Raw genomic sequence first — 144,179 nt, 5'->3', positions numbered from 1 at the left:
AGGCATAATACATTCTTCTAAGGTCATTTGTTTGACCCCAGACCAGCAACACAATGGCTGTATTTTTATGGAAATGACTCCAGCTGATATTAAAAACCAGAGTGACCTTATCTCCAAAGAGCCCATGGGATTCACAAACACAACCTTTGAGCCAGACTTTCAGACACATGCATGATACTGGAACTCTGGACAGATTATAGCAGTTGGCAAACGCTGACGGTGGACAAATAAACAGTGGAGACAAACAGACAATGACATCATGACCATCTCAAAAATCATCTCATCAAGAAATATCCAGATTCTCTCCTTTTACACACCAAATACAATTCTGAAGTTCGGGGGCATGTTCACATGCGGGGATTTCTTTCCATTTACGGCAGCTAAATGCTTCTTCTTAAATCTTACAAGCCATTTGAGATAAAAATAACAGACAAAAATCAATCCTACATCCAATTTTGTATCTGATTGTTCTTCAACGGTCTTCATTATTCTAAAATAACACCTTTTGAATGGAAACCGAAGGAATCATTAACCTAAATAAGCTAAGCTGGAAATAGAAACATGCTTCTTCAAGAAATTGTTGCTAAAATTAGCAGCAGCTTGGCTTGCAGCCCATATTGACATTTTCTATCTGTTGAAGAGCGTCTGAGAGACGCTGTTTTTTAAAGGGAATATGCTTCATTTAGTGTTTTCATTATCTGATCATTACGTTTTCAGAGGCAACAACCTAACCTCAATTAATCAATATAGAGTAATGATCTTGAAAAATACACAATTGTAAGAAAATAAAAATGACAATACAAGCTGCGCTGTCTCCCAGATATAAGAGATGAAACTCCTCTTACTGATTTCAAATAACAGATCCTGGAGCTGCTTCTTCACCAATAAATATGAAACTATTTAGCTCACTATGACAGCACTGAAGTGATCTAACAAATATATGGTTTGCATGGCCTTATCTCTTAGTCATACAATCCAACACCCAGGATTGAGATCACAAGAAATCTGATGAGCAATGACCCCCCTCCTAATGAGGTTTAAAAAGACTCTTTAATAAGGGGCAATTACTTGACCACAGGCAATCAAATGCACTTAGCACGTACATCTTAGCAACTGAGCAGAAACACACCAGAGAGCACACTGTGTTACATCCACAATGTACAACAGAAAAAATGCAAGCGCTAACAGAAGTAAAGCACGACTTACCATTAAAATAAGAGTGTCTGTTAAACCATGCCAGGAATATATCCTTTTTCTTCATTGCAGGTATTGAGGTTAGGCCACCATCAGTCTCTTAATGATGTGGACAGTCTCTCATTGGTGTGTGGACAAAATATTCCTAAGGTGTAGAATAAAATGTTGTTAGAGGCGTGAAAGAAAGGGCATGTTTGGATACAGATAGTTTCCCTGTAGCCCCAATATCCCCCCCAGATGTAATGATAGGCGCTTACAATGGGTTGTTTCAACTGTCATGGCATTACTATAGTGTCAACAGGACATCAAGCAACCAGTCAGTGTTCATATTCCATACACTCATAAATTAGTGCCTTTACCTTTATAGACTGGCTACAGAAAGACGTGGTTTCTCATTCATGAAAGCAGGCGGTCACAGGAGAGCAGCTGAAGCAGTTTGTGGTAGAAAACAACATTAGCAACTGAGGAGTTAGCTTAAATTCAAAGGCACTAGTTTAACAGGTCCAAACGGTTTACGCAGGTGTAGCAGCTTCTTTCCTTCATACGTCCAGTTTAAAGTTTGAGTAACAATAAAACCCCTAAATGCGACACGTTTTATGTCAGCTAGCAATTTAGCAGTAACTTTACGATAGAAACAGATGTAGTGTTTGTTGTTTTCAGCGTGTTTGCTGATTTCCTTTGTAGAACCTCGGCTAACCTTAATCAAGGGCTAATTGCTTCAGGTGCGCCTGGGAGCTCCCATTTCTCAAGTTGGGATTACGTTATGGTGTGTTCAAGGACTTAATGTAATTATGGGGGAAAATCAAGGATGCTAAAAAGAAGGTGTGTTGTATTTTATTGCTCACACTTAACCTAGGTCACTCTAGAGGGACGGCACCAAAGTTTACATCCTAATTGTTACAGCCCACGTCATTTCTAATTTGAAAAGAGTTGTTCAGACAGAAGGGGGCGCCCATGTAATGTCCCAATCGGAACTGATTTTTCCGGTTTTTACAGTGTTGTTAAGTTATCTAAAAGTCTATATTTTGTTTAAAATTGGAGTATGTGGGCAACCTTTCAAATAGTATCTGATAATATATAAAGGCTTGCTTTATGTTGTATGTAACGTGCACTCTTAGAGCAATTTAGGCTGCTCCACTTATACAGGACCATCAAAAAATCCCGAACGAAGATCTAAACTGAAAAGCTGAAGGGGACAGAGGCTGATTGCTGGCATTTTAATAATCTGAAAAGAAAATGATCTATGTTTCTCTAAAGTATGATAATATTATCCAATCCGTAGACGAGCTGTGGGCCTTCTTTTAACAGCAACAGACCAGTGGCAGCCTAACTCATCAATTAATTTCATTTCATCTGTTATCTCTGTTCAGTATAAGATTTAAATTGCCTCTGCTATTCCTTGTTACTTATCACAGTCAGGTACGGCCATTAGTTCATTCCTTTGAAAAATCAGTTGAGGTGGCACGGGGCTGGGGATGAATAGGCAGTGACTCAACGGGATGCGTTAATCTTATATTTATAATTGATTTGCGGTTGCATTGAGGTAACAGCCAATCTTAGGGGTTTCAAATATCTTTATCTGTAAAGAGAATTTGTAAATGTTGCGAATGTGTAAATGTTGTTTTGTGATAAAAGCAAAAGCAACACAATCAATAGTTCAATCAAAAGCCACGTTGCCCCCTGCCGTTCGAACGTGTAGCGACACATATTTTCCTTTTTTTTTTTTTAAATACATGTAAGAATTCATAAAAGTAATTATTCTCCTTGCAACCTAGGACTCTCTAGGAAATGATTCCAGTTATACATACATTACATACATTTGTGAGGACCTACTGCGTCTGCGAAAACAGTTTACAGTGTTACAGTTTTTTTCACATAATGTGCATTGTTTTGCTCATTCTATCTTTAATTTTCATATGATCTTATTAAAGGGGTATATTAAACTTTTTGTTTTCTTTAGTCAACTTTATCTGCACGCGTTAAGGCGTACAGTTTCCACTGTGACAAATAATAACGCGCTGGTCCGTCATTAAAACCCTTTCGGGTTTTGGTCCGTTTGAAAAGCTGTCCGGAGGGAAACACGTACCGTATGCTCTGCTGCCATGCAAGAATTACAGACTAGAAAATTAGCTTCCAGTGAGCGCGAGCAAGTTTTAATCTGATTATCGGCTCGATTTAAATTGACAACTCAAGACGAGCCACCTTTTCTGACGACGAAGACAAGAAACTGAAATTTTAAAAACGGCAGCGAGCATTTTTACGTAAACGTATCTACGGGTCGGGTGATCTCTGCTTTAGCCAACTAGAACAACCTGTTCTTGTTGGATTTAACCATGGACGCGTTTGTAAAATTTACAAACCAAAGTCAAGGAAGGGACCGTATATTCAGGTGAGTTGTCGAAAGTATTTGTGGCCTGGTTTTAAACATCTGACGCTGTATTTAAAGTTACTAAATAAGCGTTGAGCTAAGGCAGCGCGTGCTGAGAGGAGTCTGGAGCATTAACTTTCTCCGTTCATCCGCTCTCATTTTTCTTTCCTCATTTCAGGGCAACCCAATATGCATGTGCACTGTCGATATATCTTCTTCGAAACAACTGCGAAAAAAAGGACCTTGTGGCAAAACTGAAAAGTCTGGAAACTACCATGAGCGCTGGACGAAAATGTGAGTATAACATCTTACTTAATATTAAGGGCGGGGCCACCTTGTAGTTACAGCTGGTAAACGTACCAAACAAATTCCATACTAGTGACATGTATTGTGAAATGTAAATGTCAAAATTAAGATTTTTCTTATCAGAGAAGGTACTATTAAGGTTTTGTGTCTCAACTTGTCTTTATGTACAGTGTGTTCTGTTCTAAAATTAAGACTAGAAACTTACACTGTCCCTTACATATAAGTGCCAAGTGCAAGATAGTGTTACACCATGTCTTACCCCTTTGCCCTTTGCCCCTGACAGTGACATTGCAGCACCGCATTGTTCGTAAAACATAAGCCTGCCTTCTCCCTCTTTAAATCCAACTTTACTCTTTTAGTGCCCTGATACATACTTGAATTAATCACAATTAAAAAAGGAAGTTCCTCAAATAAGAAATTCCCCAAGAAATTCCAAAACGTAAGGGTGACATTTTGAAATCGCTTGTTTAGTTCAATGAACACACCATAAAGAACTATAAACATTATATTCAACTGAGTAAAGCTTGGCTAACATTACACTGCTACCTCTCTTTCTTACAGCCTCAGATTATACCTTGTTCTGATAATTTCCCTAGTTTTCTCGTTGTTTCCTTGCTTTTATAACTATTGTTCTAAACCACAAAACTGCATCTAAGTGAAGTCAATTAATGTATCCTCCTACATATTCACCATTAGTTTTATAGACTTCTATGCACTAATGGAGAGGAATAAAACCTTCCTCCCTCTTCATTATTCCATTCCTCCCTCTCTGAATATGTAAAAGCATTCTGCTCTGCTGCATAATAATCCAAAATCAACTGAGGTGAATAGGAAGATTCATCCACATTTTCTTTGGCCTCAAAAAACCCAGTCTCGCTGGTCATTTTCTCTATAAAGGCAATGATGTCTCATCAACAAGGTCAGTGTGGACTCTTGACTGCCCGCTCTGTCAGGCCAACAAGACGGGACCTGAGTCACCGGAAATAACAGCTTTCGTTGTTTGACTTTCTCCACCTTCCAGCAAAACCCAGTCTTTTACCAATAATACTCTCCTTTGTTCTATGGAAACTTTTGGCAAAGCTCACCTTTGTCCCATAAAATACATTTCATTTAATAGAACAGAGAGAATTAGATTAAAAAGAGCTTGTTCCAGGTAATTGCTGCCAAGTGTCATCGATTATTTCAGGGCACAATGCTTAAACCTTTACCTGGTATTTGTTAAAATGTATAACGTATACATAATACTTAAATCTGTGTTTCCATGATAATCAAAATCAAGAAAAGGTTCCAATGACTATTACTGCCATAACAGAGTTTTCCTCAGAAATGTTTTTATCAATTGGCTAGTATAATATATATTGGTATAATAATTAATTTAAATACCAATGTAATTTGTAGATGTTGGCCTAAACAGTAGCCACACTTATTAAATAACTGGCATTTTTTCACAGTGGTATTAGCACACGCCCTTTTCCCTGAAGGTTAACATGTTTCTTAAAGGAGCAGTTCGCCCCTGTAAAAAGCCACTGTCAGTCAAAGCTGGTGTTCTCTGTAATCGATAGAAGCAATAATATTTGAAATTGGCGCCATAGCTGTGGAGAAAGTTGTACAAACAGCTCGTGCTTTCTCCCATTCTACATTCCTACAACACCCAGCGTGCATTGCGCCCCTCCCTCTGAAAGGAAAGGCCCAGCGAGAGAAGCTGGAGTGAAATACTACTGTTTTTGCTGCAGGCGATGGCTCAGAGCGGTACAGAATCATCCGAAAAATGAGAATATACCGGTGGATCTACATTTCAAACCTGACAACTTTTAACGAGACATGACAACGGAGGCGGGCGTCCTAGATTGAGAAAGTGTAGCGAGCTCCCTGGCCTCCACCAGATGACTAGTTTTACGTAGTCTGACGGAGGTTTTCCAGGGCCCATTGGAGAAGCGGATAGCGTCCTCAAAAGGCACAGAGCCAAACTGCATTTTTTTGTACCATAATGGCATTAGCTCCCCATAATAGCATGATAGAACTGAGGTTGAAAATATGCGAACTGGTCCTTTAAATGTTTATAGTTTAAATGAAGGTGGTCTGTATTTCAGGACAGGTAGTCCACCTCTACTTCAGGAAATTTGCAAACATTGTGCCAACATCAATTCTGTGTCAACAGCAATTGCAGCATTGCTGACACAATCTTCACTGCGATGTTTTAAGCAGCAACCGCCTACTCACAGTCTCAGAAAACACAACACTTAACACTTACTGTATATATACAACCATTTTGACACTTTGTGAAGCTGAGTGTTCAATCTGAGCAGTAATGAAATGCCTGTTACTACACATTTCATTTATTATTTGCAGCTACATGCTCTGTCCTATATTTTCTACCTCCAGCACATCCAACAAACGCATATCTCAGGATTTTCCAATAAGTAGGTCACATTTATTGTAAAAGTGCGTTCCTAACATTGCACTGAACTGCTTAGAAATTAAGTACAATTTAGCAGTCTTGTACTCTCCTTGCCATCCATCTACAGTCAGCCTTTGAGCTTAGACCAGGCTGGTGGCTAAGTTGAAGTCTGTTTCTTTTCCCCTCACTGTGAGCTGAGATGGACGTTGTGATAGTGACTGCACTTTGTGCTGACAAATTGCCATGCTCTAACTGGGGCTGATGACCCTAACGCTGGCCTTGACGGGTCATAGATAGGTAAAGTTTACAGCCGTGGGTAGCATTTAGAAGCTTTTGAGCACTTGGGATGGGACTTAGTTCACATGATGTCCACATGGAAATTATGTATAAGGTGCTGCTTTAGAGCAGGTCATGAATGCCATGTCCCTGCTGATGCTGTCGCAGTAGAGCTGTATCAGGGCCAAGGCTGGGCTCTGCTGGTGCACCACTTAATTATCTTGTCTCTGCTTCAGAGAGGCATCGACAGTGCTGTCCTCTGCGTTTGCCTGGCCCACTTTCCTTCCCTAATTGTGGCTGAAGGAGAAGTGCATGTCTTGAAAGCAGTTAAAATGGCTTGTAAGAGGTGATTTACCTGTGATGGCAGCTTGTGAATGATGAAAATAACAATCTGTCTGAAGGGTTCACAAAGCAAAGAATGCAAGAAAGAGCCTCACCCTGAGAAGGTGCTATCACAGGATGAAAACGTGGGGACGACAAGAAGAATATGACAACTTTCTGGAGATGGAAAACTTTAGTAACACATGAGATTCTGCAGTTTGATAACTGCTACTCTGAAATGTTGACCTGACATTTCAAATTAGATTGATTTACTGCTCTAACCCCCTTTTTTTTTCTTCCTCCTTTGTCAGTGTTCAGGCTGGGAAACACAATAAATTCCATTGAGGCTGCTAAGCGAACCATGCAACTCTCTGACTGGGTGCTGCGCCTGTGCCTTACTGCGGCCAACATCAACCGCGCCCTCTACTTTATCTGTGACAATGCTCTTTGGGCCAGAAGTGTCGGCCTTATCCGCGATATCGACAAGGAACGCTGGAGCCTAAACGCCTCTCGCTGCTACTTCTTCTCGCTCATTATGAATCTGACCAGAGATGTTTACGTAATCCTCCAGCTAATGTCGCAAAAAGTGAGAGATAAACACTTCAGACAGAAAATGGACGCGCATCTCAATGAGAGTCCTGAAGTAGCCGACGTGGTCGTCCCTCAGCTGGATGCTTTTCTCTTCCTGCTGCTGGAGAGCCTAAAATCACAACCGGCTGTGGCTTGGGACACACTGAAAAACATATGTGATCTCTTCATTCCTTTAGACAGGCTGGGGATATACCAATCAAACGCAGGAGTGGTGGGATTCTGTGGACTGGTCTCCTCAGTGATTGGCATCATAACCCTCGTTCAGCCCACGTTTAAAATCAAACCATGATAAGGAGCGTGAAGATAAACCTCTCTGACCAACAGCTGATAAAGAGGTTTATAATTACAGGTCTTCCAAAGGATTTAGGAGGATTTATCTGGCTGGAGCTGGACCAAGGTCAGCCTGGTGGAGAAATGAGATTAGGCAACACATCAGACATCTGTGTTGGAAGAGCAGAATGGTTTTCACCAAATTCAAGCCAGAAAAATCTGAAGTGCTCTCAAGTTTCTTGAATTGATTTTGATGTTTTGGAACAGATTTTTCAAATGCTGATTGAATCTATTCTTGAAATGAACACAGAAAAAATTGACGTTGAACGGAGACCAGTTTGAAGAGAGCAGTCAAGCTTATAAAGTAGCCTTTTATATCCTTTTTTATTAAGCCTACACCTGTGTGCATTCCTCTCTTCTCCAACCACATACAACACCAGCAGTTTTATAACTACTGTACTTAAAAAACAAAAAAGGGCTTTTATACATATCTCTCCAAAAAGATCCTCAGTGTGAGTTTACTTTCCTTCTCTTCTCCTTATTTGAGAAACAATGCTGCTATAACTTTACCTCTATAATTCAAGTGACTAACAAGCTGCAGGGACGTATTATCTCACCTGTTTTATTCTGCCTTTTATAGCATGACCTGAACTTGAACTGTCAGCAGATTTGACTTTATGCAAACTTTAAGAATATTGGGCACATGAAACGAATCGGGTGAATCATATAACTACTGTGATGAGCAAAGACTCCCTACATAATGTATTTAATTCTTAATATATTGTTTGGAAATGGTATACTTTTGGTGTGTGAATGTTTATTTTTTTCTATATGTGACATAAAACAAAAAACATGCGACACAAAACAAGTGTATGAGGACTAACTAGAAACCTCCCCTAGACCAGTTAGTCTAGTCTTCAGGTAACTTCAGTAAAAAGATAATCTCGAAGACTTCAGTTTCATTCTCTTTGGCGGCATCTTATGGCAATAAACTGCAATTGCAGCTGTACACTTCCCAATTTAACCAGATGTGTACGGTCGACTCCCTTTGTCACGGTTGTAACTTGGCAGGCGCTTTCCTTTTCAGACTGTTTGCCTTCATCTGAGCGTCGAATTTGTTTCTTGTTCTTTGGATTTTCACTTATTTTTGAAGTTGTATCTGTAGTCATCGATCTTTTCTTTGTTTGTTCAGCCATAGTAGATTACTGTTTACTTGCTACACTTGCTCTGCCTACCCTCTCTGGCAGACTAACCACTGCCGGGTGATGGAAAACGCGTCACTAACTGGGCGCCGCTTGTGATTTTTTCCGCAAAAGTTGCCACAGACATCCAGTCCATAATAATACTATATACTGCAAATGCGAAGGCTTTCATCAGTGGGCCATAGGCTCAGTCACCATTGTTACCTCATTCAGCGATAGATAGAGACTTAACAGACATTTATTTACATGAAATATTGAAGATTATCACTTTAAATCTGCAGGTGCACATGTCATTTATAATCACATGTAGCTATAGAAGTGTCATTTGACTAAATGTTTTCACTGTCAGGGTTAACTGTATATTAACATAAAGAAAGTAAACTAAAAGTGTGTACTTGAAAATCCTTAATAACCTTAAACTGTGAGTGAGGATCAATGGAAACAGAGTAACTGGGGAAACACGAAACCTCGTTGAATTGAAAAGAGCTTTATTTTTTCAATTATACTGAGAACAACAATACACTTTTATTCTGAAAGCTTTTCTCGAGAGGATGACATCGTGATAAAGCATCCACCATTAGAAATTGCAAAAATATATTCCATTTCCCTTTCACCGAACGTTTGAGTTTTGCTGTGAAACAATGAACTAACTATGCAAAGATGAAGTCAAAGAAAGGACAAAGACATACGAAGTAATAAATAAAAAAGAAATCTGTTGTCCTTAATGGATCAATCGCAGTGATTTATAAAGGGTAAAAGGTTCGATTTCACATTTCCATTTAGGCTTTGTTTTCCCAGTAACAACAGACCAATTAAACCTTTGTGTTTACAGTTTGCAAGGCTGGAAATCTAAACAACTTGAATGAGAACAGCTAACAACAGATGCAGTTCAAACGGTGTCCCGAAAACATGTTTAAAATGTCAAATATTTCTGTTTTAATATCACGTCAGTGCCACTTAATCCATCCTACATGGCATCTGATATCAACCCAGTCTAAAAACATACTCACAAAGCACTTTGAAAAGTGGCAACAGTGTGAAACTACAGATGTGTAAATACTGTTGGCCCATGTTGTTTCATAAAAATGACGACACGCAGAGTCTCTGCTGTTTGAATGAAAAGGCACCTTCAGTAGTTCGCTCCTGCACACGTAAAAAACATCACAGTTAGCACTTGGGAACCCCGTTAGGGTCTGATTCACATGTTAACATGAATGGTACCACTCTCCTCATTAATACCTTTTTGATTACACTGATATTTCCCATGATGCAATTTGTATGGTTAAATACTTTTAACCATACAATGCTGTAGATTGTTAAAACAGTTAAGGGTTAATGGTCTAATAGATGTTATGTAGACTTTTTCATCCCACAACTATTATTACAAATGTTTCAGTACCTCTGTTTTTTTCTGTAAACACAAATAAATTATTTTGTATGTGTGAACAGGCCGTGTGCTCTTCTCTTTCTAGATCTAGTACCAGAACAAAACACGCTTGTTTTCTGTGATTCTGACTGATAGACATCAAGTTAGGTGGAGCTGTGAAGCACTTTGACTAAGCTCACCAAAAGGCATGTTGACAATATAATCTTAAAAAGTGTGAGTTCTGTTCCTTTAAGAAAAGGTCCAAACAGGCAGAGTAATAATAAAATAATCTATGCAGGTGTACCAGAGCTTTAAGAATCCAGGATGTTTTAGCTTTGATATTTAAAGCTCAGAATAAATGAACCGGGCTTTAAATTCAAATGATCAAATCGTCAGTGCTAATAAATATTCCTTTCTTGGAAATGTTAATATGTGCCGAAACAGAGCAACTATTCTTCAAAATACCAACTGTGTAAAATGTAAATTCAATAGCTGCAGATGAGCAGCTAATGTTTGTGACAGTACAGCCGCTGAGTGTTGGATTCCTGCAGCGATTCTTTCTTTTGATTGCGGTGCTCGATAGGATTGGACCGTGAACGAAGTTCATGTGAATCTTTCAAAACAAGAGACCAGAAATGAAGCTACAACAGAAAATAATTAAGACGTTCATGAAGGATTAAAAAAATAACAAGACAACACAGATAAGACTTTTGCACAACAACTATCCAGTAACTAAACTGTCCTTCAAACTAAAAGACTTTCACAGAAAACGTTTGCTTTAAACCGTGCACGTTGAACCAAGAACTTTCAGAATCATCTTGGAAATGTCTGACATGTATGTTAAGGCAAATGTTAAATTCATTCTCCCACGTAACAGTTGTGAGTACAGCTACATTGATGCAAACGTCCAGAGAACACTGAAATCCGATCGCTAACTGCTACTGTAGGCCACAGCTAATGAAGCTAAAATAAAACTACAGCTTGTGATTATTCAGATGCACCTGCCTGTTTAAGATGAGTGTAAAAGTCCTGCTAGCAGCCTCCAGAGGTCCGCTTGCGCCTTACACACATGAGAGTGTTATGAAGTGAGTGGCCGACCCACACTGCCATCCTCCCTATGATTTACACATGTGGCTAAAGAGTCCAACTCGTTAAAGGCATCTTTATCCTGTCCACTTAATCCCACATTATCAATACTTGGAGCAGAACTACGGTTAAGCAAACTGTGTGGACAAGCTGTAAGATAAATACCCTGTAAGCATGTATAATGAAAAGCTATATTTGGTCATTCATCTTAAGCGTATGTATGTGTGTGTCGACAAACAAACCTGTAACCACAAGACTTGAGCAAGGTGTTCGTTTATAATGAAAAGGCAGTTCATGGCAGGCTACTTGTGGGTGAGATTGACACTAAATGTGCAAAAGCACAGACTTGAAAACAGCATTTTGGTCCTGGGAGGAGTGGTTATGTGGCATTCAGACGTTTCCTAGAATTGACACAGGACGTTGGCAGAAAGCTACGTAATCAAAGCCCAAAGAAACCGATCCAAACCACAGATTCTGGGTGGAGACACAAAGTCGCACATTGTGAAAGCACTCTGCATATTGAGCTTGTGTTGGATTTAGTGACACTTTAAGGTAAACCTTTGAAGGGCCTTAGTCTTGCAAAGTTGTCGGTTTGTCGTGGTGATACATTTTGATTGCCTGTGGTTTGAAGAGAGTTCATGGCACATCCATATCATTGTCATGATGATCTTATTACTGTAACAAATGAACACTTGCTGACTCGGCAAACAGCAATTAAACATATTCCTCTGCATGTTAAATATAAAGACTTTAGTAGCATTTGTTTCTCCTACCTTTGATTGTACCATCAGTTTAATACTTTTAAAAATCAATGCTTTTCAGCTCTGAGAAGATGAAGGTAGAATATAAATGCAATTAAGCAGGAAGGATCACATCTTTGCATTTCAGAAGAAATGATTTGGCTTTCACTGTGACCGTTTTACAGCAGAACAAACTCCAGCCTTTTAAGCGAGAATCATGGTCAAAAACCAAACATGTTAAAGGGCAACATTTGCTCACAGGTCGGTGGTCTCAGCCCAAACCTCGCTCCTCCGTTCCACAAGCACTCGGAGGAGTAAAGTGAAAAGTGTCTCAGCGACCCCAGGACCCCGCTAGGCAGTCTTTGGGTCCATTAGGAGTCTTTTGGTCCAGTCGTGTCACACCCTGCTGAGGGTGGAGGCCAGGTACTAGGAGAGCTCCTGTGCTCGGTCGTAGTCTGTGATCAGGCCTTTGATATGTGACAGTTTCTGATGAAGGTACTCGCATCGCTTCTTCTCTTCCCGATACCCTGGAAACTTCTGAAAAGAAAAGACAACACCAGAGAGCTTTCATTAATACACTTTGTACAACAGTTAGTTCTGACCAAGTAATCTGATTGGACAAGAGGCATTCCACGAGTGCTGATATAGAACACAACATCACCGGGACTTTTTACTCTGTGTATCACTCCACCTCAGTCAGGTGTTCTGAATAATTAACGTTACAGCAGACCGTGTGTGTCTACATTGATCAAGCTGGTACCTCTGAATCACACAGCAGACTCTTATTTCACTGGTTGATAATTTAAAACGTGATAATATTTATAAATATAAATACATATGTAAATGTGATTAAAAAACAGCTGATCTGTGGTGACATGTAGGCACAGAGTGCAGGGGAATACTTGGGTTGCTTGGCAACAAAAGTCCAGTGTCAGTTAAGCTGTGGGACTAGTTAAGTGAGGGAAGCAAAAAATAATCTGTTGTTGATTAATACTTTTTACTAATATTTGCCACTTGTGTAACTGTTGTATAAAAGCAATATCACACTCAAGGTCGTGATGTTATACTGAATATCAGCACGGCTGCGATTTATCTGTGACCAATCACAGCTGTGATGATATTCAGTACATCACACCCTCTCGTGTGATATTGCTTAATTAACTTTTAACAAAATTGGCCTCATGCAAGAACATTTGTGTATTTTTATAATAAATATCTTTTTGTGTTTTCTGGAAGGTTTGCTTAAACCAACCTTTTAACATCACAAACCTAATGGATGCTGCCTGATAGCATAAGAAAAGCCCGAACTTGCTTTCACATAATCTTAATGGACGCATCAAAGCATTGGAAAACATCCCTCTGCACTGTGTTGCATAATGTTTCAGATCTATTTATGTGCACATTCACTCAGAAAAACATAAATTAAGTTGCATCAGGCGGCTAGTAATATTAGAAGAATGGATGGAAATGAAGTGAGATACTAGATGGCTTTCTAAAGCAATACAGTTCATGACGGCACATAAGATTAAACACGGGTAATGTTAAGCCATCAGCTGATTTAACAGGATCTTCCCCTGGACAGTAACCTGAATACAAACTTTGACTGAGAAGGAATTTTCCGACCATCTACCGCCAGAAAATCTATGCCAGAAAAAGTCTCAAACTAAAAGTGGTCTGAGCAAGATCACTCAAGAAAACATTTATAAAACAGGACATCCTATAAACTCTTTTAGAATAAAAGTGCTTCTTGCAAAAGGCCCAGTGTATGTTTCTACAAGTGTAACATTCAGTAAGAAAAAAGACAATTCTTACTTTCTTATACTTTCGGTATTTTTGCAGAATTTGGTCCTCCATGAGCTGAAAAAATCACAACAGAAGAAGTGTTAGGGTGGCGTGAATGCGATCCGTTCGCTGTTTAGTCTTTTATTAGAAATAGGGCTGTTAAAGAGCTCCTCGTCCTCACAGTACCTTGTACTCTTGTGTTCCCGGGGAGAGAGTGTTGATCTTTGAGCCCAACTGAACAAACATCTCTGTGATAGCCCCAATCCGGTCATGAAGAGCTCTGTATTCATCGTACTCGGCACAGAAGTCGTCCTTATACTGCTGGCGCTGCTCTAATGTTGTTATGCTGCTGTATTTTCTGAATGAAAGGAAGAAAAATACGCTCATTAAAAGCTGTTATTCAAAAGCAGGAGTGATCTCTGTGAGCCGAGTTGTTCCCTGATACGTCCAGTAGATGGCACTGCAGAGCGGTGCAGTGAGAGGTCTGACACGTCACTGACTTCACAGCGTGATGTGTTGACCAGATGTATAAAAGTGAGCCGTAAGATCATTTGTTTGCAAAGTAATTGTCAGTGAAAGCTTTGTGACAGCTCATTTAGACATGTGTTTCTCTTCCCTCTATTTATGTGAATGTTAGCAAGCTGAACATAACCGTTTCAGTGGGTCAAACTCTAAAACCTTAACTCCTCAGTGACAGATGATTAACCCCCACATGTGTTGCATGTAATTCCTGCACAGTAGTGTTATAAAGACATGTATTTTCTCTTACATTAGATAATCAGGAAGCTCCTCTGCTGAGGTTCGATTGATGCTTGTTTTCTCTCCCTCGTGCTCTGTAGAAAGGGAAAACACACGCACACACATCGTTAAAAGAAATGGTTAAAGCAATCTGCCAATGCAAATGTGATTATGTGCCCATCATATCAAGGCTGATGGAATCGTTTATCGCTGCCTCCGATAAGAGATCTGATCCAAGGCAAGCGGTGACGTCAGCGGCGCAGAGCAGGAGGCAATGCTGCCTGCTGACTCGCTCGACCGTAGGTCACACAGCTGTTTCTCAGTCAATCATCAACAGACTGGAGCGAGCGGCGAGTACGGGAGGGAGGAGGAAGTGTTACAGGCCTCACAACACTCACTAATCTTAAATAGATTGTATGGATTGCTTTTTGTGGACTTCTGGCAGCATCTCAAACATTAAGTTTTCCCCCTTTTTGGCTGAATGAAAGCTGATTAAGTCACAGTCAGAAGGACTTCTATACAACAGTTTCATGATGGTGCAACAGGCTCTTAAAGGGAGACAAAACATTTAAGTAAAGACCGTTTTTAGTTTATTTACCTTTGAAATTTTCTTGGTTCTGCTTGAGGTCCGGACTGGTCTCAATCCAGTTTGGTTTTAAGCGCTCCCGTTCCTTGTCTTTGTGCTTTTTGGACCTCTTCTTTTTATGCTGCCCATTGTTGAGCTGCTGGTCAGTGCAAATGGAGATGTTTGTGTGTGGCCGCTTGGGGCTGGGTGCAGCAGGAGCTGGCTCTGACCTCTCCACTTTGGGAAAAGTAGAAGTTGTGCTCAGTTTGTGCGGCGAGTACAGTCGATTTGGACTCCCCTGGAGATGATTGTTGGTTTTGTCAAAATCCAGTTTGATGTGTGCACTAGAGTTTCCATGACCGGAGGAGCTACGAACCCCGTTGGTGCCGTAGTCTCCGTAAGAGGGCGACTGCAGAGGCAGACTCTGGTCTAATAGTCTTTGTTTTTTGGGGGTCTGATAGTTGGATGGGTCTGAGGGCAATGGGCGTTTCTAGTGGGAGAGAAGGAGAATCCAGTGATTTATTTGTTTTAACTTTTGCATAATATATTACAAGTTACAAAACTGTCTTTAAAATGTGCATGATTGAAGGTGGACCTCCCTCGAACAAACATCCAAACAGCGTCCTCACTTACAATTCTGACCTTTTGTCTCCACATCATAACGTTAAATTTGTCTCTAATTTCTTTGGATTTTCCCTCGGTTCTCTTAGTTTGCTGAGCCTGTTGACATGCAACTCAGCAAAGCTTGACGATGGTAAACCACTCACCGCCCACTCTCTCTGGTGGACCAGCCACTCACTAGTTCAGGGAGGCTGGTTGGGATTTTCCCAGGAATTAAAACTTTTAACTAAGTTCATAATACCACGGTAGATAAAATGCTTTTTATCGGTGGGCTAAACAAAGACTCAATCACCATCACCAAATTTAACAGGTCAATCTTTTGGGAAATGTGTCTATTCACTTTTTTTGCTGCTAGTTAGATAAGAATATTGACACCACTGTCATATCTGCACTATAAATATGAAGCTACCGTCGCTAGCCAGTGAGCTTAGCTTGGCATGACTGGAAACAAGAAAAAACAACTAGCTTAGCTTGTCCAAAGGAAACAACAGAAGACATTAACAGTGCTAATGAATTGTCTTAAAGATATAATCTTGAAGATCTCAGTTTCGTTCTCTTTGATGGCACCTTATGGTGATAAACGGTAATTGCAGGAGCAAACGTCCCAGATATCCAGACGTCTACAGTTGGCTCCCTTTGTTGTGTTTATAACTCTTGATTTTCATCGCTGACGGTCGCTTTCCTTCTTAGACTGTTTGCCTTCATCTGAGCGTCGAGTTTGTTTCTTTTTCTTTGGATTTTCACTTATTTTTGAAGTTGTATCTGTAGTCATCCATCTTTTCTTTGTTTGTTCAGCCATAGTAGATTACTGTTTACTCGCTACACTTGCAGAGACCGGAAAAGCAGCCGCTTAGCTCCGCCTACCCTCTCTGGCAGACCAACCACTGCTGGCTGATGGAAAACGTGTCACTAACTGGGCGCCACTTGTGATTGTTTGGACACCAAGTCCATTATAATACTATATACTGCAAATGCAAAGGTATAGATAGATAGTGATTTAACATTTATTTAAATGAAAATCTTTGAGATGATTACTTTAAATAAGAAGGTAAATAAGCACATTTCCCAAATTGTGTAACTATTCCTTTAAATCCAGTCTGGGCTATATTTAGTCTAAAGCTACATTTTATCACACAAAGACAAAGCAGACACATAATTCCAGTGCTGTGAAAAGACGGCACTCCAAATCTATTATTAGTATAAAACTAAAGAAGAAGAAAGGATTAACACAATTCACTGAAGGAGAATAATTACCACAGAGAGAGTCTTGGCAGGGCTGAGTTGTGACGGAGAGTCCCCGGGAGCTTTGTGGAATGACTGGTTGGACTGGGGACTCTTCAACTGGCTACTGTGGAGCGGCTGAAGTTTCCTGCGGAAGAAAAAAAAACCCACACGGCACCTTCAGTTGGACAGTGACTGCTTGGTAAATGGCCTGTAAAGCTAAACAGGAAGAGGCAGTATGTAGGTCATAAAGCTTGCTTTGGCAGATCTGTGAGCAATTATCATTTATTATGACACACAGAGACAAGACAGCAGAGGCAGCTTTCCCGCTGGAGGAGTAATCATCGACATTTCAAAACTGTCAATCTTTTTTAATTCTATCAAAGCTTTTTTGGGGAAAATGTATGTTTGGTTTTGTGTCTCTGGTGATAGTATCAGCAGGAGGCGACCACAAAGACTAAACACAGGCCAGTGAGCAGAACAATAGCAGCAGATTTAACCTCTGTAGGACCAAACCCTCTTCTCCGGTAATCTGCTTCCTACAGCTCCTTCCTCAAACAGACGTTACGACGAGGCACACCCCCGAGTAGGTTCATGCAACCCTTTAATAATATGGTGCGAGAGGAGCTCATAACCAGTAAAACATAACTTCAATGACATTGCAGAAGTAAGAACTCTTATCCAACAAATGAAGAAGAAGGAAATCTAGGTTCAGTATTTACAGGCTATCACAGTTTGATCACATTTGGCAAACCGTTTGATAACTACAATTATAAGCTTCTTACACTTAGCGGGGGTGGTGAACAGAGGGGGCTGCGCAATCAGCCAACAGGACTTGCACTTTTTCCAAAACTCTCACAAAGCACATGGCCTGCATGTTTACTGGCAGGCAGAGGACACGTATGAGGGGAGGAAACTCACCCTGAAAAGCTCAGCCGTGCTCCTCTGAGCCTTCAATGCTAATGCCATTTGGCATCGCAGTGCAGAGGAATATTTTCCAATGCTTTGATGTGTCCATTAAGAGATTCATCAGAGCAGAGAAGTAGTCATTTAGAAGCTCCCCTTTTCAACATGATCACAGCAGACTTCTACAATAACTCAGTGGCCCTTCTGTGCGAACGCCAGCGCTGTCAAAATGCATCCATCCCCGAGCCGTTTCTCTGTTTTCAGCCCAAACTGGTCACTGAGGTCTGAAAGAACTTACACTTGTTAGCTGTGTTGCTGACAGTTAGCTGGAAAGATGAACACAGTTCACACTCACTTGTGTACAATAATTTTCTTTCTCAATAGAGTTACTACTACTACAGCTACTACTACTAGTACTACACATTAGTAGGCTACTGTGCTGTGATTGGCTAGAAAGCCCGAAGGTCAAACACAGGGCTTTCAACCATGAAACCGCTGTTTGTGTTTGTGTCCTGTTTAAAACAAACTGTCAACCTTGACTAAATATTTTAACTCAAACTATGATCTTTTCCTGAACCCAAGCAAATAGTTTTAGTTATATTTACCATTGCAGGTTAGGTTTCAGCACCAAAGCTCCTTGGTTAGGTTCATCGTGGCTTGTGCTTTAACATTAAAGAGCAGCTCCAGTCATGTTTAAAGACATCAAATGCTCTGCTTGAAATAATAAATTGTGTCCGATGTGTTTTTTCTGCAAAATACGTTTAATTACCTTGTAAAAATCTTCCCAAGGCATCTCCTTCCCCCTCATTAAAAATTCCCCAATCTGCATAGGCCCCGCCCACTCTGCAAATATACCGCAAAAAAAAGTCTCTGCCATCGTTTAGTGACAACTTGTTGAAACTTGGCTAGCTTGAAATGTTATAATTAGTAGTAGTAACGTTAACGTTAGTTGTCAGTAGTGAGTTTGCGAAACTTTAGATGAAGGTTACAGCTGGTTTGCGCATCACCGAAGTGGTTGCACATAATGATATGCATAGCGTCACCCCGTCCATTAACCGGATTGGCTCCTTAGGTTTGTGACGTCTCAAACCTGCCAATCTGAAAACGTGTTGTTCAGCCTGTCCTTGGTACACTGCAGTTTAAAGGCAGACAGGCCCAGCCATGGAGATGACTGCTTATGTTGTCCCTGATATGTCTTGTAGCACATGAGAAACTCCACATGGAGATGTTTACAAGGTTAAACACTGGATTTTTACTGGAGGGGCTCTTTAAGTAAAAGAACTCTCAACAGCATTATCCTGCACTCCTGAAAGAAAGAGCTTCTTGGAAGAAAGCCCTCACGTAAAATGTTGAGGCAACAAGTAATAGCCAGTCACAGCACAGTATAAGGTGTACACTCAAAAATGGGCTATAGCCATTGAGTGATTAGCTTAGCTTAGCACAAAGATTGGAAACAGAGGAAAGTTTACTTACCCCTAACCGAAAAGCAAACTTATTACCATGTAACGTCTTGTTTGTTGAAACCATTCAACAACTAAGCATTAGGTTTCCCCTCCTGTTTCCTGTCTTTATGCTAAGCTAACTAGCTTTTGACGTTAGCTTTATAGTTTAGATAAGAGAGTATCAGTCTTCTCATCCGACTTGTTTTACATTTCTAAACCTCTCAATAAAAAAAATTATATTAGTATATTAAGACTAACTTAATATTAAGGCTACAATCAACAATTATTTTTATCATTGATTGATCTGAGCATTTGTATCGTCTATAAATCAACTGAACACTGTGAAAAAGTAACATAATTTCTCAAAGCCAAAGAAGAAGCTGGAACCGTCAAGTGTTTTCTTTTAAAAGTTCATAGGGGTAAATATTTAATCTATTTTCAAAATAGTTGTGGATCATGTTTTTATCCACCCACTGATTGATTCATCCGCTATCTGTTTCCGCTTTGTCCAATACCCACCTGATCAGGAGCCTGTGGATGAGTTGCTTCTCCTCCTCCAGGTATCCCGGCCAGTCTCTCTGGACGTGTCTGTAGTGCTCGTCCTTCAGAGAGAAGCTGTGGTCTTTTGGGTTCAGTTTAGCAACCTAAAAAAAACAGCATATCCCAGTGAGAACAAAACAGGAAAAAGAGGGCAGCTGAGGTCCTAAAGGCAAGCTGAGTTAACCTGCCATCTCGTAATTCCACCTTATATTTAAATAAAACAAGACCTTTCTGCTGTGCGCCTGAATTGTTTCTGCGGTAAACAGTCTAACCATGCCCTTTCACAGCTTAATCCGGCTGAGACAAATCGAGCCAAACCGACTACTTTCAGTTCTGAAAGTAGTCGGATCCCAGGCGGAGAAGCCCCACCCCTCTCCTGTCAAAACACAATCTTCTCCTCCAAAGATAATTAAAGCACAGCTCTAATTACAGCTACCAGCGGCGGCACAGTCACCGCTTGATGACTGCAGCGGGACTCAAAAACATTGTGAACGCCTGAAATAAACCTACTGACATCACGTTTTATATTTATACAGTAGCCGTCAGTTCATTAGTAACATAAAAGCATGTTTTTGTTGTTTCAATCCTGGGATGCTTCTTGTTTTTTATCAGACTTTTTGTTGTTGTTGCTGCATCCGAGTGTATTTAATCATTAGCGTCAGTGTTTACCCAGCAATGTGCCAGATGTCTCACCTCATCCAGCACTGGGGTCAGGTCAGCCTTGTCCTTCTGACTGGCCCGCTCCCTCTCCAACCACAGTAGCAGCTCCGGTTTCTTATAGGGCTTTAAGGCCAGCAGATGAATGACGCGATCCCTCAGGGGCCGGTGTGCCACCGGGCTGGGAACCAGGCTCCTCTTGTTGCTGGGGGAGTGCTTGTTGCTGCTATCTGAGCCTGATACCAGACCCTGCTTCCTCTGGACCTTCACGCACTTACCTAAGATCAAAACAAAGGGACGCACAGCAGAGTTTCATGTAACAGTATTAGATAAGGGCAAGTGTCTTAGGCCTGTGATAGTGAATCAAAAAGCTGTATTTGAATGGCCGTTCGGTCGCTGTCCTACGCAAAACTAGACAAGAGCTGGGAGATTATAACCGATCTGATAACAGGATTCACATACGTTGAGAGTATGCCGTAAAAGCACAGCTAACATATCATTGCTAATCCAGTCCTCAGGCCAGTTATACAAATCACACCCTTCTGTTGAAAGAGAGACACATTTTATCTTCATTACATCTCTCTTCTGTCATGCAATGTTTTTGATGCACGCACAACAGATACAGCTCGTGTGCAGCACTTTGGCCCCAGTTTAAAAAAAATGCATACATAAATACTCATGCACATTTCTGTGTGCGTGTGCAGAGGCAGCGTGGCGGCGAGTGGGAAACAGTAAAAGGGTTTGACAGTAGGGTTTCGCCTACTGCTGAGTAAACAGAGGAGCATGGAAACTGAAGCAACTAACACAGAGAGGCCCTTTCTTCCTGTTGCACTTCTAATTCTGTTGGACCCGGCAGGCAGGCCGTGCTTATAGATATCTACCGTAATCTCATTACAACTTTAAGCCATACTTTGGAGGTTTCTATAGGGCGAGGACTAATAGCGCTTTCACACGGACTAGTATCATATGTTTACAGGGCGTTTAACTACACGGTTCACTGTTAAAACTGCAGATATTTACACTCTCAGAGTTCTAGTAATATACAGTTTTCCCTGTCTGTGCAAACGTCTTGCAGCAGCTTGTCTTCACATCATGATTTTTTTAGGCAAATATCCTCCTGACACTGAAACAACCTGTACAGCCACATTTCAAACAAGCAGCAACTAGAACCATTGTTTGACGGTATAATAAATTAGAGCAGCTCGAGGGAAGTTTAAAGACTCTCAAAGCAGCTTTTGTTGAGTGATACTTCCATCAGTGACAGTGATGTCTCACTTAAGATAGCTTACATGCTGCACACTTAAAAATGAGCAAAGAAAAGGGCTAAAAAAACTTTATACGTGCAAATTAATAAATACATGACTTCAAAAACGAGGTGTGCACACATTTCACTTGCCTATCCGTCAGTGCCTCCTTTCCCCTGAATACAACTGAACCTTAAATCACACATTATTATCTCAATTGTGAACATTTTTCTACTCTGCAACCTGTAATTGTAACTCGGCCTATGGACATTTTTTTCTGACGAGTATAGCATTACTGTACCATAAAAAGACCGTCACCACAAAACAACTGCGTGCACCGCTGCGTATGGCGCATCCTGGCGATCCATAGCTTATTTATTTCTCTTTCTGGCGTCCTCAAACAGGGAAGGACAGTGATTTGCTTGAGAAGAGGAGTTCAAATATAACAGTTTGGCTCTAATAACATGTTTTTTGACGCACAGCATGTGCCAGATATGTCAAATTTATTTTGAAAAAGCCTGTGAGAGACTATTTCTGCTGCACAGCGTGGCATGTAATGTGCAGGAACCAGATCCAACTGCTCGCCTACACAGCAATTAAACTTTATATCATGTTTCCATTCATAAAATATAATGTACACAAGCATTTAAAGTCACACGGGATCCCTAAATATCATGAAGCCTCATTGCCAGATTGCATGTTAGGTTCAGATCTCCACATGTTAACCTGGTCTCCTCTTAAGGTAACACATCTAATCTAATGAAAGTGATTTGAATTCCCGACAGTGTAATTACATTTGAGGCAAAACTTCCTCTGCATGAGACTTGTTAGCACGTACTTCAGCTAAACTCAATCATATTAATGCTGCCGGCAGTCAGGCTGGCACCGTGCCTGAGCAGTCTGGTCAAAATGAAAGAGAAATTACAAGAAAGAGCGGCATCCCTTTTGCACGAATAATTGCAACGCAGCTCTTTGATCAATTATGTGATAACTTCCACACCACATGGCAATTACCGGCACGTTGAAATGGTGAGAAGCAATGGTTCAGAAGCTCTGTGGGAGCGTGAAAACGCTGGTTATCGGCCCTTGATCCCTGCACGCTTACAGGCTGGAAGCTACAGCTATGAGGGCGAATGCTTACTCGGCCCCGGTTTGATCTCGATCGCTGAGCGGCTCCAGATGTCCTTCTCCACCTGAGACATGCGCTCCCGTGTCGTCTGGTAGGAGTCGTCCGTGGCGCACACTGTGATCTTGTCCTGGATGCTGCCCTGGCCCTCCAGGTGGTCCCTGCCCTCCCTGTGTGGATGAGACACCAGGAGAGACAGAGCGTCAGAGTTCAGGCGCACACTTTGCTGAGTTAACAAGCATTACAAATTCTAGCTGTCACACAATCATACGTGGGGTTTTCAGACACGTAACTGGTTCTGTGACTTGTGTCTGCATGCAAATTCTCGCACAGGCATGCGTGAGCGTCTATAGTGCAAATAAAGCAGCTCCAATTTGACCATTTAACCAACCCTTAAAGCCTGCAGAGCCACAAACACTACCTCTCTGTTCTCAATTACCTCTGGTCACACCTTTGAGGTCAGCTGTGGCATGACAGCGTGTGGGTGTGTTATTGTAGTCGTGTTTGAATACAGCCCAGACAGCAGCACTGTCTGTTGTTGTAGTATTGAAGAGAGAGGCCACTGTTCAGCAAGGCCCCGCGGTCTCAGTCTGACACTAAATTTACGACAAATTCCATTTGTGGTCGACTGTGGAAAGAGTTATGTGCGCTGCTTACCCGGAGACATACTGATGAATGCAGTCGAAGCTGGACTGAGGCTTGTCTTTGCTGTCGCTGGACAGGTAGAAGGAGAAGACTCTGAAGCCATCGGGGGACTCGGGGGTCGGCGCTGGGATCTTTACGTACTATAAAGAGAAATAAAAAGTATAAAATTAGTAGGAGCAATGTTTAGAAGAGAAAATACATTTTACAAGTCCAAATAAAGCCCAAGTTAGTCCTTCGTTTGTTTACAAAAGTTGTGGTGTTGTAATGTCTAACCTCTGACAGTTTTACAGTGTTCTGTAGCATTGCTAATTTGACTAAAGTGTTATGTAATAAGCCTGTTTTTTTATCTCTCCAAGACCTGATTCAGAATAATCACAAGTCCAGTAAAACAAGTCATCCTCTTTTTAAAAACACTAAATGTGACCTAAATAATCGCCGACTTGAGCCAATCACACAGTCTACACGGGACCTCCCAGGTCAGTGAGGATGACCTGTAGCCCGTTGTGGGCGGAGCCTGTCTGAAAGGCAAGACACTACAATACTATAGCCGAGCGGATAACCTCCTCTGTCGCAGGCTGTCCGCAGATCCCTGGCAACAAACAGCAGGGTGAAGTCTATCTTAGTCAGGAACCTGTTACATAAGATGACCCAAAAACCTACTTTCACTAAAAGGCCAGTTCAACATAGAAAGTCATTAACCAACAGGTAATATGTCCCTTTAAACGCGCCTCTCTTCTGCACAGGCTGCAGCTGTTTTTAGGCCAGAAAATGGACATCATGCTCTTGTTGATAGTTCGTCCTAGATTCAGCAGACGCCAGTGATTATCACCCATCCTTTACCCACAATATGTTCTTACTGATGAGCAGCAGCTCATATTCTTCCTCTCTTTCTTATTCTCAGAGCTCGTGGTACCACCGCAGGCCAAAGCACACAGACGCCTTTTAACTGCAGGTCTGAAGAAAAACAAATGCCAGTGAGACGGACCTGAAGCTGCCTCTTTGGTCATCAGTCGTAAGTGATTGATTATAAGCTGACTGTCTGAGAGCACAGAGTCCCTGGCAGATGTGGCAGCCAGGACTATAGCTGTCACAAATGCCCAGTCATGCAGCAAAGCCATAAGCAGAGCCAATGAGCAGCTCCTCTCCTCCTCTCCGCACCCCTCCTCCTCCTCCTCTCTAAAAACCCAACGCATGCCATTCACCCTGCCCCCATCAGCCTCCAGCTTTCCTTCGTGTGCACAAGCCCACCCATGTCAACACAAAAAAAAAAGCATAGCAGCCTACAAGGCCACGGACACTTGAGACACACAGCTGACCATTAATTCTGACCTATTTATGTCTGAGCGTTCACATGACGTGCGAACGCAGAGTCCTGCATATGCCTGCTCTGGGTTTTCTACGCTAATTAAGGACCATCAACCAAAAAAGCATCAAAGTGAGCGGGGACAAGAGGCGAGCCGTGTCCTCAGGAGCTATTACTTTAAGAGAGGAAAGAAGAGGCCGCCTTGACCAAAATTAGAAGCAACAAGTTACTAAAACGGGGTTACAGACGTAGAAAAAGGCATGCTACGTTTTAAAATACGAGCGCTGCCAAACAAAAGCTTCAGCATGTCATGAGATGAGAGTGCACATTTTCACATTTAGCATCGCAATACTGCCACTAGTCCCCTCTTTCAGTCGCTGGCAGCCCTGCGAGCCCCCTCCAGCCATGCATTAGATTTGCCTGTCAGCCTCGTCCATGCCACCGTGCACACTTCACATTCTAATTCTAATCAATGTCACTCAGGTCAGACTGTTCAGAGGTCGCCCCCGTTTTATTCACAGCTTCCTTCTCAAGCGCCATAACCATATGTCATTTAACCCATTAGTCCCCAGTTCCTGACTCCTGCAGGAGAGCCTGTCTGACTAACGTTAGGATAATGAACCTGGGAGCAAACAAGCACATAAAAACATCAGACGCCAAAGTTAAAGCTCTTGGGAACAGTTTGACATATTAGTTAATACTCTTATTTACTTTCTTGTTCGAGTTATTTGAGAGGTTGAAACCATTGTCATGTCGGTGAGGTAAATATGAAGCTGCAGGCAGCAGCCAATTAGCTTAGCGGAGCAAAAAGACTGGAACAGAAAAACAGCCAGCCTGGCACTGTGGAAAAGTAACAAAATCTGCCAACCAGGTCAGCTAAACGTGCCAATTACTATGTTTTATCTTGTTTTTCATTCCATAAGTTAACAGAGGTGTCTGTCTTTTAGGAGAAGACGTATTTTTTACATCAATATCTGATTTGCAGTTGATGGAATGAATTTTTGATGCTCATCAGCCACTAAAACAAAAGCCCCTTTTACACTGCCAGTTCAAGGCAGGATAATGACACCTCGGGTAAGCCTTATCCTCTATGTAAAACGCACGGAGGCGCAATGGTGGGGTGAAGTTGTCCCTCCTCTGGGCGGGCATCAGAGGTAGTAACAGAGGAGAAACGGCGTCAGTGTAAAAGGTAAGGCTGGCAGAGAGGAACAGTGTGTGTGTATGTGAAGCTTGCGTTTTTTGTTTACATGGCACACACCTTTTGCTTCTGCAACGCCTGAACGCTGTGTAAAAACCACACAATAAGGGCGGCTTTACGCCGGCATTGCTTGGTTCAATGGCAAAGATGGCGTAACGGCAGAGCTTCGTTATGGCACTGGGGTGGACCCACAATGTAAAAAGGGCTAGAGTGTAACAAGCAGCAAGAAGACAACAGAAATCCAGTACACAAACTGAGTCACTAGTGTCTAGAGTTTGCTAGCATTAGCTAGCAGCAGCCACAAGAGCTAGACCGATTTATATCAGCCAGGCCGATAGAATAGCTGATATTTTGGTAACGCTGATTGATAAAAAAACAAGACTTCTCAGTACAGACATAGTTGGTCCATAAAAGAATAAACCTGTCAGATTCATTTTTATACTGTATAAGTCCCAATCTATTAATAGTGTGTTCATAATTCTTCAGACAGTAAAAGATAATAGAGGTTCTTACCAAAAAATCTTCAGTTTTGAACCAAGTATTATTGGCCGTGATCAGAATTTCCAACTGACATCAGCATAAAAAACTCCAGCTTGAGTCAGGCTGTAGTAGCCTCCTTCTGTCTGCTGGTCACACCAGAACAAGAGAGGCTATTGCCCACATCATCATCATTATATTGAGAAAATACACATTTTATTTTATTCATGTTTATTCAACTTAATTTGTGTTTAAGTAAGGGATAATGTATAGTGAGCAGGTTGTTAGCCCGACAGGGTGAGCAGGACCCTGATACAAAGCGTCCCCTACATTATCCCGCTACACGGCTTTTTATTACAAAATTATTTGACACAAATTATTGATTTGGAAATGATTTATTAATCAAAAAATTATTATCTTTCCGTTACCCGTTTAAAAAGTCTGTTACACTCACAGTTGGGGCTGTTTCCATAGCAACGGTTAACTAACATTAAAATGGGCTAACCTAGCTGTGTGTGATTAGAGCCGTATCCCTAGCAACGGTCTGTTCTTCATAACAACGGTCTGTTATTTCTTGATAACAGACCGTTGTTGTGAAGACCTCACACCAAGTATTTAACACAGCCGTGTAATAACGTTATAACAAGTTGTATAGTTTTGCTTTTATGGTTAAAGCAGTCACATCCACAATTATCCATTAATCATCATACTGTCTCCATCTGTATGGTGGTGATAAAACACTGAATCATGTAAGAAATGCTCTAATTACTCTGCTATTGAGTTGATAATGCCCATGTGTTCTATATTTAACACTTCAGGAAACAACTTCTTCATAACCATGTTATCCGGTCAATCAACCGAGTCATCTTGGCTGCATATAAACAACAACAGGAACCAGCTGAACCACTCTGCTGTAGTCTGAACAACCAAAGGTTTACAGCTTCAAACAGTGACTAAAATACACCAATCAAAGCAGCCAATTTATGCTAAGTGGCTTATTTCATCATCATCCCACCCAGTCTGATGAAATTAACTCTTCTGATGTGATAAGTCGGTGACACCTCTTGTGCCGACAGCTCTGTGATCCCGAAGCTGCTGTCAGTCAGGTAGTAGGTGTAGATTTACATAGACACGCTGAGTCATAGACATTTCCATCGGGAGGTTTGGTCTGATCCTGAGGCTGTGTGTGTATTTGTGTGTGTGTGTGTTCTTTTTTTAGGCAGAGGAAGCCCCACAGTCCCACAGGGCACATGCAGAGGAGAGAGGTCAGATATCTAGCTGACGGTTTAGGCCCAGTGTCAACAGAGGGAGACTATTATCAGTCAAATTTTGTGGAGTCACCATCAGCGAACAAACAAAAACACAAACAGGCTGGACACTGATCTTTCAGTCCTCAATTTTGAGCGAAATGGTTAATGAGTGACATAAAGCACACACAGGACTGGAGGGTTTATAAAAGTGTTCAAATAGGCTAACACAGACAGACACAGATTATGACTGGTCATAGAAAAATATTGCAACAGTGCTGCCTGGTCAAGGACGGGTTAGTCAGCTATTCACGTTCATATAACGGACAGAAGCTTGAGTTACATAACTGCACCAAACCCCATGCAATTATTTATGAATTCTCGCAGCACATTTGTTTTTAATGCATTTTTTAAAGCTTTAGATTTAGTAGTTTGATTGTATGCCACACGTGTAGATGTTGATAATGTTCCTGGAATTAGGGAAAAAAATTAGACTTATCTCGTGACAAATAAGCTGAATGCTGCGAATCACTCTTCACTTAGTCACAGAGTCACATCTAAAAAAACATAGAGTATATATCCCAAAAGTGTCAAATTAATCCAATTTTTTTTAAAGGAGCAATTCTCCCCTGTAAAAAGCCACTGTCAGTCAAAGCTGGTGTTCTCTGTAATCAATAGAAGCAATAATATTTGAAATTGGCGGCATAGCTGTGGAGAAAGTTGTACAAACAGCTCGTGGTTTCGCCCATTCTACATTCCTACAACACCCAGCGTGCATTGCGCCCCTCCCTGGGTCAGAGCGGTACACAATCTGAAATACAACATGAATATATCGGTGGATTGTCTTAAAAATCTTCAGGTCTGCAGTCTGCATTTCAAACGATTTTGAACGACACATGACATCGGAGGCGGGCGTCCTAGATTGAGGAAGTGTAGTTCAGCAAGCTCCCTAGCCTCCGCCAGATGACGCAGTTTACGTAGTCTGACGGAGGTTTTCCAGGGCCCATTGGAGAAGCGGACAGCGTCCTCCAAAGGCACAGAGCCAAATTGTATTTTTTTCCACGATAAAGTCATTAGCTCCCTATAATAGCATGATAGGACTGAGGTTGAAAATCAGCGAACTAGCCCTTTAATGTAGAAATATATGTCAATGTAAGTTAAACGTAAAAACCACACTTTACTTATTACTGCAATTGCAATTTTAGCACTTAAATATTAAATCATTATTTGTCTGATCACAATGAGGGAAGGCATTCATTAAATAGCTTATGCTCAATAGTGCTCACATTATGATCATGTGGATCCTTTAATCTGATGATGAATTAATCAGAGAAAAGCCTAATGGGGTATTATCATCATCAGACTGTAGTATTAACATTTTAATAACAGAAACACACAGCAGTGAGAGCATTGTGCAGTAATGCCGCCCATTGTCAGGCTTCAAGTGAAGTTTAGCCGTTGGACAGTTACGGTCCGAGCGACCACATGGCATGAGCAGGGCGATCCTTAGCACCTTGTCAGCACAGCCCCCTGTGGAGCGCGGGGCTGCTACAATAACTGCCTCTGTGGCCTCGGCCCCGGCCACATCTGCTACTCCAGGGTCCTGTGTGTTTGGAGATGTCAAATACTTTCAAGCTGTTGTAAGGTGTGAACTGGACTGGAACAGAAAATCTTGGCAGGGGGCTCAGCAGTTGAACAAGGACAAAGGACACGGAGGGTGATGTCCTTGTAAAAACGTCATCTTTAACTCCCCGAGCATGTTTAAACTGCTCATCGTTTGATGGGGTTAAACTGAGTTCTTAACCCTGCTCTTTGGTGAAGGAAGAGAAAAAATAGCTTCACTAGAGAGATGTACTTTCATCCTCAGTCCTGTGCCTTCGCAGGCCAAACATCTGCAGGCAGAGATGAGAGGATAGTTTCTCTTCTTTGCTTTCCAGACGAAATCGAGAAGGCAAGGTTCCCAGCTCTGGTATTTGGCGTGGCAACACTGAGACGGGAGCAGGGAGCATGGATATGTGATTTACTCTGAAGTCTGTGCCTCCTGCCCCTGTCTGTACTGACACTAGTTACCATTGTCTTCTCATCTGAGCCTACTCAGCCATAGCTGCTCTGTGAGCTGCCCGTCTTTTGTTCTAGCGTCTTCCCCCCACAAAGCGGAGTGCAATGGGCTGTCGGCCCGCCTGGATTATTCATGAACAGCGGGGACGTGTGGCTGTGTGTTGTCGGAGGGTAAAGGGAGGGATTGGGGGGTTTGGGTGTGTGTGTGTGTGTGTGGAGGAGAGGGGGTGGCGGTGGCTCCCAGTAGAGCCAGTGCATGAGGGCTGGCCCTAAATAGTCCTTCTTTAGGAATGTGTTGAGTAACTAAGCACAGAAGAGGGGGATGGATCCTGGATGGAGCAAGTGTATTTGTTTCCAATTCCTTTTTTATTAAGATAAAGAAAGTTTTAATCTACAAGTTGACAGCAGAAAGCATTCAATTGTACGCCACACGCAATCAAGCAAGTGCAGCGACGCTGACACCAACACAGGGGTCGTATTAATTATTCTTCTTCACTGTCCCAAAGCTTTGTGATCTACAATTCCACCGTGACTCATTTGTACCAAGCTAAAAGCGTGACATCCCCTCGTACGGTCTAAATCGTGCTTTCCGTTAGCTGATGTGGATGCGGCGGTTCCTGTGCTTGAGGATCTATTCATTGAGGGGGGTTGGTAGAGACAGGAAAGCAAAAGAAGGGGGTTGGTGGGGGGTGGGGACTGACGGGAGTTTGTGTGGGGACATGGGGATGGGCAACTGTCGAGCATCCCCCAAGGTACTGCCTGTTATGCCAAGCAGAATCAGTCTTTTTCCAAGAGGCTGGGGCTAATCTGTCAACCTCAACAAACACTCTCCGTCTCCCCACCCCCGACACCCCCACCCCCTCCTCACTGTAGGTGCCCTCCTCTTCATACACAGAGGGATGGAGGTTTTTAAAAAGCCTGTGTTGAATGATAGCACGCTGTTTCTTCGGTTGTAAGAGAGAGATGTTTTTACTTCCTGATACCAGTTCCAATACCAAGACTTGTATTTGCTGATAAAGAGTACCCCTTCAATACCAGTGTGATTATAAATATATGTATCATTATTTAACAGCTGTAGGCCATATTTACAGACCTAGAAACACACTGAGCTAACGATAGCGGCTAGGATCAAGGCCTCTACCATAATCCTTTGTCTGGGAAAAAGAGAGAAACCCAGAAAAATACAGCCTTAATATGTGCGTTTGGAAAACACTGATAACTGCGATATGCTAGCTCTGACTAACGTAACATGCTAGCAGCACACTGTACGTTTACCACTCTAAGGGTGCATTCAGATCTGACGGCTTTGGTCCGGAGTTTCGGAGTTTGGACAGGTGAGAACACACAACTCTGGTGCGGCCCAAACTACCGGACCATGGTCTGCCAGAAAAGACGGGACTCGGTCCGCTTGAAAATGAACCACGGTCCGGTTTTGATTCAGCTGAGAATGTACACTGACTTAAAGTAGGACCTACTATAGGAAGCAAAGCAAAAAACTGCATTGTGGGTTGTTAATGGATGTTAACACTGGCAGAGACAGACATGCAGCCAGGCAGCAAGATGAGGCGAGGACAGACGCGGGGAAGCGACGGGGAAATAGAAATATGGGCTGATCAAACAATTTCACAAATGCTTGTTGAAACGTGCTAGAATACGGAGGTATTCAAACTGTATAGTAGAATAAAACTGATCGCACTGTGGATTAATGTTTGTTAAAAGAAAACAAACTCTGTCAACAAAACATTAAAGTCTGCGATCGTGCTGAGTGTGATTGAGGAGTGTGCTTTCTCTCTTTGTTTACTTCAGGGAGTTTTCCAACTTGGAAATTCTGACCAATGCCGTGTGAACACAAACCTAACTCGAGGTAAAAACGCAACATTGTAACAGTTTGGCCTTTGATTCAGATCAAACAAACAGGTGTGAAAGTGTCCAACAGTTGTTGAGCATCCATAATATACATTATTGCGATTTGTGGGGGGCTAATAATTGATGGTATCGGATCAGTGTGTTACCTGTCGTACTTGCCAAACCCAAACCCACATTTCAGGCTCCTCCACATTTAAATACACGCTGACTGTGTTTCACTGCAAATAGATTCCCTTTTTAAACCCTTGCCTCATTTTTCAATTGATGATAATAGTTTGGAAATTCCATTTACAGGCTTGTTATCAGACGTCAGATGCTTCCCTTGTTTCCCTTGTTGATCTCACACTGTTTCACTGTAGCGATCCCACAAACCGCCTGGAGCGTTGTTGCACTAAACTCCCATTACGGGACTTTTCTCTCCACGCAAGCAGGCCGTCTGTAATCTTTTAACAATTCACAGATTGTGCATCGGAAAGTTCGTCCCAACATGATTAATTTGCTGGGAAACTTGGAGAGAGAGGAGAAAATCCAAAACATGCACGAGGATGTGTAAAATCGGAATGGATCAAGGAAGTGCGCCGAATGACATTTAAAGTGCGTGAGCTGACAAAAATGAAGTGTAGGAAAGGAGAGGCGTTGTTCACTTGACTGCAGGTGATTATGAGTTTGGTTGATATGACACGAAATACACTTGAAAACTTTATGCTGTGTGTATCTTCCCAAAACAAACCTCATGCAGATTACATAAGCCTGTTAAAGCTCTGTCTTAAGATAAACAATAACACTTTGATGTTCGCTCTCAGGCCTCAGGGTTGAGCCACAGCTTGTACAGTGACTCCTCACTGTACACAATAACACTGATGCTCGGTTGCTGTGTTAGTGTTAGCGCTGCTCATATCCTGTTGTGCTGCATTTTTAAATCATGTATGATAAGGTTCAAAGGCTCGGTCGGCGCCGCATGAATGTTTCCTCAACTTTGCTCGATCTTTACAACAACGTATCACTGAATTAATGATTGATAATGAACAGCTCTGCGCAGTCAGATGGTTGCATTTATTATTATTTTTAATGGTCACGTCCCTTTAATCTGCCATATTTATGATTCCTTATTTGAACATGTATAGATGGCTTACTTCTTTTTAAAGATGTACAAGATTTCTCTAAAACTAAGTTGCTTAAAAGACAAACTGTGCGCTTTTGCACGTGACTGAAAATGTGCGAACACACTTCCTCATTGGACACAAACTGCCAAAGACGTTCTGATCATTCAGATCCTGTATAAATACCCAAATAGCCTCGGAGCTAAACGAGCCCGCAGATGCTTCCACTGCCCAAACATTTCCAGTCAAACATAATCTGTTGGATTTTCCTCTTTGCCTCTCGCTCTGTCTCCATGCTAATATCTTGTGGTTGTTTAACTTGATCATTCAAAGCTCTGTGTAATGAGATAAAGGATATCTCATCTGTCACTTAATAACCAGTCAAACCATATTTAAATCAGCATATATTCCCTCAGTCACGTATTCAAAGCAGTCTTAGTTGTTACGGGGTGTTTTCCTCACTGTTATTTCCTGTTACCCAGGGCGACCATAACATCTTATGAGTGTTTCTGGATTAGCTCGGTATGTAAATAAACAAAACAAAAGCCACAACACGAACACTCATCTCTCTGTGCCTTTCAAGTTTCCTTTGCCCTTCAGTGCGGCCACCTCTGGTCGCACCGCCTGCCCAGTTTGTGCCGCTGATTTCTGATCTTTTACAGCTTCTCTTCTAACCATGCTCTTAAAACACAGCATTTGAAATCAGTTGTTTGAAGCTGGAGAACACAATAATGACAGAGAAGCGAACGAAAAGAACGAATCTCACGAGGCTCGTTCCTAAAATATACTGTGTGATCCACAGATCCCGAGGCTAGCTGGCTCTGCGTAAACATCGTGGGCCTGGGACGAGCAGAGAACACAGAAGACTTTTGCCTCGCTTAACACATCTGGATGAATAGAGCGGCGTGTGCCCTTTCAGAAACACGTGGGACAACTCTCCCTCTCACTGCTATGCCACTGGGAGAGGACGGCTCTCAGACCACATTCCTGTTATTGTTATTCTAATTAGCTTCCAGAAAGAAGAAAAAAAAAAGGGGGAGAAAAAAAATGATGTGTGCATGCTCGCATACACACTCGCACGCTGCAAAAAGCTTATTTGCGGTGCCGGCGGGAGGCAAAGCGAAGCGGCGTGGTGGCGGGGGGTCGAGTCAGAGCAGCCGTGTGTGAGATAGAGGCCCTGATGTCTCCCAAGGATTCAGCCGAGGCACGGGGTGAAATGGCAAAATAATCAAGAGGGCAGGCGGGAGGGAGTCAGCCTTAGCCTTCACACACAGTCGACACGAGAATATCTTTAAGAGCGCCTCTGCATTCCCCTCATCCCAACGCCGGGACCTTTATGTGACAGCTGTGCACATAAATACAGACAGGGCCATAAACAAAAACAATTACTCCCTCCACACATAACATTTATGAACTAGGGAGGAAATTAAAGTGATGTCACACCTGACGCTGCATAACATACTGTATTTAAATATTTACTGTGACAATATCACACTCATAAACCTTTAATCCCGCGGTACAAAATCACACTCGCACTAAAGGCAATACTGTGCAGGGTAATAGGTGACATACAGTGCTCTCTTATTCATACAGGAGGAAACATCCAGAAAAACAGCATGTGCTTTTAAAAAACAAGCACTAATTCCCAATCAACATGCACCCTGCAGCACGGATCGCAGAAATAAGAGCAAACACAAGCTTCATTTCTCACTAAGTGGATATGGATCATGCAAACACGAAGGCGCCGTCGTCAGGCCTAAAGGAAAATGAGCACTAGGATGTGAAATTCCAGACCATGGGAACCCAGACGGAGCTCTGAATATATTCTTCAATCCCTGGTGATTGTTTGAAAGTTATCCCGAATCTAATTTCTTTTTAACTTCCAGCTTCAACGAAATGTGGAAAAAAAAATAACCCTTTACTTCTCTTATTTCTTTATAGTTGCATCACAGACTCCATGTTTCTCTTATTCTCTTTCACTGCTCCAGACGCCGAGTATTGATCGAACCCATTCAGTTCACTTCCCTCCAATATCAGCCACTTTAAGTCAGTTTATTCCCTTTTTTTAAGAGAGGTTAGAGAGATTTCTTCTGGATTTCTAAGTTTCACATTTGCGCTGAGCACCAGTTTTGAGAGGCAAATAAGAGCTTGTGTCTTTCCACGCATGAGCACAAAGCTTGGCAGATAGTTCACAATAGTAGGGCTAAATGCCGCAGGGTGAGAGAGAGAAAGCCAGCCGAAAAACCTCAGCGTGCTATTTCTCGATAGGAGCCTTGGCCCCTGATACCGCTGAGCCCTGGATCGACGCCAGGACAGTGATTTGAAGAATTCCTCTGGTTTTGTGGCCCTGGAAGTGCCCTTTACAGGAAATGTGACATGAGCCAACGTGGGCAGAGATCAGAAAGAAGCGGCCGTGGCTCCTGCGACCGAGGCTCTACAGCTGGCAACTGTCAGCGGACACAGACCTCCTCGCTCGCTACGCACGACCTCTTGACCCCAGTGCTGCTTTTGGAGAGCGATGAGCTCCAGTAAACACTTCTCCAGCACATAAAAAGGAGGAGAGGACCTACATCCGTGTTGCTGTAAACCTCCAACCTGGAGACACAGATACTGGTTATCCTCTCTGTGTGCCAGACTGCCATGCTCACCAACATCCTCCCCCCTCTAACGGCTTAATCTGGCCTCCCCCCACCACCGCCGATGTTTGCAGCTACCTCATTAATGCCCAATCGTCCAGCTCGGGGACTATTGTGGGAGGGGGAGGGAGCCCGTGCTCGAATTCCGCAAAGCAATTTGAATATGTAATGTGCCAACCGTGATATAATCAGCAAATCCCATTCAGTGATTAAAGAACACTTAAATTGCTCTCACTTAACATTTCTTCACAGACGGACTCTTATGGGCTCGTTAATCTGCTGCTCGTCGTACAGATGTTTCCTCACATGTTTACACTGATTATTCGGACATATTAAGCGTCCTGCCTTGGTGAAATTCCTGCATTCGTGTATCATTCCTGTATTTCACATCTCTCATGTCTGCACGGAGACAACAGGCACGGAGACGTGGGGGCTCCCTGGGGTTCGCCAGCTCCCGTACCTCCTCCCCCTCCCTGAACAAAGCCTCCCCAGTTGCGAGCCTGACCCAGTAACCTGGCTAGCAGCCTGGGGGTATATGGCACCCTGTCTTAGGGCTTCCAGGGCCCGTGTGAGCACACAGGGCCGGCATTTGTGTACAGAGCAAAGTCACTTTCGTCAGTGCAATCGGCTCTTGCAGGGATTAGAACAGCTCCTTTTAGACAGGGCTGATTGTGTGGTGGACGTGTAGTAGCCTAGCAGGCAGAGGCAGGGAGGCCGCTAATCTGGCCGGACACAGGCATCTTTCTTCACGGGAATGTTCGGAAGTGAAACTCAACCGTATGAGAAATACGTCTGCCCAGTTTTTCTGAATAAACAAGATGATTATCTCACAATTCTGGGAACAAATTCGACTGTTTTTAAGAATTTTTAATTCTGAGTAAGTTTCCCCTGGGAATAAAAATCTGCTCTTGTTTTTCTGAATCAATTCGAAACCCTGCCAGAGGCTCTCACCTGCATGGAGTGCAGTTGTGCTCTAACAAAGAGTTGGCTGACGTAATTTGGCACATAACATGTAACTCATACTTATTACTCATATCTTGTCGGCATTGACCCCATATATAAAGGTTGTATTTTGCCTTTAATGCACAAAGATTGACAGGAAATGAGAGAGCGGAGATGACACGTAGCAAAGGACCTTGGTTCAAATCAAATCCAAACATATTTTTATCAACTGAATAAATTACACTTCATCTAAAAGCCAGAGTTTTTTTTTACATTATGTAGCTTTTCTTCTCTGCACACATGCAGTCCAGGATATTTGACAAAACACAGCTCAGCTGAGCAAATTAATGACACCTTTCCCTCAGGCTCTGCTGCATTCAAAGCCGCCGGATCTTTCAGTTTCCGTGTATTTAAGAAATATAAAAAAAAGTCCCAACAACGCAACAAAATCCACAGATTGACACGAAACCAAAAAGTCACAAGGCCGACCTCTTTGTACACGCATCCATGTGCTAATTGAATGCTTAAGAAGCAAATAAGACATGCAGAGGAACTGTCACAAGTGCGCTCCACTGCAAATCAGAACTAATTAGAGCATTCAGTTTCTGAGGCATTAGGGAGAGTATGCAAAACGTCTTACCCCCTGGCTCCCCTTGAAGCAAATGGCTGGCTGATTCGATAGTGATGCCTGAGGAGAGAGAGAGAGAAGAAGATGAAACTGGTCACTTATTAAGGAATCGTGCAGATTAATCTAACGGACAGCTCAGACGTTATGCTGCCATTGTTTCAGCTCTGCTCAGTGGATCTCTCTACGTAACAGCAGCCTGGTGATGACACAAAGCCTGGTTCCTTTTTTAAGTTGCCATATTTGCTATGTTCAGTCTGTCATATTTCTATATCATAAGGCCCACAGTTCAGGGTGTTTTGGCCATAATCTTACGAGGAATGTGTGTGATTAATCGATCTAAGCCTACAGAATACTTCGCTCATGTCACGCAGCATGTTTGTGTGTGTGTGTGTGTTTCAGCTGATTCCCCCTCTAAATGATTAAATGATTAAAGGAAACAACAGACCTCGGAGGAGAGACACAGCTCCTTCTGAAACCAATTAAATCTCTTTAAAAAGTGTTTTTATGAGCCCTCCGTGCTGCGGTTTGTGACTCCGCTGCTCTCCAAGACCACAGTGTACCTGGCTTCAGCTCCCGAACATCTTATTATTCCTTTCCCCCCTTCTGATGAAGAAATATTAAAACCATAAAAAATGTCTGCCTCTGAGGCGACATGATACATGGTTAATAGATGGAGACTATTATCTGTGAGGTACAGCTGTGCGTGTGATTGACAGCTCTCTTAATTTATTATTAATGGTTTGGGGGAATGTCTTCCCTATCAAGGAGTATTGTTGTGATATTCTTCATCATCCACAGCCTTTTAATATTGAATGGACTAATAAATATTAAAGCACATAATGTTTGTTACATATTACAAACAGCCGTGGGGCTTAATCAGATTTACTCACTTATGGGGCTGAATTTGTTGTTGTTTACGAGGGTTTATCATAAGTGTAAAACAAAGCAGCTTATTTTTATAACAGGATGATTTAAGAGAGGAGAATTATCACCAGCTGAAACAATTAGGTTAATTAATCAGACCACTTCCTTGTAAGTCACATTTTTATGAATGCTGTAATAGTGTTATTAAATCATTTACTAAAACTTCATGGACTTTGGGGTTGCCAAGTTGTGAAAAATCCCTTTTCCTACTAGTGTTTATCCTCCTCCAGCTGGAGCATTTTGGACAACAATCCACGTATTAGCAACTGCAGCTCATTAAAGAGTGTTAATGGATGGATAAATTTACACAATCTGGCAACCCAAAAGTTGTTTTTTGTGCCTTAAAGCTGATCTATATAACAATCATTATTAACCATCAATGAAGCCATTACTTAAGTTAATAAAACACTCATATAGGGGATTCCTTATTAGAAATGTATTCTGATATATTAATAAGTAGATCAATAAAAAAAGTAAGCAACTATTTAGATATTTATTTTTTAAGTCCCACAGTTCTAACTCTCAAAAGGAAATATCTGCTGATTATAGAAGACTAAAATTAATAACTTTGGGTTATTAATACAATAACAAGTAGCAAATAGTAGGCTAGCAAAACTGCAATTTTGCCATTTTTCAGTTCTTTCTAGCATTGATTATATCAGCCATAAACTGATTCAAAAGCCCCTCTTGTTTTCTAAATTCATACAAAAAAATCATACATAAATCATAACCAATAACAAAAACTCTCTCAGGTCCTACGGAGAAAATCTTTCATGCCACGGTGGTAGTTCGGCGGTGTAAAAAGTATTTTCTCTGGTCGTCTCTGACTTGTAAAACTTTGGCAGTAACCTCTGCAGCCCGGAGGAAGCTGTCAGGCTGTGAGAGCTCGTGAGTTCACTCTGCTTCACAGACCAATGAGCTCCGGAGCTGGGCGGGCTTCCAGCCGAGTAAAAAGCAAAAAAAAACAATAATACACAAGAGCCCAGCAACAACTTACCGAGCCCAGTGAAGACTACACAGCTGAACCTCCGCTTTAGACATCCAGGGAGAAAAAAAAACTCCTCATACTGAAGTCCTAACTGTGGGACTAAACGTCTTATCAAGCATTGCCCTGGGAAAGACCATTTGGATAGACTAAATTATCTCTGTCTAATCTAATGGTCCATAAAAGCAGTAAAACAGTTTCCCGATTCAGAGGAGTAGAATAATTTGCTTGATAGCTTGTTCATTAATTTATCCCCGAGAGCGAAACGAGCCGAAAAACAGCCTTTAAAAACACATTTAATGACTGACAGTCATCTGTGTTGGCTCATAATCTGAATAATGAATTTGAAATAAGTAATGATAGTATGGGACAGCAGAGAAAGCAGGGTATAATCACTAACCTCTGTCATAGAGGAACTTTAATGCCTTTTGGTTTTTCGGGAGATACGCTTTGGTAAACAAGCACAGCTTAAAGTAGCGCTGGCTTCTCCTTTTTAAACAAATTTTTACTCAGAGTTTGTAAGATAATTTAATATCTGTTCATTAATCAAAGTCTGTTGAAGTGCCTGTTATGGTCCCAATAAATCAAGCTTTCCCAGCCTGCTACTGTATCACAGCCACACAAACCAACATTAATTAGACACCAACGCTTTTGTCGACGAGATTTAAGCTATTCGGCTATTTTAACTTTCCTCTTTTTTCAAACCAGCAAAAGGAAGACAAAAAAAGCTGCCTTTCCAATAAGGATTTTACAGTTCCCGGAGTTGGGAGGCTGTTAAGATAATGAAAATACAGCTGAAAATCACACACAAGCTCGAAAGTTGAAGCGGATATTTTTTCTTACCTTCAGGTTCTGGTAGGCTTCGAGGGTCCGGATGGCAGTGTCAGTCAGTTTGACGTGATACAGAGTTTGATTCGGGGTGTTTTTGTTGATTTTGCCACAGGAGAGCCCATACCGATGCTCCTGTCTCAGCGCTGCCATTTCTACAACTGAAAACCATTGGCGACATTCTGCCTCAAACGTCACGAGCGTGTGGGAGGGGCTAACACACACACATACATGCGCGCGCGCGCACATACACAGGAAGTACGAAAGAAAACTATTTTACTTTCGCTTTTCAGGTCACTATTGTGCGTTGGACGTTTGTGCCCTCGGAGTTTTCAGCCTGTATTTATCTTGTGTTTGATCTATTTCTGCTCTGGGTTAGCTCCAAGCTACAAACAAAAGTCTGTTGTGAAATCTGTGTGGTTTTGCAGCACACGCACTGTCGGGTACAAATATACCTGCAAACAACTGTATGGATTACATTTTGAGGCAGCTTTTTTAGTACGGCAGGGTGAATAAACTCTTATAAATACAGAATTGGAAGAGACATCAATAGAAAAATGTAATGTTTGTGATTTTCATCATTGACTAATGTGTACATTTAATTTCTCAATCAATTATTTGTTTTTGACTTTTAATATGCCCATCAATTTCTGATGCCAAAAGTGACAATTAAATTGTTGTCCGACCAAAATTAAAAAACGCAAAGATATTCAGTTAAAAATAAATCAAGAAAAGTTTATGATATTATCATATATCTATAATTATATATCCTTACATAAATACAGTGAAAGTGTCTAATAATTTACTAAACTACAGTATCTAAGAACAAAGTCCAAACAAAGTCCAAAAAGGATAACATCTTCACTAGCTACATGTCCGTCAGAGAGTGTAAAAATATAGTTGAGGATTAATTTAATCCCTGATGGACAACATGCGTTGGCTGTAGATTAAAGAGCAGCTTTACAGTCAGCAGTGCTTTGTGTGTTAACAATATGTTTTCTGTCATAGGCGCAGCCAACGTGACCTCAACCTTTGATTTGTTGACTTCCTTTTTTTAGCCTTGAGCTTGGCACTTTGGCTGTCACAAAGGGACCATGTTTTGAGCGGAGGGTGGTGCTGATGAGGAGTTGAGTTAACAAAGTCATACAGTCTAAGTCTGTGGCTAATTCAATAACGGGCAAATGGGATCATCATCATGTTTCCCACAGAATGAGATTCAAATTGTTGTGGTAGCTGATAGTAGAAAGTTAGTATGACCACAGAAACTGAGAGAGCTTGTGGAACTTAGCAGACTCGCAGCTTGCTTGTGCAAATCTCCCATGGTAGAGTGAGCGGCGGCTGAACTACACGTAAAGGTAACTTAAATAACTGGTCTCTTCACTGTGGCCCCCGTCTTCTCTACAGGGAAACACTAATGGCGCAAATGGGGATTGACTCACTTTTGGAGCCAGCCTCAAGTGGCCACTCAAAGAACTGCAGTTATCAGCACTTGTACGTTGGCTCCCATTTACCTCCAGAGTTTGTGGCTTGGTCTTACCATGATAAATATTACTTTAGAATCGTTCTGCTTCTGCAGGGCTGATTTTTCCTTATCATCACTAAAGCAGCTTCGAGGAACTTAATTTGATGCCAATTTTGGCGGCACTGGTGGACAAAAGTGGTGATCCTCTCCTGTGAGTGTGTAGTAATCGCCAAACAAAAAATCTCATCCTGTGTCCTTTTAACTGGCTAACATACTACTCACTGTGAAACTTTACAGAGGAAATGTAAACAAAGGCTCTTCAATCTGCATGTTGTAAATTTCCTTATCAGAATCCGACCCTGTAAAAAGCGGAGACAGGCTTTATGATTAATTATACCGACCGAGTCAATCTCCTCTCTGGTCTGGTTTGCTTTTGTAGCTCATAAAGGGGCATCAGTATGAAACTGATACTGTTTCATAACCAGTTTAAAACTCCACATTAGGTTTAAGTAGCCTTTATAACCCTCTGTGATATAACGAGTGGATGTTTTCAGGTTACCTATCTGATTGGTGATTCACTCAACAAAGTCCCAACACACCATAAATATTTTACATCCTTGTCGTTGTCTGCTGAACTTCCTGGATAGACACTTACAGTTCTCCATTTATCAATAATTTAAGGCTCAGAAAAATGGGCAAGTATCATTTATAATTACGCTAATGGGTGCAAAACAGCCTTTCTGTCAACTTTCAAGAAAACTTGGGAATACACTACATTAAATTACACACACATGATGTTAGATGAGTTTCCTCCAGCAGTTTTACACAATAAAAAATGTATTGTTTCTGTGTTCTTGCAGATCTTATTGGTAGATTGCATTCATGGAAACTGCACTATGGGGCACGACGGTGAAGTCATTAAGAAGCTTACAGACGTTCTGGCAGATTAGGTTTTTCTCTTCTAATCCGGCAGATTACCACTGCACAAGCCTGCTGGCTGGGAGTGCTTCGATGCGCTGCACAGTTTCTTTACATTGATCATTTTTTGTCGCTGCCGCATCATCGGACTGCGGAGAGTAAGACAGAGGAAGGACAATCAGGAGTGAGCGGAGGTCAAAGTGCAACAGGAGTGCAGGAACCACGCAGCTGCGGGCGGGAGGGAGCTTTTAAAAATTAGTAGATCAAGCCAGGATTTCAGGGATGCACTCGGAGCTGAAACGCAACATGGATTTTGTAAATATTACGTCATGGAGAAATTTTTATTCTGAAAGAGCGTAGATGGCAGACGTAGCTTCACAACAGAACTAACCTGCACATAAGTGGAAACACTGGCTGGACAAGGAGGATCATCTCTTTTAAAGACTTATGTAGATGGTATCCATCGCTCTCTGTAGTGACATGGAGACAGAGCCGACATGGGAAGAGCATGAAGACCTTACAGGAGAGCCTACAGAGCCTGAAGTAGGAGAGGCTATTCCTGAGCGTGCAGACATGGACAGCCACACCAAGCTGCACAGTGGGCCTGCAGAGGAAAGCAAGGGGCTGTGTGCGAAAGAGCCGGCTGGAACGGAGATCTGTGGAGTCGAGAGAAGAAGCACCAAGATGAAAAGCCCCTCTGATCCTGAGAGAGAAAGTGCAGACGCAGAATGCAAGAAACGCAGGAATCTGAGAAAAACAAACAGCTGGAAGATGGTTCGGTTCCAAGACCCGTCAACAGACGAGGATGTGACGGAGAGGGACAGCTCGGCAGAGAGTCTCTTTCCAGAGTATGTGACGGAGGAGTGGACCTCCTCCGCCTTTGAGAAGCTGTTCGTGGCAGAAGACTGGCAGGACATCACAGGTGAGGATACATCTGTGCACTACACATGGAGACACACTTTAGACTCGGTATATTTTGCATCTTTACAGTAACTAATCCATTCATTCCCCTCATTTGAAGCTTCACATCTAGTTTAGTATAAAACCACAACAAAACAAAAGGGACCAACATGTGATCAAGCTTGTTTTTTACTGGCTGTTTCTGAGCACATATAACCAGCAGATTAACCCCTGCATGACCTCTTCTTCCCTCACGCAGAGGACCGGCTGTTGAGGAAGAAGGTGCTGGAGTCCAGGGGCCTGCACGCACCGTGCCCCACCTGGGGTCAGGAGGTCACTGTGAAGCTGCAGTGTGTGCTGGAGGACCGCACTGTGGTGGAGAAGGACTGCAAGCTTGTGTTCGTTATCGGAGAGGGAGATGTAAACCAGGTGAAAGCTTTTAACTCCTTAACCCGCTTTTCTCATGTAGGGTAGCTTTTTCTGTGCATCACACTTTGTTAGTGACCAATAGAGACTGAGAAAATAGGTAAACAAAACCAAGGCTTTGTTCAGACTGCAGGCAAATCAGATTGGTATCTCATATCAGATCATTGAGATCAGATCGTATTTGTTTTCCAGATATTAACTACCTACCTATATGGGGTTGCTGTGCTAATAACTTTGTTGTTAGTAATGACATACGCTGATGATGTACCTTTCTATCACAGAAGCATGAGATATAATTGTTGTGCGTTGAATTGCTAATGATGCAAAAGACACTTTAGAATCACACTGTACAATATCGCCTGTTATGTGAATTTTTGAAGTCCAGATTTTTTTGGCCGATTTGTGTCTTTATTGAGCGAGACAGGACTGTGGATAGAATCGTACACAGGGGGTGACACTCTGCAATGGGTCGAGGCTGGAAGGCCGGGAGCACAGCATTGAGGACTGTAAGGGGTGTGGATGCAAGATTTAACCACTGAGCTAACCTGCCGCCCCCAGTCCAAACAGGGCTTTAGAGTCAACAACCATGCTAGCAACTAGCTAGTCAAGCTAACATCACAGTCAAAATACTTACATGCTGATGTTCAGCAAGTGTAATGTCCAAGAGGTTTGCCAACTCATTTTAACGCACTTGGATGCTAACATTTGCTAATTAGCACTAGATACAAAGTGAGGTTGAAGCTGAAGAGGTTGAAGAACATCGTAAGTTCTAAAGCTCGAAAAAAATTTGGTAAATAAATGTATTAAATATTTAATTATGTATCAAATTTCCAGACAAACTCAAAATCAAATTATGTCCATGCAAAGGTCAGGGGATCATCAAAGTCATGACCTTTATACCTGTTCAAGTACAAATACATTAACATTTTATAGATAGAGATATTTCATGAGAGGTTTTTGTAAATCAGGGAAATTGAAATGCTCAAACATATATTGTGTTATTATTTAAAAAGTTCAGTCAGTCCCCTACTTAGCACGTTGTCTCTTGGCACCTGCAGGCCCTGGAGGAGTGTGTCATGTCCATGCAGAACGGCGAGATCACATTGCTGCTGGCAGATTCGCAATATGCTTATGGACTTTTGGGAAGGTAAGGATTCTCCAGTTATTGTTGTTTCATTAGAAACTATTGAATAAGGAATACGTTGAAGCAGAAACAAGACTTGGCTTTTATTCAAAGTATCATCAACAAGAAGCCCAGACCTCTTGTACCTGTTGCTGTGGGGGTCGCCTGGTTATCCAGGGGTAGCGGGGTTAATGAGCCATAAACAGGAGCAGATGGCTTCCTCCTGACACCATTCAGAGGTCGCCTATCCATGGTGTGTTTGTAACCTCCCAACCTGTGGGAGGACACCACTCATATTACCACCAATGGCTTCAGTTTATGACCTTTACACCATTACAGAGCCAGTATAAACACAGAGGAGATTGATGTGACGCTGACAAAATCCCCATTGATTATAGTTTTACGTTTACTTTAGATAACTCGGACACATGAGAATGAGGTTTTAATACCACTGTGATTTGGGGAGATTTGGTGTTATAATGAAACAAGTCTTTTGAGAAAGAGGGAAAAAGGAAATGTGTCTAATGTGATTTAATCTGGTTCCATTTTCTGCCATTTTCACTGCTGTAAGACAGGAAATACACTGTATATTAACCTATTTTATAAGCATCCAAATTGTGACCATTCATTTAATTCTGAAAGCAACAATATCAACCCTGTGCCAGTGTTTGTGCAAGCCCACACCCATTAGAGTAAATTAAACATTATTAGCTAGTTTCAAGCACTCTACCTAGAGCCATCTGTGAGTGGACACAACAGTCCTCCAGTGAGCTCTGTCACCTGAAACAAAAAATGTTTTCATATAAACCTCGATTAAACACTTACATTAAAGAGTTCACCGGCAGTTTGCTGTGTGCTTCACGTAGGACATACTGTACCAAATAGCTGTTCAGAGGACTAATGCATAAAAACAAACACGTCTGTGCACCCAGAATTATCATGCGGCGGTAAAAGCCTTAAAACCTGCAGGATTTAGAGCAAAATCCACGAGTCGAATCCATTTTACAGACAGAAAGTGAAGCAGAACATTGTTGACAACATAATGTTCAAATGTACTGAACACGTTGCTCTAATAGCATTGTTTTTCTCTGTGTGTGTGTGTGTGTGTGCTTCATACTGTGTGCTGTGCGTGAGGTCCTGTTTGTATTTCGGAGCTCTGCGAATGGGATGATGGGACATGAGGGGGGGTGTTGGTCTCTGAGGTGTAATCTAGAGTCTCCTTCTCTGCCGTGTGTAGAGAGGGAGGCAGAGTAAAAAAAAAAACAGAAAGAAGGAGGCAGCGAGAGGTTAGTTAATGATTGTTTTGATTCAGCTGATTAGGGCTGTGTGCTGTGGAGGCTAATTCAGCCATAACACAGGGAAGAGAATCAGAGCTTCATGCCAGCTCTTTCAACGTGAGTGAGCGACTGAGGTTGCTTGCTGCTTGGATTGTGATTTTCTTTACACACTGAGGTGAAAACAGGCGTAATGAAACAGCATGTTACAAACTAAGCTCAACTCCAAGATGAAATAGTTAAAAGGTTATACAGGTCATCCAGTAATTGAAAACTACTCGGACTCTAAACCCCAAGAGAAAGCGTCTGCTAAGGGGCACTTTTCCATCGAATTTAGCGCATTGATGCAGGTTTTTCAGACCCGGGAAGTCCCGCCTATAGATGCCAATTGTCTCTTTTTCCATTGCCAGTGGAGTATACTGCTTTCTGTCTCTTTTCAGGATCAGTATACAGTAAAGATATTACGGTGGTTAGGTTTTTATTGTATCTATCACTCATTCAGTCTGTGTATCAAACTCAGTGCCGATAAATTTGGAACGATGTTCGAGCGCTGCTCAGATAAAGTCGCAGAAGTTACTGACGGAGCATAGCATCACGCCGCAAAGGGTGGTGGAGATTAGCGTGTCAACCCTCGTTTTGTGTTCCCATCAATGCTGATCAGAGCCGAGGCAATAATTACCCGGGTCTACTGCAGAGTCATTTGACCCGGGTCTGAATGGTGATTGTAGCCTTTCCCATTAAGCAAAAAAGCCGGGCGTTAGCGGGGTTTTTTGATCAGTGAGAAAGCGGCTTTAAAAGGAACCGTTAACATTACCCTTTTTTTCTTCCTTGATGTCTTAGATGTCTCTACGGTTTATGTGAAGTTAAAGACAGTAAGATAATCTCAGCAAAAAGACTTGAAACAAGGGGAAGCAACTACAAGCAGCTCTAAAACCCGCAAATCTAGTCTTGCTAGTTTTAGCCGTACAAAAACTAAAGTGTTTAAACGACAGTTTGTCATTTTACAATTTGTTAAGTGCAATAGCACTTCATGGCTGTGAGCAGTTGTGTGAGCCTGTTTCACAATAAAAGAGCTTTAAAAGTTTTTTTGTACCTTTAGATCGAGCGAGGTAAGATGTTACCCCCTGTTTCCTGTCTAAGCTAAGCTAAGCTAAGCTAAGCTAACTTGCTGCTACTAAAGCTTCGTATTCACGGTACAGATATGAGCGTGTCTGGTAATGATCTTTTCGTCTAACTCCCAATGTGTCAAATCTTTCCTTAAGAAAGGCACAGGACTTATACCTTCTTAACATTTTTTGAGCAAATAAGCTGTCAAAACTGAGAGTCTCAAGCCGTGACAGACATCATGTCTCAGAGTAGATTTGACAGGCTCAGCGTGTCTGCACTGTAAATGACGGAGTGACAATGGGGGAAAATCTCATTAGCCTCTCTCTGTTTTCTGGCGGATGCATTGATTGAACTCTGTCAGCCACCTGTTGCAAACAGTGCTGCTAAGGGCACTTCACAGTTATTTATCAGACAGTGTGCAAAGCTGGGCAGACAGTATGATTCAACACAGCGCAGTGGAGTGGTCTGTACCTCGGCGTGTGGGTGATGGGCGTGCTGCAGAGTCTGATGTGATTACAGCTGAAAAATGGTGAGTACGAGGGTAATGAAACCCCTGGAAAAGTCTGGAGCATTTACCTGACTGATTGCAACAGACAGGCTGGTCGGGACTAAATCGAATGAAAGAAACATTTACATTTTTCCTCTGCCATTAAAGCCCTGAGCCTTTGAAAGTGGAGACTTGACGTAAGACTCCTTCGCGCTTGCCTTTTCAAGCAACAGAAGCATGCGTCAAAACGTTTCCCCACTGAGATGTACTACTTAGTCAGAGGCACAGGCTGCATCCCCTTAGTACGCAGGTCATTATCAGAGAGCAGGGGGAGCTAACATCTGTTGATCTCTGGACAGGAGCAACTCTAACACTCATAAAACCTCCGGAGGCCACGAGGGAGTCTCCCTCATTAGCCCTGCAGAGCCACTAAGTCAACAACATTAAGTGTCACTGGCGGCTGCTTATTTTTTGTTTGAATAATACTACACTTACAAGAACAAGTAGCCTGCACTACTTCCATTTTACAGTATACAGTACATACATATGTTTCTAGCCATGCATGAAAGTAAACACAACACATTTGAGGACTTTTTCAGCGTCAAATTGTGAGCTGTGAAGTTGTGTTGGCTGACTGTCAACCGACAGAAGCTTAAACCCTGGTGCTGGCAGCAAAGGTGTCACTGTACTCTTGCTCTTGGCAAAAATGCGAGCTACCTCAGTGCTGAAGTGGACTTAATTAGAACACTAGGATGTGTCATACTTACTCATATATTAATAGTTTAATCAAAGACTAGATGGAAAATGTCAGCCAGTTAAGCATTCTACTGTTGCATTAATGTGTCATTAAATCAATCTTTAAATCAACGTTATTCAGGTTTTGATGTAAGTTATTAGAGAATTGCAAACAAAAAGAAATTGTTCTTTATACACAAAGAAAATCAGCATTAAGAAGCATGTGTTGTAGATTTGTTCATCAGGAAAAGGCCACATTCAGTGTAAATCAACCACAAATGACTAAAGCAGAATAAAAACAGAATAATTCATCATTGTACACTGTTAAAGAAAAATACAATAGCGTTGAATTACTCCACAGTCTGCAGTACATGCCAAGCAATAGAAACTAATTTTATACTGTCAAATGTTTTCCCATAAGCAGCATCTAAAGAAAGAACTGTAGAGGACCCAGAATTGAACCCTGGTGTATCCCGCATGAAATAACACAGATAATAAGTAAACCAACAGATTACCTGCTGAGACAAGTGAACCAAAACATGCAAGTATAGGAGATAATCACATACTAAACAAATACCTCATAATGCAACAAAAGAGACACTGTGGAGACAGATGGCTATCATTATCAGTTTCTACGGGCAGAAAAACAAACAAGTCATAATGGTGTAGGAGAGAGGAGAATCTCGCTCTCTCTGGGCCCTGGGGGAGATGGCCCTGATGCCTGTTAGAGGCTTGTATACACCAGCTTACTAAACCTGGCAGTACAGAGACAGGGTGGAGCAAGTTGAGTGAGGCTTTGGTTCATGGGAAAGTACAGTGCTTACCTTGATGATTGATAGTTATTGTGCAATATCATGTGTTAGTTGGCAGTTCAACAGGGTCATACAGCGATGTTGTTGCAGTGTGAAATTAAATTGTGGACACTGTCTGATAAATAACTTCTCTAAAATACAACATGTCAAGAATAGACTGATAAAGTCCTGGACTTTTACCTGTTGTTGTTTACCAGTCCACAAAACCTTATCAAAAGCATTATAATGATGCCAGGAGACGGGGTGTATGAGTGTTGGGAAGCTGACTTCGTATAAGCACCACTTACTATTTGTATCTTGTGTCCTGTGAAAATCAAGAAACAACTGAGCGTGGACAACGAGAAGCTCATAATTTTGACTTCATGACATTTGATCGACGGTGGTGCCAAAAGGAATGTTATGTTATTGTGTATGAACACAATGTAAGACTACTTCAGCGAGCCTGACAGGGATTTACAAGAACATTTGATACTACACAACAAGGGGTGAAAATGACAATATTGTCACTTGCAAACTATCAATGACTGTTGGTCTGTGCTCTGCACCATGTTGCATGGGATGCTAGCTAGACGACCACGCTAGCCATTCTATGAGACAGAGTAGTATAATCGTAATGCTAACATTAGCAGGCTAACATGCTCACACTGACAATGCTGCTATACTTACTTTTATCAGTTATAATGTTAACATTATTCACCCCATCTAAATTAGGGTGTTAGGATGCTAGCATTGGCTATTTGTGCCAAAGTGCAACTTATGCTAACGGGAATGTCAGTAGTTTTGCAGGTATTTGCTCATAAACCATTTTTGAAGGACTGAACAAATTAAAGTTTTGGACCATGATGGCACAAAATAAGCAGCATCAAAGTCATTACTTTTCATTTTTAGGGGGACCACAAATTTGTGAGTACCTAATTTAATTTAAAGCTAAAATCATCACAGTGGCTCAACGCTAGCATGACTTGCTAGCATTGTGGCTAAGACATTCTTACTTAAAAATGTACTTGTGCTATTAATAATTTTGTTTTAGAAAGAAGTTAAAAAGTGTCACAGTAGAAACCTTGTCCAAACATCCTGCATCAAACAATGATTTCACCCAGCCTGAAATGTCATGAGGAAAAATCATGTGGATCAGCTCACAGTTTTGACCTGTATTATATCAAACCGGCCTTGAAAGTAATTGCTAAATTAATTGGAGCCTTTGAACAAGCACTTTGGATGACATTAAATATTAAATATTGACCCAGAACTAATAGATAACATGCATTAAACAGTGAAATGTCTTCCTGGAAATGTGCTTGAGGGGAATCTTTGTTGACACTGTCGGGGAAGTTGGCGTGTGTAGGAGCCTTTCTCTGCCACACCCATAACCAGCGGGGAATGCAGCTGAAAAAGGTAACAGTGACATTTCTCAGAACTGAGACTGAGACGCTCACAAAGCAAAATGGAAACATGAGAAAGTGTCAGATATATACGAGTGATGGGAGCGAGTCTGGCGATGACTGACAACACTCGCGGGTGGGGCCGCCCTTTGAAAGAGGTGACACGTCGGTGACTTCTGCTCGTAAAATGTGAAAAATGTTTCATAAGTTTCAGCTAGCATTAATTAAAAGGCTGGGTCCATTTGTGGTAATTGCATGTGTTCTGCCTCTTTTTGCAAACATATCTCTCTTCTGATCATCAAATGAAACGTGATACAAGAAAAAACGGGCATTTCTGCTTTTCGTTGCATCAGGCACTGCGAGCAGACAGGTACAGTGACTCACCCACAACAGAGCTGGTCTGCTGTGTGTCACTTTCAGGCACACGATCCCTCCTCCCCTTTGGCTCCTGATACGTAAGCATGTTGTCCACTCAGAAAATCTGTGAGGTGGAGTTCCTCTCTGTGGTGGTGTGACTCACTCTGCAGAACCACCTGGGTCAAATGAATAATGTGACCTTTGAGTCGTCTGCTTTGTTGGAAACACTGTGATGAATCAACCCGTTCTCTCTCCTGAACCAAACAGTCCGCGGTAACTGACACCATTAGGAAATACATGTTTCTTTGTTTGTCTGTTTGTCATCAGTGACGGGCTCCAGCTAAAACTGAACTCTCGCCTGCATCGTCACGTGACCTGAACACGTTTACTGTAGCTTTTGGGCTCCGTGTGTGTCTTTTCCCAGCACTGACATGAAACCACACCCAGACCTCACGCTCCAGGAGGAGGCCAGCAAGCTCTGACAGCTGCAACACGCTCCAGATAAGATCGGGCTCAGCTCTCAATCAGCAGGCTCTCTTCTAGTTCACTACAACCGCTGCCACATTAGTTTGAAGCTTCATGTGTTGATCTGAAGCTTAAAAGAAATGTATGAATTAAATCTGAACAGAGGAGACTCTTTGAAAACTAAATGTTGTGTTGTTTTGGCGCCGCAGCAGTGTTTTGCCACCCAGACCGCTGTTTGAACTGTGCATGTCCCTCATCTAATCTCTCTGGATGTTTACCTTTTTCCCCTACTGCTCGCAGGCTTATCGCTCCCATCGACAGCCGTGGCTGTAATATAGCACTGCCCTCAGTTTTATCTACTTCTGCTTTCCTCGGACAGGGGAAATTTAGTGGGACAGTAAATCTCAACAAGTGAAATGTGCTTTTATTGAGTTACACACAGATAGCACATTTTTAGAGCAAATAGTGGAGCAGCCGTTTGCTCTAAAGTTTGCTTTGCATTGCGTGACCGCCACACGGGTTAGAGCTTTGTCAGTGTCTTGTTTGAGTTTTACATTGCCGTGAGGAAACTTGTTTTTCACATATTTTATCCCACCTTAGATTACCAGATTCCCTTTGCGATGCAGTCCTTGTCCTGGTAACTCTATAGCTTTGTTTTTGGTGTAGGGAAGGTGTTGACCAGGGCTCGTAAGTTTTTTCCAGGAGGGATGATCTGTGACGACAAAACAAATATATCCAACAACATTCTCATTTTACAGCAGTCAAAGGAGGGCAAACAGGAGTATAGTCAGAATAATACTTATCAACGTTTGGTTGACGAGCAAAACAAAAAAGGAACAAAACTTCCCCAGTCTATTTTTAACTTTAGCTAACGATAAGACACAAAAGTTTTTTTTAGTTTGTCAGTATTTGGCTAAGTTAGCCCATTTATCAGAGTATTGAGTGTATTATGGGTAAATATATTCATTTTTAACCCAATTTGCTTCTTTTTTTACCAATTTATTAACATTGGGCAAAGAGGGGGTGTTAGAGCGACGTTTCAAATCTATGACGTGATTTTTGTCAGCTGGTTTGCTAGGTTTTAACCTCGTCTTGTTTAAACTTTCCTGATATGAGCTTTGAGAGAAAGGTCATGAGGACCATGAGAAGCCTGTTTCCCTCCTGCGAACACGAACAATTGTTCAGGTTGAAATCAGAAGGTTGTTGGATCCACCATGATGAACACACCATGTGTATCCTTTTCGAACCATTGACAAAGACTTTTGAATTACTGTAAATCCTGCAGTTTTTACATCTATGTTTACTAGCTAGCACTATTCTTTATCATCACTGTTTTTATGTTACCGCCACCAACTGTTAGCATAACAGGGTTAAAGAGGGGGTATTATGCTGTATCACATTTTAAGACATATATATAATGTTACAATGTTGGATGTCCAGACTAAATGTGGGTGAAGTTTCAAATCTGTAGGTAAAAGTATGTTGGAGTAATCCCCAGGCTTCTCAGCTGAGTCTGCAGGCTGCTGTGAACGCCAGGTTTCACACAGCTTTTTCTACATGCTCAGCAGGCTTCAGAGAGCTGACCAATCAGAAGAAAGCGGGCTTGTAGGGGCGGGGTTTCTTAAAGGAACAGAGCTGACTGAGTCGTTTCAGGCAGAGGCTGTATGAGGGCTGCACAGAGCACCAGTGTGAGGAAAAACGAGGACTTTAAATCATGCTAATCTTCTTCACAGGTATCACAGAGTTAAACATGAAGCTTGAAATTAGCATAATACCCCCCTTTAAACTAGTGGCGGGTGCTGGTTTAGCTCAGGGTAGAGCAGGCGCCCCATGAATAGAGGCTACAGTCCTCGACGTAGAAGCCGCAGGCTCGACTCCTGCCCTCTGCCTGTTGCTTGCTGCCATCCTCTCTTCTCCCTATATTTGTGTGCTTGTGTACAAACAAAATGGGGACCCACTGAGGAGACACAAAATGTTACTCCAGAGCTCTACTAGTCGTAAAAGAAACCACAAAGTCCCTGTATGTAAGTTTATCAATACCAGAATGTAAAAATACTTAATTACAAGTCATGCAATCTTAATTTGAATTGAGTTAAAGTACAGAAATGGCTCAGCAAAATTTATTCTTAAAAGTAGTACTCATTTTGGTTTTATTATTATTTTTCTATGTACAATAATTGGCCTAATATTCCACCACTGGTTGAAACTCCAATCTCTGTCTTCCCTCTGAGATCCTGACTTTTATTTTTAGTTGATTCTTTTTCTCAACAGGCTTCATGAACCCTCACTCTCTAAGCTGCTTTAAAAATATTTGTACCAAAAATGTAAGACAAGATTTCCTCTAAAGGTTTTCTATCAACAAAAATAAATCATCTATTCTCGTGTCAGGCTCCATATTAGAAAGGCTGACATCTGTAGCTGCTGTCCTACGCTCACCTCTGATCACTACCTCTCATATGTTGGTGTCCAACATGCTGTATGTGTTGGAACACTGACAATACTGTCATGCTTCACTGGCATCACCTCCCGCACACTGTGCCACTAGCTGTGCCGTGTTGTATAACCGCGATGTTGCGACAGAGTCTGTTTTCCAGAGCGTGGCATGAGAGAGGGACACAGGAGCAGCACACGTGAGACGGCACTTCAGCACTTCCAGCACCTTTCCTACTCATGCCAGGCACTCTTTTAAATCATCCGGGCCTGCTGTGTACAATACACACAGCCAGAGAGGGAGAGGGGGATTAGTGGAGCATGACGAAAATAGATGGCTGCACAGAACTGGTTTCAAAAGTGTCTCAACGTGCTCGTAACAATGAGGCATGCACAGTCCTATCTCCAGTATAAAGCGTCGAGAATAAAATATTAAAGCGCTCCATGACAACTAAATATTGGATTATTAAAAAAAAACACATACCAGGTAAAGGGTGATTTTGGCATCATGACACAAAACAGGGTTTCTCCGGATATAGTTTTCGTTTCAATAACAATAATTAGATGCTTGCTTTACATGAATGTTGGCATGGCTTCACATTAGTGTTGGCTCAATCTCAGATCCCATCCGCTATAGTCTGACAACAGTACAGCCTCTGGGGACAACGGTGAACATGCCGGGCGTGTAGCCAGCGGTTAGCGATAAACAACTTCCAGTCAAGACTTCCTGTTCCACGTGCTGCGTTGTTTAGAGAACAAAATAAAGTTTTTCTTGTGATTTACATTAATTAACGGGTCTTACTTTTGCTGAAATTTCAACATCATGATGTAGACTTGTAAAAATTAAGCTTTGTCAGGTCTGTCCTCAAGAGGAGAAGAAAACATTTAAAATGCTCGTTTGTTGAACAGAGGTTGGATTGATCATTTGATGCATTTGAGGAAGTTGGGAAATCTAAAAACTCTGAACGGCTTTCGTGACGCAGCGTCAAGGGAATTTATCTCAAGTTGAACTTTAGAACAGATTGTTAGCTGTTAGCATGCAGATGTCTGTTTATTAGGGGTGTAATGGTATGTGTATTCGTCCCGAACCGTCACGGTCTGGTGCATGCAGTCATACGAAGAATCCGTCAGTCTGAGTGGAGAAATGAATGCAGTCTTACATGGCAGTATCCACACTCTAATCCAGGGGGCGGTAATGCGCGTAAAACTGTTTTGCCAAACGCAATTTAACAGCAAATGCAGAAGAAGAAGCAGAGCAGACGCTAACTAGCAGGACGGTGTGCTGGCGTTGTTCGGCAGTTGTGTCAGTGGAAACACATCGAACATGCCTATGCATATCAGACGGCATCACCCAGATGTGCCAATCACCGGAGCGAGGGGAAAAAAACGAGGGTCCAACAACTTACCCCGCTGTTTTTAAAAAGCCTAGTTTTCTTAGTTAGTTTTCTCTCTTTTGTTAACTGTTGACAGGCTGCACCAACTATCTCAGGTAGTTCTAAAGGACCCTCAGACTAACTTGCACTACTGTCTGTCCAAAATAAATGAAAAGAAACCTGGAACCATGCATTTGGGACTTCTTGTTGCTTTTTTCCTGTTGTACCGAACTCATACCGAACCGTGACCCAGAAATCGAAGTACGTACCGAACTGTGACTCCTGTATACCGTTACACCCCTACTGTTTATAGAGATTAATCAGAAGCTAAATCATAGTCAGATGACGCTGACGGGAGCCGGGATGTCATTACGGCGCATTATGTTCTGGCTGCTTTTGCTCTCCACACAGACGCCGCAGCCTGCTGATACATGATTGGTCAATATTACTCGGACTACCAGCGTACGACAAACGGAAACCAGAACACTTGCCGTCCCTAAAATCCACGTCACTGCTTACCAATTCTACATTTCTATTTAGAGTCTGTAAATAGAGATTAGTGTCGACTTAAAATGACACCAGATTCAGGCAGATACAATGCTCTTAAATTAGCCTAAATCAATCACCAGCCCCCGTGCACTTGGTTAGAGTGGAGCTATTGCAGGCTGAAGAGGAACTGAGAGTTACTAATTGACAATTCTGTCTAATGTCAGGCAAATCTTTTTTTCCATGTTAGCAGCGTGGCTCTAATAGCAGTGTATAAAATGATAATCCTAGAAAACCTTTTTCCTGTTTAGCAACAGCATGTTAGCACTCCATTGTGATAGCATTGTGCAAGCCTACTGTTGTTAGCATGAAGCTAAAAGCAGGACTGTTTCTAACTACAACCCCACATACTAGCGTATTTTGTGGACTCTGTCTTACTTATTCTTCACATAACTACTATAAACATGTTTTCCTATAAATCATTGTACACACTCTCCAGTATTGTGCACCCATGTCTTTGTTTTCATAGCTGCTTTCCATCAATGTCACTACTCAATCTGTGGAGCTGTTTCTGGGATTCTTTGACCTGAAAGACCACCTAGTCCCGTTTGTCATTTGTGGCTCTGTGGAGTCACTTCATATTATGATTTTACAGTTTTTCATACACATTTTAAACTACAACATGTTGAACTTATCATGCACTGTGGCAGAAGCAGAGCCGACAGTGTATTTGAAGGAAAAGCTTCTGTGTTTGTGGAGCTATACGGTGCTGCTGTGGAGGGATGTGAGGTGGCGGCTGCTGAGAGCCTGGAGTGAACGAGAACTGTCGCAAAATGACAAGTGGCACTGGCGTGTGTGTGTGTGTGTGTGTGTGTGTGTGTGTGTGTGTGTGTGTGTATGAAAAGTATCGTCAGCGGGGACGTGGAGCGTGACTCATCTCGCGGAGACGTCATTGCTCCGTCATCAGTCGTCTGCAGCAGTCTCTCACACATGCAGAGACTCACGCACACAAACACACACACAATAGACTTTCACAATATTCCTCTCAAAGTTAATCACTGACAGACTCTCGCAGACATCCTCCTGCACAATCACAATCAGATGTGCCGTGATTAAGCTTCAGGGATTAACGAAGAAGATCTCATTATAAATAAAACAATCTCAGTTGTTTTATAGCCCTGATGGGATTAGCTGCACTGTGGCGATCTTACATATTGTCATTCCAGATGGTGGAGGACAATGTAAGTGAGCTCAAGCGTAGAAAAACACCGCATTATCTGCGCAAGAAAACAAGTCATTTTGTCAACACATTCAGAGAGAACACAGGCTGGATTCCTTGTAAACAGCCCGTCTGTGTGTGCTTTCGAAGAGCTCTGTGACGAGTTTGACCTCTGCCTTTGCCACCGGCTCTGGTCAAGTAAAGTCAAGCCCATCCTCCTAAGAAATGTGGCTCTTTGACTCGTGATTGATGCTCCAGGTCTCTTGGCTGTGCACAGCCTTTAGAGAGAGACTAAAGGATCGTGCTAATGGCCCTTCTACATTTGCTCAGGCTGCTCCTCTGTGACAACATGACTAATAAGTCAGGAGTCAGTTTGCTGCTATTGATTCACAGGCTGCACAGGGAGGGAGAGAGGCTGCTGCTGAAGGGAAGCTGGATCTTTATTGGCTAGATAACAGACACACTGAGGCGGCCATATTTCTCCTGGCAATATGACAGCAGGGCGACGCGACAGGGAAAGATAATGGTTGTCTTTGATGTACCCACACCACACAGCTTAAAAAAAAAAAAGTAAACGTGAACGTAATGTATGTGCTTGTAAACAACTCTTTAGATATGTCCAGCATCAAAGGCGGGAAGGCCAGGTGCAGCTCCACAGGTGCACAGGAGTAACAACAGCTGCTTTAAAGTTACATCTCATTTAATCATCAGTCAGGGAGCGCGATAACAGCTGTCCGTTTGTTGTGCGCTCAATTTGCAAAATGATATGCGAGAAAAGGTGACATTTTCTCACCGGGAGTTATCTGGTTTCAGCACATGCGTGTGTGACGGCTCGGACTTAGAAGGGAAATTAATTTCTGATTCATATCTCTTTATGACATTTATTCCTCTAACCTGAATGTCAGACATAAAGCAATGAGCAGCTCGCGGTTGCAAATGTTAATGTTCGCGACTCGCAGAGGAAAGCAAACAGCAGCCCTGGTGAATAACAATGAATCTCAACCATATTTTATGCCCAAATCAGACTTTGAGGGAAAAAAATCTATCTTTGATCTGAATGCAAATTAAATTGCTCGTCTAAACAGAAAGCATAAAACACTCTTCCAACATTTGTGGATCCGTATGTCCACTGAAGTAGGCAGGCGTTTGTGTGTAGTGTAGCCGTAATGGAAGCAGGACTTTCATCTTTCAAAGAGAAAGATTTTTGGCTCCTCGCTTAGAATTTGTTGTAACTTAGAAAGCTTTGAAGTTCAGATGTGAAATCCAAAACTGGCAGAGGTTTGTTTTTTATAATCAGTAGACACAACGTCTGTGCGAAGAAAGAACAAGTGTCATTGCTTTCAACCACAGCTTCAATCCACTGAAGTAAACCTCACAGCCAGGGGCCGCATGAGAAACCACCACTTGACCTCACCGCGCACACCTCCGAGACGTCTGCTTGTTCGTATTGATTGGATATGGATTTAGAGTCAATCCCGGGATAAGATATCTCCGACAGATAACACGCAGGCTGATATCCTAGATAATGACCCCTGATGTTATATTTCTGTGTTAGACAGATCGCGCCTTCATCCAGACGAACGCACACCAAAAGGAATTATTCATCTCGACGCTGCCACATATCAGAGGCCGAACCTGTGAGGAATTTCAGATGATTGCATAAGGAGCGATCTGAAACCTGTCCTGCTCACCTGTGAGTCAGAGCCGAGCTGTTGTTTGTTAAAAGAAAGAGAGCTTACATCAGACTAATTACAATGATAAATTAGCTCGACATGAGACTTGAGAAATCTGCTAAAAAACCAGCTCATTGTGATGGATGGGCGTGTGAGCAGTTATTGTTTAAGCTTCATCAAATGATTTATGTTATTTATAAATGACTATAAGTTATAAAAGGATCTATCGTGCTTTAGAGTGTTAACAGGCAACTCTACGCAGATTGTTTTGGCTCAGTGGTTGTTCGAGTGTGAAACAGCAGAGAGATGAAGTCAACAGATGTTAGGTGGAGGAAGTCATACATTTATTAACCTGAAAACTGGACATGCAGTTACTGTAACACTGTAGCCCCTTATACACTGCCTGTTCAAGGCGGGTTTATTACGCCTCTATTACGTTCCGTCTACGCACGGAGGCGGAATGGTGGGGCGAAGTTGTTCCGCCTTTGAACCCGGCATAAGAGGTAGTAATAGAGTGTAAACTGGGGAGCCAGCAGGGAAGAACAGTGGCGTGTGTGTATTTGAAGCGCACTCTGTTCTTTTACACCTCGTGCCGCACGTTTTGCTTCCACAACGCCGGAACGCTGTGTAAAAACACACATTGGGGCGGCTTTACGGCAGTGGTCCAGTTTAAAGTGGCAAAGGCTTCGTGACGGCGCTTAGGCGAAACCGCAGTGTAATAAGGGCTTGTGTCTACACAGAAGGTGTAGCGTGAGCAGCGCTATAGCCGCTTAAGATCTCCCCCTGAACTTTCGTAGGACCTGTTCGGGAACTATATTTAGTGTAGGTCACCAGGGTTTAAACCCCAACACACAATCACTAGATACATTCATAAAATGGAAGAAAATAGGTTTAAAGCATAAACTATGACATTGGCTAACAGCACGATGGAAATATTAGCGGTTCAGTGTTTGTGTCAGCTGTATTGATTAAAAAAGGAAATGTCCAAATCAGGCGCAATTAAGATGAGTGTTTTTACTGTTAGAAGTATCTCTACATTTCTAGTAGTGTTTTGTCGTCTCTTAAAAGATTAAACTTATTTTGACCAGATCATTTACATCTCTATCAAAACAAGGGAAGTAATAATTTTGGAAGGTCCACCAATTATTGCGTTACAGAAATATCCAAGTCAATTCATATACCAACTTTTATTTCGAAAAAGGCATCTTAAAAGCAGAATTTCTAACAAACAGGTCACACAGGTCATGTGATACACACGCTATTTTACTAGAAGAAAAGTATAAAAAGAAAGAGCTTCACCAACGTTTTCTCAGGGAAGGAAAGTTACTACATTTACATGGTTATTGATGTATTAGGCCTCAAGGATAAACACAATTGATTGCAGCTGTTTCCAAGAAAACTCCAGAACGTATCTTTCCCTGTACTCACACCTTCATGTCTCAAAGTAATCTGCCAATCATTGTATATACTCAACTTTCTTAGCTTAAAGCTGGTTTGATAAAGTTGTGTAACCAAAGAGTCTCTATAAAATGGTAAAATACGCCTCCATGCTACCAAACATCCACTCAGCGCCCCGCAGGTAGTCCAGGGCTGAGAGTGGATTCATTTAAACAGGCTAAGAAAATCTGCTGTAGATTATATGGGGACTTTTGAGGAGCTCAGCAGCCAGGATGTAGGCAGTAGCTTCCCTTGATCCCTGCGAGCACGAGCTCATTGCCGGAGGAGGAAATAAAAACAAAAAGGAGAGCAGAGCACATGCCGAGGCTGCAGCTGAAAGGTGTCATGTGGGTCACTGGTGATTAGCAGCGCACCAGCTTTGAGCTCAGCCGATGAGTTTCTTCTCTAGGTCCCTGACTGGTAATAGGAGGCTGTTATGCTGCAAATGAACAAGTACGGCAGCAGGCGAGGAAAAAACAGCTGTGACGTCTCACCAATACCGGGATTAAAGCTAAGCTCCTTTGCACGACTGTGTTTGTGCCGTGTGTCCATCCAAGAGTCAAAACAGACCCAGCAGTGAACGACAGCAGCAGCAGACCTGCTTTCACCGCTGTCGATAAATAAACAACCTCATAAATCCTCTCGGATTTCGTATTATCACAAGCTGCTCACCACATTTATTACACTATTTTAGTGCACTATCTGAGGTTGTAACCATAGAAACCAGCGTGAGCTACATCGCTGGCCTTTCCATCTTTTAAAAGGGAGAGCATGACGTCAAAGTGACCGCTGTTTTCCCTCTGAGGGAGTTTTTCCTTTTATTCAGAGCAGCGAGGGGCCTGCTCGACTGATAACAGGGTGAGTCACCCGCACTATCATACACCTTAATGAGGAAGTTTGCTAAGCCACAACACATGTATCAAATTCAGCCTCTAACGTATGCACGCAACCCATGACACAAAAGGGAAAAGCCTGTCGCCCTTATCGCATCGCTGAAATGAACACAGGACGAGTGGAAGCAATCCTGTTTTAATCTGATCAGTTTAGAGGCACAATATGACCAATACGACCGCGTCACACAAACCTCAGACAATAAAAACACACAGCTGGATGACTGAGTGTCTTCATTGATGTGTTCTTTCTGTTAGAAGGCCACGGTACATTTGTAAGAATATAACTCTAATGATATGAGTCACAAAAGGGAGCCACAAAAATGGAGACACAGCTGATTTATGGACATTAAATCTCCCGAAGGAACAGTTTGAATTTTGAAAAACACAAGTTACATCTGTCTTGCTGAGACTTAGACAAAAAGATTGATACCATACCCTACATGTCTCTGATTTTGGTTACAACAGGACCCCAGGAAGAGAACGCGCTTGGCTAAAACGTACCAGCCATGTTACCTCACTTTTAACCTCAACTTAATTTGTGATTATTTAGCTTATGTACAGATTTAACAGACACACTTTAAAGTTAAAATAAGTGAGCTGTAGAAGTTTTAGGCAGATTTGTATTACCTTTTTTGGACGAGTCAAACTAGCTGTCTCTTCCTGTTTCCAGTCTTTATGCTAGGCTAAGCTAACTGTCTCTTAGCCGTAGCCAGTGTTGCCAACTGTTTTCCAATTAAAGTAGCTAGCACTAGCTCCAAAAGTCGGTAGAAGTCACCAGATGACATATTACGCTAATTTGCATATTGGTGACATCATCATGTAATCTAAGCTTAATCCAAAAGGCAACTGGACTTGGTTGAAGTTCTTGAAGACTTTCGCCTCTCATCTGAAACGCTTCTGCAGAAGTTGTTAGCAGTGTTGTGACCGAGTCATCTTTGCCCAAGTCTCAAGCAAGTCTCGAGTCATCATCAGGTTATGTCAAGTCAAGTCGAGTCCTTAGTTAAGGCAAGTCAAGTGCCGAGTCAAGTCACTTTTTTCCACCTAAGATCCAGCAGTCTTACCTGTAGTATCCGGCCTTTATAAAGAGAAAAGACAAGGTGTTAATAGCCCGTCTAATAATGATATTATTGGCCAATTTATATAACCTGTTCAAAAAGTATGACAGTGAATTGTATCTGTATTATCTTGGCACAGACGCAGCCATGATGATGGTCTGCTCTGAGACAGTACTGAGGAGCAACGGGAAAACATCAGGTAGCGGGGATCTTTGATGTTGCGTGTTGCCATAGCGAGGAGTTTGACTGACAGCCAGTCATCCAGTCATGACAATCACACATTTTTTGAGTCGTCCAGTCATGATTCCCAGTTTGCGCTGCATACATACTTAGTAGTAGTCATCAAAACAGTGACTCGAGTCGACTCAAGTCCAAGTCTACATGAGTCAAGTCCACATCTCTGGTTGTTTGTACTCAGGGTTACGACTCACCCTTGACTACACAGCTATTAGCATACTAATGACCTCAGAGGCTTATATTTGTAGCTCCGTCCACCAGTCAGTTTAGAACTGAAGAAGCTTTTCGAATGAGAGGTGAAACGTCTTCAAGAACTTCAACCAAGTCCAGTTGCCTTTTGGATTAAGCTTAATTGCCATGACCTGGATGACTAACAACCTTCACAATTATTTATTTGCATAACGCTTAGTGGTTGTGAGCACATGTTGGCCGCTGCCCCAGACCAGCCCTGCACGTCCCTGAGTGCCTGCGCAGTGCTGCTGCGCACGGGTCAAGAGGAGAAGGAGAGAGAACAACTCTGACTGTTGGCAGAGGAGCCGTGAACTGCAAATACTCTGAGCAGCATACATGGGAATGAATCACAATGATATATTTCACTGGTCTGAAAAAGTCGCTATATTTGTTGCTAGTCACTTTTCAGAAAATAAGTCGCCTCGAGGGTCTGAAAAGTTGCTGAGTTGGCAACATTTGACGGATAGTTTTAAGAGTGTTGTCACTTTTCTCAACAAGACTCTGAATATGTCCTGAAAAGGCTAAACTATTTGTTTTGATTAATCGACAAGATAGACATGAACTGATGTTAGTAACCCATAGTAGCTAACGGCTGGCTGCTAGCTGCTAAAGTAGCCTCAAATAGTTCAGCCTATATCGTGATCTACATTAAACCTTACTATAAATGTGTGCAGAGAAAGTTTAGTCCAGCTGGCCACCTGATGCTGTCTCTGTCTCTAAGTGCTGTCTGAGCTGCTGCCTCAGCAAATCTGTCCAATCTTAAACTCAGCTCAGCTCTGATCTCTTCGGCCCTCGGGCTCTGTCCTGCCACAGATGGCCCGGCTGCAGCCAAAAAAAACACTCTGAGTCCATTTTAGCTGACCTTTTCTGTGGACAGGGTAAGGTAGTTAGGTCATTTAACTGTAAGATGGTTTAAACCTAAAAATACATATAAATATTGCTTTCATTGTTAACTTAACCTAGAAAAGGCATCATAAGTGCAGGGTCGTTTGGGAGTCGTTTGGGGTCTCGTTTTAGATGTCGGTGCCAATGTGGATAACTGTCAATGACTTGGGGTTTTTGTGAGCCCCTAACCTGTAATTTTGCGCCATTGGCAGGTTGACATTTCTGGTTCAAAATGAAAAATCTAAACATCTACTGGATGGTTCACACACATGTCTGGAAGTTATCCTCTCATTCCTGGTTTTCCAATGTTACAGGAATGCAACACAAGTGCAGCGTCACAGAGCCGTGACTGTGGGCTGTTGCTAAATCTGATTAGCCTGTGTGGTGACGTCTCAATGGGAATGTGGGTCTGGGTATATTGGTATATATATTTTTCAAGCTCACAGAAGAAGGTGAACCAACTGTTTCAAGCCTTTGAAAACGAATCATCTCACTGTCTCAGTCCTCGAAAAACTCGAGGAGCCTTCATACTACAGGTCCCAACCCAAGTCGAAAGAATGGCAACTATTACCCCATTAGATAGCACTAATTCTTTACTGTACTTTAAAATAACGATGATACTATATCTTTAAACCAAATATCATGTTTGTGCAATGCGGGCTGAAGTTGCAGGTATAGGTTTCACAGGGATCTTACAGAGGGATCTCACCCCACTGACCAGCCCCTGCTTCCTGTTTGCTCCAATAAGACCCCGGGGCGCTAATCACCAGTGACCCACATGACACCGTGAACCTTATAGATCTGTCAGCATTACGCAGATTACATTCGACAGCTCGCCAGTCATGATGATTTTGTAAAAAACTTCCTCAGCGTTTCTGACGTCATAAATCCGGTCTCTGTTTTTCTGCTTCCTGCTTGTTCGTATGAGCTGCTCAGATTAATGGCTTAATTCATCAAAGGTCACCTGTTGAATCCTGCATGTGAAGAATTGCCTTTTGTCAGGCTAAGAGCTGCAGCTTGGTGTGTGTGTATGTGTGTGATTTCTGCTCAGGATAACACATCATTTTTGGAGTAATTTAGTTTCAGCGCTGAGGCAGCCGTACCTGCATCGATTAACAAGAAATGACTCGTCGCTTCTCATCTAATGCGTCCCGATCTGTGTGAGTCATGAGCAGCAAAGAGTGTGTGTGTGTTTCCTCTGGATGAAATAAAAATCAATATCTAATGGCATAATGAGCGCGGGGTTTTGTTGCAGTTATTTACCAAAGCCAAACACGATTCTGTCGTGATGTTTTAGTCTAGGTGGAAATGATGATGTGATACTACAACATGTTTCCTTCCTCCTTTTTATGAGACATCCAGTAAATCTATTCACCTCTTCCCCACAGGGACGTCTTTACCTACATTTAGACACAGACTGCTCTTCTGCTGTTGATATAAGGCTAATTACTCTTTTGTAACAGATATAAGAAAAGCTGCTTTGAATGAGTGTTTATTTCTTGTTCACTATGAAAGGAATTACATGAACAGCATGAGTCTAAAATAATAAGCTAACCTTACCTTTATTTAACTGTGTGAATTCTGGGTGTGAACTGCATGTACTATAAGTCACTACCTGTCAGGTAACTATTGTTGTATGCACACTACTTACAATCCAACAATGACTCTACACCCATCAATGATGACTCAGAAAGATTAAGCGTCAGACATTTTAACTTCTCACTTTAGAGTGTGTGTTACTCTGTTCATTTACTCAGTACTGTACTTAAGCATAGCCTACTTGTGTATTTCCATTTTGTGTCACAGTACAAGGTGGTACAACTTATAAAACATAGTCAGACAAGTATTTTTTTAGTCATTCATATCTTCCTTTTCCCTATCAATTCTCTCAGAGCGTCATGGATCTGCTCAGGCAATACTGCAATGAATTTTGATGCTTTGTTATAGACCAAACTTCCAATCAGAATGAGAATTGGGGTTTATTGGTAAGTAGGTTTACACATACAAGGATATGTTTTGGTGTTATTGGTGTATAAGTGCCTGTGTCCACTAACACCGTTTTTATTTTATTGTTTTGACCTGGAAACTTACTGTTGCTTGGCTATGAAAGTTGTTTGCCGGCATTTCCGCTTCCCTTTAAAGTGACCGTGTAGTCTGTTTTAAATTGCTCCGTTTGCTATAATAAATAATCGCTTTTATTCAAGGAGCTTTAATAAAGAAAACATGAACCGAATGGAAAGGTAAGCTCTAGACAGGGAAACTCCGGCATTGTTGTTGACAAAGTTGACATCATAAGTCCCGCCCCCTCTTGATTTTGATTGGTCTGCGAGGGACAAGTGATATTGACGATCGTGACGGTGTTCCAAAAGTTGGACAATTTTCAACTGGGAGTGCTGTGAGTACAGCGAGTGCTGAACTGCATTGGTTTTGAATAGAAAATAGGTGCTGCCAGCGCAAAAACTGCTGTTAGTGGACACAGGCCCTAACCGTAAACTTTAATATAATATAATATAATTATAAAATAATATTATATTGAATATATACATTATATCAATCTTGAGGCTGCACGGTGGTGCAGTGGCTAGCACTGTTGCCTCACAGCTAGAAGGTTCCTGGTTCGAATCCAGGTTCAGACGCAGGGGGCCCTTCTGTGTGGAGTTTGCATGTTCTTCCCGTGCAGGCGTGGGTTCCTTCCTTGTACTCTGGCTTCCTCCCTCATGTCCAAACACATGCTTGTGTTAGCGATGCATCGGTGACTCTAAAGTTGCCCGTAGGTGTGAGCGTGAGCGTGAAAGGTTGTCTGTCTCTATGTGTCAGCTCTGTGATTGACTGGCGACCTGTCCAGTACCAGTATCTCACCCAATGACAGCTGGGATTGGCTCCAGCCCTTCTGCAATACTGAACAGAATAAAGTGGTATAGATAATAGATGGAAATCTATCTTGACAAACAACATTAATATAATGTCACTTACATTAAGTTGAAAAATCACAGGGGTGTTTTTTTCTTTAGTAACCTGATATTAATTTTGAGGGGGTTTTTTTATGTGCATTGGATATGTTTATGCATGGGGAAAAGTGAATGAGAGAGAGACACATGTCAGTGTCTTGAACATTATCTATGAACAGACTGGTGTCTCTATTCACTGTATCTGCTGTAATACAGAAATAAAGCTCAGAGTTGTCAAAATAAAAGCACTAAGTTTTCACAGAACTAGTATTTATTAATTAACTTAAAAACGACCGGCCTTTTTCTCAGTGGGTTCAGAGGTCAATTCACACAAGTCCCTGTAATCTGGGGCCAAGCACGAGCAGGGCACAGCATGCAGGACACTGTGTATGTTATTGTTATACCCTGCGTACAGTTAGATAATATTCAGCCTTCAGAGTATTGTGTAATATTTCAGATAAGAGTAGGGAAGTATAGAAGGACAACAAACAGCTACAGTATGTATAAAGTGAGCAGTGAATCACTTGGTCATGGTGACAGCTTAGAATCATGCATTACACTAGCAGGAAAGAAGGATCTGTCTGTAATGTTCAGAGGCCTGTTTTAGAACATTACCCTGGGTAACCTGCGCCATGTTCTTCAGAAAGGCATCAACTGTTATTCCCTGCTGCTCTGTTACACAACTCTCCTCCAGTAAACATGCAACAACAATGCTGCTGTCACAAATAGTTCTTCTGAAAGATCTACGTGTTCACAACCTGGACACCACGTCCTCCGGTCCTGAGCCGGCGCCGTGATGCGGCTCAGGTTTCCGAGGCCTCGGCTCAGCTGCCGGTTTCACACTCCTGTGTCCTCCTGCGACAGCGGATGAGGTCTCCAGAGAGGAAAGGGTGAAAGGTAATCTGATCCTACCTGCTGACACAACCTCCAGGTGACTGGGGATACAACTAATTCTGTTAGACAGGATAAATTGTGTCATTGGCACAACAGGTTTGAATAATTCATGACCTGACACAACTCCTGGTGCGATCACTTTGCAGCCAACAGTCAGTGGGCGGAGTCTGCAGGACGCTGCACTTCCTGTCTGACTTTATCTTTGTTTGTTGATTAATTACACGTACAGGATCTCCTTTAAACAAGAAGGATGTTACCTTTTTTGTAAGGGTTGTTTTTTGGTTTCATTATAGTGATAATACATATTTTTTTAATAATGTCTCGTCTTTTTATGATCCATTATTAAGGTGACTTCATACTCAGCTTTTTAATATGAACTCTGTCCCTGAATTCACTTTCTTTCTCTGTCTCACACACACTCACGGACACACACACACACACACACCTTTGGAGAGGCTCCGCAGTGTAACTGATAATGGGCCATTGTGTGCCATGTGGTCTCAGGAGCCAGATGATTGAAAACCAAATTAACTTTCCTTCTGAGTGACTCTTGAGTAAGCTGAAGCCGTCAGCGTCTCACAGGGTTCATACCGGTCTCAAATTCACATGCGCTTAAATGAGCCGGAGTCGTTCACACGTCTCTATAGGTGCTGCTTTTAAGGTGTGTGAGCTTCATTTCATATACGAAGAGCAATAACCCCACAAACATCATCAGAACACCTGATATGTCCTCTATTTGCACTTTGTCTTTTCCTACAGATAACAAGCTTACACACATTTGAAACACTCAAGAGGAGGCCTTGATACAAAACCTCAAATATTCCACTGAGCCATGGGATAAAAATGTTTTTGTTAGTCTTTGAAGATGTCCTGAAAGCAGAGTTTATCATTTCTGATTAAACTGGAAAATGTTCTGCTCAACTGAGTCATCGCTCCGGGGATCCCTCCTCCTCAAGGCTGATAAAACCACTGAAGATGCAGCTAAATGGCCACCAGAAAAGGCTATTGCTGTTGTACGTCCAAATTCGATTCATCAATACACACATCTTCTGGTTCAGAACAAAACACGGTTACGTTAGGGACAACTGTCCTGATGCAGACTGAGCTAGCATTGAGTCATTTCAACTCAAAGTGTTTGAAAAGGTTTGATACTAAATATAATCCTGACAAGTGATTCTTTAGAGTGAAAACATGTATAAAGTGCGCCTGTGTGCGGTGAACTGTTTTTTGCACATACATAAAAATCAGACAGAAAAAAGTAACTGAAAGATTGTTATGGGATGAATTCACTCTCAGTCATTACCACTGAGACTATAGCTGAGTGCATCTGAGAGTCCAGCTCGACTGGACCCTCAGATTTTCATAATCGCAATGTTAAATATAGTCACTTTCCAACATCTAATGTGGGGAAATTAGTTTACACTGGCCTACAAATACTATATACATAGTAACATACAAATACAGTCAGACAGAGAGACATGAGAGTACAAATAAACATAACATTACATACATGTGCATGAATATCGGCACAAGGCCGCAGTGTGATGCTGCTTTTATACAACAGTTATAAAAGCAGCAAATAGTAGTAAAAAGTAACAATCAATAACCGATTGTTATTTTTTATTCCACAACTTAACTGAAACTGAACTTTTGTTGCTAAGCAACCCAAACATTCTCCTGCACTCTGTGTGTACAGGTTACCACATTTTTATCATGTTAATTTATCTGTATGTTTTAATAAGAGTCTGCTGTGTGATTCAGAGGTACCAGCCGGATCAGTGTAGACATACATGGTCTGCTGTAACATTAACAGTATTCAGAGCACCTGGCTGAGGCGGAGTGATACACAGAGTGAAATGTCCCAATGATGCTGTGCTCTATATCAGCACTCATACAATGCCTCTTATCCAATCAGATTACTTGGTCATAACTACCTGTTGTATAATATTTGCATATTTGCCAAATCAAAGTTGATTCTTTTTTATTTTATTACTAAATATTGATTCTGGTTTGGATATGCATGTTAACTTTAACATTCTTACTGTAAGATTATTAAGATTATGGATGTAGCCTAAAATAAATCATTAAAAGTGATAAATGGTGCTTAAACTATGTAAATGGATTAAACACTTCAATATTTCACATTTTTCACATTTCCTGACATTTCATACCAGCTTGTTTCTGCTTCTCACTTCAAAACAAATTGATTTCTTTACTGACCTTTCAGAGATCAGGATGTTTTCTGTTTTTAAAGGGCGCCTGACCCTGAGTTAACTCTTAAACACTCCTTCGCTCTTTTATTCCTTTCTCTCGGATGATATTAACAATGCACGTGTTTCTTTGTTTTTGTGCAGAGAGCCTGATATTCCAGCCTGGGCTCCTTTGCTCTACCAGCTGCAGCTGCTGGACCTGAGAGAGAAACCCGACCTGTTCACTCTGCCTGTTGCAGACCGCATTCGCATCGGCAACCAGAAACGAGAGCGAGGAAACTTTCATTTCCAGAGGGAGGAATACAGCATGGCTGCCAGGGCCTATTGCATGGCCTTGGATGTGCTAACCACTCACAGCAGAGGTAACTCAGGCAGCTTTGAAGCCTGAAGTTATTCATAGGAAGTATTTCCACACTGCTTTGACATGAAATGTGTAGATGATGAGAGCATTATTTCTCAGGAGAAGGAGAGAAAGAGGGCGATAAATGTTCACACACACAAAAATGCATCAGAAACATAAAACACAGCATTTGATGGAGACCTTAAACACACATTTCCACATCAATCTGAGCCCACAATGACATAACAGTCCAGCGCTCCACCATCACTCTAATCGCAGCGTCTCCATGCAGAGCCACATCTCTCAGAGCCGACTGCCACCATAAATGTTTGTGCTTAATTCTTTAGCATAATCAAAGCTAATCAACTTTCATATTATTTCCACCTTCTTAATCACTCCAATCATTGACGAGGCAGGGTGGGCCCGTGAGGGAAATGTGACTGAACAAGTCAGTGAGGAGGGGAACATGAACGGCTTCATAATGTGTCAATGATGGAGGAGCAGGGAGTGAACTCGCGGCGGCTCTGAAGAGACGAGTTCATCAGGGCATCCAGATCCAGCAATTAGTGTTTGAGAAGACGGCTAATGAATACTGAGGCGCCAACATCTGCAGACTCTCTGGGTCATTTCGGACTTATTTAATACATATGATTCATAAAACAAGAAGATTATAAATTATTATTGATTGATTGAGGATTGTTGATTATATGATTACACATATTTGGGTAGCTCAGTCTGTAGGGACTTGGCTTGGGAACCAGATGGTGATCAGTTCAAGTCCCAGTACGGACCAAGCATGGAATTGGGAGAGGTTCCAGTTCCTTTCCTGGAGACTGTGTCGTTGAGCAATGCGCCGAATCCCCCCAACTGCTCAGGGCACATGTCCATGAGCCACCCCCTCACTCTGACATCTCTCCATTAGTGCATGTCCAGAGGGTCCTATTTGTGCATGTGTGTGTTTGGGGCCTTTGTGTGTGTAGCATGTTCGTAAGAGCAGAGTGAAAACATTTAATTTCCCCTCCTCTTCTTCTTCTTCTTTTTCTTCTTCTTCTTCTAAAAATCACTCTTATTAATCATCATTAATAACCTGCAAACAAACAATAATTTTACCTGAAATTGTTCTTGAAGTAAATAACAAAACTGAAATAGTTCATCACATCTAATCAAAGCATTGACCTAGCTTAAGTAGCTTCAAGAAAGAAAGAAATATTCAAATGAGACATTCAGAGGACAAAAGCTCAAACTCTGAATATGATAGATACAGTATCAGATAGAACAGATACATTAGGAGATTCGTAGAGTTGCAACTTAAATTGGCACTAACCACTTTATGACTCCATACCGGAAGAGAAATTTCCCTTCACTCTCACTGCACTCATCAATGCAATGTCCAGCAACAGTATGCAGCTACCTGGTACTGAAAGGCAGGCAGACGAAGCTGGTGGAGACCAAAAACAGAGCCAAAAGGACAGTAAATGTTAGACACGACACGAATGTATTCTTTTGACAGCCTGTATCTGCTGCAGGCGTAAAAAGCCAACTGTATGCAACAAATAAGCCATATAGATTTAGAAGGGGACAGTGTTTTTTTTACAGTTGACCCTTAGTGGCCAAAAAGGTTTCACTGAACTGAACTGTAAATGAGAGATATTAAGTGCATCCACACATATATGTAGTCCCTGGCTGCTCATATCTGTCACCCATCATGCTCTGGGCCCAGCATTAGAAATCCTTTGCAGTAACTTTTTCTCATTATTTGGGTCACTGCTGCATTCAGCTGGACATATTTGGGTCTAATGATGAAACCATGCGGTCGTTCCAGCAGGGACGGTGATACAATATCCAGCTGAACGAAAAAACACACCATGCACTATCATTATAATGACACCCAATGGGAGTTTCCATTAAAAGGTCCAACTATTTCCTGTATTCTGCACGTCCTCTCCAAAAATTAGAGTCTCTTCTTGTAGTCTTTTTGTGTCCCTTGTCTTTATGTTATCAATAAGGAGATTAGAGATCACGTGAAATGTTTGCAGCAGAGCTGATATCACAGGTTGTGTGTTTGTGTCTCCGCACAGATGGTAGTGATGTCGGCGTGAAGGTGGAGGAGGAGGAGGTGAAGGACTACCGGGTGAAGTGTTTGAACAATCTGGCCGCCGCTCAGCTCAAACTGGAGCAGTACGACGACGCGCTGCACACCAGCCGGGAAGTTCTGGCCCTCGAGCCCGACAACGTCAAGGCCCTTTTCAGAGCTGGGAAGGTGACTGATCATGCTGTAGTCCCAGTGTTACAGAGAGGAAACATCATGCTTATCAATACATTAATGATTACTGCAGGGAAAGTTTTGTTTATATGAGATTGAATTTAGTTCTTATTGAGTGAAAAAGAGCTGCTGCGTCTATGTTTTCCTTCTCTCCCTGTTTTGATTTATGGCTCCTCCAGCAGGGCTCACACTGTTGGCTTTCTAATCTCTTCCAGCTCCTGTCAGACAAGGGTGAATACAAAGAGGCCATGGAGGTGCTAAAAAGGGCCTTGAAACTGGAGCCAGCCACCAAGGTGAGATTACGTGGGTGAGCCGGTCCTTCCTCTCACCATGTCTCCTCCAAATCTGCCTGTGACTCTCATCTATCCCTCACATGCAGAGGAAAGGCCATGCTAAAATCTATGTCATATTATTACACCGACAGAATCTACTAATCAATACACAAATAAAGGTAATACAGGTAGAGCAAAAAGGAAAGGCCATTTTAATTCCCACAGAATTAGTTTCTATTTTTAATGGTAGCTGACTGGAGTTCCTTAAGAGTGAGCAGCGGGGGAACGAATCTAACAAATATCAAGCTAACAAGTCAGGCATGGTTTAGCACAGACCACCTTACCAGCTAATTGGTGCTAACATATCAATAAAAAAATACTAGCCTTTCCTTTGCACAAAGAAGCACTTTGGGTCATTTGTTGGATATGTGTTTGGCATAAAACCTTCAAAAGGCACCAACAACACAAACACAGCAGAGAGGTAAAGTGACTGAGTTAGCTGAGGTAACAGCGGGCATCTAACAGCAACTACATTTTGATATGCATAACTTTAAAACTTAAAGACCTCCTCCAGTGAAAATCAAGTGTTTACCCTTGTAAACATCTCCATGTGGTGTTTTTCATGTGCTACATGACATATCAGGGACAACATCAGCAGTCATCTCCATGGCTGGGCCTGTCTGCTTTTAAACTGCAGTGTACCAAGGACAGGCTGAACAACACGCTTTCAGATTGGCAGGGTTTGTGATGTCACAAACCTAAGGAGCCTATCCTGTTAATGGACGGGATGAGGCTATGCATATCATTATGTGCAACCTATGGCAACCGCTTTGGCGATGTCGTAATTTTAGCAAACTCACTGCGGACTAAGTTTTAACAAGTTGCCACTAAACGATGGCAGAGACGTGTTTTGTTTTTGCGACGGAGGGGCCGGTTAAAAATGTACGTAGTGGGCGGGGCCTATGCAGATTGGGGATTTTTTAATGAGGGAGAAGGAGGAGATGCCTTGAGAGGATTTTTACAAGGTAATTACATTTATTTTACAGAAAGAAACATATCAGACACAATTTATTATTTCAAGCAGCACATTTCATTTGTCTTAAAACATGACTGGAGCTGCTCTTTAAGCTTTTATGTACTTTAATAAAAAATGTACCCCCACACAGTGAACAAGAATTGAACAAAATTAGCCGTCGAGACCAAAACTGTACTTTTTGTACCCGGCTGGAAACGTGTTAATTCTGTTTGGTATTTTAATATGGGTCCTAATGGGAATAAACTCGCTTTTGAAGCCAGCCTCAAGTGGCCACTCAAGGAACTGCAGTTTGACACGGTTGTGTTGGCTTCTTTTGAATAACTCGAGGTTTCCACTTGGATTTACGTCTTCTTCAATTCCCCATGTTTATCAAGAAATAGAGTAAAAAAGTAGAATAGATGTTAAAGCAGAGGGTTCTCTTGGGCATGGCTACCTTGTGATAGTCAGGTCCCTACCACAGCTAACTTTAAACTAACAAAGAAGCATAGCATAGTGTGTTCTCTCTTTATGGCCGCTTCTGACTCCAAAAAAATCATGTCAAGAAACCAATGGGCTTCATGACAGGGGCTGCTTTCACTTCTTAGCAACAGTCCATGGCTGCTGCACATTAGCCTGGTGGTGATAGGTGAACAAAGAAGGCTTCACCAAAGTCATTAGGAATCATCCTGAGCAAGATATAAAGGAGTGGAGCAAATGATCCAGGCAACAAATCCAATGGTTGTTGAGAAATGTACCTCCAAACCTCACAGTGGCCCTAGAGGACAAATCATTATGGTTCATACTCAAACATAAATGTCTGTTCAGAACTTAATCCTATAATTCAGTTAAATAATTCAGTTTGAACTGAAGGCGTGGACTGACAAAAAGGTTGAGCGATACTGGATTTCATCAAACAAAAATAACCAAAATATTTATCTGCACCAATTTAAGCTAACATGTCTGATTCAGTTATAATCCATGACAGCCAAAACTTTGTTGAAAGCAGTATTAAACTAAATCTCCATGCACTAATTTAATCAAATCTGAATCTTGTTACAAATCATGATACAAAGGGAAGTGGAGAGTACAACAAATTAAATTTACTGCCTCATTAAGAGAACATTATTCACAGCTCCTCTCATCTTCATCCACATTCTGAAATCTCACAACAGCTTGTTTATATTTCATCTCCTCAGTGAGCAGTAAAACATTTCTGGTAAACTGTGAACAACACCTCCTCCTTCATGAAGAAAACCTCCTTCATGTGCAATATGAAAGTGCAGAGAATCACAAGCCACATTTGTTCACACATTAGCCAGAAGAGAAGAGGCGCCTCGGATCCCAGCGAGCTGCTTCTGTTCGGGGCCTGTTCTCTCTTGTTTGTGTGGTTCGTCTCATCTGCCAAATCCTCCACAGAGGATCTGGCAAACTGCGCATCTGGCAGTCTGCAGATGTGACCGCACTGCTCTGAGATGTCCGGCAAAAGTTGGTAAAAATAACAAGCGTGTGAGCTGAGAGTTGTGAGGCTGAAACCGGGCCCTCCAAAAGTAGTAAAGTGAAGGTAAAAGAGAGCCAGAGTCCACGCTGTGTAATCAAGATAACCACTCTGGTGTTTATTGGAACAAAACTGAAGAATAATCTCTGTTTTTTTAACATTATTTACCTCCCTGCTTCACTCAATGCAGGCTGGGTCTATGAAGTGTGAGGGGGACTTCTCTATCAGCTGTTTACGACACACTGTTCCCACTATTCCAGTGACCTGACCTAAAGGGCACACTGCCACCGTCACAAATATGTCTGCTCTTGTCTAGACAAAACGAAAATATCTGCTGCTTTGGTAATTACAGTCTTGTCTCAGTGCTGGATTAAATACTGATTTAGCTGCTCTGTGAAACTGCAGCTTTATAGATGGATGATCACAAAAAAGATGAAGCACTCTGCTAACAGGAAAGCATGTGTTACTTTCTTTTCTTTCAACACATTTTACGACAATTTACAACCTTTAATAAGGAATCCAATGGAAAAATATGATATCGAGTCCTTTGGGAAAAACACCACATAAAACATAGGATTGTTATGATCTGCTGGCTTCTTAATCTGTTGTCCTCAGTCGGTCAGGCTTTTAGTTTCAGACCTCTGCTCTCACCTAGTGGACATTTCCAAAACTGCAGCATCATTTTTTTTTAAATAAAGGGTGTCGGATATAGAAAACGGCTTTTAAGCAGGATGATTTAAAATGTTTTTCCCTCCTCGTTTTTCTCCAGGCGATCCACGCCGAGTTATCCAAACTGGTCAGAAGGCAGTCAGGAGGTAAAGAAACTCACGAGTGGAAACCGAAACCAGCGGAGATGCTCGGAGACAACATCTCACCTTTTCTGATTCCTTCTCGGAAGCAAGAGCCACCTGTAAGCCACAACAGCAACACCTCTAATATGTTTAATTCTGATGACCAACAGACTGGAGTTTTATGTCTTTGTTGTTTTTTTAAGGGACTCTCCTGGAAGTTTATACTGGGAGCTCTGGTTGTGGCCTTGGGCAGCTTAGTGATGTCGATGATTCTGACCGCGAGGAACTGAAATCCTCCCAGGAAGCACTCGCTCATCCTCATCTTTATGATCGTGTGAAGGTGGAGAGCTCGGTCGCAATTCCTCTTCAGTGAAGTTCATTTAAAAAGAGTTTTCTTCTTTGAAGACACCAGACAGATTTACAGTGCAGGAATGTTTCACTGAAGGTGTTCACTATTTATGATAATGAAGGCAGATCGATTATGCCACAGCAGGAGAGATTTCTGCTTAGTAAAAATACAGATGTCTCAGTCGTCTTTCCAGTTATTTCTGTTTTATTTGGAAAAGGGCTTACATTTCTGTTTGTCATAAAAAAAAGGGTCTTGGAAAATAATCCGGTATCACAGATACTCCGAAAAAGTCCTTTTGTAAAGTCTTTTACCAAACTGATAAAGAGTAAGTTTAGTAAAACTGAATTACCCTTTCACGATGATGAGGAACATTTGATCATTGCTCCGATAATTGAAGGTGTTGAAACTGCAATGTAATATTGCTTAATAAAAAATGTTTTGAAAAATGTTTTACTTGTTTTTTTCCCCCAAATTCAATCATCTCCATCACCAAAAAGTGGCAAAACCATCAAAATAATATAATTTCCTAACATTTATTTTACTACAATAAATTAAAAACCTAAGAAACATAAAAGTATGATTACATTACAAAGATTTGTGCCTGTACATTTTTCCAACAATGGAAATATTCAATTTGATCATACATATAAGATTTATGTAAATATATTTAACACTTGAGAGTTTAATATTCAAAAGGTTAAAAATGTTCTTCATCACAAAATAAAAAACACGTGGTCCTTCATTGTCCTGTACGTCAGCTGTCAGTCATCTACCGTCCACAGCAGGCGCCGTCGCTCTTCCTCTGGTCGGACGGACTCAGTCTGAGCGGAGTGTGCGACTCCCGCCTCTGATTGAAACCTTTCTTCACTTCTCTGTGGAAGGTACGACAAGTGTCAGAAGAGGAAAAACACTTTGAACTCTAACTCACTCTCTCTCTGAGCTCCTACCTGGCTAGATGAAGCACAGCCTCGACCACGTTGGTTCCCTCTTTGGCGCTCGTTTCGCAGAACAAGGCTCCGTAGGTCTGCAAAGCAAAGCACGGACATACCTGACTGCACTCAGTTTATTGACACACCTGGTAAGCTGGGCGTCTGTGTAAACAACTTTCAGTCAGGTGGAATAAAAAGTTACACACCTTTGCCAACTTCTCTCCGTGCATACTGTTCACACACTTTTTGTCAGGAAGTTGCTCCCGGAGGTCCACCTTGTTTCCAATAACACACATGGGGATTTTGTCCTCCGTTGAATCCTGAATTTAAACAAAGGAAACTATAAAACACACTCCAGCTTTTTGGCTGGGTCTTTCTGTGTCATTGATTCAACAGTTACCTGAATCTGATCCACCCACGCTCGCACGTTAAGAAAGCTGCTCTCTGATGTTACATCGTAGAGGAGCAGGACTCCATGAGCTTTACGGAAATAGGACCTGGCAATGCTACGAAACCTACGGGAAAAGAACAAGTAAATTCTCCAATCAGTTATTATAAAAAGAAACATTTTGCGGACACAGTTTTAATTGATTGACTAGAGTGCAATACCTCTCCTGCCCAGCTGTGTCCCATATCTGCAGGCTCGTCATCTCTCCGTCCACCAGCATCCTCTTCATCTGGAAATCAACTCCTGAGAACCAACAAGCACATGTCAATGACTGCAATTAAGAGTCTTTTTTTTTGGTCTATTAAATGTGATGTGTTTGCACTTACCCAGCGTTGTCTGAATGTCTCCTTTGAACTCGTTGAGCGTCAGTCTCAGCAGGAAACTGGACTTTCCAGATCCTGCGTCTCCGGCTAAAACCAGACGGTACATCGGAACAGGCTCCCCGTTTTCTACGATATCTGCGTCCAAAGGCTGCAGAAACACAACAAAAGAAAACTGTGTTCAAACTTGAATGGCATCAGAATGCTACCATTGACAACGCAGATGCAGATTTAGCAAGTGCTAGTTTAGCATATTAGCATGGTGACATTTGCAAATTGGCACTGAACACAAAGGCTAAAGGTAATGTCTAAGTTTCGCTGGTAGTTAGTTGTAAACCAAAGTGTAAGAGCCACATTAGTTTTCTATGTTAGCATATATGTGTAATTTTCTGTATCAACTGTGGGTGTCGCTGTTCTTCCACAGCTCAGGTATAAAAGGTGGGAAACTCATTGTTTGGGTGAGGTTTTAATCCCGGAGAGGAAAATATTTTTTGACAGCTATCGTGCAAAGATTACCGTCACTGTAAGTTGTGTGTTTTCTGTTTGGTATACAGTGGAATGGACTGCATTCACTTGATGCACAGAGGGATTAATAAAAAAACTCTGGCTGCCGTCAACCACAAACGCTTTATTTGGTAAAGTTGACTGCAAACTTCGGCAAAGGTCATCTCAGGTCACTCCTGGGTTAGGCACCTCAGCAGCTCAATACTAGACTTAACTCCTTTCACACAAAGTATTGGATGAATTACAACCTGATGATGAGATGCTGTCGCCCTCACATTGGGTAGAAATACAAATCTGATCGATCGTGAGATGTTTAACCGAAGAAGTGCAGGAAAAAACATATTAGCATATGAATCTTGTTGTTTTTTCCCTTGCAAATAAGGGAATAGATCACTAATGTGGATTGATCATATGATAGACCTGTGAAGCAAGAGGTCGGGAGTGGAAATTCTTTGTTTTGAGGGGTCACGACCCAGAAAGGTCGGGAGGCACTGAACGACACAGAGGCCATAGGGACACACAGGAGCCCATTTTACCTTTGAGGAAAATGCAGACAAACGTCTTCGTAGCGATGATGAAATGGAGCTTGCTCTACTAGGAGTCATTGACGCTGCAGCTTCAGATTTTACCTCTGATATCTGTAACAAAGAAAAAACTCATTTAAAGTCACAGCTCAACAGCAGGTTTGAACTTTCTGACCGTTTGAACCGTTCTGACCTCCACATCAGACGGGACACAGGAGTAACTGTGATGCACAGTTTCCGCCAAGCTCCTGTTGTCGTCGCTGTCGAAATCGCTGCCCGCGCTGTCAACCGTGTCCATCGGCAGGGAGACTCCACTGTCCAGGTACTTATCAGCCCAGGACGCCACGTGAGAGTAGGTCGTCTTACTGAGATCCTGCTCTGAGCTGCACAAAGAACAGACACATACACACACTAGCTTTAGCAGCGACAATTTAATTCCCCCGAGATCAATCCGCAGATTCACAGTATCAGTGTGTTAAGAACTTTCTATACCTGCCGTGGTTGAAGGTGCTCTGCCGGAGCGGTTTCATCCTCCGGGCAGGGATTTCATTTTGAGGGGAGAGCTGATGAGCAGATTAGGAAAGGCAGGGAGGAAACTTTACACTTGAACTGGTGAAAACAATTTGCTGTCAGCTTTATCTGATGTGTAGGGTATGAGGAAATACGTCATCAGCAAATGAGGGACTTACCCGCCGTTTAGCTGCAACTGCTTCACTGGCCAACGCGGAGCGAAGTCCGTCGTTACTGTCATACAGGTTTTTGTTCATTTCCCTAATGAGGCGTTCAAGGAAATAAGACAGGTTAGCAGGAAATACTTCATAAAAAGACCTGTTTAATTTGACTTGTGGTGACTATTTTTCAAACACTTAACACTCAATAAATGTCCTAACTGGACAGCGATATGAAGTGAGGGGCAGACTTACTGGAGAATCTGAATCTGACTGGAATAGGACTGGTATTCAATAATCATCCTCCTCAGTTCTTCTGTTTCCCTGTAAAGAAAAACATGCTGTGCTGATTGCTCCATCATATTTGGTGTCAACAGACTTGAGCTGCGAGCTGCTGCCTCACCTTTCATGTTGAGCTTTCTGGTCCGCGTACATGTTCTTCAGCTTGTCCAGGTCTGAGTGCAGGATGGCGATGTTTGTCTGGGCTTGCACCAGAGACGTCCTCAGCTGCTCATTTTCCTGCGACAAGTTTTAGTGAATAAATAAAACAATTCTCTCCAACAAGGACACAATATGTTCAACTAAAACAGGCACTTCTTACCTGTGAGAGATCACCGATCTGTCTGTTCAGTTTGTCCACTTCCTCCTTTGATTGGTTGTAGTCTGAGTCCTGTTGGCTCTTGAAAATAGACATTAGCACAGATTTCCGTGTAATCAGTCACATATATTCACTTTAAAACACAAAAACGAAAACATTGGCATTTTAGAGACCAGTAAGAGCAGGTTCAGTGAGACCTGCAAATGCAGACATGTCATTATAGCCCAACTGATACTGAAAGACAACAAACAGCCCTGTTAATTGCTACATATTTGCTGCCAAATACTGAAAGTGTGCAATTAGATTAAGTTCTGTCTTTGTCTCTTGAACAGAAAACATTTTGTCGGTTGTACCAATCACAGTTTGTGCACTGTTGCACACGCAGACGCCCAGTTGCTGGTCATAACCTCAAATGTGAAGCCAAATTACAAACAGGCGACATTTAACACTAAAGCTCATTTGTCTTTTGATGTTTAGATGCTATAAAAGCAAATTCAATCATTTACAGCTGTTGAGAAAATGGAAACGTATATATAAAATCAGATCTAATATGATTGGGAGCAAAATCTGATCCCAAAAGGATAATAGAGACACATTTGAGAGGTATTGTGTTGCTATGAGTGAAGTGTCTTCTTCCTCAGGTGGATCCTGATAGGTTGTTTCTACACTCTAAGATCAGGCAAGATATGAAGTCTTTAGCGCTCCTCTTTGAAAGGTGACCCAAAGAAATGTGAGACATTTTGGAAAACACCTCCTCCCTCCCTCAGTCTGTCAGGTAAGGTAGGTGTTACCACAGAGATTATACCAGAGCTGCATGTGCAGAAGCGTTTGTGTTGTCTTTCAGGTACAGCCTAACTCTTTTTCACGATATAAGAACAAAGTAAATGTTGTGTGTGATAACAACTACCTTTAACAGTCTGTCCACAGCTGCATGCAAGTCTGTGACCTCGTTCTGGTGCTTCCTCTGCATGCTCGCCAAAGCCCCCTCCATTTTCTTATGCTCCTGCAAACATGAAACCAAGGAAATTAGGAGGTGCAGACGTGCTCGGCTCCTGAAGAGGGGCTTTCATCTGACTCTACAGAGGCTCTTTGTGAGGGGACGTGTAGCCTGCTGCTGTGTGCTACACCACATATATGCAGGTAGCTCACAGGAATCAATGAAGAATGTGTAGAAAGTTTACTATGGAATAAATATACATTTTCAGACCATTGCTCTCTTACTGATGATTGAATTAATGCAGCTGCTTGTCCAACACTAAACTTTCTGTAAACATCAGAGTAAATCACAACAAAAATACTGCAGGTAACACACTTACCTCCTTCCTCACCCTCTCCTCTGTCCTGGCAAGCTGCTGCTGTATGTCGTCCTCCAGCTCCGTCAGCTGACTGTTGTTCATCTCCTCGGCTCTGTTTGAACAGAGAAGGACGTTTAAGTTCGTGCAAAGCAAAGCAGGTTCTCAAACAGAAGTCGAAGAGATTATCGAAGCAGGAAGAAAATGCTTTCACCTCCTGGTTACTTCAATCCACCTGACTGATTTGACTTCAAACCTGCTGCATTTGTGACTGCTCCGCTCTCGTCAGACGACAAGTGAACCAACCAGAGCAGAGGAAGGAAGGGGGGGCAGACTTTGACGAGCAGATTCCACAGGTGTACTAAACTGTGTCCTGTCTCCATCAAAAAAACAAACTCGCATATATTTAATTTTACTTTGCGTGAGAAGATTTTACAAAGGTCTATTTGTGTCACCAGATGGAGGAAATATAAGGACAATAAATGGGTATGACCACTTTGTAAAAGGAGTCAAATAACAAGCCGGGGCAGCACATTTAAGTCTTCCTGCTTCCTTGAACAAGGAATGTCACCTTTCTCATGTTGTGTAGTCACTGAAGCACAGAAAGAAACAAAAACAGCTCAGACACGTTGTTCTTTCCCAGGAGCAGGACTGAAATTCAATCTATGTGAGCGACCATTTCACAGATTAAAAGGGAATTACTAAAAGACTTAACAAACATCTTCCGTAAGCCTTTGAAATACAACCTACAGTAGTAACAATCAATGCCCAGCTTCAATATCAGTAAAGTCTGTGGACTACCTTACAGTATAAAGCACCTTATCTTTCCTTTCCTAAAGGTGTGAAATGTATTTTTTCTGTATGATTCCAGTGAACATTTTGCAGTGAGAATCATCCTGCCTTCACTTACAATCTATTTTAACAGAGGAGTACAGAGGACTCATAGAGAGCTACGTCACATGGTGCAACAAAAACCACCTAGAGCTCAATTTCACCAAAACCAATGAGCTTGTGGTGGAAAGGAACAGCAGGCGCCCTGTCCTGTTTGTCATCCAGGGAGAGGAAATGAAAAGGGCGGACTCATATTTTACTTTGGGGTCCAAATCAATAAAAAGAACTCACAACACAGACGCTCTCTACAGGAAGGAACAGAGCATGCTGTTCTTCACAAGGATATTCAGGGTTTGAAACTGCGTTGATTTGACTTTGTCGAGCTTTGTGTTTCTTGTTCGGCAGTATGTCTGTGAGTGTGGACGTTCAAAGAGACAAACAAAACACAGAGTCAAATATTTGTATGTGCAAATAAAGCTGATTCTTTGTTATAGCCATGACAGTAGACAAAGCTTTGTAGCAGGAGAGAAGATACACATTCTAAGACCTTGTTGCCTCAATCAACCTGGTAGCACACAAGATCTATACAATCACCAGAGTTTCAAGGTGGGCACCCATGATTAGTGTCACTAACTCAGGATCTGACCAGAATTAAAGTATGGCCACATTCACTCCTTTTGATCCTAAGTTATGCAGTTGAATAATGGCAAGAAAAGTTTTTTTCCACATCATTATGATGTCACATTTAAGTTGACCTTTTACATTATGGATTTAAAATTCATCATTTAATCGTTTTTGACAGGTGGGTGAAAATTTCTACCTTCATAGAGAATTCATTTGAGAGTTATTACCAAAAATGTAATTGTGACCTTTGACCTTTAGCCACCTAATTCTAAACAATTCACATTCAAGTCTAAGAGGACATTTTCTTTAATTCAGGAAGTATTATGTTCATAAGAAGGGATGTATGTATGGTTGAACAGAAATGTTGCTGTCAGGGACGAAGAGACATCAAAATCCCAGTGATTATTTAATTTCTCTCCAAGTGAGCCAGCTGACAGCACCATCTGAAGAAACCAAATGACAGCTCGATCATATCAATATTTCTAATCATAAAACTGGATCGATAACAAAGAAGTTTGCTGATAATGCGAAATCACAGTTATGTCAAGCAGTTAATCTCAGCACATGCAGTGGGGTGGTTTTTCCACTGTCTGCGTGGTCTACAGCCACAAGAGGGCAGCAGTTCACCGCTGCTCTGTGGTCAAAACAAGCCAACAGGCGGTTTTGGTCCATTATGAGTATTTAGAGATCTCTGCAACTAACACTTCAAGGAGTTGAAATTATTAACATCACATTTTTTAAAAACTAAATATAAATGCTAAAACGCTTATATGGGTTGAATGTCGATCATCTTTCACACCAAATGATGTGGCTGAAAATAATGGCCCTTTACCTCATGACCATCCTGTTTATTGTTTAATTGAAAGGTGACATGTTTTCATATTTACTGGACCCTTACAGGAAGATGTTGTCATTTGTATTTACCGCTTTAAACTCGTCTCCAGCTGTTCACACTCTAGCTTGCTGTCCAGGCTTTGACTGATCAGAGAGTGGATGATCTCCTCATACTGCTGCAGCACGGTCATGTTTGCAGAGGTGTGAATGGACTGGTAGAGATCAGCCAGCTGATCCCTGAGACTGTGGGAGGAGAACAAATAGTTAGTTACCACCTACAATGAACGGGTCAGTGGTCATACTCCACCTAAACATATATTTCAGCACATCTTCTTACACTTAAATTTCAAAAGTGAGCAATGTCACAAAATGTTGAATTTAAATTAAAAAAATTACAAAGCATGTGCTCAGGCCTGTTTTGTCTTAATGTAGAATTAAATACTGTGACATTAACAAAGTTCTATTAAACAAATAATATGATTGTGTGTTTAAGGATCATCATTAGCATCACATGTTTGACCCAGAAACAGGTGGATGTGCACTGAGCTTATTAATCAACCTTTAGACAGAACTGTGACTATGTAGAGTGAAACCTAAAATATCAATAAGGCTTTTTCTGTTCTCATGTATCACGATCTGCCAAAACATTTGGAGAAAAATCATTGGTATATTTATTTCAACTTGATCACTTATGACAGCTCTAATTTGGTTTCATATCAACAATTAACTTTCTTATGTATTAACTTCCATACAGAAATAATAATGTGATGAAACCAATGTTAATCTAAACTCTCATGATCTTTATGATTGTGGCATCAATAGATGCTGTCTTTTTCTGTAGTTCCCTTCACAATTATAGCAACTTTTAACTGAATTAGAAAGATACCTACTTATCATTAAGAAATATACACTTCTTTGCCATTTATCTAGGCTAAACCAACCTAAAACTAATGCAAGTTAAAGCATGCAATAAATCCTCCTTTCAAGAGGCAGTTTGTTGTACTGTTGAGAGTAAGTTAAATCAACTTTTAACATGAAATAAAATTAACAAAGAAATCTTAACTTATTTTTGCATTACAGGCCTTATCCTGATCTTTTATTAGCATCTGACGATCTTCCTCAAGTAATGGAATTTTCCTAGTTGTCATGACAATAGCAAATGTTTGACCTTTGTGAGCTGGGGCACAAGGTGACAACTGTGATATCTCTACTAAAACAGAGCTAATTCCACCCACTGGGATGAACAGAAAAAAGTTACCAAGTGGAATTTAAATTAGGATTCTTTTGTAAATGTAATTTGCTTCACATAAATAAATAGACCCGTGACGTCGAGAAACTGTCAGTGTATAATAAGGGGACTCTACGTATAGTTAAATAAGCGTGTTAAGGTTAAATAAGCTAGAGTTAGAGGAAAGTTTCGCTCCAGTATCACTAGTATCACCCAGTGATAATATGTGTAGCTTTTGTGTACGTCCTATTCAAAAGCTTGAAAATATTGTACCGTTAGTTATTAAAATGTTTTAAAACGAGCTGGAACTGGTTCCGAGCGCTGCTGTTGACGTAACCTGGCGGTTAACTGACGTAAATAACGTCCATCAAGCAGCAGTAGCCGCTGGCTAGCTGAATCCTGGTAAACACGGAGCAAGCAGCCGGATGTCACTTTACCTTTCGGAGATGAGAGACTCCGCATCTATCCTGCTCAAAAAATCTCCCCACAGACTGGCTGGGTTTATGGTGGACCCGGCGGTGCCTAAAGACGCCAGGTTTAGAGTCTCTGAAACCTCCTGAAATCTGGATGAAAACTTGCTGTAGGTGATGTATCCGTCTTCGTCCGCGTCGAACTTGTCGAACAGAGTTTTCGTCTCACTTTCGGGGACGTTGAGCTCGTGACAGACAACGGTGAAGTCCTCGTACTCGATCTTACCGGACTTGTTCACATCACAAGCAGAAAACAGTCTGCGAAGACTCGGTCGGTCCATAGTTGAACGTTAAAAACACATAAAAAGGACATAAAATGGTCTCTTAAAATTTCACACCGGACTTTGGCTGCGTGTGGTCCAAAATAAACGCCTCTGGTAAGGTGTCAATGAAGGTCTCACATAGGTAATGAAGAGCCGCCCATTGGTCCAGGTCGCAGTGTAGGCGGGTATCGTCCGAATCAATTGACCCAATGCGCCACTTCCTACCTGCTGCTGTAGCAACCAACGTCTGTAGTTGTTTGGTTTAGTCCAGAAAAGATGTCATCCATGTGTGCATTGGATCTTTAATACAACACAAGTACAACAGATACGCAAGTGGCTCTATTTGCCTTTAAGGTGTGTGCTGCTTGCGAGTTTTATCAGACACTCCTCTTTGTTCCCCTTTGCAGAGTCTGTCTGACTCCACCCTTAAAGATTAAACATTAAAAAATAGGCAGCTAATAAAACCCTTCAAATCTTCACATTTTCATCTGCACGATGAGAAGGAATGTTTCACTTAATAAAATCAAGAACCATTCAAATAGAAAATTATCCATTTGATCTTTATTTGAAAAATTAAAATAAAGTGCTTTTTATATACAATACAAAAAAAGAACAAAAACAGTAGTGATGTATGATACAAAAAAATACAATTCACAATATTTTTTACATTGGCAGCTGAATTTACAAAACAATTTTACATAAAAACTCTTTTACTTACAATACATGTTGATAAGAGTCTGAGCAACTTGTACTGTCACAAATAGAAGGCCAGACTACAGTGGTTCATTAAGAGAGAGCAGACAACAATACTTTCACTGTGGCGTAATTATTTTAGGCTTGTATTCAGATGAAAGCATGTTCAGTACCTGCACATATTTGACTAAAAATCAATGCCACTAAATATTTGTTCTGCACGTTAATTTAATATTGTTTGGATGAGAGCCACTTCACAAAAGCTGCCATTTGTTTTAATAACAGTCAGAGCATGAGTCTTTCATGACGTGGGATTGATTATAGCTGACCAGTCTTTGAAATTCACACAGTCGTTTTTTGCAGTGCCTCTTTCAACACGGGTAACATAATACTTATATTTAATTGAATATTAAAAAAAAAAAAATCAGCCAGTGGTTACTTATGTGCTACAGTTTTAGAATAAACTCTTGTCCCTGACAGATGCTGAAGCCACCAAAACAAAAGAGAAAATAAAACACCTCAGGAGCACACACTGCACAATCAACAGTGTTAAATTCCACATACTCCATGTTTTCACTCTCGTCTCTGAGCATGAGCGGTCCTGTCACACCTGAAGTGGAACATTTGACTCTACAGCACTACTACCTGGTTAGTTTTATTATCCCAAGAGGCACATCTCTTGATTATTATTTCACAAGGCATGATCCGTTTACCTCAAGGCAGATTTGTCATCAAATCCAGAACCTGCATTATACTAAGGCTTTTCAGCATCATGTGCAAATCCAATGCATTCAGAGTCGAGCGGTCTGCCTTCCTGCATTTTTATGAAATTCAAATTTTGCAGGCTGCTTTACAACACCAGAGCCAAACTCAAGTAAGACTTACATAATTTTGTATGACATGAAAATGCTTTCAAGTTACTCAAACATCTGACACATGAATCTGGATGACTGAGTGCTTTATAATTCATTATTACCAACTAAGGGGATGTCTAATCAAGATTATGCAACATTCCTGTTTAAAACTGGATGAGGATGAGAATTATTTCCTTTATGGTTGCCTTTAAAACCATTGAAGTTAGCAGAGGGCACAAAATGTCTATCAAAGTTGAGGCTATACAGATGTGTGTTATTATGTCAAATGATAAGCAGGTGTGGTATACAAATGTGTTATTTCCCTTTGAGAATAGTGATAAATACCTAAAATATTAAAGTATGACAGTGAAAAATGTCTCTCAAAAAGACAAATCTGGCCAGTCTTCCTCCCTTAAACAACCCAAAATGGCTAAAACCTCTTGCATACTTAGAGCGTGATGAGAGCGAGTGTGTGTTTGTGCGTGGGTGTGTGTCACTGATCCTAATGTAACACCTTTGAGCTTACTCAGCCTGGAGGTGAGGCTGTCGTGGTGTTAACCCCCCACTTCACATTGTTTGCTTTGCATAGACTGCCTATCTCATGAAGAGCGTGATAATACCTGGAATGAGATTTTTCCCTTTATTACATTTGGTGACAGAAAAACCCAGCAGAAGGTCGGGCTTTCACGGAGGAATATTTGTGCCAACTGATAATAGCAATACTTATATGAAAAAAAAAATACCTGTCTTATATAATCAGTATTTTTGGTGTGTAGTGATTGAAGTGGTAAGAGTTTCTACAACATTTCCACTGAGGTGATTACTTGTGTGTGTTTTCTTTCACTTGATAATAATATTAAACGTTATCTTTTATTTCTTTCTGATGCTGTGTAATATTTCAACCTAAACAATGAGTATATATATAACTGTGAATGCACAAAGGCTATCTAAAAAAAATCTGACAGGACATTTTTTTTCTGTCTTGCCTGCCACTGGATTGAACTGTATATTCTGGTGTGAGTATTTACTTTGCTACAGAAGAGTACATAGTGCATAGCCTCAGCGAAGGGTAGGCTCTTACCATATGACAGAATGGAAATAACACAGCAAACACTGCACCAGCCGTTAGAGGAAACAGGTTTGAATTTCACTCTCTCTTTTAAAGCATTGCCAGTAGATTTCTTGGACGGACTGATTGGCAATGCTGTGAAATTCAATCGCTGAATCATCAGGACAAACCACCGCTACGCTTGATACATTCCTGTGAGCCGTGCGTGAAAAAGTCTGAAGGCAAACTGGAGCTTCTTCAGTGTGCTTCGAATGCACCTGAATAAGAGGGAGTGAGAGGAAAATAATAAAATGTACATGGACCACAGGGACAGAACAAAAAAAGTAAGTGCAAAATCTGTGTAATGAAATATCTCTCCATGAAGAGTCTCATGTTCCTCAGTTCCCCCCTCCTATAGACTTTTGTCTCTTTCAGCAAGTGCGCTCTTTCCTTTCAGTTTAAAACGAGTCACTCCACATAACATGAAGCCCATCTCACACTATTGAGTCTTTAATCTCGGAGCCCAGTCGGACTCGTGGCCGTGGGCATGTGGGAGAGATCTCTACGTGGCTCTCTCTTAAGTTCAAAGGCCTCTTCTCCGACTCGGAGAAGCTCTTGCTGTTGTCAGGCGACGAGCACTCGTGCGGCGGAGTGCTGCAGATGTAGTTGTCGTTAAGGGTCTGGTAGCCCTTGTGGTCTGACACAGACGCTGTTACTGTGTTGCCATTTAGAGGCAAGTTCTCAGCCGGTTTACCCCCCACTATTCTGGGCTTCTTCTGCTGCATGTTGGGGCACTCTCCCTCCTTGAGTATGGACTTCATGTGGTCGCGGTGCCTGTAGACCACAAACAGAGAGAAGACCAGCAGAGAAAACGCCAGGAGCGCACACACCACTATCAGCTCGTTCCAGTAGGTCTTAGTGTTGATCTGCGCTCCTGGCAGGATGATAAACTCCTCCTGGGGGATCTGCGGTGTACGTGAGCGGCCTGTCAGGGTGGTGCTCTCCTGCTTGGCCTCGCCCCTCACGCAGTAGTTGGCCAGCAGCTGTTTGAAACCTTCCTCCACTGACCAGCACTCGTAGGTTTCCTGCCTGTCAGCCTGAGCTACCACTACTAGCCCCCCTTCTGGGCTGGGGTAATGGAAGTGACCTGCGCTCTCACTGAACTCCCACCTCCTTTCAGCCAAATTAGAGCGCAGCTTGCAAGGCAGTACTTTGAACGTGTTGGCTGGGATAATGATCGCCTGGCATGAAGACGTTCCTGTGAAAGTCAAAGCGGAGACAGACCCAGTCAGATACTGCATTAAATAAGATGTGCCACCTACTCTGGTGCAGTATTCAGAATAATAATGGGTTGATACTCGAACATATTTGCGATAAAGGCTTAAATTGAAAGGCAAAGCATGCAAAAGCCCAGCAGAGTGCCGTTCTGTGAATCTGTGACAGTCCACAGAAGAGGAGGTCACTTACGTGTACGTGGAAGTTTAGCAAACCGTGGGCTTGGCACTGTTTTGTTGCAAATAGCTGATGTGTCTGCTTCATCTACATCCTGTTGCCAGGCCCTGAAACACGTTTATTTAATCAGAAAATATTCACACTCTCGCCATCTTATATTTACATATCATAGAGATGTTTGTGTAAAAGCTTTGTAGATGAATGTGCATGAGGGATGCTTACTTGCTCGAAGGAGTCTGTCTGACATCTACACACTGCCTCCCGTTCCAGGCACAGTAAGGATCCCTGGAGAGGATGCACTCCCCACAGCTCTGATAGTTAGTGCAGTTAGCTACTGGGACCTCCACCAGTTCAGAGAACGATGAAACGTAAAGCCGACCCTGTGGAGGAGAGACGGCAGAGCAGGGGACAGGAAGAAAGTGCCCCAAATTCAGTTACTGGTGTACAAATTTCATTAGCAGAGGTGTAGGTATATAGGTATTTATAAAGTTTAATAGGTTTCTTTTGTGCAAATAAGTAACAAAGGCAAGCTACAAATTAAGAAGTGTCACTATTCCAGCTGTTTAAACCCCAGCTGTTTGCACATCCCCTGAGAGGAAGCTACATGTTATTAGCTCATTGAACACGAGCTCAGCTTCAGGCTGTGACTCTTCATGGCTCATGGAACCTCTAAACTGCCAATAAATGAGTTTACTCAGCTTGTTATTAGTTCACATCATGAGAGCGCTCTGTGAAGCAAGCTGGGCCTGTTTTCCCTCTGTACACACTCCACTTTACCTTGTCAGTGTCCAGCTCAATGTGTTGCACCGGTCTGAAGTCATGGAAGACCACCATCTCCTCGATGATGTGCATCTTGTTGTTGACGTTAATGGCTTTATGGAGCCTACCGTCGTCTGTAAGACATAAAATAATTTTGATTAGATTGAAACTAATGAAACAGGATGCTACAAAGGGGTTGATGTAAGTCCATTACCTGTGCCAATGAAAAGCACATGATATGCCTTCTTTGCCACCTGGACTCGATGGACGGCGATCTGCGTGTAGCGAACATTACGTTTCAGGAGGAGAGGCTGACTGCGGATGACGCTGTCCATCAGGAAGTGGTCTTTGACAAAATTCAACACCTTGTCCGGCATGTGCAAAGAGGAGGAGATGCCCTGATCCCTGAGAGCATTTGTGATACACTGTGGAGGGTAAACATTTCCTCACTTTAGATAAGGCACTGTAGAGCACGTCAATGTTTCTGTCACTCAGATTTTACTATGATAACCCTTTGGGCTGACTTCTCCAGCAGAGGGCAGCAGGCAGGCACTCACCACTCCAGGTCGAGGCTCCGGCACCGGGTGATTATACGTGTACCACTGTTGAGTTTCTCTGTTGACCTCGCGGTATCGCCCGCTGAATGCCTTTTCCACCTGGTCCATAGTGAAGGCACACACTGCAGAGCTCCCTGAGGCACCTTTATACCTGATAAGACAGAATCAACACTAATTAATCATCTATTGCATTTAGATCTTTTAGAACCTTAAAGAGAGGGGTCTGTGAGGGGATGCTTTACTCTGAAAGCCTTAAATTACTAATTTTGAGATATTCAGTTAAAAGAAAATCACACTCAGCCCTTAAAAAAACATAAAGCATGTGTTTCTACATTGTTAACTTCTCTTCATGGAGTTCATCCTTCATTCATTAAACCTTCAAAAAGGACCAAAATACTAGAGAACCTTTTGTCCTCAATGCTAGCTACCATATGGCCCTACTTGCTCACTGATTTTAATAAAAACAATTGAATTGCATACCTCCGACAAAAGACATTTTTATCGCTCCTGGGTGCCACATTTTCTCAACATATCTGTAGGTCTCACTGTATTAGTTTTGTTGATGTGTAAATCAAAGCAGAGGGAGTCAGTCCTCACCACTGAGACGTGAAGACTCCATAAAACACAGTGTTCTTCCAGTCCTCGGGGCTCGGCGTCAGCACAAACATATCCTGGATTATGTTGAAGGGGAAGCCATCATCAGGCAGAGAGCACAGGAGCTGCGCCTTCAGGAAGGTCGTAAATTTCTTCTGCAGAACCCTCTCGCCTCCTATGTCACCCTGCAACACAGACATCGGAGGTTTGGTGCCGTTTCGTAAGTGGCCAGTAGAGGGTGCAAGAATATAAGACTGACACCTGTGTGAGGAGATGAGTGTTGACAATGCCTCCAGAAAAAAAAGCAGTTTGATTTGATGAGATCTGACAGGCTTGTAAAAGGCATGAAATAATAATGTGCACCATGTGGTATGCAGCCATGGCATACCTTACATACCATAACATACAGTTAATATTTGATGTTCTATTGTGATGGGAAAATATCTGTGTCCTATTCATTTAGACTAAAAAGAGAACAAAAGAGTTTTCAGGTGAAGCTGTTTAATTTAATATCATTGAAAAGTATAGTAAAAGCACAAGGAGCTAAACAGTTAAACTCGAGGCACAGGCTTTAGGGTCATGAAATATACATCACAACTGGCTTTGATAAATAAAAACACTTCTGGCTTTGAGGAGAGAAATGCTTTTAAATGGGAAAGAAAGGGAGGCATTGCTCCCCAGCAATCCTTCTTCACTGACACTAACTCCGTTATTCGCTGCCTTTGGCTCTGGCCTTCAAAGTGATGCGAACACAGGACCTCCTTGACATGGAGACTAATTTAGCTATAAAGATTGTACTTAAGGATATGTGTAGTAGTTGGAGAGCAACTACTTTAAAGTCAACATAAAAGTGATTTACAGAAAGTGATTTATGACAGTAAAACAGAGAAGGTACAGGTAGGTGACTCCAGATGTTCCACCTACACAAACCCTTGAGATTTAAAGGGATGATACTGTCTGCACCAACCACTGTGTCTGTTTACATTTGTTTATGGCATTATTTATTCCAATTTCCCCACAGGCCTAGATCTAACAGGATGAAAGCCTGATGAAGAAATAAGTTGTTTTAAAAATGTGCAGAGCAGAAGAGCAAAGAGAAATATTAAGTGATCCAAACTACATGAAACCCTTTAACATGCAGCTTCAATTGAGTCCACTTTAGCATTACATTAATCAGAGGAAATGGCAGCGCTCGATGGGAAGTGAAATGACACATGACCAATACTGAGCTTCTGAAGCGATGACTTACTGTAGTAACTCAGGCAGATAATGAGCAACATGCAGTACACCCTCCAGTCCTCCTGGCTGAACCTAGTTGTATAATTTAATGCCACTCTGTGCTTAAACTGCCTTCTGAATAATTGAAGCAAACGCATCTCGTTCATTAATTCTTAGTAAAAGCTTTCTTTGCTCAAAAGGCTGTTCAAAAAGCCATGAACATGGCAGCCAGGCGGGCCGGGCTTCTTTCTGAGAAACCCAACATCTCTCTAAACGAGAACATGCGTTTGTTTTGTTTGTTTCCGGCAAAACATTGTTTATCATTCCGCAGTTAGCCCTGTGTACTAAACACCTGAATAAACATCAGAGAGCGGAACTGCAGCCAACATAACAAGTCAAACAAGGGATGAGAGAGAGAGAGGGAGGATTTAAAGTAAGAATGTATTTGAACAGATATTAAACTAAACTGACACCATCTATCCTCTGAGCATTTATCATGTTTATTGAGATTGGGATGCACACTAAAGGGACACATTATTACTCACTTCCTCTTGGGTCATCTGCACCAGGATATGTTATCCTCGGTGCAAATTTTAACCCTATGTGAGAAAACCATCATCAGAACGCCAGATGAGTCAATGCTTTCATACCTCTGTTAACCGGAATGAATTTGTTCAGTAGAGATCCACGGAAAAACTGACACTGAAGAAAATATAACCCTGTGGGCAGTCTGACTTCAACAGGCCTGTGATTCACAGCTGTGCTTTTAAGGTAGCACTCTGGGGTTTATATTTGACGCACACACTGTAGGTGGTGTCTGCCTGTGTGTGACAGCAAGCATGACTGTCAGGCAAACACCCGGAGACGGAACTACAGACCGTACTGACTCTTCATGTAGATTCCTAAAAAAGTTGTGATCAATGAACTGGAAAAAACAAAATCACATTTCACCAGTTTTGAAACACACAAAAAAGTCTTTGTCGTCCTCAAACAGCAGCTCCAGCTCGACATATTTTCTCTGACAACACCGTCAAACTGTCAGCTAGTATTTTTCGTTCCCTGGACTGTTATAAACATGATTGTTTTCATAGAGACAAGCAGCTGTCTGATGTGGAGAACTGGTTTGTGATGTTTCCAGAACTGACAAGACTCTAAGAAATATTAACAAATACTGTGTGAGGTCTGCATTTTAGTTTAACAACCCTCTGAGTCTTTCAGCAGGTGATAATACAGCTCTGTGCGTAGATCTTGTCCTAAAGTAATCCTTGGCCATTTCCAGTTGGCTACTGAGTCCTGTCTGAACACAAATATTTGGTGAAACATGATAAGAACTGAGGGACGGGAGGATCTGGAGAAAAGGAATCAAACAGAGGGAAACATGCAAGAGGAATGTTTTTCTGTAACAAGAGAACCTGCGTCACTGCGCAGAAACACTGAGCCATACTTTATCATATCAACGCAGTAAGAAGCAGAAGACTACATATACTGTACATGTAGCAACACACAAGCAGACCTTCTTGGGAGCATGATAGATTTCTACAGTGATGGGAGGGGGTTTCAGGGATTGTTGCTGAAGGGGAAAAAAGGCCCCTTTAGATCTGCCTTCGAGCATCACTCACCTTACACACGCGAGCGATGCGTGACACAATGGTGTTGTCAAAGAAATCAAACTCCTTTCCTGCTTCACTGAAGAAGAAGTAAATCTTATCGTCATCGCCCACTAGGTTGCCCTTGGGCAGGCTCTCCTGTATGTAGGCTGAGCCGACAAAGGCCGGGTCTGAGAGAAAAATAACACGCACAAAACCATCAACCTGCAGGTCATGAAATCCAGGCATCCAGGGACAGTCCTATCTATTACCAGTAACTGCAACAGGGACTCTGACTGACTGCAGGCAACATTTTTCATCTACCTAAAAACAGACGTTTTATACAACAAATCAAACATTTACATTTATCTTGAATGAAATGTGATATTAAATAATATATATGATTTGCTATACATGAAGAAATATTCTACACGTTGTGTACCTTGGAGCCAGTTGAGAGAGTTTTCTGTTTTTAGAGCAGTTCCTTGGCTCAAACTCTTGAAAATGATGGGCTCATTTCCTTGGAAATTACTGACTGTTCCGGCATATAGCTCTCCATCTGCAACGCATTGAAGAAGACCTGCTTAATCACATTGTTTACTACCAGGGAACTGGCTTCTTTTGCGTCATACACAGTAATGAAATACAGTTTACGTCTCAATTTTGTCTCCATGTCAACCACTTGTATTTTAACTGATGTCCACAGCGGCATCTATAAATCAAATAAACAAAGCTTGTCTTAAGTGCAGTCGTTCTGGGACCTACCCGCCATGATGGCGGTGGACTTGTACTCAGGGTTGAACGGGCAGCGGCTTCGTCCGTCCTCCGTTACAATCTCACCGCTGTCGCTCTTGACGAGGGAGAAGTCTGCAGTGTTCTGGAGACGACACAAACACACATCACATGTCACAGACGAAGAGCTGTAACCTGCTCTGACAGTGGCCCCTGTCTGTGTGTCCCTCAGTGAAAAGATGGTCAGTCAGTCTCTGGGTAAAGTTGAAGCACAGGTCAGCCCTGTGTGTTTGTTATGGATCGTTCTAAAAGCCTTTAAAAGATTTGTAGAAAAGGATTGAAAACTGGGTCGATTCTTATATAATCTTATAACATGCATTAAATATTTGGATCCATTTCCCTGTGGCACAGAAGATAATAAAATAATGCACATACAGTATATTGTATCTAGCCGGGGCTGGGTCTCAGCCAGACGGCTAAGTGAGCTGAGAGGCAGGAAGCAGCATCACATTTAGATGCTCTCCCTCCACAATCAAATAAGCAAATAAAAAATCCTGCATCAGAGGGAATCAAGTTTTCTACAAAAAACCCCCAAAACAATCAATGACACGCTTTTTTTTTTTATCTGCAAATAACAAGTCATCTACATGTACATATAAACACTTACAATGTAAGCACAGGTGGGGCTGAAGGCGTATGTTCCACATACATACAGATGAGTGCTGTTCACCGGTAGTAAAATCTTGATGTAGTTGAAGCAGTCCGTCTGTGTGAGAAACAAAAGATTTGTGTGAAAATGGTCTAAAAAAAATTCTGTTAAGCTACTTTTACATATTTAAAAAGTATACAGGAGATTTTTTAACTTTTACCAAACAAGTCTCAGATTTTTTTTTTTTTTTTTTTTGTTTCCTGCCTCAAGATATGGTAATTTTCCTCATAGAGAATTAAGGTAAAAATGTGAAACAAAATGAACAAATAAAAAAAGAACAGCCAATTTGCTTTGCTTTTTTTAAAAGAAAAGTTCCCTCTCAACCAATTTATCATAAATTCACATGGCTCTGATCTAAAGTTTACATTTAGAGGTGATAGAGGAGAGAGCTGACAAAAGAAAGAGAGTAATAGATCAAACGCTTGTTTCAAAGCAGTGGAAAAATCATTGTGAGAATGGAAAGTTACAACTTGACAGCAAATTTCCAGGATTTCTGCTTTTGGTGCTGTGTTGTGCAACAATGTGACCAAAGAGGCGAACCTGCAGTCATGTAAATACAGTGTGAGCCCGTTTAGTTAATCGTGCTTTCACACCAGCGGTTCACTCGCCTGCAGGTCTTTGCCTTTGAAACTGCACTCGTCTCTCTTCAGAGTTGGAGTCGTCCACGTAAGCTGCAGGAGAGAATCACAGTCAGGTTATATTCACATTTAACATCTGGCACAAATTTACAGTTATGTTCTTATTGCACCTCTGGGATGCTACTGTAACTACTTCACACTTATACAGTATAAAACTGCAGCTCTTACATTTCTTTGTAGCTTGACTGCACTGATATCAGTGAGGTTGAGAGCAAAGAGAATCTCCCGAGCGCCGACGTACAGCGTGTTGTCTTCTTTACTGAGGAGGATGGACGTGTAGTTGAAGACCCCACCGACAGAGAAACTTCTCGTTGTCCTCTCCTTCGCATCTGGACAGACACAGACAGAAGCGGAGAAATTATAATGCATTAATCTGACCACGCTGAATGTGAAGAGGATTTCAAACAGTACATTACCACTGATAAAAGCCTAAGCACTTAAATATGCAAATGAAAGCATTTTGAAGTTGTTTTTGCTTGTGGTCATGTAACTCGATGCGCACCACAAATCTACTGGAGATTTTCTGTCTTAATTAAATACATTAGCATAATGTGTCACTCCTGACAAGCAGAACAAGTCGGCTTGTTTCTCATGACAACTGCACAGCCCAGAAACATTTATGTATTTTAATGCTGATGAAGTTAGATTGCATGAAAAATAAGCCATACATTGTCTTACATGACAAATCATGTACTACAGAACCAGTACAGTCCAGAGCTGACAGAAAACAGGGAGAGTGAGGTGAATGACATGCAACAGAAGTCCCTACCAGACTCGGAAATTGGGGATAACAAGATTTCTTAGGCCACCATGCTTCAGTTACAAACGTTTTGTTGGGTATAAACGCTTGAGTTTACTTCAAGGTGTTTCACTACTCACACTGATATTAGACTGTGAGTTCGTAGGGCAATATAGCTACTACAGTAGAGCTAGAGCCAACAAATCCTGCATGAGGCCCTGAGCTCAAACGGACAAATTGCAGACACAGGCATTGTACAAAGTATTCAGACAGAGAGACATAGAAACTAACAGTTTTAGCTAATATGCACTCTTTAATATTTGTTCATTTATCGCTCATCATGTCGTCATCACAATTTGAACAACTTTTCTCATATCATGCTGGCCTAGTTGACGTGACCAGAAAGAGAAAGTCCCTCATATTTCCCCTCCAGTATGTGAATAATTTGCTCCCACCACATTAACACCTCCTGACCGCAGCCAAAGGTTAAGTCACCATCTCTCCTAATCACTGCTTTAAAGGGCCGTGTGTGTATCTCGGACTCGCAGCAGCCTGAAGTCTTTCACCGCTCGCCCCGGTTTGAACAACTTTCCTTAATTGCCTGCCAGCATAAACAGAAGCAGGGAGCTGATGGAAACTTGACGTGACTAAAGCTCTGAAACAGGACCTTTGGCCCTGTGATGTGATGAGTGAGGAAAAAATAACAGAGCAAAGGACTCCATTTGTTTTATTAAAGGGCGGTCCTTTAATACTGTTTTCCTCAATAATGAGATTTCACGTTGGTAGAGAGATGTGCTGCTCTAAGCGACTGTATCAAAATGAGTGCAGACTAAAAAACATCAAAGCCCGGCACAGAGTTAATAATATTTTCTTTGGACCCTCCTCCTTGACTCAACATCCTCCTCCCAAAAACATGAAATAATATAACAGTGCTGAATTGGTTCAACTATAAATTCAACATTTTAATTGAATATTACATTTCACATAACCACAAATCACACTAATTCATTGAGGCTGCAGCTAAAGATTGTTTTCATTATCGATTCATTTCTGCGGCTGGAGGAAGTTTCCTGCACCCCCCTCAGCACAATTCAATTAATTGACCAGATCCATAGAAGGTCAGGAAAAAGGGAAAATAGTGATCAGAATCAGAAATACTTTATTAATCTCCTACATTTCAAACCTGACCATTTTGAACGAGACATGACATCAGAGGTGGGCGTCTTAGATTGAGTAAGTGTAGTTTAGCGAGCTCCCTGGCCACGTTTTACGTAGTCTGGCGGAGGTTTAACAGGGCCCATTGGAGAAGAGCATAGTGCTTTTTTTTCTATCATGATGGCATTAGCTCCCCATAACAGCATGATAGGACTGAGATTGAAAATTGGCGAACTGGCTGTTTAAATGTCCGGTTTATTCCACAGCCCAGAGGAATTAAGCTGACTGTCATAGAGGAATAAAGAATATAGGAGAAAAAATACTCATATAAGCTACAACAAGAGAATTTGGACATTTCTTCTAAAACCTGAATCCAAATGATTAATCGATTATCAAAATAGTGAGCGATTAATCAAATACTTGTTGCCTAATCGATTAAACATCAATTGTTGCAGCTCTAAAGAATAGCAAGTATTCCTTGTTTTCTTTTCAAATAAAGATTTGTTTACTGCCACTGAAATGTGTGAACTTTACAAGACACAGTTCACTTGTTTTGCTTATTCTAAAGATGGGAATGACTGTTGGAAGAGATAATGTTTAAACAATTAAATCCATGAAGAAATAAAATATTAATCTGGGGTGGGGGAGCAAAAGAAAACCCCTCCCTGGCTCTCCCAGAAAGACAACATCAGCTTTCATTCAGAAAAAAAACATAACCCTCACCCTTTTCTGATTCCATCTCCCCTCTAATAATGCATTTTTATAATGAGCCGAAGTAAGTGAAGCTGTTTTTTCACTTTCTCGACTGGTGGTAATAATTACAAGTGTGGCACTTCCCGGTATAAAACTAATCCAGTCCAGAAAGAGTAAGGTGCCATTAGGCTGTACTGATAATAGGCACACTATGTGGTACATACCCTGTAGTACGTGTGACCTAATGTAACCTCACCTCGGTGGGAAGGTACAGGAGGTAGAGAGACTTCCTCTCCCTCAGGAAAACAACATGTTAATAGCAGATTGTCACCGCAGTAACAGAGAGCCATATTGTTGTTAAATCTGTCCGTAAAACCACAAGAGGCTCTGCTCTACGTACTGTACTTGGACCCAGAGGGACGTTCTCTCTCCTTCTCACTGCGATTACAGGATAAATAAAGTGCTGCTCCATGCCGGTACAGTAACCCCCCCCATTTGCCTCCCCGCACAGAGCCTCAGGCAAGTTAAACTGTGATTTACAGAGAGAGAGAAAGACAAAGGCCAAAGCCAGAATGAAACAAAAGCTTTGAGGGATTTTCACAGAGAAGGATATCTGCTCAATTATTCTCTCGAGTCAGATCACTACTGTCATACTTAGCGACCACAGCTGACAAAGAAAAACAATAGTGCTCCTAATTGAGTATCATTAAAGAGACCCAGAAGGGTTTGCACCAAATTTAAATGAGTCCATCTTTGAGCCAAAGTCGATGTTTGTGCCAAATTTCAAGATATTCCCTCCAGGCTTCATCGAGATAAGCAACACCATGGTCCTGAGACCACAAAACCCAGAAAGAGTAACCGCTGGAGGTCAGACACCGTGCAGCCGTCACCATCACAAGCTAATGTGTGTACCCTACTTGAACTGGTCCTTCACCACTGTCTCTTAAAAATCCCCTCGATTGTTGTCTGTCTGTCTGAGGTTGATTCCTGAGGGGCCTTTTTTTTTATGACAGAGCAGCCCCAGAAATGTAGCGGTGCACATCAGGAGGAGGGATACAGACAAGAGGACAGTTCAGAGGAAGCACTTAAGAGTGAAAGAGCTGGTACCTGCTGCAGCCACAGATACAGGGTGTCTGAAAGGGCAGGTATGATGTTGGATAATCATCTTGCATTTCTGTTTTCTGAATAAAAAAGCTTGTCAGTATTTTAGCCTTTAGCTGGATCAAGTCACATTCAGGTGATGACTGAATAAGAACAACCATCACTAACTAAGCTAACCATCATAACTCAGTCTTGTCTGTAAACGCCAGCTGTTAGGGCTGTCAGTTGTAGGCCTATACTAGAAGCGTGCACGAGTTACGTGAAGACCACTCATTAAATACAATCTACGCCAAGAGAAGAAACAAAATTAAGCTCCACTACTTTTTGCTGTCCCTGCTTGACTAAGAATTGAATCAGGTCAAAGGTCAAGCTGTTATATAACCCACTGTCCAGCTTCAAAACACTACACAAAGAGGGAACCAGCAGGCAGAGTAGGATGACCTTACATCTCCCTGTGTCACCCTGATAAGGCCTGTGATCCAGAGAGAGCAGCTTTGTCTGCTTCAGAGCACTTCAATGACCCTTTCTACAAGTGCACCAACAGCACACACACAGCGGTTCAACCTCTGGCAGCTGTAAGCAATACGAGATCATTGCCATTATTATGTAATTAAAGTAATTTCTGCAAATGACACTGTTAAATGGACTGAAATACTCGCCTAGACTGGCTTGCTAATCTATTTAGAGGGAGAAATTAATTATATTGGGCTTAAAGGAATCGTACAGTTTTGCAGCTGATTTCCTGATGGTGTAAAAAGTAGAGGGATAATTAAAATCTTGGAACATCCCCTCTAGAGGGAAACTGTGGAGTAATTTGTCCTTTGGTGACGGAGATCTGAGTGCCTTCTTTTGTAGGGCGACTATTACAGGCTGATTCAATCAGTGCTGTGCCTTATGAGGGGGCTGCTTCTATCGGCTCTTACAGCTGTATTTTCAGGAGATCAGACGACTGCACACCTCATTTAAAACACCCGTTCTTGTTAACTTTGTTAAGAACTACAAGAAAACATTGATGCAAACATACACTGGATCTTGGGGGCTAATTACTCTGCAGCAAACTCTCCGTAAACCCTGATCAAAGTCTGCTCATTAGGAAACTTGTCCTTGATACAAAGGTAGATTAAAAAACACACAAAAAAACAGTCAACATTAAAAATAAGGACTTCAGTGCTAAGATGATGTTTAAGCAGTTAATAATCTTATGAAGATTAGTGCTGGTCGTAGTTTCATCAGTAGATGACACAGACTTAATGTTTGCACCTCTGTATTGAGAGCAATAGACTCATTGTAGTTCATTTTTAAGGGGCGTCAGATGCCCCATTTCCTGTCTTGTGACCATAAACATGACCCACATTCTCATCTCTGAAAAATAATTAGAAGAATGCTTGCTTACAATGCTCTTAAAATAACATAAACTGATGCATACATTTCAGTAATCTCAATCTCTTATAGATAAAGACATAATTGTAATATTTTCTATATCCTGTTATGGCTGCATGTTTCCCTGCTCTATTTGTCCCTTTTCCGCTTCTGTTGTCTCACCTCTGCAGGTTAATCTGATTGGTAATGGGGTGCCCCTGGCCTTTGAACAGTATTTAAGACACAAGCAGTGACAGCAGAGCAGAGGCTTCTTGAGTGGGGACTAGTTCTGCCTCTCGGCAGGGATTTTGCTATTTGTTGATTTTGTTTGATTGTTTGTGTGTCCTTTAATAAATCCCATGTATTTAAGTGTTTAAAGGTGTTTCACATGCTTATTCTTGGGTTAGATTGTGAATAGTTGTTAGCCCCATAGGGCCGCCTTAGGGGAATCTAGACGTATCTAGCAACGTATTTGAAGCGTATTTTTGACACACGTGTGCCGCTCCAATGTTATGCAATGATGCAACCTCCACCAGGCAGGTGAAATACATGAGTAATTTTCTGCTTGCTCCGTTCGTTTTACGCGACAAGTCTATTTTCCCCCACTGCTGCGCATCAATGAAGTGTAGAAAACCATTGACTGCTATGTAAATACATGCCAACAACCAAGGAATCCATGTTAAACCATGTGATCTCTTCATTTTGGCCAACTTCGATTCAGTTTCCTATTGAAGTTATTGATGAGCAAGCGAGATTAATTAGAAATGTTCATTTTCTCAACATCTGGGAATACCAATCCTATTAATTCTTATTTGACTTCTACATTCTACATAAATACAGAATTTATGCACGATAAAGAAACACTAACCAGCAGACTGCACACTTTTTGGCGTCACTGCCACCCCTATTTATGGCCAGGAATCGCGACTACCATTGGCTAACTTTGAGACTCATCTTTGCTGTAGTCGCAGCCGGTGTAGATTGCAAAATAGATGCTGCTGTAGCGCTTACGTTTCGCACACTAAATATAAAAGTTGCTGTTTGATTGAAGCCATTTATCACCAAACTCTGCTCTAATTTTAAGGAACTATTCCAACATCTAAACAACACGTGTGATACAGTTGAAATTAAGACAGTTTTGAGATAGGTTTGCATTAGTCGCTGTCTGGCCTTTTACTACACTTAAGTAGGATTCGGTTCATCTTAATTAAAAGAAGTAGTTAAGTCCAGTCTTTGGCACAGCACACAGAGAGGTATCCTTATCCACCTTCCAGAAGGAAATTGCCAAGTGAGACAGCAGAGAAGGACAGGGGACATAAATCCCTGTCAGAGGGGGGGACCATGAAAAATAAAGGCCGAAACTAATACTTTGCAGAGGTAAATAAACAACTTCTCAGGTAGAGCGACAAATCTCTTCTTTTGTCTCTTCATGTGCACATTGTACTTGTTCAAGGGATCAGATTAACCTTCATCAATCCAATTGCGTTCAGAAGAGTGATTAAGACCCTCTGCTTAAATTGAAGAAACGACCACTGCGACAGGAGGCTGGATTGCCGACAGGACTCCCGCTGGAGCGCCAGAGCAACGCCACCTCCCACTGTTGTCACACTGTGTGGTGACATCAGGACAGAAAACAGGCCACACAGGAGCGCTAACCTAATAATCCCAAAGTCATTTTAAAGCACCTATTAAGAGCTGCTGCTGAATGGGTAATTGTGTGGGGGAGCAGACCTGGGAAGCTGAAGGACAGAGACAGAAGCATCTGGACGGCATTAAGACGACAGGCGAACAGGGTCGATTCACCGGGACATTCATTAGGCATGCTGTGAACCTGCTGTTAGCATGGGTAACGTGCGGGGCTGCATCTTGTTAGCGGGATATTGTCTCCACCGCACCACGCCGATGCTGGGATTGGTGGCAATTTCAAAAGGCAGCTTCAGGAAAACAGAGGCTGGAAAATCACATCGTGAATTCTGCAAATACTACAAATGCCAGGGAAACTGTAAAGTGTAGAAGTAAAGTATGTGCATTACGTATTTCTCACAGCAGGGATGAGAGTTAATAAGCTTTGGTGGTGCAATTTATTAGGAGATAGAAGCTAATGCATCTGTTAACATTTAAATAAAACACCCTATTTGAATTCTATTAAACCTGAGGTTTTTAAACGAGCAGCTCTAAAGAAATCTTTTCCCATGAAGAAAGGTTGACAGGGCGATCTGCTGGTCAGGGTGCAACAAAAGCTGACCCCAGATTAACCACAATAATGCAAACCAGCTGCTGGTTCATCAGGAACTCACCATGACCCCTTCCTCTGGACCGGGCTGGAGCATCAAGAACAAAGAGCGTACACGAGGTCGTGACATGATTCTAACTGTACAGCAGCACTCTGACCTGAGCAGCCGACTGCATGCAGCGTATTTACAGTACAAGCTGAGACACACAGCCGGGGTGTTTCTAACACTATGAAAATGAGCATGTGAAAGTGTTGTTACAGGGTCTGTGGAGTAAGAGGTGTATCCCACTCCCTGGTGCACTGGACAGAGTGTCATAAACATCATGATCGATGATCTGTCCTCTTACGATGGATTGAAAACAGTCACTAAGATGGTCATTAACATTAACATTATAACATAAAAACACCAAATATAACACCATATATTTTGACCTTCCACAGTGCTACAATCTCACATTAACAGGTGATCTGTTGCAGTGTGTTTAAGCATTCATGCCATTAAGAGCTGATGTTCAGCTACGTGGCTGAAAAGCTGTTATCTCACTTGACAATGCTGTCATTTTAAATTACTTTACAGTGGTTGATTCGGCCATCCAGACACGACTGCTTATAAATAATTAAAAAATGCTCCCGGTGTGGCATGCCCCCTTTGTATAAATTAAAGCATGACTGTGCACACGTGTGATTACTAACAGAGGGCTGACCGGATCAACAGGCAACATAAACAGCTTATAGGTGTGCCTTTAAATAGTGTTCCAGCACACTAAGCCATTCAGCATGGTCTGCGTTAAAGCCTGGAACAAAAGCAGACGCAGGCTCTACTCCCTGAACCCATGATCCGTCCTGATAGGCGCATAATGAGAACCAGAGGAGTGTTCACACCATAACACATACAAATCCCCATTCATTATTCATGGCAGATTACCCTCTTCATTAAGGCAGAGGCGGGGACCAGGGGAAACAAGAGGGCAAGAGGGAAGAGGAGGAGAAGTCGGTCCGCGTTAATGTAAGCTCCGGCCCGCCTACACTACTGAAATCAAGGCATGCAGACTGTCAAGCTAACCGGCATGGAGTTAGGACAGAGAGGACCAGAAAGCATGACGAGAGCAGGCAGAGTGAGCTGTATAAAGTTCAGGCCCCTGAGGCCCGCAGCTCTGCCTTCTGCTTTGATACTGTAAACACAATGTGACAAAGCCCTTCTGCAGGAGGCTGGAAAATGTCAGAGGAGCAGAACCGACAATACCGCAGCAAGACAAACTCTATCGCAGGGCTCTGCTGACCCTCACCAGCTGGATGGAGCCGGTTTCTTTTGCCTCATATAAAAAACCTAAGACAAAAAAATCTGGTCTTTTAAACACTAACATTATACTAAAGTCTGCCAGTGAGTTAATTCTGACATTCTGCATGAGGCAGGTCAAATGACTCTTGGGCTTCATGGCTGATCATTACTACCTCTGATGTTAAACCAGGCTACTTCCTGCATGATCAGGCATGCAAAGGTCAGAGCTTATCAATATAGTTCTATGCACTTACATAAATGCTTCAACAAAGCAGTGACGACTCAGATTAAGTCTTCCAAAAATATTTTAAAAGTATATGCAGGAAAGACAAGACCCCCTTCTTTGCCCAGCCCGTCTCACATACATACAGTCTGGTCCTCTAAGGTCTTGACATGTGAAATCTGCATGTTTTATTGCATTGTTTACCATTGGCAGCACGCCCTAAAAGCAAATCTTTCCATCCAAACAGAGAGAAGTGTGAACGTGAGGCGTCTCTTCAGTGAGTGATTGATGATGTGTGCTGTTGTGAAACGCTCCGCCAGGGCCGAGCTGCGGGCTTTGTTGAGGCTGACAGGTGAGAGAGATTACCTGTTGGTATAGAGGTCCTACATGAGGGACGGTGCACGCTCAGACAGGCAAAATGACTGACCTACATGAAAACTTGGCTCAAAATTAGCCCCAAACTGGAAATTGTATTCATGACGACAATAGATTACTGACAGAGATCTATCAGCACGATCTCCCCTGATGTTAAGACTCTAATGACGCCTGAACGTGAGTCACTAACCGCAGTTCAATCATTGGAAGCCCGCATTGATCTCATAATTCATCATTTTGTTTAATTTGCCATGGAGATACTTAGGCACAATACATGTTTAAATCCAGCTTGTCATCTAAAGTGCACTGTTGCATCATTTGAATGATTACATTAGACAGAATCACAGCTTGGCACTTGTGGCCATGGTACTATCTCTGAAGGGAGCGTAGTACATCATGACAACACCCTTTGCAAAATTCAACAATAACATACTTTAATGTTGAAATATGTCAAGTATATTTGTTATGTTTCTAAACTGGCTGGATGATATGACATTGTGCAAGCCAATGGAAAAATACACATTATATAACAGCAATAACTGTCAGTGCTGTGAGACCGTGTAAGTCGCAGCACAATAGGCCTGTTCAGTTTGTAATTATGTCTGACCTGTAGGTACTCGACAGAGCCACCCTGATGGAGCTGCCATTCACTGTGTGGATTTACATGGATTTTAAATCATTATGCTGCAGACAAACACCATTTCACCCATCTAAATCCATTTAGCTCCTACAAAAGGACACATATGAAGTGTATTGATTCTTTTCACTGTGCAGTTAATGAACAGGGACACAACTGGGGATTACAAAACCAGTCCTGTAGGCAGGACAGAGAGAGAATAAAATGTCTGTGTACTCTGTTATATTCAAGCACTTCTGAGTAGTTCAACAGAAAATAGTTCTGTATATGTTTACAGTCTGTGATAAACACAGTCCCAGGTTATGCAGTCGCACTCTGACCAGCTGTTAGCTTGCAGCAGCTCTACAACGGATCAAGAGAAAGCAACTCAAATCATTTCGGTTCCTCAAGTCCATATGATCACATGAGTCAATACTCATAGCAAACACATCCGTACTGGATAAAGTTAAAGTTGTGAAATGGTTGCAGTTTGTTAGGTTGAGGTACCAAAAACAACATGGTAAGGTCGAGATAAAGGCAGTGGTTTGGCTAAATATAAGCATGCTAGCTAATTTAATTAAATTATGTATGTGGCAACAGTGATGTTATGTATGTAAATGCCTCTACATGTTGACATTTGGTTTCAAACCATGGTCTGCAAAGTGAAAGTCTTGTGTTTAGTTGAACTACTGGACTCTTTCAGTATTTATATTACATAACCTGACTTCTGCCTTTCAGACTGCCAAAGTATAAACCTAAAAATGGTTTGTAATAAGCTGTTGCACAATCAACCTATAAGGTTGTGTTGTCAGTGAGGACAGTCTCAACAGTTGACAATATGCCAAATGCTGTTGTTCATGCATAAGGATCCCAACAAGCCTGAAAAGTGAGTCCCAAAGTTCCTACCAACCCTTCTTTTCTAATGAAGAACAGCCCAATGAGTCTGCTACCTTGCACTAAAGTGACGGGTTGATGTTTACATGTGATGCAAGAAATAAACGTCACATAGATAAATAGTGTGTTGCTGAACTTCATGGTAATTAAAGAAGTTGATAAAGCTTACTGTAGGAGAACGAGAGGCGTGGAGTGACATCGTTTTCCGTGACCGCTGTATGAAGGCAACCAACAAAGAGGACAATGTAGGCTGGGAGACAGAGCCAAGCCATACTCATTGTCCACATGCCTCCCCTCAGGACCGCCGGCCGACTTGCAGTATTTGCCTTTCAGGTCTTTGGGGAATTCATGAAGAGCGTCTTTTTTAAGCCTTGTTTATTTTCCCCTCTCTCCCTGTAGTTTCAGGCTCCTTGAATAGCAGGCCTCTGGACTCCTTCGGGCCTGCAGAAGATGATGCTGGTTTGAAACGACGGCCCGTGACCTCAGAACAAGACAGAAAGCCTCCACCGGTCAGCCTCCATGCGTACACGACACCGCAGGGCCTCGGCTGAGATCTGCAAAGAAGAAGGAACAACATTCAAATGAATGCTTTGTAAAACCAAGTTTGTGGGAAATCTTATTGATCCAGAATATAAGTGGCCTAATTGGTTTTGCTTCCAGAATTTCAAGGTCAAGTTCTTTAAAACATGCACAATATAAGTGTCATCTTGTACAGCTACAAGGCTAATAAATACACTAGGTTATAAAAATGTCTTTCCTTGTCATTGACAGTTTGCTGAGTCGGTGTATATCTTATCAAAACAAACAAAACTCTTGCAACACAATGCCACTTTATGTATTCAATCTTGATTGTAAAGGACCCACACAATAAAACCAACATCTAGTGCCTTCATCTGGGAAGCTAAAGTTGACCTTTTGCCCTCCACACTACAGACCTGAGGTTATATAGTGGTTAGCAAAGATATAAGGTGTGGTGATCATTAACAGAGTACTACGAGCACGATGCTCAGGTCAGGTTAATTTCACAGTATCAGACACAGACGAACAAACTTTTAAAAGCCTTTATCTCCACATCTGAACTGTCCCTACCTGCTTGATTGTTTCTTGCACATTGAAGAAAAGAAAGCTGATATTTCTTGGAAATCTTTGATAAAGCTCCAAGCCAATGAAACAGGGTCACACCCAGTTAACTGCTCATATTACAGGAATTACAGGACTTTCTGCCCCACTGTTTCCTTGGCGGAACCACAGTTTAATTAAAGAGTGTTGAGAAATGGTGTGTACACATTAAAACCACTGACACAATGTTTTCATTCCCACAGGTCATAGAGGGATTGTAGTTGTGCCTGCTCTCTGCTGCGATGACGAATTTATGGAGATAAAAGTGAACAAAGCCAAAGAAAATTCAAATCAAAGCAGATCACTGCAATTTAACTTTTAAACTCCACAACGCCTCAACAGTTCTTATGAAACATAAGCACAAAGCCACAAGACAAATGCTAAACTAATAAAACGAGTAATAGGACAATTCACTGGTGTTGATAAACTGAATAAAGTGAGACTTGAAGGGAAATTCAATACAGACATCCCAGTAACAACTGCAAAAGCTCTATTACAGTGACCACAGGGAGCTCCTCATTAAATGCAACCAATAGGAGATTCAGTTTCAAGTAAGAGAGGGAAATCAATAGCAAAAGGCAGCGAGTGAAGCTATTCCTGTTTTCTATCAAGGGGCTCCTGACTCTTAGTCAATAAGCAGTCTGACACTTGCAGCAAACACAGACATCTCCAAATCTGAGCCGGGGAGATGACATGTGGAGGAGCAGGGAGGCCATGATGAAGGCCAGAGAGGAAGACACATAAGAGTTGAATATGAGAAATGCAGCCAGACTAACTTTGCTCGGTCAATTTAGTCTTTACATGTCGTTGAAGAATTTAAACCTACAGCAGCGGGACTGTGACTCTTAATGATCATGATGACAAAAGCAGACAACGTGCTGCTTAAAAGCTGCAGGCTGGGTCACTGTCTGAGATTTCCTGGATAGAGCCCCCTGCCAGCAGCCTCCCTGATGCCAGCGGCCTGTAACATGTACCAGACATCATCAGTGTCCTTTGTGTGGAGCGATGCAAAGTGAGACTCCACTTGACCGAGAAACGGTGAAGCTAACATTAATTCTGGGTTTGTGTGACAGTCAGAAAAAGAGGCCCGCATGCATCAAGCTGAATCTGACTGTAGAGCGAGCTCGACTCAGCGTGAGCAGGAGAACAAGGGCCCCTCTGACAGCGCTGAAATCTATATGCAACTCTGCACTTCACCGCTCTCTCCTGCATGATGCATAAACTGAATCATCCCTTTCACTCCCTACACAGACGTGATAGTGTGCTCTGGCTGTGGATGATACTCTCCCACCTCTCTGTCTATGATCTCCTCTTAAATCTTCCTGGAGTTTCTCTCTATATCCCCTCCAGTAACGTATCAGCACGTGCAGAGCAGTTTGACATAATTATTGCACATGTCAAACTTTCACCAAAGACTATAAAACACACAGGATCTAATGAGATGTAAAGGTTTGGTTGTATTAGTGGGACAACACAGTCCAATGTGTGGTTCTCCAACAAGACTGAGTCAACGCTCTATTTGTTAACGCCCTAAACTTGAAAAGTACACTTAAATTGATTAATAGAGAACTGATAGGGAATGCGATATTGCTTTTCTAACATCTCTAACCACAATGAAACAAACATAAAAAGGCACATAAAGGCTTTAAAACTCTGATACAATTTCAGCCTCTTTAAAAAATGATTCTCTCAGCAACATGGCCTTTGGCTGCCTGAGCCAACATTTGATTAATGTTCAAACTATCTTTACACTTGCAAAGACATCATTAAACAATGTTTTTAATGAAAACCAGACCCTTCTAGGGCTGCAAGGATTATTTTCAGTTATTTTTTAGCTTAAAAAATTACTTGTTTGCTCTATAAAATGAGAAAAATTATTTTTAAAAAGTGTGTTTCCCAAATTCCAGGCGGAGTCCCACAAATGTCCTGTGTTGTCCACAACCTAAAGACATTAAGCTTCTTGTCATACAAGAGTGGATGAACCAGATCATATACACATCTATGAAAATTGAATCAGATTTTTACCCTTTTTTTCTTCCAAAAAGTAATAATATCGAAGATTTTGTCTAAGTCACTATCTATCGCTGAATGAGGTAACACAATGGTGATTGAGCCTATGGCCCACTGATGAAAGCCTTTGCATTTGCAGAGTTACGTACTGGACATCTGTGGCGACTTTCTCGGAAAAAATCACAAGCGGCACCCAGTAAGTAACGTGTTTTCCATCAACCAGCAGTGGTTGGTCTGCCAGAGAGGTTAGGTGGAGCTGAGCGGCTGCTGTTCCGCGAGTAAACAGCAATCTACTATGGCTGAACAAACAAAGATAAGATCGATGGCTACAGATACAACTTCAGAAATAAGTGAAAATCCACTTAGATGAAGACAAACCTTCTAAAAGGAAAGCGACCGTCAACAAGGAAAATCAGCTGTTACAACCGGAGCCAACCGTGGACGTCAGAACACTGTCTGGATATCCGTAAAGTGTGCTCCTTTATCGCCATGGGTGCTGCCAAAGAGAACAAAACTGAGATCTTGGAGGTTATAACTTTAATCAATCATTTATCAAAATATGTGGCAATAAATTTGATGGTTGATGACTAAGCAATTTAACATTACAGCTCTATATTAGGGATGGGACAAAATATTGATATGGCAATATATCGTTGTCCTGACACGTGCAATACAATTACCGATAGGCTGGCACTAAATATTGCTAATTTATTTTACAAATATATGGCGCTCTGAAAAGATTTCCCTGCAATTTTTTTGATTTCATGACTATTATTATAGTCGATTATTGCAGAATCGCTGTATCGTGATATTACTGTTATCGTCGGCCATGTATCATGTATCATATTGTATTGTGAGTTACCCTGCGATTCCCACCCCTACTCTATATACAAACTTCTTTTCTGAGTCATGAGTAATGCCCACGAGCTTCCTGACAGGCTGTGACCAACCACATCAACCATTATAAATCAGAGGATTCAGGAAGTCTTCCTGTGAGAGGCAAAACCTGGAGCAATAAGGTCACTCACCACTGCTCACAGAGCTGATATTGCTGTAGGTGTAAAAGCCTTATAATTCAGGGCCACCCAGAAGAATGTATCAACAGTTTTATCAACTCAGAGCTTCCCTCACCTGGATTATGACTCGCGGACAGAGAGTGGGGATGAAAAATTTGAATTCTGAAAAGTGAGGAGGAGTGAGTGGAAACTGAAATATGTCACATTTCTGGGTAGGAAATAAGTGGCAGCCAGAGTTGTCACAATTTGACTGACAGTACATATACTCACCCGATCCTCCATATATGTAATAGCAATAATATTGACAGTCCATGAAGTGCATATAATCAGCTATGGTGGGAAAGAGGCTGTTATATGAGGCAGTAAGAAGCTCTGCCGAGAGAAGGGAGTGACTTCTACTCAACAAAAGAAGTGATTCATTAACACATGTGGGTGTACAGAGTATAAAAGTCCCGTAATCTGCAAATACTATACGAACCCTTCTCATAAAAAATGTTAGAGGAGTGTTGCATACACAAAAACCCTTCAATGTGGAGTGTATTTCAAAAGAGGAAATAAGTTGTATATTTAACCAGACAGGAAATTCCCAGCACTCTGAACCAGTCATTTCCAGTAATACAGCTCCTCGTACACTACAACTATCGCTGTATATCACTGAATGGCCGAGACCGTCCAATGACATCATGGCGCTGCTTATAAGAGAGTAATATAAATAGCAGCAGTGTGTATACTGCTGAAACAGGTGGCACCACCATTAGCATTCGCCATCGGAGAAGAGTGGGAGGGGTCAAGGCTGCCTGGATTCCACACACTGCCCGTTGACTGGAAAAGTGTTGACAGATAAATACGACCTCTTGGCATGCCTGACATCTCAGGAGGCCACCTGTACACACACACACACAAGCTCGCCATCTATGTCACAACCACCGGACAACCCAGGTTACATGCTCCCAGATGTGGCCTTCAACCTGTGACCAGCACTCCCCCCCGACACCTCCACACGGCTGAAGGACTCTCAGATGTGTGAAGGAGCAGATGTGAGAAGTGGAGGGCATCGTCTGTCAGGAGAGGCTTTAATGGAGGTACACACCCGCACATATGGTCAGAGTGGCTGATTCACCAGGAGAGAAGTGTGGGAGCGCGGTGTTGACGCACTTCTGCACCCGTCCTACATCCTCCCAGGTTATCGCAACCACTCATGCTGATCCAAAGATACCTTATCTCTGAGTAAGACATCACAGTAGTTTAGTCACAGAGGTCAAGTATGGCTTCCAGTTTCCTTCACGACTACTTCCGTGTTCCAGATTTTGAAGTCATACAAATGTAGGAAATCTGACAAATCAGTATAATTTCAACACTTTTAGATTGATCAGCAACTGAGCCTCCAATCAACAATGAAAATCCAGAGGAACATTGGGCAAAAGTTCAAAATATTTGGTAACCCATTAGCTACCTTTAGACAACGCTGATGTCAGCATTTAGCAACTTTTAAGCTAATATTGCTGTTTATGAGGTCGCAGAATGCTAACATTAGCTTTTAAAAGTCTCATTTGAAATGTTTAAACAGACTAAACTTTGTTAAAACAATTTTATAACACATTATGATCAGTCAACATGGTAGCATTTAACTTTCAAGCTAATACTGCTGCTAAGGAAGTCGAGGAATGCTGACATTAGCTTGAAAAAAAGTCATACAAACAAAACCTGTTAACAGGCTGAACTAAGTAAAAACAATTTATAACCAATTAGCTACTACAATTTAACCTTCAATCAATCTGAAGAGATCATTGAGGGCATGCCCTCATTTTCAGTGATATCGACATCTATCAGACAACCAATGACGGCATGTAACCACTTTTTTACTAACATTATTGTTAACTAGGAATGTGCACTTTTCCTATCATATGGTGCAACAATATCAAAAGATAATGTTAGCATTCAGTCCCTTCCTAGCTAACGGTATTATTGGCTATGAAATGACTGTATGCTAACACCAGCTGTTATCCCGATGGTGGCTAATTGGTCATAGAATATTTTGTTTTGCCCGATATCCCGCTGCGTCTGAACTATCTATTGTCTTTTCGGTTGCTGATCAATCAGAAAATAGTGAAATGATAACCGACTGACAGATACCCTACGCTCATACAACTTGAAGACACATTAGTATAACAATATAACAGTATTAGAGATTCACCTAAGCATGATGTCAGAGAAAAATGGCTGCCTTTTGAATATAGTAAATACGTTTAAGCACGGGCCACCAACCCCCTAAAATTGGTGACCAAGCTATTGGGATTGCCGATGCAAGAAGTGGTTGCATCAGCCTGGTTTCATTGGGAGTTTAGTTTAATATATCATGTGACATACTACAGTATATACAGAGCTGACTGCTTTAGATTGGGTGTGCTATATGAATGTTTCATAATGTAGCAAGAGATTTCCTAAGTCTGATTATTTGGTTAAATTATTAGATTACAAAGAGCTAGCAGCTACTAACAACTGAGTAGGGACTTAAAACAGAAACGTACAAGTTCATTCACAAATAGCTGGGGCAACCCCGGTTCCCCATTTTATAGAAATGCAGAAGTGTGTATTTCCGATTATGTGACTCAAACCTGTGGAGAAATACCCTCTCTTTCCTGCCCTAACCCATTTTAAGCCCACTCCCCAGACCCAGCAAAGAGTAATTAATGGCTCATTCTTCCCCGAGTGAACCATACAGCAGTAATTATGACCATATGCTGTTCCAAAGACTTTTAATTGCCTAATTAAAATCTTATTAAACTATTGAACAGAGATAGGAGACATTTTGAACTTCAGGTTCAAGGGAGTTAAATTCATCAAGCTTGCTTTTCTTCTGGGACTTGTGACACACGGTCAGAGGTTGTGAATTTTATCGTCTTCAAACATCCCAAATTTGCAGCTATCCGGCGCTAAGAATGTATTGATAGATTACGGTAATATATGGCTGTGAAAGTGGATGAGCATATTTCATCACCTCTGTCTTTGAAACTCATACAAGGGCCTAAATCAACCCGGTTTCAGAAGTGAAAATATTTGAAATGATATTCCATTTCATTCCATTTCCCCTCTGTGCAAATTTCCATAGCAGATGTGGAGCCAGCAGAAGCAGCTTGCTGATGAAATGTTAAGTAGCAGAGCAGGGTCTTGCTGGGCCTGCTATCACTATCAGGGCCAGAGTGGGTGAAAGAAGAGCAGCAGGGCCTCCGTGGCAAGACATAAAAGTGCATTAAAACTCAGAGGGGTAGAGGACTAAAGGTAAGAGCAAAGACACCTTCCACTTTCACTTCTGAGGGTGTATTTTATCTGCCTCATCAAACTCTTGTATGTAGATGGTAATCACCTGAGGGTAACTAATCTCACCTGACAAATATTAGATTCAATGAGTTCTTTGCCACTGTGTGAAAGTCATTCGCCTCTGTTAGCTTTGTGCACTTTATTCCTGACACTTGAGACAAATCTCCCTGTCAGAACACATCAAACGGGCATTTTTCTGGAATAAATCTATTTGTGTGTTATCATTATTAAACCCTAAAACATGGAAAATATTGAAGGAAAAAATTGAGCTCTTCTCCCTCTCGGCATTCTTTTTGGTTTTCACCAAGATGGTCCGCTTTAAGGAAGCAGCCTTTCTGCTGGTATTGTTAAAAAGCCGCACTTCTTTTCCTTCATTTCTACAGTTTTACTCTTTTTGCACCTCTTACTTAATACAGGAACATCTGCATTTTTTAAAGCATCCAGAGTTTTATCATTAAAACACTTTTTAGACTGGGAAACTTAAGATATTTTGACATCTGCTGGAGTCCCAAAGTAAAAGCCAGGGGGGGAAAATCATTCTCAACTGCAGCTGGAAAATTCAAATCACCTCCATCCAAGAGCTGCTTTAAACACAGCGTTGTTCATTATCAAGCTCAACAATCTCAATGTCACATGTGTTATTGATGCAGTATTGGGACTGGGTTGTCATTCTTTTGTGGGCTTTCCTTTGTCCAAGTCTTCTCCAGAAAACAAACACTAGGCAGTGATGAGATCTACATATGAATCTCTTGCAATGAAATTATAGTTTGTAACCATTTTTCCTTTGTTCTTTTCCATTACACCCATGGAGCGAATGCTTTCAGTATGGGTAAAAGACTGCTGAATTCACACACTTCTTTGAGGGAGAAAAAACATAAAGGAAACTCCAGTCCAGTCCAATCACTAGATTAAAGTCTTGGGTTACTTCTATCTTGCACATTGTACGTATACTGTATGTAGACTGGCTGTCCTGCTGGGAGGATTAGTGGAAACTAGGCAAGGTCTTTTAGTGTCATATACAGTAGTCACTTGATACTAAGTTGTGTAACAGTTTGGACCAGCCAAAGAAAGTAGGACCATATGCAGTCCAGTCCACTTAAAGCAACACATTCTTTGAGGACTTTTTTATGAGAGATATAAAAATACACTATAATATTGTTCAGCGCAGTGTTTAAGATATGGAGGCTGGGTTTTTATGAGGAGTCCTGGCGTCTAACAGACACAGGTGAGGAGCTGTTTCAGGCCTGGCTGCTGTAAGTAGGTCAGGCCTGTTGAAATACTCTCTTCTGTCCTTAACGTCTCCACTTTGCCATATAATTGTGTCTGCATTTTCTGGAGAGGAATATAGACCTGTACAGAGGTCTGATAGCACAGCATCCACCAGAGGCGCTTTATCTCACTTGTTCTTGTTTACCTTCACAAATTATCGACACAATGTGCATAAATGTCTTGAATCTTGTGGACAATTGATCTTTAAAAAAAAATATGTGTTGCATTAATATTTGCTGCCCATGTAAATCCATCGACCATTCAATCATCGACAAATCATTGAAATATTTATCCTCTTTGAAATTGATTAGGCCTGTGTGGCATCCATGAAAGGCTGTAAACAAAGCAGCGTGGCTCTTCTCCCTTGATGTCCGCAGCAAGAAGCTGCACGCATTCCAGTAGCTTAGAGGCTTAGACAGAAGCTCAGGCTATAGGCCACTGGGAAAAAGCTGCACACATCCATCACTGTGTGAGGCCGATAAAAGGCTCAGAATGTCCGCTTCTCCACATGTCCATCAATGACACAATCCACCCGCCCGCCTTAAACACAACTCAAGAGTTTTGACGGTCCAGGAAGCACATTGTAACCCTCAAGATCCAACCGTTACCAAACCCAATGCCTTAAGGTGCACCGAGGAGTTTCCCTTTATGGTTTGGTTTTTAGATTTGGTGTATTTTACTTCTAGCTTATGCTTGCAAAGCTTGTTATTACATGTTTCAACTAACAAGTCTTCTTTGTTACCTTCACTGCCTCATTGCTGCGTATCTTGGCACATTACCTTCACCTGTAACTCAGGGGAAGAGCCATTGGAATAGCACCATTGGCAGGACTTTGAGTCTTGTTCCCCGTTGGCTCCCTCTTTGTGTGCACAGGGCCAACAAAACAGGGGCCGATTACAGGACTGAAGGCCAAAAACTCAACAGAAAACCTTTAATATACAATGGAATAATGCACTAATTGATGTCCTTGTAAAATGTAATCAAGTAAAATTCTGTCACATGACTAAAAGATTGAGAACAAACTAATGATTCATTTTGTAAAGCCCTGCAGAGAACTATCAGGAGTGGTTTAGATTATGTTGCTTTACTGCCTCTGAAAACCACTTAAGTTGTAAGCAGCTACTAAAATGTGTTCATGTTCAAATTAAACACATTCAAACATAAAAGATATTTAAAACCAGAATTTGGTTTATAGTTGAGAAAAAATCTGATTTTTTTCACCTTTTATAAATCACAGGGATGGATCAGTGGTTGCACAGGGAGTGGTGTGTTCTCATAAGCAAGAATTATCAGGTTCAAGATCACTCTGCAATCATCTATTGAGCAACCAAATTAACATGGGAAAGTTTAAAGGCAATCCAGTGGTGTCAAAAGTCATTTTGATTCAAGAAAATGGTTCATAAAATGCAGCATAAAAATGATGACCAACTAATCCAAATGCACAAGACACTCAGCTTTCTTATGCATGTGCATGTGGTAGTTTATATGCTTCACATCTCTTGCTATAATACTCATCATATATTGAGGTTGATATCAAGCAGAGGTCAAATCTTTACTTGACCTCTTTATTTGGCTCATAGACCACATTAAAATATCTTTGTGGGGGGAGGCCCACCCCTTTATGTGGGGTCTGAGAGTGGGGCGGCCGCCCCCCACACGCAGTGACCTCACTTAGCAAAGATCAATAGTGAGATGCACATTCCTCGCTCCAAGTCCTCAGGAGTCACTTAGGCCTTGGTATCCCAGCCATCCAGGCCATCCTGTGAATCCTTTAGCACGCTGATATTTGGGGTAAATTCCAATCATTGACATCCAACATCCAAGACGACCAGATTTGACCTTGGAGGGCAGCATGTGTGGTAAAGCATACATGGGAGATGAACTCTTGTCAATCAGAGGTATCACGCTGTAGGCCGTGCTAATTTAGGCACTCAAGGGCAAATTTGCTCCGTTTAAATGTTTATACTTCACATTTTCTCTGCGCCCCTTTTCCCTTTCCCTATCAATCACTGTACCTGGCCTAGCAAACAGCAAAACTACAGGGCCCACATTGAACTCAAGGCTAGATGATTAAATGGCTGGCTGACTCTTCTATTTAAGCAGACAAGCATAATAAGGGGATTAGCAGCCTATCAGATGACAGAGTTCAGTGTGCTTGGCTGCAGGTATACAGGCAGATATCCTATTTCACATGATTTGCTAACGACTGTGCAGTTGGTATAAATTAGTCCCTTCTAGAGAAGTATTACGTTTAGGAAAAAAATGAAGACTTATAATCAGGAAAGATAATACTAAAGTTCATGACATTTTTGTGCCTGATCTCTTAAAAGTTAGTTATGGTGTTTAACACTTCAAAAGAGGCCTTCAAGTTCATGGACCTTCTTGTTAGCAGTAAAAAACAAATAGATCGCGTGTGAGATGCAATCAGAGTCTTGACACGTCCACACAGCGCCCAGGCCCCCATAGCGGGATGCGTGTAGGTGGGAGCTGATGTCATGGAGAGATGGAGGTGAAACGATCTCTTACTAGAAAGCTGAGCCTCTTCACTGTGGTATCAGAGAACACAACACACCCTCAGACAGCTTCACCTACTTTCACACAGGTAAGGACTGGGCCATAATGTTGCACCCACACAGATAAAAAAGTACTTTTACACGTAGATTTTTTAAAGCAATATCAGTATATAAAAAAGTGGTTGGAGAAAACTTTTAAGTCATGCTCGGAAACGTCTACAGGAGGAAGTGATTCATCACAATATTTATAAACTATAAGATGTAAGGTCAGTGATTCGACACATAAGCAGGGACAGAATCAATAGACTTGTTTTGCTTGTATAACAAACTAAAACAAGGAAACATGGAAAAATACGGAGCAGAGACTGTAAACACATTTCTGTGTTTTCGGACCGCAGATCTAAATACATGGCTATTTCACAAAGAAGGCTTAATGCAGTGTTGATAGGTTGAGAAACTAAGAGACAGCAAGATTAATGAGAATGCTGTGACTCAATAGGACAACTATAACTGGACTTTCGGGTTATTTCTACATAGTTAAAATAATACCCCTTCAATTGTTCATATTTTCTGTGTCATCGAAAAGCATGTATCCCCCTGTGCCATCTAGTAAGACCCAAAGACCACAGCAGAATTCATATTCAGGGAAGAAAAAAAGCATGCAAACTGTCCTGTGAGTTTTAAACTGCACCTGCATGCTGAACAGCTTCATCCTCTCCAGATGTCTGGAGGCCTCGCTACACCCAGCGCCAGCCCGTCTATTACTGTCTCCCCGACCGGCCAGACTCTGGTGGAGAACTGCCAGAAAGAAAGCAGAGATGCAGGGGGGGATCTGAGCCCTGCAGCCACTCACGCTGCACAAAAAGTGCTGAAAGAGGCCAGAAGACGGCTTGTGTGCTGTGTCTTAATATATCACATCTTCAATCCGATCTGATGAATTATTCAGACAGCGCTATCTACTGTGCCTCTCACCTAAAACATCTGCCCTGCCAGCCTGTCTGCCAGCTCGGGCTTACTCTCTGTCCTGCCACAGGAAGCTTTTAGTCTGCTGCTGTCCTGTGGTCTCTGGTACATTTAACCCCCTTCCTCTATCTTGATTTCCATCTCTCAGACTGGAAGCATTGAGGAAAGAGATTATGTTACTGTGTCAAAGATCCATTTGTACAAGATTTCTAAAAAGAAAACAGGATCTTTTTGCAACTACTGTGCAAATACTCTGAAAAAGTAGTGCACAGTACTTGTTGTCTCACCATATCTGAAGTGTTTATCTGGTCTAAACGGCAAAACAGGAAGTCCCCATGAAAAGAAAGCTTAGGGGCCTTTTTCTGTTTGCATTCACACCACCAATAGGAACGCTAAGTGAGATAAAAATGCTGCCGGTTGGTACAGCAATGCAAAATAAAACATGATAGAGGATGCTAATTGTGTTTGCTATTATCATAAAATACATGACGCACAACAGAGTTCAAATAGAGACATGTAAATGTAGGATTGGCTATCTTGCTCCTGCCATTACAAGCTGGTACGTAGAAGACGAAGAGTTTCTGGTGCAGCGTTGTCTCATGTGATCACTAAATGTTCTTTAGTACATGGACACCAAATATCAGGCTACCTTAACTCCGATTTTGCCTGCATGATTATAATAAAGCTTATATTTAGCAAAGCCTTTGACTCAGGGGCGACGAGGTGTAGAAAATTCTCAGTTGGGGTCACATTGACAAGGAGGGACAGCAGGCAGAAAACACAGGTTGCATTACAGACTTCCAGACCATTAAAGTGACAAGTGTTCCTGAGGGATAAAAGGTCCACACTCACCTCCCTGTGCACCTTTTATGGCTATTAGCAGAGCATGAAATGACTAAATACAAGCATCACTCCTCCTCGCTGTCATCTTGTTTTGCACATGTCTCATTCATAACTTTCAGCAAGGATGTCGAACAGAAAAAGATGTGACCTGGGAGAACTATTTGCATCCAAGGTTACGACGGGAACTACTTTGTGAGTCTGAGGAGTTAAAAGTTATTTTTTCAAGCAGTAATGTGCATTAAATATCTTTCTTTAGCCGACTTTTTAGCAAAAAATGATATTGTAAATTAATCATAAAAGACACTACAGCTTGTTTACAGTGATGCAATTAGCCGCCTGTGATCAGAGAGTTACGGCAGGAATGTCTGTAAGGGTCAGTACCACCATTAGCAGAGTAAAGGGCACAAACTGGAATGCTCTGAGATATCAAATCACAGCGGTGGGGGAGGGACGGGCTGCTAAACAGGGCTCTGTTGGAGGCTGATTCCATTAATCAGGACCACTCTAGTACTCATGTCAGGAAGCACACGAACATGTCCCACCGCTAACAACAACCTGATGCACGTTCGCTGTGTGTGACACCTTATAGTCGTCCCACAGGCCCGGGGTCAAACGCGCACATAGCTAGGAGGATTCAAATAGAACTTTATTATTAAACATGAGAGAGGAACAGGTGTTTGGTGAAGGGTGATGGGAACACACCCTGAAAAGATAATACTGTGATTCTCACACCAGCGTGTAAGAAATGCTGACGTATGTGTAAACATACTCCACGTTTTCCCATAACTGCTGCGTAGAGTTAAAATAAGACACTATAAGACGAATAAGACGAATAAGACATGTTTTGCGACATGTTTTGCGACATGTTTTGGTGCATGTTTTATAAGGGGTTAAAAGGCAGATCTTAGTTTTTTCTGAGATGCTGGACCAAACACAGAGTTCTGGCCATGATCCATGTCCTCAGTCATTTCCCACATCGTGGCACAGTGCTGGACTGGGAATAAACAGAGGAGCCCGCTGTGCTCCCAGAATGCATGTTTGCAGAGTTCCCATCAGTGAGTACACAGTAATAGGACTCCCTGAAGGCCTGTATTTAACCTTTAGGTTACAAGTGGCTCGCCACTCCAAAGCCTACCCCTCCGCGGCCTCAGATGTTAACCCTTTTCTTACTCATTTGAGTCGGCATAAACGGAAACGGAAACAAAGTCAGATAAAACATCTGAAAATTATCTGACATTGTTTGTCATCTTTTCAAGGTCCAAAATGAACTCTGAATCCTGGCTTTAAGACCGACATGAAACAGAGAAAACAACTGACATCTAACACAATCAATCCGGCCCTCACTGCGGAAGAAGATCATGTGATACGATCAAAAGCTCCCGGACAAGACTTTGTGGTCAGTATCAATCCAAATTTAAACTGACACAACCCAGAGAAATAAAGCAGAAGTGACTTTAGGTCACCAGTTCGTCCTTGTTAAAGCCACATATTAGAAAAAGAGCTTTTTTCTCCACTCCAGAAATAAACTTATTAAATGGGAGCAGAATATGGTGCACAGGTTTCTGTGACAGTATCATTTCAAACATGCAAACTCTGAATCTGTATCATTCTTCACAGCAGCACACTATGTTTAGTGCCAGCTGTTTGTCTTTGCTCCATGTTACTGCAGTAAGCACAGCTCTTGTCTGGAGAGGCAGAACACAATATTTAGCTGAAGTTTAAGAGCATACCTTCTGAAGACATACCAGTATGGTCTAAAGTGTGATCCAATTCAGAGCAACACACTTGTCACATTTATTTCAGTCTGTAACTTCGCACATACTTTGTCGAAACTTGGAAACTAAAATAACAGATGTGACACAGGATACTGAAGAAATACAGACAAATAAATGAGAATCAAAAGGAAAAAGTATCTCACTCTCTCTCTCTCTCTCGCTCACACACTCGATGACAGCGAGAGAGTCAACCTGACTATATAAACAGATGAAGGAGAAGGATCAGAGCAGCCTAATGCTGAGAAAATGCCCTTGGGATATGCTGACAAAACGGAAACATGTGCATATGGGGCCAGCATGGGGGATTAAGCTGTGATAAAACAGTGTGATTTATTTCTTTTTGTCTTTTCTCCTGTGAACAGACTCAGTAACCTGCAACAGGTTGTTCACTGCTTTGAGCAGCTTCACCAAGCAGAAGCTTCATTTCATCCTTTTGCTTCTTTCCCTTTCAGCAGACTTTATGTAGAACAGCTCCACCAAAGGACTGTTGCAGTTAAACTCTGCGACCCCGACTCTCATGAACTATATTTTTTTTGAAGAAGTCTGGATTTGAGGTATTGATAGTACAGGCACCGTGCTTTACCAACGAGCCAAAGCTTTTCTGACAGCATCATACAGGCAGTTCATTGTGAAGGCCGCCGCTATCCAGAATGCAACTGCCAGCTGTTTTCTTTGTGGATCAAACCAAAAGAAAACAGCAGGCCAAGGTCAGCACAGACAGGCTTTTCTCCTGCAGCAGACGGATGAATCTCCACATACGAGGCCGTAAAACAAAACCTCTCTCTGTCACAGATGAGATACCAAGATTGATTATATTCCACCCGCCTGTGGGATACTTAACCATTCTCAAAAATTCATGAAAGCGCTCGTTTGTTCCAGTGCTGTTGGGTGTTTGTTCATCATTTGAGGATCTGTGTCTGTGGGCGGGTTTCCATCCACTGGTTGTTATGTGCATCTTTAATTTGTGCAATAAAATCTGAGCGTAAAAGCTGATTTTATCTTTGAAAAACTAAACAATAAAAGTAAAATGCAACAAAGTGCAATGGAGACTTACTTAAGAAATAAACTATGAAGCTAATAAAAAGTTTCAGAATGGGTTTGAGGTTTTTGTTGAAGACTGCGATCATTGATCATCTTGTTGCCCCCTCTTCTTCTGCAGTGGTTTAAAGCCACCTGACCGTTAAAATATAGCACCAGTAAAATTTAGCACCACCTGCTGTGTATTTTAGCTAGTCACTTCTACATTTTTGCATGGAAACCTCAATTAATTCACATTTCTTTTTGGAGGTATTCTTGCAAGAAAGTCAAAATGTGCACATCATTATGACTGAAACCTAACTTTAGTGAAAGGCTGGTTGGGATGGTCTCTCTCATGTCTCTCTCATGCCCTGTTAGCATGTGGGTGATGGAGTGGCTACTGAGAGGAAAAAAGTTTTGCTTTTGGTTTCAATATTTCTTTGCACATCTACTCAGCAGATAATCTCCAGCACACAAACAGTGAGAATGGGAAGTTGGATACACTGCAAGTGTGGTATTTAATCTTTTTAAGTGAACAATATTTGCATAATCAGATTCTGGATTTTTTTGATAAGGGAGAAGAAGTAGATGTAATGTGAGTTGTGATGATACAAGCAAAGTGTTAAATGTACAAAAAGGAGAGAATTAACACCAAAGCGCTCTCTCCGGTGATGGAAATAAAATACATTGTTCCTGTTTCTTCTCTAAACAGTTTGCTTTGTTAACTCTATTGACACAGGAGAGGCAGCCTGAGAGCTTTGTAAGTGAAAGGTACTTGGCAGTGCACACGCAAAAGTAAGCAGAAGGAGGAAACTCAAATCTTACATCGACCTCCCCATTGACTTTTGACAAACTTTTCCATTTTAAAGGTTTCGATCCATTAACTACCGGCCACACACAGCTAACAATTTGGCGTTAGTCTCCATTGTGCTGCCAGCAGCGTGTGGGTGGGAGATTTGAATTTCACACAGTAGCACCTGATGCTTCTGTGTTGTAGCTGCCTGCATCGCACCGTGATCCCCAAAGTAGTGTCACAACACAAAAACTCCTCAACAATTAGACAGTCACAAGCAGACACAGCAGACTCTGTGTTGATATTTATGTTCTTGCTCTCAGCTTTTCCACACTCTAAGTTCACACACTGTTTCCAGTCTGGAAGAGGATGTATGTGTGTGTGTGCGTGTGCACTGGCTGCCACATTCACTAACTCCTATCTGTGGAAAGAGGCCCCACTCCCAGTCACAGGATCACTCCTGATGAGCCAAAGCTTAAAGAGTCAGAGCCCATGTTTTTCTCCTGCACGACTAGAAATGCACAAGCCAGCAAGACTTAAAAAAGAGAACACACACCCAGGTAAATAACTGTGTTTCTAAAGAAAATAAGTCCAAGACCAACATCTCTTAATGCAAGGGTAGCTCCTACACATGCACCCACGAATACAAGCACAGGACACACACACACACACACACAAGCTCAGGCTGGGTCTTTAATGACCCCCTTGCCCTGCTATCACCTTGCGATAAAGACCTACTGGAGAGGGAGGAAGGCTGTTGCGTCTCAGCTCACACCCACTTATCCCTTTAAAAACTAACAAGGAACCCCACACAGACTTAGTCATAAAAGGTTTATAACCCTCTTACGGGGAAATGACAGGTTATACTGGCATCATTTCAATAGGTAACCAGACCTGCAGCGAACGCCCATCAATGATTCATGAAGCCAGGGCGCCACACAGTTAATGAACAGAAGGATGGTCTCTATAGCAGCAGTACTTACACTCTGTCCCAGGAAAACAAAACACTTCCTTTAGATGCAAAAATGTTTCCTTAAGGCGGCACAAAGAGATTGATTCCTCCTACCAGGAAGTGTCAGAAGAAAATCCAGAGAAACGACAGAGTTTAGAGCTCCAGGAGACGACAGGTCCACACTCTCCCTCTGCCTGACAGAGTGTCCTACTACAGCCTGCCTCTGACTGCTCAACACACCGAAGCTCCTCCCATTGCACTGTCAAAGAGAGAGAGGGAGGGAGGGAGAGGGAGGGAGGTGCGCTTCTACAGGATGATCTTGACTCACTTTTGACTTTAACAACTCATGGGCAATGGAGACATTTATATAGTGTAATCCGCTTGATATTACAGTGTCCTTATATAAGGAAAGACAAGAAGACTAAGACTTTAATCAGTAAAAGTTTTTCTTTCTCTTCACACTAATTTCATGTGGTTTTCTATGAAATTTGCTCGATCACAACCTGCGCAAATAAACAAAACAACAAAAAAGCCACACATGAATCCTGTGATTTTCTTGTCACAAGACTGCTGACTTTCTGCTTTTTAGGAAATCACAGCCCAACCCATGCAAGAGCAACTTTTCAGAAGTTACACAAGAAAGAGATTTTAATGAACATATGACATGGCTGGATTCATAATGAGAGCAGGAACTAAATGAGACAAAGTCCCGTTCACGTTGGCCTCGGAGCTCCCCTGGGAGAAGGTTCCCTTGTTATCAACTGCAGATGTTTGACTCTCAGCCATCTGCTCCCTTTTAAAGAGCGACTTTAATGATTGTAATTACCATTAAATACTTCAAGCTACCGGAAAATAAACGAAATCTCTGTCGTAAATTACACTTATCTATTACTCTCTGTGTATTTTATTTAAGGTAGTAGTTAAGTCAGACCATTGACTTCCAATTTGCTATAAAAATTGACAAACACTATGGTCCCCTTTAGTTCTTAACTCCTATTTGTACTGTCCAAACTACAATTATGTACTGACGTTTCAAGCAGCATTTTTAATTGTAGGATTAGAGAGATCTACTGTACTACAAGCTAAATGAAAGGCACATGACGAAGACACTGAGAGCTTGAGTGTGAAGTTGAGCTGCAAAGTAGTTCTAAAATAAAACTCACAACACTGGCAAGGACGCAGTTTTCAGGCCATGACACTGAAAGTACAACAAAGTGATGCAACAAGGTCTCAGAAGGGGCCGTTTGGTGGTATGTAAAAGGGGACACTTTGCAAGAATGATCCACATTCTGCTCTGTATAAAGCTCTCAAGTCTGTTACACAATGTTAAAGATGTGTTCCAACAGCATTATAAGTAGATTTTTATGCCGAATGAATGTGCACCAACATGTGGAAAAAGTCTTGTTAAAGCCAAGTGTTACCAAATAACTTCACGAGGCTCTTCCACAAATATTTCCAGTGTAAATAGAGAGAGGTGTAAGATAGCGGGGTGCTGAGACCGGGACGCCTGTTTCTAAAATAGCACATGCTAATTATACACTTTAGGCAACTGCTAAGGAGGGAGACGCAATGCCAAGTTTGAGGTGTTGGGATTCTGAATACTGGCTCAGAGTGCGTCTGTGCAGAGTCAAGATTCCTGTCACCTGAGACGTACTAAGGCCACAGCATGGATACTCACTGGATGTCTTATTTACAGCCTGTGTCAGTGTGATACACTCTTCCCATTGGACCAGTAACACCCCTCTTGTTGAGTGGGACCACCTGCCACTGCCATGCAGACGACCTTTTGTAAACAATCCACAGAACATAAAGGACCCCTCAGGCAGGCGTCTAAACACGTGGCTCAGACCAGTCAAACACACGATGGCTGGCCCTTCTTAATAAGTTGTGACCCTGTTAATGTGGCTGTTTGTAAAAGGCTCTGCCTGACTTGTACAGGAAGTCCAGCACCAGTTACAAATAGAAAACAAAGAAATGTATTTTGTTGCAACGTGACAATAGGAAAACGTATTAATATTTCAATGTTTGCTACTTTACATTTTCATAAATGTTCATAATGGAAAGTCTTTGGGTTTTGCAGACATGGCAAGCTTTTTAAAGACACTGATTAAGGGTGCTTTCACACCTAAAGTCCGTTTGTTTGGTCTGAATCAAAGAAGAAATTGTTCCAATGTTGCTTTCTGCCTTGAGTTTGTGCTCACAAGGCAGCTTTTACCAGCGGACCAAAAGTTTTGATGCGGGAGCAAACAGCTTTCCACGTGGGAAAACTCCCTGAAGTAAACAAAGAGGGAGAGCACACTCATCAATCACACTCAACACGATTGCGGACTTGTTTTGTTGTCAGAGTTTGTTTTACTTTTAACCGACATTGCTTCACAGTTCTATCACTTCCATTCTCCTTTAGTTTTTCACTTAACACTTTGAGTACCTCCGTGTTCTTGTCACATCTGTCCTCTACTCATCTTGCTGCCTGGCTGCGTGTCGGTCTCTGCAAATGTCAGCGTTCGTTAACAACCCAAAAGGCACTGTTTTTTGGTTCACTTCCTGTATTTGGTTTGGATCGCTTTGTCACCTACAGTGAACCAAATTCTGGACCACCTCGAAGTGAACTGAGACCCCGTTTTCAGGCGAGTTCATTTGTTTGGTCCGCACCAAAGTTTGAGATTCCTTCCTTTCACACCACTCCGAACTGACCGGACTATCTGGCTAAACGCAGCAGGGTTCGGTTTAAATGGACCAAACAGCTCACGTGTGAAAGCACCCCAAGACTGATTAAGTCATTAATTATGAAAATAATTGGCAGATTAATTAATAATAAAAAGTATTGTTGTTGTAGTCCTAATGTCGATAATAAGCTACTTGTAAAATTGGTTAGAATTACTCACAAATATTAAGAGATGACATTTGGGTATACTGTTAGAAGCTTGTTGCTTTGTGATTTATATAAAAGGTTGTATATGCTGGATAATATTCTGAAAGATGGTCTTACGATTCTATGTTTTGTATTTGAGTTGGGGTTTTTTTGCCTTGCCTTCATGCAGATGAACGTAATAACGATAGCAGTAAATATTTTGGAAAATATATTTCATAAAGCGTGGTGTATTAGAGAAAAGTTTTCTACTTTTGGTCACAATAACATTAAAACATGTAACGTGTACAAGTTTGTCATTGTCTCACACAGCTGGCAGAAGTGCTGACAGGTCGTTCTGTATAAATGAATAACAGTCGAGGAATTAGAGAGCAGAGATAAGCCCTCGTGTTTCACATATTAGCTTAATGGAAACAGCAGATAGCAGCTTTAGGGCGACTTAAAGAGTCACTGAGGCCGACAGAGGCACTGAAAACTACTGAGAAACTCTGGCACCCAACTCTCAGCATCATGTTATCACTTCAGTGTTCAGGGGTTACACTGGCGGTCATCAAACTGAATCTACATTTTACTGTGGGTAACACAGCGCTGTCTAATGTGGTGAATAACAGTGATGTGATTAATGTGCCAGAAAAATGTGTTCACTTCCTCCTCTTTGGTTGCTAATAATCTCACCTGTATACTTTTCACTTTATCTTAGCGGCTATATATTAACGTTGTAATATATGTACAAGCAGCTGCACATATGCAGTCTGGCATGCATAACATCAATACCATAGCGAGCACTAAAACACTGTGAACATGAAGTGACAGAGTGAGAAATATTCCACCTTAAAGCAAAAACACTGCATCTTACAGGTTGTCAGCAGTTGCATGGTAACAGCAGGTCACAGTATAGCTTTAAGCATCTGTTCGGTGCTAGCTGTGTTAGCAGTGCTAAAAAGGAAAATCCCAGAAAACTAAGCTAAACTAACGAAGCTAAATAAGCTCCCAGAGTTTCTGAGTCAAAGCCTCACCTTGTTTTCACACCACTTACATTTGTTCTTTGGCCTCAATTTTTGAGCCTCAGTCTTTATGTAAAACCAGGTCACTGCAAAACAATGACAATTATGAGTCAATATTTGTACATGGTTTGGTTGTTTAATCTCAATTACAGGTCCTCTTAAGTCCCCCTTACAGTTTACGTCATTTTCTTCCACACTGTCTGAAGCGCCAGCCTGCTCCAATCTTACCTGAACCTGTGTTCACACTGAGTGAAGAACTTTTATGGAGGGCCACACCATCGCATGTTATATGGGCTATGTGACCTGAACCTTCTTAGATTACTTTTAATGGAGAAAAAGATCCACAAAACAATCATCTATTAAGCCAAAATTAACACCTTCATCCTTTTTAAGGCAAAGGATTTGCTCACTACCTGTGTCTTGTGATTGTGAACTAAATTTCTTACAAGGTTTTGGACAGAATAAGACATTTGATGGCATCACAATCGGCTTTAGAAATTGTAATTGTAATTTTTCAATGTTATCTTACATCCCTTAGACCAAATGATTGATAATTAAGTCAAATAAATTACCACAAGAATCATCAATAACAATGATAACCAATATTTGCAGCTCTAATTTTAAATTGTTCTTTGAATCTTTCCTGTTTGTAGCACAGGTGAAAGAGCTTTTGTGGGAAAGAATCAGCTGAGGAGGCACAGTGTGACCCACAAATGAGGTGAGTGACTCATTTTAGCATTGAGCGTGACTGGCTCAGCATGTTGTGGGTGGGTGTGTAATAATATACCTTACATATGATCAATGGTGAACATGGGATGTTGAGGTGTTCCATCCTGTGTTCGTCTGTTTGGGGGGAAATGATGCTGTGATGTCTCTGCATGACACAAGCTAAGGCATTACTCCTCCACACCTGACTCTGTGGCTCTCCAGCAGAGAGGGTTGGTGGGATATGTGCCCTCTGGCAGGGAGATAATGCCAATGAACAATCCCGGAGGTGTGTGTGTGTGTGTGTCAGAGAGAGAGAGAGAGAAAGAGCGAGAGAGAGAGAGCTTTCAGTCATCTGACTCACCCCTGTTTCTTTCATTACACTGTTGCATACATGCTATTACTCACGAGTCTGAAACCAGTACAGGAGTTCCCAGCATTACCGCTCACATGCTCACTACATCACCAGCTGTACGTGTGATTACTCATGCTCTCTTTCAGGTGCTTGTGCTGCACGCAAGTGTTTTTATCTATTCTGTCTTTATCTTTATACAGAGAAATATGTTTGTAGTAGCTCTGACTGCCAAACTATTTATTGGATTAACAATCAGTCATGGCAGAGCCAATGGCACGCCTCCAAAGCAAGGAGGCCTGCTCGAGATTCAACAGACAGAGCAGGAGGAACAGCTCGGATGCTCCTCAGGTGGCCCTTCATGTCCATGTGGCAGCAGATCAACTTTCCTGTGTTTTCTACCTTTGCTCCCCTCCCCCACACATACACAACTCCTGCCTCCACATACAGTAACAACCTCGTACTGCTCCTTCCAACAGAGGGGGATTTAATCAAGCAGATTTCTCTCTTCTTGAAAAAAGAAATGTAATTAATCTGTCCAACAATGTCCATATGATCTCTCAAAGCTCATGTCATAGCGTTAAAGGGTAAAACAACAGGACCTTATACATTCTCTTAAGCATTCATTTACTGACCACTCCCAAAACACAGACGTTCCTGTCTGGTTATTCCATCCATCCTTTGTTGCTGTTGTGTGAACTTTTTGCAAGCTATTATTTTTCAGTTAATCTGCTTCTTTTTTTTAATGTTTTCCTAAGTGTTCCTTTATGTGTTAAGAAGATTCTCCTACTTTTTAATCCTTTTGTCGAAAAACTTCCTGTGTAAAAACATGATTTGTATTGGACAGTAATCGGTGCAGCTTCAAGAAAATAGATTAAATCCCAGCTACAAGGATTAGTCAATTAATTGCTCAGTTGATCAAGAGAAAACAATAAGCCACTTTTTGGTAACTGATTACTCACTTAAGGAAAAAAAGCTTCTGAAATGTGAGTTTTTCTTGTCTTACAATAAATTCAAATGTTTTGAACCGTGATCAGACAAAAATGTCTAAAAGGAGGTTTTATAGAGCAGACAATTACACAAAAAAAAAAAAAATTGCACAGTAATCACAAAAACAGACTACTTTTTGCATATCTGCACAATATATAGTTATGTATGATACTAAATTCCATTTATTTTAAACATATCGTCCACCACTGCTGGTACACAGTGTGAGTTTTAGTGCCACTAGCAGATCAATGACAGATTTAACACTCACTACATGTCCCATATCCACAATGAGTTAAATTATTAATAGAGACACGCCCAGCGGTTTTGGAGTCAGTCATTATAACGCTCCGCTTGTGTGGTGACGTCACCTTGTCTTTCAGGTGAAAATGACGAAGGTGAAATGTGGGACATTTGCTTTCAGTTTCAGCTCGCCATTAATTACATACATGCAGAAGAATAATGGCCTGAGGGATAAAATGCTGTCTCCATGCTGTGTTTCAAAGACCAATTACCTGCACTGTAAACATGACCCCTTCCCCACTGGGACATCAGGAAATGACCGTTATGGTTCCTCTTGGCTGGGACCCTACCCCAGAATATAGCCTGTTCCCAAAGGTCCAATTAGATTGTGATTTACAGATATGTCTGTTCATCAGGCTGACCACAACAAAACTCTTTACTATTAATGTACTGAGAGAGAGAAAACAATGAGCTGAATGGAGAGTGTAGGACTGAGGGAAATGAGTGGAGACTGAAACACAGGGAAAAACCTGGGGATGAATTAGTTATAAGGCATCTACATGTGGGGCAGACGAGACATGAAATATTAAGTTAGCATCTGATAAAGCGCAAGAGTTAAGGTGAAACAACTCCTGAAAAATCTCCCTCCTGTACACTTATAACAAACCCGCTGAGGTCCTGTGCCAGAACACCACATCCTGCTAAAGATGATGACGAAGAAGAAAAAGTGTTGGGTCAGACGTCTACGTAAAGCGGCGTAAATCACTCTTTAATTTCTGAAGCAGTGGAAAATCTGCATGCAGATAACACCCACCGCATCATTCATCCTGGCTTCATGACTGTCATTGTACACGCCCAGTTTTTGTAGAGCAGGCGAATCAAAGTGAGACCAAGGAAGTGAGATGAATAATCATCTGACGTTTTTTTTTTATCAGAAAAGTACAACAGAGCTGTTTTAGAAAATCCCAACAAAGTGAAAAAAATGTGTCTGTCTCTCTAATAAATTATGCACAAGAGATGTGAAATCACTTCACACAGTAGGTAATTGTAGCTTCCCATGACACATGCTGATTTACCTCTGAGCCAGCACGGGGATCCGTCTCATCTTTACCATGGAAACCAACACCATACTACACTACATGCACACACAGCGCAGGAGCAATTGCCATAGCATCCAGCGTTGTGTCGACAAGAAGCTTTCAGCAACCAGACCAATTTACTCAGAAGCTAAGTGGACACTCAGTCAACCTTCTGTCTGTCACTCCTCTATTTCACACACTCTCCTCCTCTCTACTCCCCTTTTACTCTCTTTTTGCAATGAATTTTTTTTGTCATGAGCCAGAAGAATTACCTTTAATCAGCAGAGGACGAGGTCTTGCAGTGCTCAGTAGGAGCGGCTCTCGGTCGAATGGTGACAGAGGAAAAGAAGCTCTGCAGGGATCCCGAGAGATGCCCAGGGATGCAGCTGAACCGGCGCCGCACGCACGCATCCACCACCACCACTATCACCACCAGTGAGAGCTTGCAGCAGCACATCGGAAGGGGAGGGGAAAAAAATGCAAAAAAAAAAGGCAGGAGAGGGGGTTGCTCTATCAGCAGCAGAAACATTACATCATTGACTAGGAGAGGAGTGGACGGAGGAAGGGAGGTGCTCCTTGTAGCAGCACTCTCTCTGTCACTGCTGAGCTCTTTTCTGTGCATGCACAAGCCCAAATTTAATATTTATGATCTGGCAACTGTAAAATACCCTCAGTGGTTTGAGTCAGACCATGAAATAATTAGATCAAGTGCTCTTAATTGTGTACCATCACTGGGGTTTGTTGTCAGAATGGATATAATATGATGTACAATATAATGTGGCTCATCCCTTAGGGGCAAAGGCTGAATATGTGTGTAAGTGCGTGTGTGTGTGCGCCCAGGGCATGAAAGCCCACACAATGTCTTTTCTGTGTGGTAATTCGATTGCGTGACCAGTGCTTGCTCAAAAAGCATGATGATATTCAACCTCTGATAAAGGTCGTCTGAGATTCCTTGCAGCAGCTGGGCGAGGATATAGGTACGATTGTTAGGTCTTAACATCCGCTCACAATGATTCCATTTGACAACAATTTTGCCATAAACTGCTGTGTGAATACGCAGATGCTTTGAGCACATCTGGCAGGCACAGTCCAATCATAATGGGGAGGATGTAATGGTCGCCTTTTCCAAGTGGTCATCTGTTAACCACCTACACCCTGGTGCACCACAGACCACCACCACAACCACCACCGGACAACAATGCTCACAACAATGGTTAGTGAGAACCACAACATCTCCATGCTTCCTAACAAATACAAACACACGCCTACAAGTATGCTGTCAAAAGGACAAACATTACTGAACCAGACTGAACAAAATATATTCAAACAGCAGAAAAAAAGAACGCTTCTCTGCCAGTTGTTGTGAGCCGAGTGCAAAGATCCCACTGCACAAAAATGGACACTTAAAATCCTCTTGTTCCTTAGATATTCTGTTTAAATCCCCGTCCAGTTATATTTTATTACAGATTATTCAGCAGACTTTTTCCTTAATTAATTGCTTAAAATTTTGGTCTGTAAAATATCAGAGATAATTAACATTTATGGAGCTTTTAAATCGCTTGTTGTTTCCAAAGGAAAATCCCAATGCCAAAAACGTAATGTCATTCTATCAAAGAAAACAACGTAAAGAAGCAAATCGTAACATGTGAAAAGCTGGAACCAGTCGTCAGCTTTAAAATTGACTAAATGTTCTCTTACTTGCTCTTTAATCCATCATCAACTATCAACATTGTTGCTTTTTGTTATTATCTGTCCATCAACTTTTTGGTTTTAAGCTGTAATCATCATTGAATAAAATGACTATAATTTGAAAGCAGTAACTCAAAATGCCAAAACCATAGACTACATAAATAATGGACGTAGCCACCATGGCATCACCCATTGTTTGTTGAGGGACTTTTAGAAGCCTAGAGTTAGCGATTTTGGCTGACGTCATGTTGTTTTTTGGAGCCGGAAGCGACCATGTTTGGAATAGAGGGTGGAGCTGGAGAGGAATGAAGTGTTTGCAAATGGTAAAATAACAACGCTATACCGTCTTTGCTTGCTATTTTTTGTGTTTTGAATATAACGCTAATACTAAAATTTGTATCCAATTAATAACTGATTCATCGTAGAAATAATCGACAGATTAATCGATTATCAAAATAGTTGTTAGTCGCAGCCTTAATAAAGATAATAATTTATTCTGGCAAATCAGCTGACTGATAAAAGTAAACAGATTGTAATGCTGTGTGTAAAGAGACTGCAGCTGTGTTCGCTCATTCAGTTTGCCATCTGTGACAGCACAACCAATTAACACTAGCTATTAGATATTATGGATACATTAAGATGTTCAGCTGTTATTCATAATAACACAATAAATAATGAACATAAAATCTAACTCTGTTCTGTGGTTGAGCCCAGATATTAGCTATACGCCCAGTCAAAGAGTAACCACGGGTAGGCAGACTCTGATGAAGATGGGACCTGGCACATGAGCTTTGGTCATTAATGAATAATAAAGTCATTAAAATAAAGGCTTTTAAATCATTTTCACATTTGCAGAATGATGTGTTTTCTCCTCAGCTGTTATGCTTTAAAACTTTAAAAAGCAATAACCCCTAACTTTGGAAAACTTTCTAAAAAGGATCTGTTGTTAATTAAGCAGACAGCAAATCAATGACTATTTCAAACCAGAAACACCCTGTTATATTGAATATTTTCCGTCCTGTGGGGAACTTTAGTGCAGCTCGACAGGCATCTGGGGACCATCCAGTAAACACACTTGACTTAAGCTGACAGATAATTTGCGCTAACAGTCAACAGACTGAGGAATTACTGTGATTGTGAAAGACAGTTAGCTAGTCAACACTTCCTTCACTTTTTTTAAACAATTAAGGACTCTATAAATACAAGGAAACAAAGTGAAGGGTTAGCATGAGTTTGAAGGACACTTGTCACAGCATGTGTTGGCAGTGAAGCTTAATTGAAGGTTTCAAGTTTTCACTGCAGTGAGGATGACACGGCTCGTACTGAAAGGCTGCAATGACAGACCATGAGACCTTTAATTTAAGGCCTGATGGAAGAGTAAAGCCTTGCCTTTACAATGTCCAAGGAACAAGTCATATTTGCAATTATCTGCACTCCATGCACATTATGTTCCCTACGAAGAAGAAAACTATTGGAAAAGTGGAGTAAGACCATCAAGCAATATAAATACTGAAATAGAAATAATTAGGCCTAAATGAAACAAGTGTTGTTTTACTCACACATACTAGAAATGTCAGAATAGAGATCCAACATTGTAACTTGCAGATGCGACATTCACAAAAACAGTAACAGTATGGTCTCAGTCACAATAAACAGGGAGAAAATAAAAGAAGCTCTGTATTCGCCACAATAATAAGTGTTACAGTGAGAGCACTTGGAGACATTTCTCACATACCAAGTATCGTAGGTTGGCTGGAATGCAGACCGTACTCGGACAAGGCTGTGTGATTCCCAGTGTGTGTGACACTACTCAGTGGATGACGCCTCAGGAACAAGGGTAACCCCCGAATGTAAACAGCACTCCACATGGACGTGACCTTTCCGAACACAAATTGGTTGAGCCCCTTATGACCGCAGGGGACAACAGCCTGGAAATATTATTGCTGGAGCACACAGACGATCATTCTACATTCCCAATGTAAGGCCTCTTTCCCAACGAGCTGATCCGTCTCACTGTTGCAAATGGATTCAAGCCCTTCATCGCAAAAGGAGAAAAAATACAATGACAGTATTGAGAGACAAGCGAGTGACCTTGACATGAGACCATCTTGTGCTCGAGGAACACAAAAAGCTACTTTTGCGCTTTCAAAGAAAAATGGTGCTACTTGCAGAATGGAAGCATTATAGTACAGGCGGATGTGAAACTTGGACAAATTATGACTATAAGATAAAAGAGCAAAGATGTGGCTAAGATTTAAATGTATTTATGATCTATTTATAATGAATGTATTAAATCAACAGCATTTAAAATCACTTTTCACAGCTTTCTTCAAGTTTTATTTTATAGACTAAAAGATTAATGCGAAAACATTCAGTAGATTAATCAATAGCTAAAATAATTGTTAATAACTTCCAAGCATAACTTCTTATATTCACAATCAATAATAAAAATTTAGTTTGCAAATATCAGCAAAAACATATTAAAATAATATTGTTATATTATAATATATTGAAATATATAAAATCAGGCATATACTTGTACTCAATGTGCAAAAGCAATCTATTTTCTTAATCCAATTTAAGAAAACATCCCCTGAAGGGTTAGGTGTCAATGAATTATTCAAATATCACACATGCAGGGAGATTTGGTCAAATGTGACAGGCGACATGGTGTTGATTGATCACACTTAGCAGCAGCATCCTCAGTCCCTCCCCCCTCACAGGCCCTGGAGACTACTTCTGAAATTAAAAGGTCAAAGGCGATTGCTGTCCCCTTCTGTAGCCACTGAACAGCCGCGGGAATAATCAACCATCATGACAAACACTCTCATAGAAACAATGTGTCACATGCAGTAGGGCATGTAGGAGTGACAATAGCATTAGTGTAGCACTATCCAACCTCACATAGCTATGACTAATGCAGGAAAACAAAACACCATTACAATGAGATGGTTAATGCTATGCAAAAAAACAGACATATGCTGTTAAGTTTATAAGATGAGAGTGCAAGCCTGTTTTTTATATTTGGTGAGAGCATTTTAGAAAATCAAAAAAATGGATATTAATAATGGCTCTTCTGTTAGTTATCCATAAAACATTTTTTTTTATCTTTTGTTATTAAACTCTAAAATCTCGAAGATTTAGGTTTCGTTCTCTTGGGCATCACCTAATAGTGATATACGTTAATTGCGGGAGGACGCCCAATTTAACCAGATGTCTATGGCTGGCTCCGGTTGTAACTCTTGATTTCCCTCGCTGACGGTCGCCCTCCTTTTAGACTGTGTGCCTTCATCTGAGTGGATTCTTTTATTTTTATTTTTGAACTTGTATCAGTAGTCATCAATCTTTTCTTCGTATGTTCAGCCATGGAAGATTACCGTTTACTCGTTTAACATTTACAGAAACAAGAAATGCATCCGCCTAGCTCCGCCTACCCTCTCTGGCAGACCGACCACTGCTGGGTGATGGAAAACGCGTCACTAACTGGGCGCTGCTTGTGATTTTCTCCGTGAGTGTTGCCACAGACACCCAGTCCGTAATTCTACTATATACTGCAAATGCTTTCATCAGTGGGACATAGGCTCAATCACCATTGTGTTACCTCATTTGGTGATAGATAGTGACTTAACAGACATTTATTTAGATGAAAATCTTCGAGATTATTACCTTACAGTACCATATTTTTTCGCATTACCTAGCGGCCCATGCCAGCAGCCAAATTACGTCATGATCTTAATTAAGCATTGGGAAATAATATTTTATAAAATAGCTTCACACGCCATTGTAGGCTTGTTCTAACCATTGGTAATACATTTTAACCTGTCTTCACAGGTGATTTCAGTCATAATTGAACTCTGGCCTTTGTCAGCTAAAGACATAAACACATGTCCTACGGTATGTTTAACTACATAAACACAGAAGACCAGCAGCAGTTAGCTTAAACATTTGTTTTAAGAAAGTGTAACTGCAGGGGCCTCTGTGTGAATAAACATTTTTCTTGTGTACACTTCTCATCCTCTTTGTTAACTCGGGTCACGTCCACGTGCACATCAGTGCATATCCTAGACATGGACTGTAGATAACAAGTGGCCACTGTGATGTCACTCATCATTTTGTCAGCTACCGTTTGCAAGGCTCAAGTTTGGCCTCATCTTCTTTTTTTTGGAGTTAGAAGTGACTACGTTTTGGCAAGAGGTTGGATACGCAAGATGACAAATTTAGTGACCTAAATTATCTAACGTTCAAAGCTGCCACACTGCATAATTTTAAGCCTTGATATAATTTAAATGAGTTATATAAGTCATCATAAAGTGGGACAATATCTATAAAGAACAAAAACATATTTCTGAAGCAAGGTTTGAACATTTATTTCTGCTATAAAGTTTGGCATTGTAAGACGAGGGTCTGTGGGGACAATCTCGCTTTTAGAGCCAGCCTCAAGTGTCCATATCTGGAACCGCCTTTTTTAGCACTTTTGCTTTGGCTTAATTTTTTAGCGCCAGAGGTTGTAGCTTTGTCCAAGTGTACAACAATCCTACAATTGCCTTGAAAGTTCAAGTGGAGAGTTTATTATTTGGGAATTAGCAGTACCAGAAATCATTCTGCAATTTTGGAAGTCAATTGATATTAAAACATTGCTAAGTTAAGAATTATAAATGGATCTTTGCAGATGCTGCCATCAGTAAAAAGATAAAGAGTTGCCGTTGCGTCTTACTACTTTGTCTTGAAATAGTTATGCTAATCCCCAGCATGCAGCGCTGTAGGCTGAAAGATAAAAGAGCCCCGCCCTTGGTACCCTTCTCCAGGGTCTCACGAGCTCTGCTACAGCTGTTGTGATAAAGCTCTCGCAATGTGGGACATTCATGAAATCCCATCATACTGGTCTTTGGTATGTTACCATGTGTTTGAGTTAGGCTTCCTAAAGACGGCGATCTATAAACATGAATATCTCCTTCAAACGGGAAGGCTGGAGTTAATGATGGATGTCACTGGTATTTTCATTTCCTTATATGGTTGGCTTTGGTTGAAACAGGTGTAGGCAGGGCTAAGAGAAGCAATGACACACTTAGACATGGCCCTTGATCTTGAGGCTATTAGAGTTTGCATGGGGAAAAGAGTGTTAAAAAAACATTAACATCAACAAGTTTTTGTTCTTTTTTTTTTTAAGGGTGCTAATGAAAGTTAGATATGGAGTATTTCCGCCACCCATAATTGGATTAAAGGAACTTAACATGGCTATGACACTGTTGTGGAAACCCCTGATACTAGTGAACCTGATCCTAGCTGACTGTTGCTGATCTAAGAGGCAGCAGGTAACCACTGGGCTCTTCTGTTACAGCTCTACCTAAGCACTCACCTTGTTTTCTGACTCTCACTACAGTATCATGTAGTACGTTACCGCAGCAACACAGCGATTATGTTCGCCTCTCCATTCACGTCCCACTCTCGTCCCCCCAAGAAACACTCTTCTTGTCACCACACTGAGCTGACAAAGGAGACATGTTACAATAAGCATTGTTAGACCGATCTAAAGAAAGCTCAGAGCCCTCTGGCAAGGTGAAACAGGCTACATCAAACAGATCACAGCGTCATTAGTTATGAAAAAGATACAGAAACATTAAATGTTATTTTTACACCATGTAAGGAGGAGTGGATTTCCTGTAAACATTTTGTACTAGACTGGAATGTTTCTTACTTCTTACAGTTTATATTACAGCAGATGGAAACACACAATAAAATACCAAAAAAAGACAAAACTTTTACTGAATTAAAATATATATTGTTTGTTCCAAATATGGAATTAGTGGACAAAAGCCGAAAGTCAGCCATTTTTGATCCTTTGCTCTGACTAGGACAATTTCAAAATATTCCAAAATCAAATTTCTGTCCAAACCAAAAATTAAGAAAAAAAAGCTAATCCTCTTCCTCAATTTGGAGTTTTAGATGACAGAGAGGGGTAGATTCCTGGCTGTGAGGACAGGAGCGCTGCTGCCCATCCCTGTGCCCACTTATAAAGGTGCATCTTTTTGTTATTTCAGTAATGTTAAAACATGTGAACAATGCATAATATGTAATGAACTGATAATGTGCTCTATGTTTTTACTGTTGATTGTGTGGCAGCCATTTTGTTTACATTTGAATTACAGGGAATGGCAAGGGCAGGGAATGATCTATGATGTCATCGATGAAGTCGTAAGTTCAAAGGATTCCGGAAATTTGGACACAGATCAAAGCCTTTTCAAAGAAGCAGAATCTATAAAAGACTCAACACTGTAAGTAAGATACTCACATAACACAGTTCACAGATCCATTCTGAGACACAACTCTGTTAGTTAGATACTTTAACTAGTTTTACTTTAGTAGTAGTAGTATTTTTAATTACTCTATTCTATTAAGAACCTCAATGGAAAGTAACGCAACAACCTCAGAAAGTCCACGCCGCACTGAGCTTGACCCGCTCGGGGAGCTCCCTTACCAGATCCCAACTTCGACACAACCACCGAGATGGTTTGTGGAAGAACATCTCAAGGGTTGCCTGAGTTTCACCAATCTTCAATTGAACCATGAAAGGACGAGCAGGTTTTTGGCTGAGGAAAGCCTTCGAGTGGAAAAAAGCAGGCGCGAAGAGGTAGAGAAAAGGCTGCAGGAGGAGTGTAACAGAAGACTTGAGCGTGAAAATGAGATTACGAGGCTCAAAGAAGAGTTAGAACATTTTAGTCCGTTCTCCAGCGAATCACGGGACGTTTCACAATATGTGAACAAGTCTAAAAAGGAGCTCATAGCAGGTATTCTAGCTAAAAACAACAAGCTGGAGGCTGAAAAGAAAAAGACAGACATCCTCAAGAATGAAATGGAGATAGTCTTGCATCGGATCCAGGTAACAACCTCCAAGAACAAGCAGCAGGTTGAGACACTTAGAGCTGAAAATGAGGCCATTGTGAGGACTATAAATTTCCAGCAGGAAATGATCCTCCAAATGCCGACGACCGAGCAGCTGGAGGATTTAGAGGAAAAGCTGATGGAAAAGACCAGCTACTGCCTTGAGCTGGAATCCAAACTGAGAAATCAGGAGGAGGCCAATCAGGAGCTGCAGAACAAGGTGGAGGAGCTCCAAAAGTTGGGGGCTGATGTCCTGAGGAAAGAACTGGAGGAAGTCAGGCAGCAGCTCCTTGAGACAGACAGTAGGGACCTGAAGCTGATTAACAGGCTTACAGATGAAAAAGAGGCCCTTGAGCATGACCTAATAGTCCTGCAGAAAGAGGCTTACAAAAAAGATGATGTGATCGCGGCGCTGGCATCCCAACTGAAAGATCAGGAGGAGGTCAGACAGGCGATGCAGAAGGAGGTTGAGGAGCTCAGAAAGCAAATGGAGCTTCATACATCTGAGCCAATTGCTGAGCCCTCCCTCCCACAGGAAAACATCAACATCACACATGAAGCCGTCACTACAGCAATGGTAGAGGACACTCCTAAGACTGAAGACGACATTCCCGAGATGGTAGAGGACACTCCTGAGATGGTTGATCACACACCAGAGACGGTGCAGGAATCACCTGAGACGGTTGAGAACACTCCCAAAACAGTAGAGGACATTCTGGAGATCGTAGTGGAAGCTGAGATTATCAAGAACACACCAGAGACGGTCTCTGGTGTGTTCTTGACTAACTCGGAGGACACTACAAAGATGGTTGACGGCATACCCCAGTTGGTCGAGGACACTCCAGAGATGGTGCAGAACTCACCTGAGATGGAGGAGATCTCTCTGTGGAGAAGGTTCAAAAAGTTTATCACCCCAAAACACCGGCGCAAATACAAGCAGCAGAGGAGGGGGCAGATCCAGGAGTGAATAGTCCCCTGATGCCTTCTCCCACGCCCCCCTACAACACCTGTCCCCCCAACACACACACACACACACAGACAGACAGACAGAGGCTGTAACAGGCCACAGGCAGCGCAGTGGTTCAGTATTTACAGTCCTGACAGACAGAAGCCAGCTGATTTCTGTCTGTCAGAACTGTAAACACTGACCCACTGCACCTGCGTGGGTTTTCCCCGGGATGCTCCGGTTTCTTCCCACAGATAAAATTGGATTACAAATTAAAAAGTCTAAAACTTAAATAAAAACTTTAGATAAAACTTAACATACAGTTCAAAGTGAGTATTTAATTGTGAAAAATCATGTTTGCTGAGTGTTTATCAACTGATTTAACTATGAAGGGAAAATGAAGGTTTCTCCAAAAATAGGTTTGAGGGTTTTTATATCTACATTGAATTAATGTTGCACTATTTGTGTTCTGAAAAACACGGAAATCATGCTGCATGCTTTCATAAGCCCCTTTCACACATGCACTGCACTCCTGAAAATGTCCCCACATTGTCCAGGTAGGCTGCATGTGTGAACACAAACACATGTGTGACTTTTTCCTGCCAGCCTTCTGGTCACATGTCTGCAAGATGTCGGGGTGAGCCGATGTGTGAATGCAGCTGGTAAAAACTATACTTCCGGTCTGTGTAGCATTATAATATTATATTATATAATATTTTATATATAACTATCTTAATAATAGCCCTTTAAACAGCTGGAAAATACCGGCTTATGACTTTAGACCAGGTTTTCGTTGTACAATGGCACAATCGGCCCGGTGGCCTCAAGATAGCAATGTGCAAACAATGCACCTGAACATACTGCATTTTATGACCAACACAGCCAAAGGTGCACAGAAAGGTGCAAGTTCATAAGCAACTTCCAAAACGTGAGCGCTTGGTGAGAAAGTTACAACTGGGTTGGTAAGAAACTAGCAAAGACTGTTGCGCTGTGCTATTCAACACTTTTCCCTGGGTGCAAGATAGGGGCCACTTATAGAACACTGAATGGTACAATCTTACTTCCATTTATATACGTATATCAAACCCCAGCGATCCATTTTAATAAAATGAGGCAAACGCTCAGGACTCTCTGCTTCATGGGGTACAATCAATAGAAACAGCCTGCTATGACAATTCAGTATAAAAGCAGTGGAGAGCCATAGGACTGTGCAGAGAGCTTCAATAATCTTTGGAGTGACTTCATCGTCAGTCCTCCCTGAGTCATTCCATGAAATATTTAGGATATGATGCATGCTGGCAGTGGTGCAGGCACTAGTACATGCTTCAGTCACATTAGGTAAGCTTAGGTGGGAGTTGCATTTGCAAAGAAATGGGTATGTTTTTTGCTCAGAAGTCACGATTTGAGAATATGAAATAAACCCAGCATACCTAAAAGGTGAAAAATAACATTTTGTATAAAAAGATCGGTGATTAATAGGTTAACAGAGAATGACAATAATTAACACAAAAAGCCATAAGACGATATGTTTGTCTTTGTCAATATAGTTACTTTGACAGAGACAAGCGAATGTAAGATATCAGATAAGACCCAAACACTGAGCATGGCTACTGTTTTCTGAACACATTATTTTTTACTGTCTACTCCACACTGAAGACCTTGGAACAGAAAGATAGGATTCTGTGGCATCAGGTGCAAAAAATATATTTTCTAAACATCTACTAGGCCTATATCTTTTACAACCTCCTATTACAACATGACAAGAACAGAAGTGCGAGAGTGGAAATAACTCTGTATAGTACATGACTGTCAGTCTTGAGGGAAACAAATTTAGAAACTATGCCCCATTCATTCATGAGAAAAAGATTGAATCAAGATTTATATAGAAACTCTATTACAACAAAATGTAATCTTCTAGAAAAAGATGAATAAATATAAAATTATTTTGTGACGTTGGAAAAATGGCCAAGAACAGATTCCATAAAAGCTTCCATAGACTTGTAGTTGGAAAATGTTACCTTTCTGGAGACACATACAGTAGTCCTCTGTACACTGGTGTTAAGCCAGACACTAAGTTGAATTATGTAGTATGTGCAAACTTTAGTCTCATGCCAGGCCTATTAATAGGCTGACCAGAGCATGCACAGCACAGTCGATACAGCGGGCCTCCATTTCTGTGCCTCGCCCAGAAATCCTCTTAGGTCACACTCCTCTCTGCAGGCCTCTAAAGTTAGCTCAGCCCAGAAACGGACCAGATCAGAGGATGTCTGCCTGCTGCTGGGTCGCGTGGCAATCCCTCAAAGGGTGCAAAGATATGTGACAACTGCTCGCATTCCCACGGACAGCATGGAAGCACAACAACAGTTTAAATCTCTGTAGGTACGAGCGGGAGCCAAGAACCCCAGACAACAGGAAGCAGGGACAAAATACTGTGTGTGACTTTAAAGCGGTAAAAAAAAATGACCACAACAACATTGCGAGGCATAGGCATCAATAAAATCTAAAAGAAGATCAGTCATTAATGGTTAAACTTTCTATTTATTTCAAGTGTTTCAGTATGTAGATCCCTGTTGAAGGACCAACGAAGCTCCACTGACACCCCCGGCATTTTACCCAAGCCAACTACAGTACTCTAACCTCAGTCACAGCCTCCGGGCCAGCTTGGCAACTTAGTCAATACTAGAGACGTGATGGCAACAAATGATGAATAGGCTTGTGCATGCTCAGTGACATTGATCGTACCTTTCTAATCACACAACCAGCTACAGGGATTCTTATTGGTCGGCGTGAGTTGAACGGGATTGATGACCCAGTTGTGGAGCAGACAGATTTTTTGGCACATGATACTGGAGGGGCAGACACGGGCACTGAATAAACAATGTGGTGAAATATCAATGCTGATAACACAGTGATCAGCATCTGGTTGGACCCAGAATCAATTACTCTGCTGTTACACATAGGATTGACATGCAAGGACTCTTCTAACTATGTATAATGCATTTTCTGCAGGACATCAGATACAGATACTGTCAAGGTGTATGCGTGTTTGAACAGAAA

The 144,179-nt window shown here is 41.7% G+C and overlaps 5 protein-coding genes across 7 annotated transcripts; 2 read left to right on the top strand and 3 right to left on the bottom strand.

The window, feature by feature from the left end:
• The first annotated feature begins 3,304 nt into the window (after nt 1–3,304).
• pex11a (peroxisomal biogenesis factor 11 alpha) lies at nt 3,305–10,225 on the top strand. 2 transcript variants are annotated; one of them, XM_069686603.1, is made up of 3 exons: nt 3,305–3,583; nt 3,741–3,856; nt 7,268–10,225. In XM_069686603.1, the coding sequence occupies exons 1-3, from the start codon at nt 3,528–3,530 to the stop codon at nt 7,741–7,743; spliced, it is 648 nt and encodes a 215-aa protein (XP_069542704.1). In that variant the 5' UTR covers nt 3,305–3,527; the 3' UTR covers nt 7,744–10,225. The 2 variants fall into 2 exon arrangements, with proteins under 2 accessions (XP_069542704.1, XP_069542703.1); XM_069686602.1 differs by having other exon boundaries at nt 7,175–10,225.
• An 11-nt stretch (nt 10,226–10,236) lies between these two features.
• Nucleotides 10,237–39,950, bottom strand: LOC138613035 (RNA polymerase II elongation factor ELL). The gene is made up of 12 exons (XM_069686601.1): nt 39,813–39,950; nt 37,073–37,120; nt 23,618–23,745; nt 22,976–23,130; nt 20,627–20,868; nt 19,913–20,037; nt 17,079–17,193; nt 15,237–15,693; nt 14,670–14,733; nt 14,087–14,258; nt 13,931–13,975; nt 10,237–12,655 (listed from the first exon to the last, which is right to left on the bottom strand). The coding sequence occupies exons 1-12, from the start codon at nt 39,948–39,950 to the stop codon at nt 12,545–12,547; spliced, it is 1,800 nt and encodes a 599-aa protein (XP_069542702.1). The 3' UTR covers nt 10,237–12,544.
• Nucleotides 39,951–42,630: 2,680 nt separating this feature from the next.
• Nucleotides 42,631–75,986, top strand: fkbp16 (FKBP prolyl isomerase 16). Its single transcript, XM_069686522.1, has 8 exons — nt 42,631–43,099; nt 43,337–43,506; nt 44,562–44,650; nt 69,361–69,578; nt 71,635–71,816; nt 72,035–72,112; nt 75,371–75,511; nt 75,596–75,986. The coding sequence occupies exons 1-8, from the start codon at nt 42,631–42,633 to the stop codon at nt 75,680–75,682; spliced, it is 1,434 nt and encodes a 477-aa protein (XP_069542623.1). The 3' UTR covers nt 75,683–75,986.
• Nucleotides 75,929–85,501, bottom strand: rasef2 (RAS and EF-hand domain containing 2). 2 transcript variants are annotated; one of them, XM_069686520.1, is made up of 17 exons: nt 84,979–85,501; nt 83,404–83,556; nt 81,049–81,139; nt 80,640–80,735; nt 79,736–79,813; nt 79,538–79,653; nt 79,390–79,458; nt 79,156–79,237; nt 78,959–79,029; nt 78,660–78,849; nt 78,479–78,580; nt 77,445–77,589; nt 77,280–77,361; nt 77,071–77,185; nt 76,877–76,990; nt 76,689–76,765; nt 75,929–76,613 (listed from the first exon to the last, which is right to left on the bottom strand). In XM_069686520.1, the coding sequence occupies exons 1-17, from the start codon at nt 85,290–85,292 to the stop codon at nt 76,511–76,513; spliced, it is 1,998 nt and encodes a 665-aa protein (XP_069542621.1). In that variant the 5' UTR covers nt 85,293–85,501; the 3' UTR covers nt 75,929–76,510. The 2 variants fall into 2 exon arrangements, with proteins under 2 accessions (XP_069542621.1, XP_069542622.1); XM_069686521.1 differs by lacking the exons at nt 83,404–83,556; nt 84,979–85,501 and adding an exon at nt 81,239–81,308.
• Nucleotides 85,502–85,815: 314 nt separating this feature from the next.
• sema4ba (sema domain, immunoglobulin domain (Ig), transmembrane domain (TM) and short cytoplasmic domain, (semaphorin) 4Ba) lies at nt 85,816–124,554 on the bottom strand. Its single transcript, XM_069687015.1, has 15 exons — nt 124,401–124,554; nt 106,951–107,335; nt 96,283–96,443; nt 96,085–96,147; nt 95,435–95,533; nt 94,801–94,912; nt 94,478–94,594; nt 94,069–94,226; nt 91,235–91,416; nt 90,638–90,788; nt 90,295–90,505; nt 90,099–90,214; nt 89,544–89,701; nt 89,337–89,428; nt 85,816–89,127 (listed from the first exon to the last, which is right to left on the bottom strand). Exons 2-15 carry the CDS (start codon nt 107,066–107,068, stop codon nt 88,364–88,366), a joined length of 2,502 nt encoding a protein of 833 aa, XP_069543116.1. The 5' UTR covers nt 107,069–107,335; nt 124,401–124,554; the 3' UTR covers nt 85,816–88,363.
• Nucleotides 124,555–144,179: the final 19,625 nt, after the last annotated feature.

The sequence above is a fragment of the Semicossyphus pulcher genome, unplaced genomic scaffold (genome assembly GCF_022749685.1).
Source record: "Semicossyphus pulcher isolate SPU_LCO1_2020_fin unplaced genomic scaffold, fSemPul1.0.p SCAF_8, whole genome shotgun sequence".
NCBI lineage: Eukaryota > Metazoa > Chordata > Actinopteri > Labriformes > Labridae > Semicossyphus > Semicossyphus pulcher.
The sequence above is the reverse complement of the archived record's forward strand: the minus strand, read 5'-3'. Positions and strand labels throughout refer to the sequence as shown.

What these genes read in the sequence shown, in the direction of transcription:
- pex11a (XM_069686602.1), top strand. Translation starts at nt 3,528, where the DNA reads ATGGACGCGTTTGTAAAATTTACAAACCAAAGTCAAGGAAGGGACCGT. An exon ending in GGAAGGGACCGTATATTCAG is followed by an intron (nt 3,584 to 3,740) that starts GTGAGTTGTCGA and finishes TCCTCATTTCAG; the next exon opens with GGCAACCCAATATGCATGTG. An exon ending in CATGAGCGCTGGACGAAAAT is followed by an intron (nt 3,857 to 7,174) that starts GTGAGTATAACA and finishes CTCCTTTGTCAG; the next exon opens with TGTTCAGGCTGGGAAACACA.
- LOC138613035 (XM_069686601.1), bottom strand. Translation starts at nt 39,950, where the DNA reads ATGGCAGCGCTGAGACAGGAGCATCGGTATGGGCTCTCCTGTGGCAAA. An exon ending in ATCCACAGGCTCCTGATCAG is followed by an intron (nt 17,194 to 19,912) that starts GTGGGTATTGGA and finishes TTTCTTCCGCAG; the next exon opens with GAAACTTCAGCCGCTCCACA. An exon ending in GAACCAAGAAAATTTCAAAG is followed by an intron (nt 14,734 to 15,236) that starts GTAAATAAACTA and finishes CCCTTTCTACAG; the next exon opens with AGCACGAGGGAGAGAAAACA.
- fkbp16 (XM_069686522.1), top strand. Translation starts at nt 42,631, where the DNA reads ATGGTATCCATCGCTCTCTGTAGTGACATGGAGACAGAGCCGACATGG. An exon ending in GAGAGGGAGATGTAAACCAG is followed by an intron (nt 43,507 to 44,561) that starts GTGAAAGCTTTT and finishes TGGCACCTGCAG; the next exon opens with GCCCTGGAGGAGTGTGTCAT. An exon ending in GCTAACCACTCACAGCAGAG is followed by an intron (nt 69,579 to 71,634) that starts GTAACTCAGGCA and finishes GTCTCCGCACAG; the next exon opens with ATGGTAGTGATGTCGGCGTG.
- rasef2 (XM_069686520.1), bottom strand. Translation starts at nt 85,292, where the DNA reads ATGGACCGACCGAGTCTTCGCAGACTGTTTTCTGCTTGTGATGTGAAC. An exon ending in AGATCGGTGATCTCTCACAG is followed by an intron (nt 79,654 to 79,735) that starts GTAAGAAGTGCC and finishes AACTTGTCGCAG; the next exon opens with GAAAATGAGCAGCTGAGGAC. An exon ending in GTGTCCCGTCTGATGTGGAG is followed by an intron (nt 78,581 to 78,659) that starts GTCAGAACGGTT and finishes TCTTTGTTACAG; the next exon opens with ATATCAGAGGTAAAATCTGA.
- sema4ba (XM_069687015.1), bottom strand. Translation starts at nt 107,068, where the DNA reads ATGTGGACAATGAGTATGGCTTGGCTCTGTCTCCCAGCCTACATTGTC. An exon ending in CAGTCAAGCTACAAAGAAAT is followed by an intron (nt 96,148 to 96,282) that starts GTAAGAGCTGCA and finishes TCTCTCCTGCAG; the next exon opens with CTTACGTGGACGACTCCAAC. An exon ending in TGCTAAACTTCCACGTACAC is followed by an intron (nt 89,128 to 89,336) that starts GTAAGTGACCTC and finishes TGACTTTCACAG; the next exon opens with GAACGTCTTCATGCCAGGCG.